This window comes from Cynocephalus volans, chromosome 8, assembly GCF_027409185.1.
Source record: "Cynocephalus volans isolate mCynVol1 chromosome 8, mCynVol1.pri, whole genome shotgun sequence".
In the NCBI taxonomy this organism is placed as follows: Eukaryota; Metazoa; Chordata; class Mammalia; order Dermoptera; family Cynocephalidae; genus Cynocephalus; species Cynocephalus volans.
In genome coordinates this window covers 158,327,924-158,472,102 of record NC_084467.1, presented here as the reverse complement: position 1 = coordinate 158,472,102, position 144,179 = coordinate 158,327,924, and positions in this window count along the sequence as shown.

Sequence of the window (144,179 nt, the reverse complement as noted above, 5' to 3'; positions counted from 1 at the left end):
TGCAGAGTTACAATGAATCTGTGTTCACGCTGCCCCCTCCCACTGTACCCGTCGAGACCCAGACGACGTGCCCTGCTACTACAAAGTCGAAGAGATGTTTGATGGGGGCAGAGCGGAAGAGGCACATTGAATTTGGATCATTTTACCCATGACCCTTCTCTCCTCCCAACCCTCTTTGCGAAAGATGACATTTCTGGGGAAACAGAAGGTGATCAGAAGCAAGTAGCTCAAATGTATGTCCCTTGTAAATTTCGGATATCCATCAATTTCAATTTTGAGATATAGAGAAGTGCTGGGAAGGTTAATTGGCCCTATCAGTGTCAGTGAAGAGCTGATGGAAGAAGTGCGAAAGGCCAAAGGAGAAAACCCATGAGTAGAGAAATTAGCCTTCGGCTAATCTTATCTTCTCTGCTTCCATATATCCCTGTCCGTCCTCAAAAGTTGAGTGAGGTAGGAGATGATAAGATTGAGATTAGGGCAAATTATTTCCCCATCTTTTCCTTTCTCCAGTGCACAGTCTCCTCAACCCGCACACTTGGAGTCTCAGGGTCAGCTCTCCAATACTGGTCGACACAGAGGAAAACCAACTGAACCAAAACGAATCCACCGAATTATCTCTGCTGTGCTTATTTATACCTTCCCGGGTTTTCTTTCCTTTACTGTTAAGTGCCTATAATCAACTTCAATCATTTTAGCAGAGTACTAAAGAGTGACTGCTCCCAACCCCTTCAGATAGGTGATGCTTATGTTTACATCTGCTTATCAGCTCTGTCAAAGTGCTGTTTCGTGGAGGTGCTGTAATTTGATGAACACATGAGACATGCTATTTGCTAGCAAGAAATTCTCAGCTCAAACAAGCTAAGGTGTATGGAGATTCAGTATAACACAGTAATTGGTTAACTCAGTTTACTTGGGACTCCATTTCTTAGGTCTTGGGCTGTTTACATAACCAAAAGGAGTGTGTGTGTGTGCGTGTGTGTGTGTGTACCACACTTGACCTAGCGTGTGTGTGTGTGTGTGTGTGTGTGTACCACACTTGACCTAGCACCTACCTGCACAAGTACCCCCCTGCCAAGTGATGTGTTTAAAGGCCAACAAAAAGGAAAACACAGAACACATTTATAATCCTGAAAATCTAGGGCTACTTAACCTTTCTGCTGCTTAATTTTAAAGGCAAAAAATGTACTATGAGCAGCATAAATAAGAACTGATTTGAGCATAGTTTTATAATAGATAAAATGTACCTGATGGGTCTAATTCAAATTTCTAAAATCTAACTGTGCCGCATTAGTCTGAGATACAAGATCTAAAGCTGCATGATCTAATCTGAGAATTTACGGACCTGTTTGAAATACCTTCATTTGATTAATTTGAAATGGAGGCCAGGGTATGACCTCTAACAGTCTGATCTTTAATAACCGCTCAAGAGATGAGGCAGGAAGTCAGTCGCGCTTAGAATTCTATGCACTTTCCTCTAGTGAGCACACCCTGCGGTTCCACGCGTGCAAGCACACCCCTCGCTCACTGCGGGATCTACAGAGCAGCTGTACATGCCCTTCAAAACTCAAATGCGTGTTATGTGGGTGTGCGGTATAGGGGTAGGACATGAAAAAACTCCCACCTGTCCAGTCCGAGAGAAATTTAACTCCTGAGAAGCACACCTTAGTTGAACATCAGATGCAACACTAATTTGCAGAGGTTCCCACAACATAGGAACAAAAGGGCTGACGTTATGTGTTGATAGCAGATCGTGTGTGAAAACTAAAGTTTTATACGGGGCTGTACGAAGACTAACTGAGGTCTGGAAAATGAGGAATTTTAAATGCTGGACAGTCTCTATACTCAGATTCCGCTGAAGACAATGCAAATACTTATAAGAGCCTGATAATAAAAACAGATTAAAAAAACTTAATCATCAAGGTGAAGCATTTAGTAATGAGGTTTGTACAGCTTTTCGGAAAACACTGACTGGAAGTCCCAACCGGCTAGAGGTAGGCCAGTGTCAGGAGGCATCCCGGACATGGGCATTAGCTTCCAGCACTGATGGGGCAGCCAGTGTCGATGATAAGAATTAAAACACAACTGCAACCCCCAGTCCTGGACAGGCTCAGGAAGCGGCTATCTGGAAAGAGTGGGAGGGGTCCAGGAGGCCAGCCCCCAGGTGATACATACGTTTGCACAACAGTGACGGCAAGCCACTGGAAGTCTTTTCCAGCTGTACTGCGCTGTAATTGTGGTCGCTTGCTCAGGACAGCATGCTGCTTTCACAAGTTGTCTCCTTCCTGAGGGATTTGCTCCTAGAAAAAGCCACCACCGCCTTCTTCACTGTGCCTTCTTCTTCTTCTTTTTCTTTTTTTTCCTGGAGCTTGTCTCTTCTGCAGAGAAGAGCTTTTAACACCTCCCTGGATAGTCAGTAAAACCCCAAGCATTAAGAAGGCCAGAAAATACACGTCCACTTCATTTCACTGAAAAAGAAAGGTCATGATCCTATCCCTTCTTTGGGTCATCCACCCTGAGTCTGCACACCACATTTGCTCAGCAGCAGTCTGGCTACCCTTGCACATCCAGCAAACCCTTAGCACTCCTTCCTCTTATTCAGGATTCCAACTTTTTGAGCGACAAGAAGATCCCTGACACAGAGGGATCCTTGCTGAGGTATGAGAGCAGTGACACAGGATGCAAGAAGAGCACAAATGATGTTTCTTTATCCTCTGCCAAGCCCAGGGCACGCTTGGTGCTGCCATTCTCCTCCTGGGTGCAGCAGCAAACGCTTCTTCGTCAGTTCTATGATCCAACACTGCCGCCCTTAAAAATTAAGTCACCTCAAAAGTTACATAAGTATTTGAAAATACTCAAGAAAACTCTCCAAACACTGCTAGTTACACTTTGCTTGTCATAAATGGAACATCAATCTGAGCCCCAGGACAGGCCAGAGACAAGAACCTGTGATTTCCAGCCAGGCCTGAATTCTCCCCAAATTCCACAGAGTACCAAAACAGGACAATCTTGGCAGGAGCCAAGGGCAGCCTCCTCTACCCTGAAGCAGGCCATGCCTGGAGTCCTTGGCATGAACCGAGGGCAGCATCTCCTGCCTGGAAGCAGTCATGAAGCACACCGAAACACCACTTCCACGTGGGTGGGCCACTGTTGCTTTGCCTCCCACAGATCTGTCCCCCCCTTTCCCCTGGGTGATGGAGCTGCCAAAGATTCCTCAAAGCCCATCTCTTTTGAGCAGTGAGAAGCCCCGGGCTTCTCTTCCTGCATTTATTCTCCAGACCAAGAAGTTACAGGAAGAGACATAGGTGGGGTTTTGAACATAGGTTCAGTTTTACAAGTTTTGCAATAGAAGCTGGTAACATTCAGTCAAAACAAGTCAGATGACACTCTGTTAGGCAATTAAGTGATCCACTATAACAAAGCCTTGATTTACCCGAAATTCCTTTTCCCTCTAGCAGCTTTTTAGTAACGTTGCCTATCAATTAGTCACTTGTCTGTCTTAGAATCAGCAGCCTTGCTGTGTTATGATTCTTTTCCTGCAACAGAGACTCGATGCCCGGGGGTTAAAATTCCTGTCCTTTGCAAGGTCAATATTTGAAACTGCAAGGCTTTTGGTGACTAAAGTCACCTATTACCCAAGAGCAGTAATAGGAAATTAATGTAATACATTAAAAAAGGTAATTGCCTTCCTTAACCACGAAGATGGCATTTTATAAAATTAGCTGCTTCTCTTAAAAGGCAACCTTCATTATCCTTTACCTACTCTTTAAAGACTATACAAACAGGAATAAGTAAATTATGGATAAAATGTTCTATAACTGGGAGAACTCAACGGCCAGTTGCCCACAGCTTACCTGCTGGTGTCCTGTGACACATATTGAAGCCTCCGTTGTACTTTGAGGAAAAATGTCCAAAACATGCCCAAAGTTCTACCCAGCAGCCGCCCCGGGAACCTGCATGCACTTCTGTCCCACTGCGAGTGGCAACCACATCGGCGGTGCTGGACTCGGGTCAGCCCTGCTGGAATGGCAGTGAAAGAGAAACTCATGTTTCAGCACAGCTAAGACGTAAACGTGCAAGTGCAATTTTTAGTGAACAGTGTCGCGTATACATTTACAGGCGGCCAAGGGATAACTCTGTCACCAAAGGAAAACAAAACCTATTCTAGAAAAACAGCAGCTCTGCCTTTCAGGGATGAGACAACCCTGCAAGCTGCTGAGCTCTCTGCTGGTCACCGGTGATGTCATCCCGGTAGCACTGACCCTGTCACCGCCAGAGGTGCCTCACCCAGTCCCCTCCCATCTGTCCGCTGGACTGGAGGGGCGCCATTCTGTCCACACAGCTTCCTTGAGCACCTGCACCCTTGGGGCCTGCTTGTTGGGAGGAAAGCTGTCACCCGCGGCAGCTGGCTTAAACCTTAGCAGCAGGAGGAACAGCTGCCCGTGGCCAGGCCACTGCCCCAGATGAAACTGTTGCTGCCGGGCCTGGCCATCTCTTCCCAACGGAAATAAGTTGTTTGGGGTTCAGCAGACTCTAGAATGAAGCGGGCCCCTTGGGCACAGGGAGCAACAGCACATCCTAGTGGGCTAATTTCCCCAAAGCTTGAAACTAGGTGTCTTGTCTCACTCCAAGGATGGCTGTGGCACTACAGCATCGCTGGACGCTGGGTGGCAGTAGAGGGCCTCACAGAAACCAGGCACAGACAATCTGGCCTCCAGCAAAGGAATGATGCTAATGCGCTCCTCTGGGTAGAATTTGCACAATAACCCACATGGAAGTCGCAGCAGGACAGGGATGAAAACTATGGGGCAAGAGGTCAAGTCTGCACAATCCCAACCAACCCCACCGATGCCCATGTCCAGTAACCGCACACACTGGATGGCTCCCCACAGGCAAAGGAACAGGTGAGACACACCCCTTCTCTGTACCTGGTGACGGATTCAGGGAAGTCAGGCTCCAGGCCCTCTCTCACTCCCACCGTGTCCTGAATCCTCACCATCAGCTACAGCTGCAAGGACTGTTTCTCTTCTGTGAACCTGCAAGCTAAGGGTCTGAAGCGACACAGTGGAGAAAGCATGCGAGGAAATTCTGCTCCACTTTTCCACCTCAGTGAGGCACGTGCACAATGTAGTTTCCCATCTCAACTGTTGCTTCACTGTCAAGATTTCTTTTGGTGTGAGAGACCAAGGTGTCAGTAGCAAAAGAAAATGTTTTGCTTTTGCTCCCCTCAGTATGCTTCAACATTTCCAAGTGAATTTCACGTCACAAGGGGAGATGGGGATTGCCCTCAACTGGAATGTGGGTCACCTCCCAGCTGTGTGGTGATGTGTCTGGGGCCAAGGCCAGAGCTGCTGCTTTTCCAGATTTTCCAAGCCAGAAACAAGCACTGTTCACTTTAATAAGGTTAAGTTTAAACCGACATCCTTTTTTGGTGCCTAAACTGTTGACTACATACCCCAGCAAGACAGAAGCGTGTGAAAGCCGTCCATTCACACTCCCCTTCTCCCAGACGGTCACATGCGCATATCCCCAGAGCTGAAGGCACTGTGCAAAGCACGGTGCAGTGTATGCGGCCAGTAACCGTGTGTTCTTCTCACTGAACACTTCCAGGGTTGCATCAAGTAAAAGTTGCCTCAACTTTCACTGAAGTAGATAAAAGCTGCAAAAACCCTTACTGATTTCCTAAGTTTACTTCTCTAAGTCCCAAAACCTAAGACTATAACTACGTTAGCGTTCATGTATGACAAACAAATATTAAATAGTTTACACCTTTATACCAATTTATCTGTAGCTCGTGCAGGTCCAATTGGACCTGGCAGACATCTACAGAACATTTCATGCAACAACTAGAGAATACACATTTTTTCTCATCGGCACATGGAACATTCTCCAGGATAGACCACATGTTAGGTCACAAAACAGGTTTCAGCAAATTTTTCAAAGCTGACATCATTCCTAGTATCTTTTCTGACCACAATTGACTAGCACTGGAAATCAATTACAAGCGAATTTCTGGAAACTACTCCAGTGCATGAAAACTGAACAACAGGCTCCCGAATGACCTATGGGTCCAAGAAGAAATTAAAAAGGAAATCAAAAACGTTCTTGAAACTAATGAAAAAAGATGCATCCTACCAAAACCTGTGGGATACTGTAAAAGCAACAGCGACGAGGCAATATATTGCAATACATGCTCACATCAAAAGGATGGAGAAACTTCACGTAAATGACCGAACCGTACACCTCAAAGAACCACCACCACCACAACAATGCAATCATAAAAGTACTAGAGAGAAAGAAATAATTAACATCAGGGCAGAGTTCAATGAAATGGAGACCCCCAAAACGATACAAAGGATCAGCGAAACACAAAGTTGTTTTTTGAGAAGATAAATAAAATAGACAAACCATTAGCTTTGCCCACTCTCACCACACTCATTCAACATAGTATTGAAAGCCCTAACCAGAGCAATCAAGCAAGACAAAGAAATAAAGGGCATTCAGATTGGGAAGGACAAAGTCAAGTTGTCCCTGTTTGCAGATGACGCGATCTTATAGATAGAAAACCTAAAGGCTACCAGGACGCCCTTACGGCTGACTAACAATTTTAATAATTTTGCGGGGTACAAAATCAACACCCACAGATCAGGAGCATTTTTATACTCCGATAATGAACTGGCAGAAAAAGAAATCAAGAAAGCAAGCCCATTTACAATAGTCACCCCCAAGATAAAATACCTAGGAACCAATTGAACCAAGGAGGTTAATGCAGATCTCTACAATGAGAACTACCAAACACCAGTGAGAGAAATTAAAGAGCACCCAAAAATAGTGGAATGACATACCAGGCTCTGGTACGGGAAGAATTAACATCGTGAAAATGTCCTTTCTACCCATAGCAGTCTACAAATTCAACGCAATCTCCGTCAAAATAGCAACAACTTTCTTCACAGAAATAGAAAAAGCAGTGCTAACATTCATATGGAATACGAAAAGATCCTGAATAGCCAAAGCAATTTTGAGCTTAAAAGCACCCCAAAAACAGAAAGGCTGGAGGCATAACACCACCCAATTTCAAATTCTATGACAAGGCTCAAAACAGCATGGTGATGGCATAGAAACAGACACTCAGATCAATGGAACAGGATAGAAAACCCAGGAATAATCAATTTGCCTACTTACAGCCAACCGATTTTTGACAAAGCCAACCAGAACATACGCTGTGGAAAAGACAGCCTCTTCAGGAAATAAACGGTGCCCGCAAGATTGGACAATCCACATGCAGAAGAATGAAACTGGACCAGCATCTCACCATATGCCAAAATCGACTCGAAATGGATTAAAGACCAGAATATAAGACCCCAAACCATTACATGACTGAAGGAAAACAGAGGGGAAACACTCCAGGAAGTAGGTGGGGGCAAAGGCTTTATGAATAAGACCCGAAACCCACAAGCAACAATATAAAAACTAAACAAATGAGCTAATGTCAAACTAAGAAGCTTCCACACAGCAAAGGAAACAATCAACAGAGCAGAAAGGCACCCTAAAAAAAGGGAGAAAATATGTGTAAACTATACGTCTGCCAAGGGCTTAATATCCAGAACATACCAAGAACTCAAACAGCTGTACAGTATGAAAACAAGTAATCCGATTTAAAACTGGGCAAACGAGATGAATAGACATTTTTCAAAGACATACAAATGGCCAACGGTACACGAAAAAATGCTCAGCATCACTAGTCATCAGAGAAATGCAAATCAAAACCACATTGAGATATCATGTCAACCCAGATAGACTGGCCATTGTTAAAAAGACCATTAATAAGAAATGCTACTGAGGATATGAGGAAAGGAGAACTCTTCTCCAATGTTGGTGGGACTGTAAATTAGCACAGTCACTATGGAAAACAGTAAAGAAGTTTCCTCCAATACAGATAGTACTACCATATGATCCAGCAGTTCCACTACTGGGTATATATCCAAAGAAATGGAAGTCATATGGAAGGGACACCTGCACTCCCATGTTCACTGCAGCTTTACTTACAATAGCCAAAATATAGAACCAACCTCAGTGCCCTTCGACAGATGACTGGATAAAAAAAATGTGATACACGTACACCATGGAATAATACTCAGTGATAAAGGAAAAGAATGAAATTCTGCCATCGGTAACAACCTGGATGAGTCTGGAGAAAATTATGTTGTGTGAAATAAGCCAGACAAGGGAAGATAAATATCACATGCTCTCACTTATAACTAGGTAGAAAGGAAGGAAGGAAGGAAGGAAGGAAGGAAGGAAGGAAGGAAGGAAGGAAGGAAGGAAGGAAGCAAAGGACTACAACAGTTCCTTGAACTTTCAGAAGGACAGAAGAAACCAATGGTTACTAGAGATGAGGGGATGGACGGAGGGAGGGAGTTGGGGGCGTGATGGGTCAGGCAAAGGGCATAAAGAAAAATCATGATTTGTAATAATGAATATGCTAATAAAAATAATTTAAAAAGTAAGACACTTTAAAACACAAAAAGAATGCCATTATTGACATTCCAGAAAATTCCAGCTATGTGGATAACATTAAAAACCAGCTGTCAAGCTAAATCCTTTATCAGTACAAATTTTGATATTTCTTCAAATTGGGAGGAGAATGTTGGTTTCGATGTACAATGTCTGGTCACTCCCAGCCTCATCTATTTGTCACTGACGACCCTGGGACAGACGGAAAAAAAAAAAAAACGGTTTCTGCAACTTTTAAAATACAGACACGCCCTCCACCACCAACTTTCAATTTCTACAAAACGTCCTTGGGTTCTAGTATTCTTGCACATGTTTGTTCTCTTACAGGAAATTTGCTCCTTAGGATTTCACTGCAATGTGCTTCTGGATCCCATGCCATGATTTATCTCTGAGGACCCCTGTTCCCCTGGATCCATTTCACCCCGTGCCTGGCCACCTGTGTGGCACACACACATAGGAGCAGGAGGACAAGGCTTTGAGATGGGGAACCCGCACAAGCAATTATCTGGGTTTAGGTCTGCAGGTTATTAAGGTTTTCCGTTTCAACTTCCACAGCTAGAACGAAAGTGTAGAAATCTGTTTTCTAGTTAAAATCTGTTCACATCCAAAGTGTTTCTTAAGTTACTTAACAAGCCTTTGGTAGTCCGAAATACCGGGAAGTGTGCCTGTAACTAGAAACACCAGAAACTTCCATTTCAAAATTGTCATAAACCAGGGATACTTTAGAAAAACCTTTTCAGCCCACTTCGTGCCTTGAGTAATGGTGGGTAAACAGTGGAAACCAAGAGAGGCAACATGGAAGCAAACGGATATAAAAGCACAAGGGAGACATCGTGCTCTTGGGGAGAACTAAAATGCAAATTGTGTCTGTAAACGAAAGAAATTATACAGAAATCCCAGAAAAACAATTGACTGAAAATCAGACGAACGATCCCATGTTCATCTCATCACCTTGAGAACACGAAGGATACTTTTGTACAGGCAGCACACCTCCTTAAAGCAGCAGCAGAGTGCTTCGTGCACAGCAAGGCCTAGTTCACCGAGCAGCTGGACCTGTGCCCACACCCAGAGGGCAGCACCAGCCACGTGGGTGCAGAGGAGGTTGTCCCGGTGAACTCCACAAGCGGCAGCAACGCTAGGCTCTACGCCACAGGACTTCTGACAACGGACACAGTCGCACAGACTGCAAGTGGACCCCACATCAGCCTCAAGACCTCCCCCACCCGAAAACATCTCCACAGCCAGCCAGGGAGGCAAAGGAAGGGTCTTCATGGCGTGCAGAGTTACAATGAATCTGTGTTCACGCTGCCCCCTCCCACTGTACCCGTCGAGACCCAGACGACGTGCCCTGCTACTACAAAGTCGAAGAGATGTTTGATGGGGGCAGAGCGGAAGAGGCACATTGAATTTGGATCATTTTACCCATGACCCTTCTCTCCTCCCAACCCTCTTTGCGAAAGATGACATTTCTGGGGAAACAGAAGGTGATCAGAAGCAAGTAGCTCAAATGTATGTCCCTTGTAAATTTCGGATATCCATCAATTTCAATTTTGAGATATAGAGAAGTGCTGGGAAGGTTAATTGGCCGTATCAGTGTCAGTGAAGAGCTGATGGAAGAAGTGCGAAAGGCCAAAGGAGAAAACCCATGAGTAGAGAAATTAGCCTTCGGCTAATCTTATCTTCTCTGCTTCCATATATCCCTGTCCGTCCTCAAAAGTTGAGTGAGGTAGGAGATGATAAGATTGAGATTAGGGCAAATTATTTCCCCATCTTTTCCTTTCTCCAGTGCACAGTCTCCTCAACCCGCACACTTGGAGTCTCAGGGTCAGCTCTCCAATACTGGTCGACACAGAGGAAAACCAACTGAACCAAAACGAATCCACCGAATTATCTCTGCTGTGCTTATTTATACCTTCCCGGGTTTTCTTTCCTTTACTGTTAAGTGCCTATAATCAACTTCAATCATTTTAGCAGAGTACTAAAGAGTGACTGCTCCCAACCCCTTCAGATAGGTGATGCTTATGTTTACATCTGCTTATCAGCTCTGTCAAAGTGCTGTTTCGTGGAGGTGCTGTAATTTGATGAACACATGAGACATGCTATTTGCTAGCAAGAAATTCTCAGCTCAAACAAGCTAAGGTGTATGGAGATTCAGTATAACACAGTAATTGGTTAACTCAGTTTACTTGGGACTCCATTTCTTAGGTCTTGGGCTGTTTACATAACCAAAAGGAGTGTGTGTGTGTGCGTGTGTGTGTGTGTACCACACTTGACCTAGCGTGTGTGTGTGTGTGTGTGTGTGTGTACCACACTTGACCTAGCACCTACCTGCACAAGTACCCCCCTGCCAAGTGATGTGTTTAAAGGCCAACAAAAAGGAAAACACAGAACACATTTATAATCCTGAAAATCTAGGGCTACTTAACCTTTCTGCTGCTTAATTTTAAAGGCAAAAAATGTACTATGAGCAGCATAAATAAGAACTGATTTGAGCATAGTTTTATAATAGATAAAATGTACCTGATGGGTCTAATTCAAATTTCTAAAATCTAACTGTGCCGCATTAGTCTGAGATACAAGATCTAAAGCTGCATGATCTAATCTGAGAATTTACGGACCTGTTTGAAATACCTTCATTTGATTAATTTGAAATGGAGGCCAGGGTATGACCTCTAACAGTCTGATCTTTAATAACCGCTCAAGAGATGAGGCAGGAAGTCAGTCGCGCTTAGAATTCTATGCACTTTCCTCTAGTGAGCACACCCTGCGGTTCCACGCGTGCAAGCACACCCCTCGCTCACTGCGGGATCTACAGAGCAGCTGTACATGCCCTTCAAAACTCAAATGCGTGTTATGTGGGTGTGCGGTATAGGGGTAGGACATGAAAAAACTCCCACCTGTCCAGTCCGAGAGAAATTTAACTCCTGAGAAGCACACCTTAGTTGAACATCAGATGCAACACTAATTTGCAGAGGTTCCCACAACATAGGAACAAAAGGGCTGACGTTATGTGTTGATAGCAGATCGTGTGTGAAAACTAAAGTTTTATACGGGGCTGTACGAAGACTAACTGCGGTCTGGAAAATGAGGAATTTTAAATGCTGGACAGTCTCTATACTCAGATTCCGCTGAAGACAATGCAAATACTTATAAGAGCCTGATAATAAAAACAGATTAAAAAAACTTAATCATCAAGGTGAAGCATTTAGTAATGAGGTTTGTACAGCTTTTCGGAAAACACTGACTGGAAGTCCCAACCGGCTAGAGGTAGGCCAGTGTCAGGAGGCATCCCGGACATGGGCATTAGCTTCCAGCACTGATGGTGCAGCCAGTGTCGATGATAAGAATTAAAACACAACTGCAACCCCCAGTCCTGGACAGGCTCAGGAAGCGGCTATCTGGAAAGAGTGGGAGGGGTCCAGGAGGCCAGCCCCCAGGTGATACATACGTTTGCACAACAGTGACGGCGAGCCACGGGAAGTCTTTTCCAGCTGTACTGCGCTGTAATTGTGGTCGCTTGCTCAGGACAGCATGCTGCTTTCACAAGTTGTCTCCTTCCTGAGGGATTTGCTCCTAGAGAAAGCCACCACCGCCTTCTTCACTGTGCCTTCTTCTTCTTCTTTTTCTTTTTTTTCCTGGAGCTTGTCTCTTCTGCAGAGAAGAGCTTTTAACACCTCCCTGGATAGTCAGTAAAACCCCAAGCATTAAGAAGGCCAGAAAATACACGTCCACTTCATTTCACTGAAAAAGCAAGGTCATGATCCTGTCCCTTCTTTGGGTCATCCACCCTGAGTCTGCACACCACATTTGCTCAGCAGCAGTCTGGCTACCCTTGCACATCCAGCAAACCCTTAGCACTCCTTCCTCTTATTCAGGATTCCAACTTTTTGAGCGACAAGAAGATCCCTGACACAGAGGGATCCTTGCTGAGGTATGAGAGCAGTGACACAGGATGCAAGAAGAGCACAAATGATGTTTCTTTATCCTCTGCCAAGCCCAGGGCACGCTTGGTGCTGCCATTCTCCTCCTGGGTGCAGCAGCAAACGCTTCTTCGTCAGTTCTATGATCCAACACTGCTGCCCTTAAAAATTAAGTCACCTCAAAAGTTACATAAGTATTTGAAAATACTCAAGAAAACTCTCCAAACACTGCTAGTTACACTTTGCTTGTCATAAATGGAACATCAATCTGAGCCCCAGGACAGGCCAGAGACAAGAACCTGTGATTTCCAGCCAGGCCTGAATTCTCCCCAAATTCCACAGAGTACCAAAACAGGACAATCTTGGCAGGAGCCAAGGGCAGCCTCCTCTACCCTGAAGCAGGCCATGCCTGGAGTCCTTGGCATGAACCGAGGGCAGCATCTCCTGCCTGGAAGCAGTCATGAAGCACACGGAAACACCACTTCCACGTGGGTGGGCCACTGTTGCTTTGCCTCCCACAGATCTGTCCCCCCTTTTCCCCTGGGTGATGGAGCTGCCAAAGATTCCTCAAAGCCCATCTCTTTTGAGCAGTGAGAAGCCCCGGGCTTCTCTTCCTGCATTTATTCTCCAGACCAAGAAGTTACAGGAAGAGACATAGGTGGGGTTTTGAACATAGGTTCAGTTTTACAAGTTTTGCAATAGAAGCTGGTAACATTCAGTCAAAACAAGTCAGATGACACTCTGTTAGGCAATTAAGTGATCCACTATAACAAAGCCTTGATTTACCCGAAATTCCTTTTCCCTCTAGCAGCTTTTTAGTAACGTTGCCTATCAATTAGTCACTTGTCTGTCTTAGAATCAGCAGCCTTGCTGTGTTATGATTCTTTTCCTGCAACAGAGACTCGATGCCCGGGGGTTAAAATTCCTGTCCTTTGCAAGGTCAATATTTGAAACTGCAAGGCTTTTGGTGACTAAAGTCACCTATTACCCAAGAGCAGTAATAGGAAATTAATGTAATACATTAAAAAAGGTAATTGCCTTCCTTAACCACGAAGATGGCATTTTATAAAATTAGCTGCTTCTCTTAAAAGGCAACCTTCATTATCCTTTACCTACTCTTTAAAGACTATACAAACAGGAATAAGTAAATTATGGATAAAATGTTCTATAACTGGGAGAACTCAACGGCCAGTTGCCCACAGCTTACCTGCTGGTGTCCTGTGACACATATTGAAGCCTCCGTTGTACTTTGAGGAAAAATGTTCAAAACATGCCCAAAGTTCTACCCAGCAGCCGCCCCGGGAACCTGCATGCACTTCTGTCCCACTGCGAGTGGCAACCACATCGGCGGTGCTGGACTCGGGTCAGCCCTGCTGGAATGGCAGTGAAAGAGAAACTCATGTTTCAGCACAGCTAAGACGTAAACGTGCAAGTGCAATTTTTAGTGAACAGTGTCGCGTATACATTTACAGGCGGCCAAGGGATAACTCTGTGACCAAAGGAAAACAAAACCTATTCTAGAAAAACAGCAGCTCTGCCTTTCAGGGATGAGACAACCCTGCAAGCTGCTGAGCTCTCTGCTGGTCACCGGTGATGTCATCCCGGTAGCACTGACCCTGTCACCGCCAGAGGTGCCTCACCCAGTCCCCTCCCATCTGTCCGCTGGACTGGAGGGGCGCCATTCTGTCCACACAGCTTCCTTGAGCACCTGCACCCTTGGGGCCTGCTTGTTGGGAGGAAAGCTGTCACCCGCGGCAGCTGGCTTAAACCTTAGCAGCAGGAGGAACAGCTGCCCGTGGCCAGGCCACTGCCCCAGATGAAACTGTTGCTGCCGGGCCTGGCCATCTCTTCCCAACGGAAATAAGTTGTTTGGGGTTCAGCAGACTCTAGAATGAAGCGGGCCCCTTGGGCACAGGGAGCAACAGCACATCCTAGTGGGCTAATTTCCCCAAAGCTTGAAACTAGGTGTCTTGTCTCACTCCAAGGATGGCTGTGGCACTACAGCATCGCTGGACGCTGGGTGGCAGTAGAGGGCCTCACAGAAACCAGGCACAGACAATCTGGCCTCCAGCAAAGGAATGATGCTAATGCGCTCCTCTGGGTAGAATTTGCACAATAACCCACATGGAAGTCGCAGCAGGACAGGGATGAAAACTATGGGGCAAGAGGTCAAGTCTGCACAATCCCAACCAACCCCACCGATGCCCATGTCCAGTAACGGCACACACTGGATGGCTCCCCACAGGCAAAGGAACAGGTGAGACACACCCCTTCTCTGTACCTGGTGACGGATTCAGGGAAGTCAGGCTCCAGGCCCTCTCTCACTCCCACCGTGTCCTGAATCCTCACCATCAGCTACAGCTGCAAGGACTGTTTCTCTTCTGTGAACCTGCAAGCTAAGGGTCTGAAGCGACACAGTGGAGAAAGCATGCGAGGAAATTCTGCTCCACTTTTCCACCTCAGTGAGGCACGTGCACAATGTAGTTTCCCATCTCAACTGTTGCTTCGCTGTCAAGATTTCTTTTGGTGTGAGAGACCAAGGTGTCAGTAGCAAAAGAAAATGTTTTGCTTTTGCTCCCCTCAGTATGCTTCAACATTTCCAAGTGAATTTCACGTCACAAGGGGAGATGGGGATTGCCCTCAACTGGAATGTGGGTCACCTCCCAGCTGTGTGGTGATGTGTCTGGGGCCAAGGCCAGAGCTGCTGCTTTTCCAGATTTTCCAAGCCAGAAACAAGCACTGTTCACTTTAATAAGGTTAAGTTTAAACCGACATCCTTTTTTGGTGCCTAAACTGTTGACTACATACCCCAGCAAGACAGAAGCGTGTGAAAGCCGTCCATTCACACTCCCCTTCTCCCAGACGGCCACATGCGCATATCCCCAGAGCTGAAGGCACTGTGCAAAGCACGGTGCAGTATATGCGGCCAGTAACCGTGTGTTCTTCTCACTGAACACTTCCAGGGTTGCATCAAGTAAAAGTTGCCTCAACTTTCACTGAAGTAGATAAAAGCTGCAAAAACCCTTACTGATTTCCTAAGTTTACTTCTCTAAGTCCCAAAAGCTAAGACTATAACTACGTTAGCGTTCATGTATGACAAACAAATATTAAATAGTTTACACCTTTATACCAATTTATCTGTAGCTCGTGCAGGTCCAATTGGACCTGGCAGACATCTACAGAACATTTCATGCAACAACTAGAGAATACACATTTTTTCTCATCGGCACATGGAACATTCTCCAGGATAGACCACATGTTAGGTCACAAAACAGGTTTCAGCAAATTTTTCAAAGCTGACATCATTCCTAGTATCTTTTCTGACCACAATTGACTAGCACTGGAAATCAATTACAAGCGAATTTCTGGAAACTACTCCAGTGCATGAAAACTGAACAACAGGCTCCCGAATGACCTATGGGTCCAAGAAGAAATTAAAAAGGAAATCAAAAACGTTCTTGAAACTAATGAAAAAAGATGCATCCTACCAAAACCTGTGGGATACTGTAAAAGCAACAGCGACGAGGCAATATATTGCAATACATGCTCACATCAAAAGGATGGAGAAACTTCACGTAAATGACCGAACCGTACACCTCAAAGAACCACCACCACCACAACAATGCAATCATAAAAGTACTAGAGAGAAAGAAATAATTAACATCAGGGCAGAGTTCAATGAAATGGAGACCCCCAAAACGATACAAAGGATCAGCGAAACACAAAGTTGTTTTTTGAGAAGATAAATAAAATAGACAAACCATTAGCTTTGCCCACTCTCACCACACTCATTCAACATAGTATTGAAAGCCCTAACCAGAGCAATCAAGCAAGACAAAGAAATAAAGGGCATTCAGATTGGGAAGGACAAAGTCAAGTTGTCCCTGTTTGCAGATGACGCGATCTTATAGATAGAAAACCTAAAGGCTACCAGGACGCCCTTACGGCTGACTAACAATTTTAATAATTTTGCGGGGTACAAAATCAACACCCACAGATCAGGAGCATTTTTATACTCCGATAATGAACTGGCAGAAAAAGAAATCAAGAAAGCAAGCCCATTTACAATAGTCACCCCCAAGATAAAATACCTAGGAACCAATTGAACCAAGGAGGTTAATGCAGATCTCTACAATGAGAACTACCAAACACCAGTGAGAGAAATTAAAGAGCACCCCAAAATAGTGGAATGACATACCAGGCTCTGGTACGGGAAGAATTAACATCGTGAAAATGTCCTTTCTACCCATAGCAGTCTACAAATTCAACGCAATCTCCGTCAAAATAGCAACAACTTTCTTCACAGAAATAGAAAAAGCAGTGCTAACATTCATATGGAATACGAAAAGATCCTGAATAGCCAAAGCAATTTTGAGCTTAAAAGCACCCCAAAAACAGAAAGGCTGGAGGCATAACACCACCCAATTTCAAATTCTATGACAAGGCTCAAAACAGCATGGTGATGGCATAGAAACAGACACTCAGATCAATGGAACAGGATAGAAAACCCAGGAATAATCAATTTGCCTACTTACAGCCAACCGATTTTTGACAAAGCCAACCAGAACATACGCTGTGGAAAAGACAGCCTCTTCAGGAAATAAACGGTGCCCGCAAAATTGGACAATCCACATGCAGAAGAATGAAACTGGACCAGCATCTCACCATATGCCAAAATCGACTCGAAATGGATTAAAGACCAGAATATAAGACCCCAAACCATTACATGACTGAAGGAAAACAGAGGGGAAACACTCCAGGAAGTAGGTGGGGGCAAAGGCTTTATGAATAAGACCCGAAACCCACAAGCAACAATATAAAAACTAAACAAATGAGCTAATGTCAAACTAAGAAGCTTCCACACAGCAAAGGAAACAATCAACAGAGCAGAAAGGCACCCTAAAAAAAGGGAGAAAATATGTGTAAACTATACGTCTGCCAAGGGCTTAATATCCAGAACATACCAAGAACTCAAACAGCTGTACAGTATGAAAACAAGTAATCCGATTTAAAACTGGGCAAACGAGATGAATAGACATTTTTCAAAGACATACAAATGGCCAACGGTACACGAAAAAATGCTCAGCATCACTAGTCATCAGAGAAATGCAAATCAAAACCACATTGAGATATCATGTCAACCCAGATAGACTGGCCATTGTTAAAAAGACCATTAATAAGAAATGCTACTGAGGATATGAGGAAAGGAGAACTCTTCTCCAATGTTGGTGGGACTGTAAATTAGCACAGTCACTATGGAAAACAGTAAAGAAGTTTCCTCCAATACAGATAGTACTACCATATGATCCAGCAGTTCCACTACTGGGTATATATCCAAAGAAATGGAAGTCATATGGAAGGGACACCTGCACTCCCATGTTCACTGCAGCTTTACTTACAATAGCCAAAATATAGAACCAACCTCAGTGCCCTTCGACAGATGACTGGATAAAAAAAATGTGATACACGTACACCATGGAATAATACTCAGTGATAAAGGAAAAGAATGAAATTCTGCCATCGGTAACAACCTGGATGAGTCTGGAGAAAATTATGTTGTGTGAAATAAGCCAGACAAGGGAAGATAAATATCACATGCTCTCACTTATAACTAGGTAGAAAGGAAGGAAGGAAGGAAGGAAGGAAGGAAGGAAGGAAGGAAGGAAGGAAGGAAGGAAGGAAGCAAAGGACTACAACAGTTCCTTGAACTTTCAGAAGGACAGAAGAAACCAATGGTTACTAGAGATGAGGGGATGGACGGAGGGAGGGAGTTGGGGGCGTGATGGGTCAGGCAAAGGGCATAAAGAAAAATCATGATTTGTAATAATGAATATGCTAATAAAAATAATTTAAAAAGTAAGACACTTTAAAACACAAAAAGAATGCCATTATTGACATTCCAGAAAATTCCAGCTATGTGGATAACATTAAAAACCAGCTGTCAAGCTAAATCCTTTATCAGTACAAATTTTGATATTTCTTCAAATTGGGAGGAGAATGTTGGTTTCGATGTACAATGTCTGGTCACTCCCAGCCTCATCTATTTGTCACTGACGACCCTGGGACAGACGGAAAAAAAAAAAAAAACGGTTTCTGCAACTTTTAAAATACAGACACGCCCTCCACCACCAACTTTCAATGTCTACAAAACGTCCTTGGGTTCTAGTATTCTTGCACATGTTTGTTCTCTTACAGGAAATTTGCTCCTTAGGATTTCACTGCAATGTGCTTCTGGATCCCATGCCATGATTTATCTCTGAGGACCCCTGTTCCCCTGGATCCATTTCACCCCGTGCCTGGCCACCTGTGTGGCACACACACATAGGAGCAGGAGGACAAGGCTTTGAGATGGGGAACCCGCACAAGCAATTATCTGGGTTTAGGTCTGCAGGTTATTAAGGTTTTCCGTTTCAACTTCCACAGCTAGAACGAAAGTGTAGAAATCTGTTTTCTAGTTAAAATCTGTTCACATCCCAAGTGTTTTTTAAGTTACTTAACAAGCCTTTGGTAGTCCGAAATACCGGGAAGTGTGCCTGTAACTAGAAACACCAGAAACTTCCATTTCAAAATTGTCATAAACCAGGGATACTTTAGAAAAACCTTTTCAGCCCACTTCGTGCCTTGAGTAATGGTGGGTAAACAGTGGAAACCAAGAGAGGCAACATGGAAGCAAACGGATATAAAAGCACAAGGGAGACATCGTGCTCTTGGGGAGAACTAAAATGCAAATTGTGTCTGTAAACGAAAGAAATTATACAGAAATCCCAGAAAAACAATTGACTGAAAATCAGACGAACGATCCCATGTTCATCTCATCACCTTGAGAACACGAAGGATACTTTTGTACAGGCAGCACACCTCCTTAAAGCAGCAGCAGAGTGCTTCGTGCACAGCAAGGCCTAGTTCACTGAGCAGCTGGACCTGTGCCCACACCCAGAGGGCAGCACCAGCCACGTGGGTGCAGAGGAGGTTGTCCCGGTGAACTCCACAAGCGGCAGCAACGCTAGGCTCTACGCCACAGGACTTCTGACAACGGACACAGTCGCACAGACTGCAAGTGGACCCCACATCAGCCTCAAGACCACCCCCACCCGAAAACATCTCCACAGCCAGCCAGGGAGGCAAAGGAAGGGTCTTCATGGCGTGCAGAGTTACAATGAATCTGTGTTCACGCTGCCCCCTCCCACTGTACCCGTCGAGACCCAGACGACGTGCCCTGCTACTACAAAGTCGAAGAGATGTTTGATGGGGGCAGAGCGGAAGAGGCACATTGAATTTGGATCATTTTACCCATGACCCTTCTCTCCTCCCAACCCTCTTTGCGAAAGATGACATTTCTGGGGAAACAGAAGGTGATCAGAAGCAAGTAGCTCAAATGTATGTCCCTTGTAAATTTCGGATATCCATCAATTTCAATTTTGAGATATAGAGAAGTGCTGGGAAGTTTAATTGGCCGTATCAGTGTCAGTGAAGAGCTGATGGAAGAAGTGCGAAAGGCCAAAGGAGAAAACCCATGAGTAGAGAAATTAGCCTTCGGCTAATCTTATCTTCTCTGCTTCCATATATCCCTGTCCGTCCTCAAAAGTTGAGTGAGGTAGGAGATGATAAGATTGAGATTAGGGCAAATTATTTCCCCATCTTTTCCTTTCTCCAGTGCACAGTCTCCTCAACCCGCACACTTGGAGTCTCAGGGTCAGCTCTCCAATACTGGTCCACACAGAGGAAAACCAACTGAACCAAAACGAATCCACCGAATTATCTCTGCTGTGCTTATTTATACCTTCCCGGGTTTTCTTTCCTTTACTGTTAAGTGCCTATAATCAACTTCAATCATTTTAGCAGAGTACTAAAGAGTGACTGCTCCCAACCCCTTCAGATAGGTGATGCTTATGTTTACATCTGCTTATCAGCTCTGTCAAAGTGCTGTTTCGTGGAGGTGCTGTAATTTGATGAACACATGAGACATGCTATTTGCTAGCAAGAAATTCTCAGCTCAAACAAGCTAAGGTGTATGGAGATTCAGTATAACACAGTAATTGGTTAACTCAGTTTGCTTGGGACTCCATTTCTTAGGTCTTGGGCTGTTTACATAACCAAAAGGAGTGTGTGTGTGTGTGTGTGTGTGTGTGTGTGTGTGTGTGTGTGTACCACACTTGACCTAGCACCTACCTGCACAAGTACCCCCCTGCCAAGTGATGTGTTTAAAGGCCAACAAAAAGGAAAACACAGAACACATTTATAATCCTGAAAATCTAGGGCTACTTAACCTTTCTGCTGCTTAATTTTAAAGGCAAAAAATGTACTATGAGCAGCATAAATAAGAACTGATTTGAGCATAGTTTTATAATAGATAAAATGTACCTGATGGGTCTAATTCAAATTTCTAAAATCTAACTGTGCCGCATTAGTCTGAGATACAAGATCTAAAGCTGCATGATCTAATCTGAGAATTTACGGACCTGTTTGAAATACCTTCATTTGATTAATTTGAAATGGAGGCCAGGGTATGACCTCTAACAGTCTGATCTTTAATAACCGCTCAAGAGATGAGGCAGGAAGTCAGTCGCGCTTAGAATTCTATGCACTTTCCTCTAGTGAGCACACCCTGCGGTTCCACGCGTGCAAGCACACCCCTCGCTCACTGCGGGATCTACAGAGCAGCTGTACATGCCCTTCAAAACTCAAATGCGTGTTATGTGGGTGTGCGGTATAGGGGTAGGACATGAAAAAACTCCCACCTGTCCAGTCCGAGAGAAATTTAACTCCTGAGAAGCACACCTTAGTTGAACATCAGATGCAACACTAATTTGCAGAGGTTCCCACAACATAGGAACAAAAGGGCTGACGTTATGTGTTGATAGCAGATCGTGTGTGAAAACTAAAGTTTTATACGGGGCTGTACGAAGACTAACTGCGGTCTGGAAAATGAGGAATTTTAAATGCTGGACAGTCTCTATACTCAGATTCCGCTGAAGACAATGCAAATACTTATAAGAGCCTGATAATAAAAACAGATTAAAAAAACTTAATCATCAAGGTGAAGCATTTAGTAATGAGGTTTGTACAGCTTTTCGGAAAACACTGACTGGAAGTCCCAACCGGCTAGAGGTAGGCCAGTGTCAGGAGGCATCCCGGACATGGGCATTAGCTTCCAGCACTGATGGGGCAGCCAGTGTCGATGATAAGAATTAAAACACAACTGCAACCCCCAGTCCTGGACAGGCTCAGGAAGCGGCTATCTGGAAAGAGTGGGAGGGGTCCAGGAGGCCAGCCCCCAGGTGATACATACGTTTGCACAACAGTGACGGCGAGCCACTGGAAGTCATTTCCAGCTGTACTGCGCTGTAATTGTGGTCGCTTGCTCAGGACAGCATGCTGCTTTCACAAGTTGTCTCCTTCCTGAGGGATTTGCTCCTAGAAAAAGCCACCACCGCCTTCTTCACTGTGCCTTCTTCTTCTTCTTTTTCTTTTTTTTCCTGGAGCTTGTCTCTTCTGCAGAGAAGAGCTTTTAACACCTCCCTGGATAGTCAGTAAAACCCCAAGCATTAAGAAGGCCAGAAAATACACGTCCACTTCATTTCACTGAAAAAGAAAGGTCATGATCCTATCCCTTCTTTGGGTCATCCACCCTGAGTCTGCACACCACATTTGCTCAGCAGCAGTCTGGCTACCCTTGCACATCCAGCAAACCCTTAGCACTCCTTCCTCTTATTCAGGATTCCAACTTTTTGAGCGACAAGAAGATCCCTGACACAGAGGGATCCTTGCTGAGGTATGAGAGCAGTGACACAGGATGTAAGAAGAGCACAAATGATGTTTCTTTATCCTCTGCCAAGCCCAGGGCACGCTTGGTGCTGCCATTCTCCTCCTGGGTGCAGCAGCAAACGCTTCTTCGTCAGTTCTATGATCCAACACTGCCGCCCTTAAAAATTAAGTCACCTCAAAAGTTACATAAGTATTTGAAAATACTCAAGAAAACTCTCCAAACACTGCTAGTTACACTTTGCTTGTCATAAATGGAACATCAATCTGAGCCCCAGGACAGGCCAGAGACAAGAACCTGTGATTTCCAGCCAGGCCTGAATTCTCCCCAAATTCCACAGAGTACCAAAACAGGACAATCTTGGCAGGAGCCAAGGGCAGCCTCCTCTACCCTGAAGCAGGCCATGCCTGGAGTCCTTGGCATGAACCGAGGGCAGCATCTCCTGCCTGGAAGCAGTCATGAAGCACACCGAAACACCACTTCCACGTGGGTGGGCCACTGTTGCTTTGCCTCCCACAGATCTGTCCCCCCTTTTCCCCTGGGTGATGGAGCTGCCAAAGATTCCTCAAAGCCCATCTCTTTTGAGCAGTGAGAAGCCCCGGGCTTCTCTTCCTGCATTTATTCTCCAGACCAAGAAGTTACAGGAAGAGACATAGGTGGGGTTTTGAACATAGGTTCAGTTTTACAAGTTTTGCAATAGAAGCTGGTAACATTCAGTCAAAACAAGTCAGATGACACTCTGTTAGGCAATTAAGTGATCCACTATAACAAAGCCTTGATTTACCCGAAATTCCTTTTCCCTCTAGCAGCTTTTTAGTAACGTTGCCTATCAATTAGTCACTTGTCTGTCTTAGAATCAGCAGCCTTGCTGTGTTATGATTCTTTTCCTGCAACAGAGACTCGATGCCCGGGGGTTAAAATTCCTGTCCTTTGCAAGGTCAATATTTGAAACTGCAAGGCTTTTGGTGACTAAAGTCACCTATTACCCAAGAGCAGTAATAGGAAATTAATGTAATACATTAAAAAAGGTAATTGCCTTCCTTAACCACGAAGATGGCATTTTATAAAATTAGCTGCTTCTCTTAAAAGGCAACCTTCATTATCCTTTACCTACTCTTTAAAGACTATACAAACAGGAATAAGTAAATTATGGATAAAATGTTCTATAACTGGGAGAACTCAACGGCCAGTTGCCCACAGCTTACCTGCTGGTGTCCTGTGACACATATTGAAGCCTCCGTTGTACTTTGAGGAAAAATGTTCAAAACATGCCCAAAGTTCTACCCAGCAGCCGCCCCGGGAACCTGCATGCACTTCTGTCCCACTGCGAGTGGCAACCACATCGGCGGTGCTGGACTCGGGTCAGCCCTGCTGGAATGGCAGTGAAAGAGAAACTCATGTTTCAGCACAGCTAAGACGTAAACGTGCAAGTGCAATTTTTAGTGAACAGTGTCGCGTATACATTTACAGGCGGCCAAGGGATAACTCTGTGACCAAAGGAAAACAAAACCTATTCTAGAAAAACAGCAGCTCTGCCTTTCAGGGATGAGACAACCCTGCAAGCTGCTGAGCTCTCTGCTGGTCACCGGTGATGTCATCCCGGTAGCACTGACCCTGTCACCGCCAGAGGTGCCTCACCCAGTCCCCTCCCATCTGTCCGCTGGACTGGAGGGGCGCCATTCTGTCCACACAGCTTCCTTGAGCACCTGCACCCTTGGGGCCTGCTTGTTGGGAGGAAAGCTGTCACCCGCGGCAGCTGGCTTAAACCTTAGCAGCAGGAGGAACAGCTGCCCGTGGCCAGGCCACTGCCCCAGATGAAACTGTTGCTGCCGGGCCTGGCCATCTCTTCCCAACGGAAATAAGTTGTTTGGGGTTCAGCAGACTCTAGAATGAAGCGGGCCCCTTGGGCACAGGGAGCAACAGCACATCCTAGTGGGCTAATTTCCCCAAAGCTTGAAACTAGGTGTCTTGTCTCACTCCAAGGATGGCTGTGGCACTACAGCATCGCTGGACGCTGGGTGGCAGTAGAGGGCCTCACAGAAACCAGGCACAGACAATCTGGCCTCCAGCAAAGGAATGATGCTAATGCGCTCCTCTGGGTAGAATTTGCACAATAACCCACATGGAAGTCGCAGCAGGACAGGGATGAAAACTATGGGGCAAGAGGTCAAGTCTGCACAATCCCAACCAACCCCACCGATGCCCATGTCCAGTAACGGCACACACTGGATGGCTCCCCACAGGCAAAGGAACAGGTGAGACACACCCCTTCTCTGTACCTGGTGACGGATTCAGGGAAGTCAGGCTCCAGGCCCTCTCTCACTCCCACCGTGTCCTGAATCCTCACCATCAGCTACAGCTGCAAGGACTGTTTCTCTTCTGTGAACCTGCAAGCTAAGGGTCTGAAGCGACACAGTGGAGAAAGCATGCGAGGAAATTCTGCTCCACTTTTCCACCTCAGTGAGGCACGTGCACAATGTAGTTTCCCATCTCAACTGTTGCTTCGCTGTCAAGATTTCTTTTGGTGTGAGAGACCAAGGTGTCAGTAGCAAAAGAAAATGTTTTGCTTTTGCTCCCCTCAGTATGCTTCAACATTTCCAAGTGAATTTCACGTCACAAGGGGAGATGGGGATTGCCCTCAACTGGAATGTGGGTCACCTCCCAGCTGTGTGGTGATGTGTCTGGGGCCAAGGCCAGAGCTGCTGCTTTTCCAGATTTTCCAAGCCAGAAACAAGCACTGTTCACTTTAATAAGGTTAAGTTTAAACCGACATCCTTTTTTGGTGCCTAAACTGTTGACTACATACCCCAGCAAGACAGAAGCGTGTGAAAGCCGTCCATTCACACTCCCCTTCTCCCAGACGGCCACATGCGCATATCCCCAGAGCTGAAGGCACTGTGCAAAGCACGGTGCAGTATATGCGGCCAGTAACCGTGTGTTCTTCTCACTGAACACTTCCAGGGTTGCATCAAGTAAAAGTTGCCTCAACTTTCACTGAAGTAGATAAAAGCTGCAAAAACCCTTACTGATTTCCTAAGTTTACTTCTCTAAGTCCCAAAAGCTAAGACTATAACTACGTTAGCGTTCATGTATGACAAACAAATATTAAATAGTTTACACCTTTATACCAATTTATCTGTAGCTCGTGCAGGTCCAATTGGACCTGGCAGACATCTACAGAACATTTCATGCAACAACTAGAGAATACACATTTTTTCTCATCGGCACATGGAACATTCTCCAGGATAGACCACATGTTAGGTCACAAAACAGGTTTCAGCAAATTTTTCAAAGCTGACATCATTCCTAGTATCTTTTCTGACCACAATTGACTAGCACTGGAAATCAATTACAAGCGAATTTCTGGAAACTACTCCAGTGCATGAAAACTGAACAACAGGCTCCCGAATGACCTATGGGTCCAAGAAGAAATTAAAAAGGAAATCAAAAACGTTCTTGAAACTAATGAAAAAAGATGCATCCTACCAAAACCTGTGGGATACTGTAAAAGCAACAGCGACGAGGCAATATATTGCAATACATGCTCACATCAAAAGGATGGAGAAACTTCACGTAAATGACCGAACCGTACACCTCAAAGAACCACCACCACCACAACAATGCAATCATAAAAGTACTAGAGAGAAAGAAATAATTAACATCAGGGCAGAGTTCAATGAAATGGAGACCCCCAAAACGATACAAAGGATCAGCGAAACACAAAGTTGTTTTTTGAGAAGATAAATAAAATAGACAAACCATTAGCTTTGCCCACTCTCACCACACTCATTCAACATAGTATTGAAAGCCCTAACCAGAGCAATCAAGCAAGACAAAGAAATAAAGGGCATTCAGATTGGGAAGGACAAAGTCAAGTTGTCCCTGTTTGCAGATGACGCGATCTTATAGATAGAAAACCTAAAGGCTACCAGGACGCCCTTACGGCTGACTAACAATTTTAATAATTTTGCGGGGTACAAAATCAACACCCACAGATCAGGAGCATTTTTATACTCCGATAATGAACTGGCAGAAAAAGAAATCAAGAAAGCAAGCCCATTTACAATAGTCACCCCCAAGATAAAATACCTAGGAACCAATTGAACCAAGGAGGTTAATGCAGATCTCTACAATGAGAACTACCAAACACCAGTGAGAGAAATTAAAGAGCACCCCAAAATAGTGGAATGACATACCAGGCTCTGGTACGGGAAGAATTAACATCGTGAAAATGTCCTTTCTACCCATAGCAGTCTACAAATTCAACGCAATCTCCGTCAAAATAGCAACAACTTTCTTCACAGAAATAGAAAAAGCAGTGCTAACATTCATATGGAATACGAAAAGATCCTGAATAGCCAAAGCAATTTTGAGCTTAAAAGCACCCCAAAAACAGAAAGGCTGGAGGCATAACACCACCCAATTTCAAATTCTATGACAAGGCTCAAAACAGCATGGTGATGGCATAGAAACAGACACTCAGATCAATGGAACAGGATAGAAAACCCAGGAATAATCAATTTGCCTACTTACAGCCAACCGATTTTTGACAAAGCCAACCAGAACATACGCTGTGGAAAAGACAGCCTCTTCAGGAAATAAACGGTGCCCGCAAAATTGGACAATCCACATGCAGAAGAATGAAACTGGACCAGCATCTCACCATATGCCAAAATCGACTCGAAATGGATTAAAGACCAGAATATAAGACCCCAAACCATTACATGACTGAAGGAAAACAGAGGGGAAACACTCCAGGAAGTAGGTGGGGGCAAAGGCTTTATGAATAAGACCCGAAACCCACAAGCAACAATATAAAAACTAAACAAATGAGCTAATGTCAAACTAAGAAGCTTCCACACAGCAAAGGAAACAATCAACAGAGCAGAAAGGCACCCTAAAAAAAGGGAGAAAATATGTGTAAACTATACGTCTGCCAAGGGCTTAATATCCAGAACATACCAAGAACTCAAACAGCTGTACAGTATGAAAACAAGTAATCCGATTTAAAACTGGGCAAACGAGATGAATAGACATTTTTCAAAGACATACAAATGGCCAACGGTACACGAAAAAATGCTCAGCATCACTAGTCATCAGAGAAATGCAAATCAAAACCACATTGAGATATCATGTCAACCCAGATAGACTGGCCATTGTTAAAAAGACCATTAATAAGAAATGCTACTGAGGATATGAGGAAAGGAGAACTCTTCTCCAATGTTGGTGGGACTGTAAATTAGCACAGTCACTATGGAAAACAGTAAAGAAGTTTCCTCCAATACAGATAGTACTACCATATGATCCAGCAGTTCCACTACTGGGTATATATCCAAAGAAATGGAAGTCATATGGAAGGGACACCTGCACTCCCATGTTCACTGCAGCTTTACTTACAATAGCCAAAATATAGAACCAACCTCAGTGCCCTTCGACAGATGACTGGATAAAAAAAATGTGATACACGTACACCATGGAATAATACTCAGTGATAAAGGAAAAGAATGAAATTCTGCCATCGGTAACAACCTGGATGAGTCTGGAGAAAATTATGTTGTGTGAAATAAGCCAGACAAGGGAAGATAAATATCACATGCTCTCACTTATAACTAGGTAGAAAGGAAGGAAGGAAGGAAGGAAGGAAGGAAGGAAGGAAGGAAGGAAGGAAGGAAGGAAGGAAGGAAGGAAGCAAAGGACTACAACAGTTCCTTGAACTTTCAGAAGGACAGAAGAAACCAATGGTTACTAGAGATGAGGGGATGGACGGAGGGAGGGAGTTGGGGGCGTGATGGGTCAGGCAAAGGGCATAAAGAAAAATCATGATTTGTAATAATGAATATGCTAATAAAAATAATTTAAAAAGTAAGACACTTTAAAACACAAAAAGAATGCCATTATTGACATTCCAGAAAATTCCAGCTATGTGGATAACATTAAAAACCAGCTGTCAAGCTAAATCCTTTATCAGTACAAATTTTGATATTTCTTCAAATTGGGAGGAGAATGTTGGTTTCGATGTACAATGTCTGGTCACTCCCAGCCTCATCTATTTGTCACTGACGACCCTGGGACAGACGGAAAAAAAAAAAAAACGGTTTCTGCAACTTTTAAAATACAGACACGCCCTCCACCACCAACTTTCAATGTCTACAAAACGTCCTTGGGTTCTAGTATTCTTGCACATGTTTGTTCTCTTACAGGAAATTTGCTCCTTAGGATTTCACTGCAATGTGCTTCTGGATCCCATGCCATGATTTATCTCTGAGGACCCCTGTTCCCCTGGATCCATTTCACCCCGTGCCTGGCCACCTGTGTGGCACACACACATAGGAGCAGGAGGACAAGGCTTTGAGATGGGGAACCCGCACAAGCAATTATCTGGGTTTAGGTCTGCAGGTTATTAAGGTTTTCCGTTTCAACTTCCACAGCTAGAACGAAAGTGTAGAAATCTGTTTTCTAGTTAAAATCTGTTCACATCCAAAGTGTTTCTTAAGTTACTTAACAAGCCTTTGGTAGTCCGAAATACCGGGAAGTGTGCCTGTAACTAGAAACACCAGAAACTTCCATTTCAAAATTGTCATAAACCAGGGATACTTTAGAAAAACCTTTTCAGCCCACTTCGTGCCTTGAGTAATGGTGGGTAAACAATGGAAACCAAGAGAGGCAACATGGAAGCAAACGGATATAAAAGCACAAGGGAGACATCGTGCTCTTGGGGAGAACTAAAATGCAAATTGTGTCTGTAAACGAAAGAAATTATACAGAAATCCCAGAAAAACAATTGACTGAAAATCAGACGAACGATCCCATGTTCATCTCATCACCTTGAGAACACGAAGGATACTTTTGTACAGGCAGCACACCTCCTTAAAGCAGCAGCAGAGTGCTTCGTGCACAGCAAGGCCTAGTTCACTGAGCAGCTGGACCTGTGCCCACACCCAGAGGGCAGCACCAGCCACGTGGGTGCAGAGGAGGTTGTCCCGGTGAACTCCACAAGCGGCAGCAACGCTAGGCTCTACGCCACAGGACTTCTGACAACGGACACAGTCGCACAGACTGCAAGTGGACCCCACATCAGCCTCAAGACCTCCCCCACCCGAAAACATCTCCACAGCCAGCCAGGGAGGCAAAGGAAGGGTCTTCATGGCGTGCAGAGTTACAATGAATCTGTGTTCACGCTGCCCCCTCCCACTGTACCCGTCGAGACCCAGACGATGTGCCCTGCTACTACAAAGTCGAAGAGATGTTTGATGGGGGCAGAGCGGAAGAGGCACATTGAATTTGGATCATTTTACCCATGACCCTTCTCTCCTCCCAACCCTCTTTGCGAAAGATGACATTTCTGGGGAAACAGAAGGTGATCAGAAGCAAGTAGCTCAAATGTATGTCCCTTGTAAATTTCGGATATCCATCAATTTCAATTTTGAGATATAGAGAAGTGCTGGGAAGGTTAATTGGCCGTATCAGTGTCAGTGAAGAGCTGATGGAAGAAGTGCGAAAGGCCAAAGGAGAAAACCCATGAGTAGAGAAATTAGCCTTCGGCTAATCTTATCTTCTCTGCTTCCATATATCCCTGTCCGTCCTCAAAAGTTGAGTGAGGTAGGAGATGATAAGATTGAGATTAGGGCAAATTATTTCCCCATCTTTTCCTTTCTCCAGTGCACAGTCTCCTCAACCCGCACACTTGGAGTCTCAGGGTCAGCTCTCCAATACTGGTCGACACAGAGGAAAACCAACTGAACCAAAACGAATCCACCGAATTATCTCTGCTGTGCTTATTTATACCTTCCCGGGTTTTCTTTCCTTTACTGTTAAGTGCCTATAATCAACTTCAATCATTTTAGCAGAGTACTAAAGAGTGACTGCTCCCAACCCCTTCAGATAGGTGATGCTTATGTTTACATCTGCTTATCAGCTCTGTCAAAGTGCTGTTTCGTGGAGGTGCTGTAATTTGATGAACACATGAGACATGCTATTTGCTAGCAAGAAATTCTCAGCTCAAACAAGCTAAGGTGTATGGAGATTCAGTATAACACAGTAATTGGTTAACTCAGTTTACTTGGGACTCCATTTCTTAGGTCTTGGGCTGTTTACATAACCAAAAGGAGTGTGTGTGTGTGTGTGTGTGTGTGTGTGTGTGTGTGTGTACCACACTTGACCTAGCACCTACCTGCACAAGTACCCCCCTGCCAAGTGATGTGTTTAAAGGCCAACAAAAAGGAAAACACAGAACACATTTATAATCCTGAAAATCTAGGGCTACTTAACCTTTCTGCTGCTTAATTTTAAAGGCAAAAAATGTACTATGAGCAGCATAAATAAGAACTGATTTGAGCATAGTTTTATAATAGATAAAATGTACCTGATGGGTCTAATTCAAATTTCTAAAATCTAACTGTGCCGCATTAGTCTGAGATACAAGATCTAAAGCTGCATGATCTAATCTGAGAATTTACGGACCTGTTTGAAATACCTTCATTTGATTAATTTGAAATGGAGGCCAGGGTATGACCTCTAACAGTCTGATCTTTAATAACCGCTCAAGAGATGAGGCAGGAAGTCAGTCGCGCTTAGAATTCTATGCACTTTCCTCTAGTGAGCACACCCTGCGGTTCCACGCGTGCAAGCACACCCCTCGCTCACTGCGGGATCTACAGAGCAGCTGTACATGCCCTTCAAAACTCAAATGCGTGTTATGTGGGTGTGCGGTATAGGGGTAGGACATGAAAAAACTCCCACCTGTCCAGTCCGAGAGAAATTTAACTCCTGAGAAGCACACCTTAGTTGAACATCAGATGCAACACTAATTTGCAGAGGTTCCCACAACATAGGAACAAAAGGGCTGACGTTATGTGTTGATAGCAGATCGTGTGTGAAAACTAAAGTTTTATACGGGGCTGTACGAAGACTAACTGCGGTCTGGAAAATGAGGAATTTTAAATGCTGGACAGTCTCTATACTCAGATTCCGCTGAAGACAATGCAAATACTTATAAGAGCCTGATAATAAAAACAGATTAAAAAAACTTAATCATCAAGGTGAAGCATTTAGTAATGAGGTTTGTACAGCTTTTCGGAAAACACTGACTGGAAGTCCCAACCGGCTAGAGGTAGGCCAGTGTCAGGAGGCATCCCGGACATGGGCATTAGCTTCCAGCACTGATGGTGCAGCCAGTGTCGATGATAAGAATTAAAACACAACTGCAACCCCCAGTCCTGGACAGGCTCAGGAAGCGGCTATCTGGAAAGAGTGGGAGGGGTCCAGGAGGCCAGCCCCCAGGTGATACATACGTTTGCACAACAGTGACGGCGAGCCACGGGAAGTCTTTTCCAGCTGTACTGCGCTGTAATTGTGGTCGCTTGCTCAGGACAGCATGCTGCTTTCACAAGTTGTCTCCTTCCTGAGGGATTTGCTCCTAGAAAAAGCCACCACCGCCTTCTTCACTGTGCCTTCTTCTTCTTCTTTTTCTTTTTTTTCCTGGAGCTTGTCTCTTCTGCAGAGAAGAGCTTTTAACACCTCCCTGGATAGTCAGTAAAACCCCAAGCATTAAGAAGGCCAGAAAATACACGTCCACTTCATTTCACTGAAAAAGAAAGGTCATGATCCTATCCCTTCTTTGGGTCATCCACCCTGAGTCTGCACACCACATTTGCTCAGCAGCAGTCTGGCTACCCTTGCACATCCAGCAAACCCTTAGCACTCCTTCCTCTTATTCAGGATTCCAACTTTTTGAGCGACAAGAAGATCCCTGACACAGAGGGATCCTTGCTGAGGTATGAGAGCAGTGACACAGGATGCAAGAAGAGCACAAATGATGTTTCTTTATCCTCTGCCAAGCCCAGGGCACGCTTGGTGCTGCCATTCTCCTCCTGGGTGCAGCAGCAAACGCTTCTTCGTCAGTTCTATGATCCAACACTGCCGCCCTTAAAAATTAAGTCACCTCAAAAGTTACATAAGTATTTGAAAATACTCAAGAAAACTCTCCAAACACTGCTAGTTACACTTTGCTTGTCATAAATGGAACATCAATCTGAGCCCCAGGACAGGCCAGAGACAAGAACCTGTGATTTCCAGCCAGGCCTGAATTCTCCCCAAATTCCACAGAGTACCAAAACAGGACAATCTTGGCAGGAGCCAAGGGCAGCCTCCTCTACCCTGAAGCAGGCCATGCCTGGAGTCCTTGGCATGAACCGAGGGCAGCATCTCCTGCCTGGAAGCAGTCATGAAGCACACCGAAACACCACTTCCACGTGGGTGGGCCACTGTTGCTTTGCCTCCCACAGATCTGTCCCCCCTTTTCCCCTGGGTGATGGAGCTGCCAAAGATTCCTCAAAGCCCATCTCTTTTGAGCAGTGAGAAGCCCCGGGCTTCTCTTCCTGCATTTATTCTCCAGACCAAGAAGTTACAGGAAGAGACATAGGTGGGGTTTTGAACATAGGTTCAGTTTTACAAGTTTTGCAATAGAAGCTGGTAACATTCAGTCAAAACAAGTCAGATGACACTCTGTTAGGCAATTAAGTGATCCACTATAACAAAGCCTTGATTTACCCGAAATTCCTTTTCCCTCTAGCAGCTTTTTAGTAACGTTGCCTATCAATTAGTCACTTGTCTGTCTTAGAATCAGCAGCCTTGCTGTGTTATGATTCTTTTCCTGCAACAGAGACTCGATGCCCGGGGGTTAAAATTCCTGTCCTTTGCAAGGTCAATATTTGAAACTGCAAGGCTTTTGGTGACTAAAGTCACCTATTACCCAAGAGCAGTAATAGGAAATTAATGTAATACATTAAAAAAGGTAATTGCCTTCCTTAACCACGAAGATGGCATTTTATAAAATTAGCTGCTTCTCTTAAAAGGCAACCTTCATTATCCTTTACCTACTCTTTAAAGACTATACAAACAGGAATAAGTAAATTATGGATAAAATGTTCTATAACTGGGAGAACTCAACGGCCAGTTGCCCACAGCTTACCTGCTGGTGTCCTGTGACACATATTGAAGCCTCCGTTGTACTTTGAGGAAAAATGTTCAAAACATGCCCAAAGTTCTACCCAGCAGCCGCCCCGGGAACCTGCATGCACTTCTGTCCCACTGCGAGTGGCAACCACATCGGCGGTGCTGGACTCGGGTCAGCCCTGCTGGAATGGCAGTGAAAGAGAAACTCATGTTTCAGCACAGCTAAGACGTAAACGTGCAAGTGCAATTTTTAGTGAACAGTGTCGCGTATACATTTACAGGCGGCCAAGGGATAACTCTGTGACCAAAGGAAAACAAAACCTATTCTAGAAAAACAGCAGCTCTGCCTTTCAGGGATGAGACAACCCTGCAAGCTGCTGAGCTCTCTGCTGGTCACCGGTGATGTCATCCCGGTAGCACTGACCCTGTCACCGCCAGAGGTGCCTCACCCAGTCCCCTCCCATCTGTCCGCTGGACTGGAGGGGCGCCATTCTGTCCACACAGCTTCCTTGAGCACCTGCACCCTTGGGGCCTGCTTGTTGGGAGGAAAGCTGTCACCCGCGGCAGCTGGCTTAAACCTTAGCAGCAGGAGGAACAGCTGCCCGTGGCCAGGCCACTGCCCCAGATGAAACTGTTGCTGCCGGGCCTGGCCATCTCTTCCCAACGGAAATAAGTTGTTTGGGGTTCAGCAGACTCTAGAATGAAGCGGGCCCCTTGGGCACAGGGAGCAACAGCACATCCTAGTGGGCTAATTTCCCCAAAGCTTGAAACTAGGTGTCTTGTCTCACTCCAAGGATGGCTGTGGCACTACAGCATCGCTGGACGCTGGGTGGCAGTAGAGGGCCTCACAGAAACCAGGCACAGACAATCTGGCCTCCAGCAAAGGAATGATGCTAATGCGCTCCTCTGGGTAGAATTTGCACAATAACCCACATGGAAGTCGCAGCAGGACAGGGATGAAAACTATGGGGCAAGAGGTCAAGTCTGCACAATCCCAACCAACCCCACCGATGCCCATGTCCAGTAACGGCACACACTGGATGGCTCCCCACAGGCAAAGGAACAGGTGAGACACACCCCTTCTCTGTACCTGGTGACGGATTCAGGGAAGTCAGGCTCCAGGCCCTCTCTCACTCCCACCGTGTCCTGAATCCTCACCATCAGCTACAGCTGCAAGGACTGTTTCTCTTCTGTGAACCTGCAAGCTAAGGGTCTGAAGCGACACAGTGGAGAAAGCATGCGAGGAAATTCTGCTCCACTTTTCCACCTCAGTGAGGCACGTGCACAATGTAGTTTCCCATCTCAACTGTTGCTTCGCTGTCAAGATTTCTTTTGGTGTGAGAGACCAAGGTGTCAGTAGCAAAAGAAAATGTTTTGCTTTTGCTCCCCTCAGTATGCTTCAACATTTCCAAGTGAATTTCACGTCACAAGGGGAGATGGGGATTGCCCTCAACTGGAATGTGGGTCACCTCCCAGCTGTGTGGTGATGTGTCTGGGGCCAAGGCCAGAGCTGCTGCTTTTCCAGATTTTCCAAGCCAGAAACAAGCACTGTTCACTTTAATAAGGTTAAGTTTAAACCGACATCCTTTTTTGGTGCCTAAACTGTTGACTACATACCCCAGCAAGACAGAAGCGTGTGAAAGCCGTCCATTCACACTCCCCTTCTCGCAGACGGCCACATGCGCATATCCCCAGAGCTGAAGGCACTGTGCAAAGCACGGTGCAGTATATGCGGCCAGTAACCGTGTGTTCTTCTCACTGAACACTTCCAGGGTTGCATCAAGTAAAAGTTGCCTCAACTTTCACTGAAGTAGATAAAAGCTGCAAAAACCCTTACTGATTTCCTAAGTTTACTTCTCTAAGTCCCAAAAGCTAAGACTATAACTACGTTAGCGTTCATGTATGACAAACAAATATTAAATAGTTTACACCTTTATACCAATTTATCTGTAGCTCGTGCAGGTCCAATTGGACCTGGCAGACATCTACAGAACATTTCATGCAACAACTAGAGAATACACATTTTTTCTCATCGGCACATGGAACATTCTCCAGGATAGACCACATGTTAGGTCACAAAACAGGTTTCAGCAAATTTTTCAAAGCTGACATCATTCCTAGTATCTTTTCTGACCACAATTGACTAGCACTGGAAATCAATTACAAGCGAATTTCTGGAAACTACTCCAGTGCATGAAAACTGAACAACAGGCTCCCGAATGACCTATGGGTCCAAGAAGAAATTAAAAAGGAAATCAAAAACGTTCTTGAAACTAATGAAAAAAGATGCATCCTACCAAAACCTGTGGGATACTGTAAAAGCAACAGCGACGAGGCAATATATTGCAATACATGCTCACATCAAAAGGATGGAGAAACTTCACGTAAATGACCGAACCGTACACCTCAAAGAACCACCACCACCACAACAATGCAATCATAAAAGTACTAGAGAGAAAGAAATAATTAACATCAGGGCAGAGTTCAATGAAATGGAGACCCCCAAAACGATACAAAGGATCAGCGAAACACAAAGTTGTTTTTTGAGAAGATAAATAAAATAGACAAACCATTAGCTTTGCCCACTCTCACCACACTCATTCAACATAGTATTGAAAGCCCTAACCAGAGCAATCAAGCAAGACAAAGAAATAAAGGGCATTCAGATTGGGAAGGACAAAGTCAAGTTGTCCCTGTTTGCAGATGACGCGATCTTATAGATAGAAAACCTAAAGGCTACCAGGACGCCCTTACGGCTGACTAACAATTTTAATAATTTTGCGGGGTACAAAATCAACACCCACAGATCAGGAGCATTTTTATACTCCGATAATGAACTGGCAGAAAAAGAAATCAAGAAAGCAAGCCCATTTACAATAGTCACCCCCAAGATAAAATACCTAGGAACCAATTGAACCAAGGAGGTTAATGCAGATCTCTACAATGAGAACTACCAAACACCAGTGAGAGAAATTAAAGAGCACCCCAAAATAGTGGAATGACATACCAGGCTCTGGTACGGGAAGAATTAACATCGTGAAAATGTCCTTTCTACCCATAGCAGTCTACAAATTCAACGCAATCTCCGTCAAAATAGCAACAACTTTCTTCACAGAAATAGAAAAAGCAGTGCTAACATTCATATGGAATACGAAAAGATCCTGAATAGCCAAAGCAATTTTGAGCTTAAAAGCACCCCAAAAACAGAAAGGCTGGAGGCATAACACCACCCAATTTCAAATTCTATGACAAGGCTCAAAACAGCATGGTGATGGCATAGAAACAGACACTCAGATCAATGGAACAGGATAGAAAACCCAGGAATAATCAATTTGCCTACTTACAGCCAACCGATTTTTGACAAAGCCAACCAGAACATACGCTGTGGAAAAGACAGCCTCTTCAGGAAATAAACGGTGCCCGCAAAATTGGACAATCCACATGCAGAAGAATGAAACTGGACCAGCATCTCACCATATGCCAAAATCGACTCGAAATGGATTAAAGACCAGAATATAAGACCCCAAACCATTACATGACTGAAGGAAAACAGAGGGGAAACACTCCAGGAAGTAGGTGGGGGCAAAGGCTTTATGAATAAGACCCGAAACCCACAAGCAACAATATAAAAACTAAACAAATGAGCTAATGTCAAACTAAGAAGCTTCCACACAGCAAAGGAAACAATCAACAGAGCAGAAAGGCACCCTAAAAAAAGGGAGAAAATATGTGTAAACTATACGTCTGCCAAGGGCTTAATATCCAGAACATACCAAGAACTCAAACAGCTGTACAGTATGAAAACAAGTAATCCGATTTAAAACTGGGCAAACGAGATGAATAGACATTTTTCAAAGACATACAAATGGCCAACGGTACACGAAAAAATGCTCAGCATCACTAGTCATCAGAGAAATGCAAATCAAAACCACATTGAGATATCATGTCAACCCAGATAGACTGGCCATTGTTAAAAAGACCATTAATAAGAAATGCTACTGAGGATATGAGGAAAGGAGAACTCTTCTCCAATGTTGGTGGGACTGTAAATTAGCACAGTCACTATGGAAAACAGTAAAGAAGTTTCCTCCAATACAGATAGTACTACCATATGATCCAGCAGTTCCACTACTGGGTATATATCCAAAGAAATGGAAGTCATATGGAAGGGACACCTGCACTCCCATGTTCACTGCAGCTTTACTTACAATAGCCAAAATATAGAACCAACCTCAGTGCCCTTCGACAGATGACTGGATAAAAAAAATGTGATACACGTACACCATGGAATAATACTCAGTGATAAAGGAAAAGAATGAAATTCTGCCATCGGTAACAACCTGGATGAGTCTGGAGAAAATTATGTTGTGTGAAATAAGCCAGACAAGGGAAGATAAATATCACATGCTCTCACTTATAACTAGGTAGAAAGGAAGGAAGGAAGGAAGGAAGGAAGGAAGGAAGGAAGGAAGGAAGGAAGCAAAGGACTACAACAGTTCCTTGAACTTTCAGAAGGACAGAAGAAACCAATGGTTACTAGAGATGAGGGGATGGACGGAGGGAGGGAGTTGGGGGCGTGATGGGTCAGGCAAAGGGCATAAAGAAAAATCATGATTTGTAATAATGAATATGCTAATAAAAATAATTTACAAAGTAAGACACTTTAAAACACAAAAAGAATGCCATTATTGACATTCCAGAAAATTCCAGCTATGTGGATAACATTAAAAACCAGCTGTCAAGCTAAATCCTTTATCAGTACAAATTTTGATATTTCTTCAAATTGGGAGGAGAATGTTGGTTTCGATGTACAATGTCTGGTCACTCCCAGCCTCATCTATTTGTCACTGACGACCCTGGGACAGACGGAAAAAAAAAAAAAAAAACGGTTTCTGCAACTTTTAAAATACAGACACGCCCTCCACCACCAACTTTCAATTTCTACAAAACGTCCTTGGGTTCTAGTATTCTTGCACATGTTTGTTCTCTTACAGGAAATTTGCTCCTTAGGATTTCACTGCAATGTGCTTCTGGATCCCATGCCATGATTTATCTCTGAGGACCCCTGTTCCCCTGGATCCATTTCACCCCGTGCCTGGCCACCTGTGTGGCACACACACATAGGAGCAGGAGGACAAGGCTTTGAGATGGGGAACCCGCACAAGCAATTATCTGGGTTTAGGTCTGCAGGTTATTAAGGTTTTCCGTTTCAACTTCCACAGCTAGAACGAAAGTGTAGAAATCTGTTTTCTAGTTAAAATCTGTTCACATCCAAAGTGTTTCTTAAGTTACTTAACAAGCCTTTGGTAGTCCGAAATACCGGGAAGTGTGCCTGTAACTAGAAACACCAGAAACTTCCATTTCAAAATTGTCATAAACCAGGGATACTTTAGAAAAACCTTTTCAGCCCACTTCGTGCCTTGAGTAATGGTGGGTAAACAGTGGAAACCAAGAGAGGCAACATGGAAGCAAACGGATATAAAAGCACAAGGGAGACATCGTGCTCTTGGGGAGAACTAAAATGCAAATTGTGTCTGTAAACGAAAGAAATTATACAGAAATCCCAGAAAAACAATTGACTGAAAATCAGACGAACGATCCCATGTTCATCTCATCACCTTGAGAACACGAAGGATACTTTTGTACAGGCAGCACACCTCCTTAAAGCAGCAGCAGAGTGCTTCGTGCACAGCAAGGCCTAGTTCACCGAGCAGCTGGACCTGTGCCCACACCCAGAGGGCAGCACCAGCCACGTGGGTGCAGAGGAGGTTGTCCCGGTGAACTCCACAAGCGGCAGCAACGCTAGGCTCTACGCCACAGGACTTCTGACAACGGACACAGTCGCACAGACTGCAAGTGGACCCCACATCAGCCTCAAGACCTCCCCCACCCGAAAACATCTCCACAGCCAGCCAGGGAGGCAAAGGAAGGGTCTTCATGGCGTGCAGAGTTACAATGAATCTGTGTTCACGCTGCCCCCTCCCTCTGTACCCGTCGAGACCCAGACGACGTGCCCTGCTACTACAAAGTCGAAGAGATGTTTGATGGGGGCAGAGCGGAAGAGGCACATTGAATTTGGATCATTTTACCCATGACCCTTCTCTCCTCCCAACCCTCTTTGCGAAAGATGACATTTCTGGGGAAACAGAAGGTGATCAGAAGCAAGTAGCTCAAATGTATGTCCCTTGTAAATTTCGGATATCCATCAATTTCAATTTTGAGATATAGAGAAGTGCTGGGAAGGTTAATTGGCCCTATCAGTGTCAGTGAAGAGCTGATGGAAGAAGTGCGAAAGGCCAAAGGAGAAAACCCATGAGTAGAGAAATTAGCCTTCGGCTAATCTTATCTTCTCTGCTTCCATATATCCCTGTCCGTCCTCAAAAGTTGAGTGAGGTAGGAGATGATAAGATTGAGATTAGGGCAAATTATTTCCCCATCTTTTCCTTTCTCCAGTGCACAGTCTCCTCAACCCGCACACTTGGAGTCTCAGGGTCAGCTCTCCAATACTGGTCCACACAGAGGAAAACCAACTGAACCAAAACGAATCCACCGAATTATCTCTGCTGTGCTTATTTATACCTTCCCGGGTTTTCTTTCCTTTACTGTTAAGTGCCTATAATCAACTTCAATCATTTTAGCAGAGTACTAAAGAGTGACTGCTCCCAACCCCTTCAGATAGGTGATGCTTATGTTTACATCTGCTTATCAGCTCTGTCAAAGTGCTGTTTCGTGGAGGTGCTGTAATTTGATGAACACATGAGACATGCTATTTGCTAGCAAGAAATTCTCAGCTCAAACAAGCTAAGGTGTATGGAGATTCAGTATAACACAGTAATTGGTTAACTCAGTTTACTTGGGACTCCATTTCTTAGGTCTTGGGCTGTTTACATAACCAAAAGGAGTGTGTGTGTGTGCGTGTGTGTGTGTGTACCACACTTGACCTAGCGTGTGTGTGTGTGTGTGTGTGTGTACCACACTTGACCTAGCACCTACCTGCACAAGTACCCCCCTGCCAAGTGATGTGTTTAAAGGCCAACAAAAAGGAAAACACAGAACACATTTATAATCCTGAAAATCTAGGGCTACTTAACCTTTCTGCTGCTTAATTTTAAAGGCAAAAAATGTACTATGAGCAGCATAAATAAGAACTGATTTGAGCATAGTTTTATAATAGATAAAATGTACCTGATGGGTCTAATTCAAATTTCTAAAATCTAACTGTGCCGCATTAGTCTGAGATACAAGATCTAAAGCTGCATGATCTAATCTGAGAATTTACGGACCTGTTTGAAATACCTTCATTTGATTAATTTGAAATGGAGGCCAGGGTATGACCTCTAACAGTCTGATCTTTAATAACCGCTCAAGAGATGAGGCAGGAAGTCAGTCGCGCTTAGAATTCTATGCACTTTCCTCTAGTGAGCACACCCTGCGGTTCCACGCGTGCAAGCACACCCCTCGCTCACTGCGGGATCTACAGAGCAGCTGTACATGCCCTTCAAAACTCAAATGCGTGTTATGTGGGTGTGCGGTATAGGGGTAGGACATGAAAAAACTCCCACCTGTCCAGTCCGAGAGAAATTTAACTCCTGAGAAGCACACCTTAGTTGAACATCAGATGCAACACTAATTTGCAGAGGTTCCCACAACATAGGAACAAAAGGGCTGACGTTATGTGTTGATAGCAGATCGTGTGTGAAAACTAAAGTTTTATACGGGGCTGTACGAAGACTAACTGCGGTCTGGAAAATGAGGAATTTTAAATGCTGGACAGTCTCTATACTCAGATTCCGCTGAAGACAATGCAAATACTTATAAGAGCCTGATAATAAAAACAGATTAAAAAAACTTAATCATCAAGGTGAAGCATTTAGTAATGAGGTTTGTACAGCTTTTCGGAAAACACTGACTGGAAGTCCCAACCGGCTAGAGGTAGGCCAGTGTCAGGAGGCATCCCGGACATGGGCATTAGCTTCCAGCACTGATGGTGCAGCCAGTGTCGATGATAAGAATTAAAACACAACTGCAACCCCCAGTCCTGGACAGGCTCAGGAAGCGGCTATCTGGAAAGAGTGGGAGGGGTCCAGGAGGCCAGCCCCCAGGTGATACATACGTTTGCACAACAGTGACGGCGAGCCACGGGAAGTCTTTTCCAGCTGTACTGCGCTGTAATTGTGGTCGCTTGCTCAGGACAGCATGCTGCTTTCACAAGTTGTCTCCTTCCTGAGGGATTTGCTCCTAGAAAAAGCCACCACCGCCTTCTTCACTGTGCCTTCTTCTTCTTCTTTTTCTTTTTTTTCCTGGAGCTTGTCTCTTCTGCAGAGAAGAGCTTTTAACACCTCCCTGGATAGTCAGTAAAACCCCAAGCATTAAGAAGGCCAGAAAATACACGTCCACTTCATTTCACTGAAAAAGAAAGGTCATGATCCTATCCCTTCTTTGGGTCATCCACCCTGAGTCTGCACACCACATTTGCTCAGCAGCAGTCTGGCTACCCTTGCACATCCAGCAAACCCTTAGCACTCCTTCCTCTTATTCAGGATTCCAACTTTTTGAGCGACAAGAAGATCCCTGACACAGAGGGATCCTTGCTGAGGTATGAGAGCAGTGACACAGGATGCAAGAAGAGCACAAATGATGTTTCTTTATCCTCTGCCAAGCCCAGGGCACGCTTGGTGCTGCCATTCTCCTCCTGGGTGCAGCAGCAAACGCTTCTTCGTCAGTTCTATGATCCAACACTGCCGCCCTTAAAAATTAAGTCACCTCAAAAGTTACATAAGTATTTGAAAATACTCAAGAAAACTCTCCAAACACTGCTAGTTACACTTTGCTTGTCATAAATGGAACATCAATCTGAGCCCCAGGACAGGCCAGAGACAAGAACCTGTGATTTCCAGCCAGGCCTGAATTCTCCCCAAATTCCACAGAGTACCAAAACAGGACAATCTTGGCAGGAGCCAAGGGCAGCCTCCTCTACCCTGAAGCAGGCCATGCCTGGAGTCCTTGGCATGAACCGAGGGCAGCATCTCCTGCCTGGAAGCAGTCATGAAGCACACCGAAACACCACTTCCACGTGGGTGGGCCACTGTTGCTTTGCCTCCCACAGATCTGTCCCCCCTTTTCCCCTGGGTGATGGAGCTGCCAAAGATTCCTCAAAGCCCATCTCTTTTGAGCAGTGAGAAGCCCCGGGCTTCTCTTCCTGCATTTATTCTCCAGACCAAGAAGTTACAGGAAGAGACATAGGTGGGGTTTTGAACATAGGTTCAGTTTTACAAGTTTTGCAATAGAAGCTGGTAACATTCAGTCAAAACAAGTCAGATGACACTCTGTTAGGCAATTAAGTGATCCACTATAACAAAGCCTTGATTTACCCGAAATTCCTTTTCCCTCTAGCAGCTTTTTAGTAACGTTGCCTATCAATTAGTCACTTGTCTGTCTTAGAATCAGCAGCCTTGCTGTGTTATGATTCTTTTCCTGCAACAGAGACTCGATGCCCGGGGGTTAAAATTCCTGTCCTTTGCAAGGTCAATATTTGAAACTGCAAGGCTTTTGGTGACTAAAGTCACCTATTACCCAAGAGCAGTAATAGGAAATTAATGTAATACATTAAAAAAGGTAATTGCCTTCCTTAACCACGAAGATGGCATTTTATAAAATTAGCTGCTTCTCTTAAAAGGCAACCTTCATTATCCTTTACCTACTCTTTAAAGACTATACAAACAGGAATAAGTAAATTATGGATAAAATGTTCTATAACTGGGAGAACTCAACGGCCAGTTGCCCACAGCTTACCTGCTGGTGTCCTGTGACACATATTGAAGCCTCCGTTGTACTTTGAGGAAAAATGTTCAAAACATGCCCAAAGTTCTACCCAGCAGCCGCCCCGGGAACCTGCATGCACTTCTGTCCCACTGCGAGTGGCAACCACATCGGCGGTGCTGGACTCGGGTCAGCCCTGCTGGAATGGCAGTGAAAGAGAAACTCATGTTTCAGCACAGCTAAGACGTAAACGTGCAAGTGCAATTTTTAGTGAACAGTGTCGCGTATACATTTACAGGCGGCCAAGGGATAACTCTGTGACCAAAGGAAAACAAAACCTATTCTAGAAAAACAGCAGCTCTGCCTTTCAGGGATGAGACAACCCTGCAAGCTGCTGAGCTCTCTGCTGGTCACCGGTGATGTCATCCCGGTAGCACTGACCCTGTCACCGCCAGAGGTGCCTCACCCAGTCCCCTCCCATCTGTCCGCTGGACTGGAGGGGCGCCATTCTGTCCACACAGCTTCCTTGAGCACCTGCACCCTTGGGGCCTGCTTGTTGGGAGGAAAGCTGTCACCCGCGGCAGCTGGCTTAAACCTTAGCAGCAGGAGGAACAGCTGCCCGTGGCCAGGCCACTGCCCCAGATGAAACTGTTGCTGCCGGGCCTGGCCATCTCTTCCCAACGGAAATAAGTTGTTTGGGGTTCAGCAGACTCTAGAATGAAGCGGGCCCCTTGGGCACAGGGAGCAACAGCACATCCTAGTGGGCTAATTTCCCCAAAGCTTGAAACTAGGTGTCTTGTCTCACTCCAAGGATGGCTGTGGCACTACAGCATCGCTGGACGCTGGGTGGCAGTAGAGGGCCTCACAGAAACCAGGCACAGACAATCTGGCCTCCAGCAAAGGAATGATGCTAATGCGCTCCTCTGGGTAGAATTTGCACAATAACCCACATGGAAGTCGCAGCAGGACAGGGATGAAAACTATGGGGCAAGAGGTCAAGTCTGCACAATCCCAACCAACCCCACCGATGCCCATGTCCAGTAACGGCACACACTGGATGGCTCCCCACAGGCAAAGGAACAGGTGAGACACACCCCTTCTCTGTACCTGGTGACGGATTCAGGGAAGTCAGGCTCCAGGCCCTCTCTCACTCCCACCGTGTCCTGAATCCTCACCATCAGCTACAGCTGCAAGGACTGTTTCTCTTCTGTGAACCTGCAAGCTAAGGGTCTGAAGCGACACAGTGGAGAAAGCATGCGAGGAAATTCTGCTCCACTTTTCCACCTCAGTGAGGCACGTGCACAATGTAGTTTCCCATCTCAACTGTTGCTTCGCTGTCAAGATTTCTTTTGGTGTGAGAGACCAAGGTGTCAGTAGCAAAAGAAAATGTTTTGCTTTTGCTCCCCTCAGTATGCTTCAACATTTCCAAGTGAATTTCACGTCACAAGGGGAGATGGGGATTGCCCTCAACTGGAATGTGGGTCACCTCCCAGCTGTGTGGTGATGTGTCTGGGGCCAAGGCCAGAGCTGCTGCTTTTCCAGATTTTCCAAGCCAGAAACAAGCACTGTTCACTTTAATAAGGTTAAGTTTAAACCGACATCCTTTTTTGGTGCCTAAACTGTTGACTACATACCCCAGCAAGACAGAAGCGTGTGAAAGCCGTCCATTCACACTCCCCTTCTCCCAGACGGCCACATGCGCATATCCCCAGAGCTGAAGGCACTGTGCAAAGCACGGTGCAGTATATGCGGCCAGTAACCGTGTGTTCTTCTCACTGAACACTTCCAGGGTTGCATCAAGTAAAAGTTGCCTCAACTTTCACTGAAGTAGATAAAAGCTGCAAAAACCCTTACTGATTTCCTAAGTTTACTTCTCTAAGTCCCAAAACCTAAGACTATAACTACGTTAGCGTTCATGTATGACAAACAAATATTAAATAGTTTACACCTTTATACCAATTTATCTGTAGCTCGTGCAGGTCCAATTGGACCTGGCAGACATCTACAGAACATTTCATGCAACAACTAGAGAATACACATTTTTTCTCATCGGCACATGGAACATTCTCCAGGATAGACCACATGTTAGGTCACAAAACAGGTTTCAGCAAATTTTTCAAAGCTGACATCATTCCTAGTATCTTTTCTGACCACAATTGACTAGCACTGGAAATCAATTACAAGCGAATTTCTGGAAACTACTCCAGTGCATGAAAACTGAACAACAGGCTCCCGAATGACCTATGGGTCCAAGAAGAAATTAAAAAGGAAATCAAAAACGTTCTTGAAACTAATGAAAAAAGATGCATCCTACCAAAACCTGTGGGATACTGTAAAAGCAACAGCGACGAGGCAATATATTGCAATACATGCTCACATCAAAAGGATGGAGAAACTTCACGTAAATGACCGAACCGTACACCTCAAAGAACCACCACCACCACAACAATGCAATCATAAAAGTACTAGAGAGAAAGAAATAATTAACATCAGGGCAGAGTTCAATGAAATGGAGACCCCCAAAACGATACAAAGGATCAGCGAAACACAAAGTTGTTTTTTGAGAAGATAAATAAAATAGACAAACCATTAGCTTTGCCCACTCTCACCACACTCATTCAACATAGTATTGAAAGCCCTAACCAGAGCAATCAAGCAAGACAAAGAAATAAAGGGCATTCAGATTGGGAAGGACAAAGTCAAGTTGTCCCTGTTTGCAGATGACGCGATCTTATAGATAGAAAACCTAAAGGCTACCAGGACGCCCTTACGGCTGACTAACAATTTTAATAATTTTGCGGGGTACAAAATCAACACCCACAGATCAGGAGCATTTTTATACTCCGATAATGAACTGGCAGAAAAAGAAATCAAGAAAGCAAGCCCATTTACAATAGTCACCCCCAAGATAAAATACCTAGGAACCAATTGAACCAAGGAGGTTAATGCAGATCTCTACAATGAGAACTACCAAACACCAGTGAGAGAAATTAAAGAGCACCCCAAAATAGTGGAATGACATACCAGGCTCTGGTACGGGAAGAATTAACATCGTGAAAATGTCCTTTCTACCCATAGCAGTCTACAAATTCAACGCAATCTCCGTCAAAATAGCAACAACTTTCTTCACAGAAATAGAAAAAGCAGTGCTAACATTCATATGGAATACGAAAAGATCCTGAATAGCCAAAGCAATTTTGAGCTTAAAAGCACCCCAAAAACAGAAAGGCTGGAGGCATAACACCACCCAATTTCAAATTCTATGACAAGGCTCAAAACAGCATGGTGATGGCATAGAAACAGACACTCAGATCAATGGAACAGGATAGAAAACCCAGGAATAATCAATTTGCCTACTTACAGCCAACCGATTTTTGACAAAGCCAACCAGAACATACGCTGTGGAAAAGACAGCCTCTTCAGGAAATAAACGGTGCCCGCAAAATTGGACAATCCACATGCAGAAGAATGAAACTGGACCAGCATCTCACCATATGCCAAAATCGACTCGAAATGGATTAAAGACCAGAATATAAGACCCCAAACCATTACATGACTGAAGGAAAACAGAGGGGAAACACTCCAGGAAGTAGGTGGGGGCAAAGGCTTTATGAATAAGACCCGAAACCCACAAGCAACAATATAAAAACTAAACAAATGAGCTAATGTCAAACTAAGAAGCTTCCACACAGCAAAGGAAACAATCAACAGAGCAGAAAGGCACCCTAAAAAAAGGGAGAAAATATGTGTAAACTATACGTCTGCCAAGGGCTTAATATCCAGAACATACCAAGAACTCAAACAGCTGTACAGTATGAAAACAAGTAATCCGATTTAAAACTGGGCAAACGAGATGAATAGACATTTTTCAAAGACATACAAATGGCCAACGGTACACGAAAAAATGCTCAGCATCACTAGTCATCAGAGAAATGCAAATCAAAACCACATTGAGATATCATGTCAACCCAGATAGACTGGCCATTGTTAAAAAGACCATTAATAAGAAATGCTACTGAGGATATGAGGAAAGGAGAACTCTTCTCCAATGTTGGTGGGACTGTAAATTAGCACAGTCACTATGGAAAACAGTAAAGAAGTTTCCTCCAATACAGATAGTACTACCATATGATCCAGCAGTTCCACTACTGGGTATATATCCAAAGAAATGGAAGTCATATGGAAGGGACACCTGCACTCCCATGTTCACTGCAGCTTTACTTACAATAGCCAAAATATAGAACCAACCTCAGTGCCCTTCGACAGATGACTGGATAAAAAAAATGTGATACACGTACACCATGGAATAATACTCAGTGATAAAGGAAAAGAATGAAATTCTGCCATCGGTAACAACCTGGATGAGTCTGGAGAAAATTATGTTGTGTGAAATAAGCCAGACAAGGGAAGATAAATATCACATGCTCTCACTTATAACTAGGTAGAAAGGAAGGAAGGAAGGAAGGAAGGAAGGAAGGAAGGAAGGAAGGAAGGAAGGAAGGAAGGAAGGAAGGAAGCAAAGGACTACAACAGTTCCTTGAACTTTCAGAAGGACAGAAGAAACCAATGGTTACTAGAGATGAGGGGATGGACGGAGGGAGGGAGTTGGGGGCGTGATGGGTCAGGCAAAGGGCATAAAGAAAAATCATGATTTGTAATAATGAATATGCTAATAAAAATAATTTAAAAAGTAAGACACTTTAAAACACAAAAAGAATGCCATTATTGACATTCCAGAAAATTCCAGCTATGTGGATAACATTAAAAACCAGCTGTCAAGCTAAATCCTTTATCAGTACAAATTTTGATATTTCTTCAAATTGGGAGGAGAATGTTGGTTTCGATGTACAATGTCTGGTCACTCCCAGCCTCATCTATTTGTCACTGACGACCCTGGGACAGACGGAAAAAAAAAAAAAAACGGTTTCTGCAACTTTTAAAATACAGACACGCCCTCCACCACCAACTTTCAATGTCTACAAAACGTCCTTGGGTTCTAGTATTCTTGCACATGTTTGTTCTCTTACAGGAAATTTGCTCCTTAGGATTTCACTGCAATGTGCTTCTGGATCCCATGCCATGATTTATCTCTGAGGACCCCTGTTCCCCTGGATCCATTTCACCCCGTGCCTGGCCACCTGTGTGGCACACACACATAGGAGCAGGAGGACAAGGCTTTGAGATGGGGAACCCGCACAAGCAATTATCTGGGTTTAGGTCTGCAGGTTATTAAGGTTTTCCGTTTCAACTTCCACAGCTAGAACGAAAGTGTAGAAATCTGTTTTCTAGTTAAAATCTGTTCACATCCCAAGTGTTTTTTAAGTTACTTAACAAGCCTTTGGTAGTCCGAAATACCGGGAAGTGTGCCTGTAACTAGAAACACCAGAAACTTCCATTTCAAAATTGTCATAAACCAGGGATACTTTAGAAAAACCTTTTCAGCCCACTTCGTGCCTTGAGTAATGGTGGGTAAACAGTGGAAACCAAGAGAGGCAACATGGAAGCAAACGGATATAAAAGCACAAGGGAGACATCGTGCTCTTGGGGAGAACTAAAATGCAAATTGTGTCTGTAAACGAAAGAAATTATACAGAAATCCCAGAAAAACAATTGACTGAAAATCAGACGAACGATCCCATGTTCATCTCATCACCTTGAGAACACGAAGGATACTTTTGTACAGGCAGCACACCTCCTTAAAGCAGCAGCAGAGTGCTTCGTGCACAGCAAGGCCTAGTTCACTGAGCAGCTGGACCTGTGCCCACACCCAGAGGGCAGCACCAGCCACGTGGGTGCAGAGGAGGTTGTCCCGGTGAACTCCACAAGCGGCAGCAACGCTAGGCTCTACGCCACAGGACTTCTGACAACGGACACAGTCGCACAGACTGCAAGTGGACCCCACATCAGCCTCAAGACCACCCCCACCCGAAAACATCTCCACAGCCAGCCAGGGAGGCAAAGGAAGGGTCTTCATGGCGTGCAGAGTTACAATGAATCTGTGTTCACGCTGCCCCCTCCCACTGTACCCGTCGAGACCCAGACGACGTGCCCTGCTACTACAAAGTCGAAGAGATGTTTGATGGGGGCAGAGCGGAAGAGGCACATTGAATTTGGATCATTTTACCCATGACCCTTCTCTCCTCCCAACCCTCTTTGCGAAAGATGACATTTCTGGGGAAACAGAAGGTGATCAGAAGCAAGTAGCTCAAATGTATGTCCCTTGTAAATTTCGGATATCCATCAATTTCAATTTTGAGATATAGAGAAGTGCTGGGAAGTTTAATTGGCCGTATCAGTGTCAGTGAAGAGCTGATGGAAGAAGTGCGAAAGGCCAAAGGAGAAAACCCATGAGTAGAGAAATTAGCCTTCGGCTAATCTTATCTTCTCTGCTTCCATATATCCCTGTCCGTCCTCAAAAGTTGAGTGAGGTAGGAGATGATAAGATTGAGATTAGGGCAAATTATTTCCCCATCTTTTCCTTTCTCCAGTGCACAGTCTCCTCAACCCGCACACTTGGAGTCTCAGGGTCAGCTCTCCAATACTGGTCCACACAGAGGAAAACCAACTGAACCAAAACGAATCCACCGAATTATCTCTGCTGTGCTTATTTATACCTTCCCGGGTTTTCTTTCCTTTACTGTTAAGTGCCTATAATCAACTTCAATCATTTTAGCAGAGTACTAAAGAGTGACTGCTCCCAACCCCTTCAGATAGGTGATGCTTATGTTTACATCTGCTTATCAGCTCTGTCAAAGTGCTGTTTCGTGGAGGTGCTGTAATTTGATGAACACATGAGACATGCTATTTGCTAGCAAGAAATTCTCAGCTCAAACAAGCTAAGGTGTATGGAGATTCAGTATAACACAGTAATTGGTTAACTCAGTTTGCTTGGGACTCCATTTCTTAGGTCTTGGGCTGTTTACATAACCAAAAGGAGTGTGTGTGTGTGTGTGTGTGTGTGTGTGTGTGTGTGTGTGTACCACACTTGACCTAGCACCTACCTGCACAAGTACCCCCCTGCCAAGTGATGTGTTTAAAGGCCAACAAAAAGGAAAACACAGAACACATTTATAATCCTGAAAATCTAGGGCTACTTAACCTTTCTGCTGCTTAATTTTAAAGGCAAAAAATGTACTATGAGCAGCATAAATAAGAACTGATTTGAGCATAGTTTTATAATAGATAAAATGTACCTGATGGGTCTAATTCAAATTTCTAAAATCTAACTGTGCCGCATTAGTCTGAGATACAAGATCTAAAGCTGCATGATCTAATCTGAGAATTTACGGACCTGTTTGAAATACCTTCATTTGATTAATTTGAAATGGAGGCCAGGGTATGACCTCTAACAGTCTGATCTTTAATAACCGCTCAAGAGATGAGGCAGGAAGTCAGTCGCGCTTAGAATTCTATGCACTTTCCTCTAGTGAGCACACCCTGCGGTTCCACGCGTGCAAGCACACCCCTCGCTCACTGCGGGATCTACAGAGCAGCTGTACATGCCCTTCAAAACTCAAATGCGTGTTATGTGGGTGTGCGGTATAGGGGTAGGACATGAAAAAACTCCCACCTGTCCAGTCCGAGAGAAATTTAACTCCTGAGAAGCACACCTTAGTTGAACATCAGATGCAACACTAATTTGCAGAGGTTCCCACAACATAGGAACAAAAGGGCTGACGTTATGTGTTGATAGCAGATCGTGTGTGAAAACTAAAGTTTTATACGGGGCTGTACGAAGACTAACTGAGGTCTGGAAAATGAGGAATTTTAAATGCTGGACAGTCTCTATACTCAGATTCCGCTGAAGACAATGCAAATACTTATAAGAGCCTGATAATAAAAACAGATTAAAAAAACTTAATCATCAAGGTGAAGCATTTAGTAATGAGGTTTGTACAGCTTTTCGGAAAACACTGACTGGAAGTCCCAACCGGCTAGAGGTAGGCCAGTGTCAGGAGGCATCCCGGACATGGGCATTAGCTTCCAGCACTGATGGTGCAGCCAGTGTCGATGATAAGAATTAAAACACAACTGCAACCCCCAGTCCTGGACAGGCTCAGGAAGCGGCTATCTGGAAAGAGTGGGAGGGGTCCAGGAGGCCAGCCCCCAGGTGATACATACGTTTGCACAACAGTGACGGCGAGCCACGGGAAGTCTTTTCCAGCTGTACTGCGCTGTAATTGTGGTCGCTTGCTCAGGACAGCATGCTGCTTTCACAAGTTGTCTCCTTCCTGAGGGATTTGCTCCTAGAAAAAGCCACCACCGCCTTCTTCACTGTGCCTTCTTCTTCTTCTTTTTCTTTTTTTTCCTGGAGCTTGTCTCTTCTGCAGAGAAGAGCTTTTAACACCTCCCTGGATAGTCAGTAAAACCCCAAGCATTAAGAAGGCCAGAAAATACACGTCCACTTCATTTCACTGAAAAAGAAAGGTCATGATCCTATCCCTTCTTTGGGTCATCCACCCTGAGTTTGCACACCACATTTGCTCAGCAGCAGTCTGGCTACCCTTGCACATCCAGCAAACCCTTAGCACTCCTTCCTCTTATTCAGGATTCCAACTTTTTGAGCGACAAGAAGATCCCTGACACAGAGGGATCCTTGCTGAGGTATGAGAGCAGTGACACAGGATGCAAGAAGAGCACAAATGATGTTTCTTTATCCTCTGCCAAGCCCAGGGCACGCTTGGTGCTGCCATTCTCCTCCTGGGTGCAGCAGCAAACGCTTCTTCGTCAGTTCTATGATCCAACACTGCCGCCCTTAAAAATTAAGTCACCTCAAAAGTTACATAAGTATTTGAAAATACTCAAGAAAACTCTCCAAACACTGCTAGTTACACTTTGCTTGTCATAAATGGAACATCAATCTGAGCCCCAGGACAGGCCAGAGACAAGAACCTGTGATTTCCAGCCAGGCCTGAATTCTCCCCAAATTCCACAGAGTACCAAAACAGGACAATCTTGGCAGGAGCCAAGGGCAGCCTCCTCTACCCTGAAGCAGGCCATGCCTGGAGTCCTTGGCATGAACCGAGGGCAGCATCTCCTGCCTGGAAGCAGTCATGAAGCACACCGAAACACCACTTCCACGTGGGTGGGCCACTGTTGCTTTGCCTCCCACAGATCTGTCCCCCCTTTTCCCCTGGGTGATGGAGCTGCCAAAGATTCCTCAAAGCCCATCTCTTTTGAGCAGTGAGAAGCCCCGGGCTTCTCTTCCTGCATTTATTCTCCAGACCAAGAAGTTACAGGAAGAGACATAGGTGGGGTTTTGAACATAGGTTCAGTTTTACAAGTTTTGCAATAGAAGCTGGTAACATTCAGTCAAAACAAGTCAGATGACACTCTGTTAGGCAATTAAGTGATCCACTATAACAAAGCCTTGATTTACCCGAAATTCCTTTTCCCTCTAGCAGCTTTTTAGTAACGTTGCCTATCAATTAGTCACTTGTCTGTCTTAGAATCAGCAGCCTTGCTGTGTTATGATTCTTTTCCTGCAACAGAGACTCGATGCCCGGGGGTTAAAATTCCTGTCCTTTGCAAGGTCAATATTTGAAACTGCAAGGCTTTTGGTGACTAAAGTCACCTATTACCCAAGAGCAGTAATAGGAAATTAATGTAATACATTAAAAAAGGTAATTGCCTTCCTTAACCACGAAGATGGCATTTTATAAAATTAGCTGCTTCTCTTAAAAGGCAACCTTCATTATCCTTTACCTACTCTTTAAAGACTATACAAACAGGAATAAGTAAATTATGGATAAAATGTTCTATAACTGGGAGAACTCAACGGCCAGTTGCCCACAGCTTACCTGCTGGTGTCCTGTGACACATATTGAAGCCTCCGTTGTACTTTGAGGAAAAATGTTCAAAACATGCCCAAAGTTCTACCCAGCAGCCGCCCCGGGAACCTGCATGCACTTCTGTCCCACTGCGAGTGGCAACCACATCGGCGGTGCTGGACTCGGGTCAGCCCTGCTGGAATGGCAGTGAAAGAGAAACTCATGTTTCAGCACAGCTAAGACGTAAACGTGCAAGTGCAATTTTTAGTGAACAGTGTCGCGTATACATTTACAGGCGGCCAAGGGATAACTCTGTGACCAAAGGAAAACAAAACCTATTCTAGAAAAACAGCAGCTCTGCCTTTCAGGGATGAGACAACCCTGCAAGCTGCTGAGCTCTCTGCTGGTCACCGGTGATGTCATCCCGGTAGCACTGACCCTGTCACCGCCAGAGGTGCCTCACCCAGTCCCCTCCCATCTGTCCGCTGGACTGGAGGGGCGCCATTCTGTCCACACAGCTTCCTTGAGCACCTGCACCCTTGGGGCCTGCTTGTTGGGAGGAAAGCTGTCACCCGTGGCAGCTGGCTTAAACCTTAGCAGCAGGAGGAACAGCTGCCCGTGGCCAGGCCACTGCCCCAGATGAAACTGTTGCTGCCGGGCCTGGCCATCTCTTCCCAACGGAAATAAGTTGTTTGGGGTTCAGCAGACTCTAGAATGAAGCGGGCCCCTTGGGCACAGGGAGCAACAGCACATCCTAGTGGGCTAATTTCCCCAAAGCTTGAAACTAGGTGTCTTGTCTCACTCCAAGGATGGCTGTGGCACTACAGCATCGCTGGACGCTGGGTGGCAGTAGAGGGCCTCACAGAAACCAGGCACAGACAATCTGGCCTCCAGCAAAGGAATGATGCTAATGCGCTCCTCTGGGTAGAATTTGCACAATAACCCACATGGAAGTCGCAGCAGGACAGGGATGAAAACTATGGGGCAAGAGGTCAAGTCTGCACAATCCCAACCAACCCCACCGATGCCCATGTCCAGTAACGGCACACACTGGATGGCTCCCCACAGGCAAAGGAACAGGTGAGACACACCCCTTCTCTGTACCTGGTGACGGATTCAGGGAAGTCAGGCTCCAGGCCCTCTCTCACTCCCACCGTGTCCTGAATCCTCACCATCAGCTACAGCTGCAAGGACTGTTTCTCTTCTGTGAACCTGCAAGCTAAGGGTCTGAAGCGACACAGTGGAGAAAGCATGCGAGGAAATTCTGCTCCACTTTTCCACCTCAGTGAGGCACGTGCACAATGTAGTTTCCCATCTCAACTGTTGCTTCGCTGTCAAGATTTCTTTTGGTGTGAGAGACCAAGGTGTCAGTAGCAAAAGAAAATGTTTTGCTTTTGCTCCCCTCAGTATGCTTCAACATTTCCAAGTGAATTTCACGTCACAAGGGGAGATGGGGATTGCCCTCAACTGGAATGTGGGTCACCTCCCAGCTGTGTGGTGATGTGTCTGGGGCCAAGGCCAGAGCTGCTGCTTTTCCAGATTTTCCAAGCCAGAAACAAGCACTGTTCACTTTAATAAGGTTAAGTTTAAACCGACATCCTTTTTTGGTGCCTAAACTGTTGACTACATACCCCAGCAAGACAGAAGCGTGTGAAAGCCGTCCATTCACACTCCCCTTCTCCCAGACGGCCACATGCGCATATCCCCAGAGCTGAAGGCACTGTGCAAAGCACGGTGCAGTATATGCGGCCAGTAACCGTGTGTTCTTCTCACTGAACACTTCCAGGGTTGCATCAAGTAAAAGTTGCCTCAACTTTCACTGAAGTAGATAAAAGCTGCAAAAACCCTTACTGATTTCCTAAGTTTACTTCTCTAAGTCCCAAAACCTAAGACTATAACTACGTTAGCGTTCATGTATGACAAACAAATATTAAATAGTTTACACCTTTATACCAATTTATCTGTAGCTCGTGCAGGTCCAATTGGACCTGGCAGACATCTACAGAACATTTCATGCAACAACTAGAGAATACACATTTTTTCTCATCGGCACATGGAACATTCTCCAGGACAGACCACATGTTAGGTCACAAAACAGGTTTCAGCAAATTTTTCAAAGCTGACATCATTCCTAGTATCTTTTCTGACCACAATTGACTAGCACTGGAAATCAATTACAAGCGAATTTCTGGAAACTACTCCAGTGCATGAAAACTGAACAACAGGCTCCCGAATGACCTATGGGTCCAAGAAGAAATTAAAAAGGAAATCAAAAACGTTCTTGAAACTAATGAAAAAAGATGCATCCTACCAAAACCTGTGGGATACTGTAAAAGCAACAGCGACGAGGCAATATATTGCAATACATGCTCACATCAAAAGGATGGAGAAACTTCACGTAAATGACCGAACCGTACACCTCAAAGAACCACCACCACCACAACAATGCAATCATAAAAGTACTAGAGAGAAAGAAATAATTAACATCAGGGCAGAGTTCAATGAAATGGAGACCCCCAAAACGATACAAAGGATCAGCGAAACACAAAGTTGTTTTTTGAGAAGATAAATAAAATAGACAAACCATTAGCTTTGCCCACTCTCACCACACTCATTCAACATAGTACTGAAAGCCCTAACCAGAGCAATCAAGCAAGACAAAGAAATAAAGGGCATTCAGATTGGGAAGGACAAAGTCAAGTTGTCCCTGTTTGCAGATGACGCGATCTTATAGATAGAAAACCTAAAGGCTACCAGGACGCCCTTACGGCTGACTAACAATTTTAATAATTTTGCGGGGTACAAAATCAACACCCACAGATCAGGAGCATTTTTATACTCCGATAATGAACTGGCAGAAAAAGAAATCAAGAAAGCAAGCCCATTTACAATAGTCACCCCCAAGATAAAATACCTAGGAACCAATTGAACCAAGGAGGTTAATGCAGATCTCTACAATGAGAACTACCAAACACCAGTGAGAGAAATTAAAGAGCACCCCAAAATAGTGGAATGACATACCAGGCTCTGGTACGGGAAGAATTAACATCGTGAAAATGTCCTTTCTACCCATAGCAGTCTACAAATTCAACGCAATCTCCGTCAAAATAGCAACAACTTTCTTCACAGAAATAGAAAAAGCAGTGCTAACATTCATATGGAATACGAAAAGATCCTGAATAGCAAAAGCAATTTTGAGCTTAAAAGCACCCCAAAAACAGAAAGGCTGGAGGCATAACACCACCCAATTTCAAATTCTATGACAAGGCTCAAAACAGCATGGTGATGGCATAGAAACAGACACTCAGATCAATGGAACAGGATAGAAAACCCAGGAATAATCAATTTGCCTACTTACAGCCAACCGATTTTTGACAAAGCCAACCAGGACATACGCTGTGGAAAAGACAGCCTCTTCAGGAAATAAACGGTGCCCGCAAGATTGGACAATCCACATGCAGAAGAATGAAACTGGACCAGCATCTCACCATATGCCAAAATCGACTCGAAATGGATTAAAGACCAGAATATAAGACCCCAAACCATTACATGACTGAAGGAAAACAGAGGGGAAACACTCCAGGAAGTAGGTGGGGGCAAAGGCTTTATGAATAAGACCCGAAACCCACAAGCAACAATATAAAAACTAAACAAATGAGCTAATGTCAAACTAAGAAGCTTCCACACAGCAAAGGAAACAATCAACAGAGCAGAAAGGCACCCTAAAAAAAGGGAGAAAATATGTGTAAACTATACGTCTGCCAAGGGCTTAATATCCAGAACATACCAAGAACTCAAACAGCTGTACAGTATGAAAACAAGTAATCCGATTTAAAACTGGGCAAACGAGATGAATAGACATTTTTCAAAGACATACAAATGGCCAACGGTACACGAAAAAATGCTCAGCATCACTAGTCATCAGAGAAATGCAAATCAAAACCACATTGAGATATCATGTCAACCCAGATAGACTGGCCATTGTTAAAAAGACCATTAATAAGAAATGCTACTGAGGATATGAGGAAAGGAGAACTCTTCTCCAATGTTGGTGGGACTGTAAATTAGCACAGTCACTATGGAAAACAGTAAAGAAGTTTCCTCCAATACAGATAGTACTACCATATGATCCAGCAGTTCCACTACTGGGTATATATCCAAAGAAATGGAAGTCATATGGAAGGGACACCTGCACTCCCATGTTCACTGCAGCTTTACTTACAATAGCCAAAATATAGAACCAACCTCAGTGCCCTTCGACAGATGACTGGATAAAAAAAATGTGATACACGTACACCATGGAATAATACTCAGTGATAAAGGAAAAGAATGAAATTCTGCCATCGGTAACAACCTGGATGAGTCTGGAGAAAATTATGTTGTGTGAAATAAGCCAGACAAGGGAAGATAAATATCACATGCTCTCACTTATAACTAGGTAGAAAGGAAGGAAGGAAGGAAGGAAGGAAGGAAGGAAGCAAAGGACTACAACAGTTCCTTGAACTTTCAGAAGGACAGAAGAAACCAATGGTTACTAGAGATGAGGGGATGGACGGAGGGAGGGAGTTGGGGGCGTGATGGGTCAGGCAAAGGGCATAAAGAAAAATCATGATTTGTAATAATGAATATGCTAATAAAAATAATTTAAAAAGTAAGACACTTTAAAACACAAAAAGAATGCCATTATTGACATTCCAGAAAATTCCAGCTATGTGGATAACATTAAAAACCAGCTGTCAAGCTAAATCCTTTATCAGTACAAATTTTGATATTTCTTCAAATTGGGAGGAGAATGTTGGTTTCGATGTACAATGTCTGGTCACTCCCAGCCTCATCTATTTGTCACTGACGACCCTGGGACAGACGGAAAAAAAAAAAAAAAACGGTTTCTGCAACTTTTAAAATACAGACACGCCCTCCACCACCAACTTTCAATGTCTACAAAACGTCCTTGGATTCTAGTATTCTTGCACATGTTTGTTCTCTTACAGGAAATTTGCTCCTTAGGATTTCACTGCAATGTGCTTCTGGATCCCATGCCATGATTTATCTCTGAGGACCCCTGTTCCCCTGGATCCATTTCACCCCGTGCCTGGCCACCTGTGTGGCATACACACATAGGAGCAGGAGGACAAGGCTTTGAGATGGGGAACCCGCACAAGCAATTATCTGGGTTTAGGTCTGCAGGTTATTAAGGTTTTCCGTTTCAACTTCCACAGCTAGAATGAAAGTGTAGAAATCTGTTTTCTAGTTAAAATCTGTTCACATCCCAAGTGTTTTTTAAGTTACTTAACAAGCCTTTGGTAGTCCGAAATACCGGGAAGTGTGCCTGTAACTAGAAACACCAGAAACTTCCATTTCAAAATTGTCATAAACCAGGGATACTTTAGAAAAACCTTTTCAGCCCACTTCGTGCCTTGAGTAATGGTGGGTAAACAGTGGAAACCAAGAGAGGCAACATGGAAGCAAACGGATATAAAAGCACAAGGGAGACATCGTGCTCTTGGGGAGAACTAAAATGCAAATTGTGTCTGTAAACGAAAGAAATTATACAGAAATCCCAGAAAAACAATTGACTGAAAATCAGACGAACGATCCCATGTTCATCTCATCACCTTGAGAACACGAAGGATACTTTTGTACAGGCAGCACACCTCCTTAAAGCAGCAGCAGAGTGCTTCGTGCACAGCAAGGCCTAGTTCACCGAGCAGCTGGACCTGTGCCCACACCCAGAGGGCAGCACCAGCCACGTGGGTGCAGAGGAGGTTGTCCCGGTGAACTCCACAAGCGGCAGCAACGCTAGGCTCTACGCCACAGGACTTCTGACAACGGACACAGTCGCACAGACTGCAAGTGGACCCCACATCAGCCTCAAGACCTCCCCCACCCGAAAACATCTCCACAGCCAGCCAGGGAGGCAAAGGAAGGGTCTTCATGGCGTGCAGAGTTACAATGAATCTGTGTTCACGCTGCCCCCTCCCACTGTACCCGTCGAGACCCAGACGATGTGCCCTGCTACTACAAAGTCGAAGAGATGTTTGATGGGGGCAGAGCGGAAGAGGCACATTGAATTTGGATCATTTTACCCATGACCCTTCTCTCCTCCCAACCCTCTTTGCGAAAGATGACATTTCTGGGGAAACAGAAGGTGATCAGAAGCAAGTAGCTCAAATGTATGTCCCTTGTAAATTTCGGATATCCATCAATTTCAATTTTGAGATATAGAGAAGTGCTGGGAAGTTTAACTGGCCGTATCAGTGTCAGTGAAGAGCTGATGGAAGAAGTGCGAAAGGCCAAAGGAGAAAACCCATGAGTAGAGAAATTAGCCTTCGGCTAATCTTATCTTCTCTGCTTCCATATATCCCTGTCCGTCCTCAAAAGTTGAGTGAGGTAGGAGATGATAAGATTGAGATTAGGGCAAATTATTTCCCCATCTTTTCCTTTCTCCAGTGCACAGTCTCCTCAACCCGCACACTTGGAGTCTCAGGGTCAGCTCTCCAATACTGGTCCACACAGAGGAAAACCAACTGAACCAAAACGAATCCACCGAATTATCTCTGCTGTGCTTATTTATACCTTCCCGGGTTCTCTTTCCTTTACTGTTAAGTGCCTATAATCAACTTCAATCATTTTAGCAGAGTACTAAAGAGTGACTGCTCCCAACCCCTTCAGATAGGTGATGCTTATGTTTACATCTGCTTATCAGCTCTGTCAAAGTGCTGTTTCGTGGAGGTGCTGTAATTTGATGAACACATGAGACATGCTATTTGCTAGCAAGAAATTCTCAGCTCAAACAAGCTAAGGTGTATGGAGATTCAGTATAACACAGTAATTGGTTAACTCAGTTTACTTGGGACTCCATTTCTTAGGTCTTGGGCTGTTTACATAACCAAAAGGAGTGTGTGTGTGTGCGTGTGTGTGTGTGTACCACACTTGACCTAGCGTGTGTGTGTGTGTGTGTGTGTGTACCACACTTGACCTAGCACCTACCTGCACAAGTACCCCCCTGCCAAGTGATGTGTTTAAAGGCCAACAAAAAGGAAAACACAGAACACATTTATAATCCTGAAAATCTAGGGCTACTTAACCTTTCTGCTGCTTAATTTTAAAGGCAAAAAATGTACTATGAGCAGCATAAATAAGAACTGATTTGAGCATAGTTTTATAATAGATAAAATGTACCTGATGGGTCTAATTCAAATTTCTAAAATCTAACTGTGCCGCATTAGTCTGAGATACAAGATCTAAAGCTGCATGATCTAATCTGAGAATTTACGGACCTGTTTGAAATACCTTCATTTGATTAATTTGAAATGGAGGCCAGGGTATGACCTCTAACAGTCTGATCTTTAATAACCGCTCAAGAGATGAGGCAGGAAGTCAGTCGCGCTTAGAATTCTATGCACTTTCCTCTAGTGAGCACACCCTGCGGTTCCACGCGTGCAAGCACACCCCTCGCTCACTGCGGGATCTACAGAGCAGCTGTACATGCCCTTCAAAACTCAAATGCGTGTTATGTGGGTGTGCGGTATAGGGGTAGGACATGAAAAAACTCCCACCTGTCCAGTCCGAGAGAAATTTAACTCCTGAGAAGCACACCTTAGTTGAACATCAGATGCAACACTAATTTGCAGAGGTTCCCACAACATAGGAACAAAAGGGCTGACGTTATGTGTTGATAGCAGATCGTGTGTGAAAACTAAAGTTTTATACGGGGCTGTACGAAGACTAACTGCGGTCTGGAAAATGAGGAATTTTAAATGCTGGACAGTCTCTATACTCAGATTCCGCTGAAGACAATGCAAATACTTATAAGAGCCTGATAATAAAAACAGATTAAAAAAACTTAATCATCAAGGTGAAGCATTTAGTAATGAGGTTTGTACAGCTTTTCGGAAAACACTGACTGGAAGTCCCAACCGGCTAGAGGTAGGCCAGTGTCAGGAGGCATCCCGGACATGGGCATTAGCTTCCAGCACTGATGGTGCAGCCAGTGTCGATGATAAGAATTAAAACACAACTGCAACCCCCAGTCCTGGACAGGCTCAGGAAGCGGCTATCTGGAAAGAGTGGGAGGGGTCCAGGAGGCCAGCCCCCAGGTGATACATACGTTTGCACAACAGTGACGGCGAGCCACGGGAAGTCTTTTCCAGCTGTACTGCGCTGTAATTGTGGTCGCTTGCTCAGGACAGCATGCTGCTTTCACAAGTTGTCTCCTTCCTGAGGGATTTGCTCCTAGAGAAAGCCACCACCGCCTTCTTCACTGTGCCTTCTTCTTCTTCTTTTTCTTTTTTTTCCTGGAGCTTGTCTCTTCTGCAGAGAAGAGCTTTTAACACCTCCCTGGATAGTCAGTAAAACCCCAAGCATTAAGAAGGCCAGAAAATACACGTCCACTTCATTTCACTGAAAAAGAAAGGTCATGATCCTGTCCCTTCTTTGGGTCATCCACCCTGAGTCTGCACACCACATTTGCTCAGCAGCAGTCTGGCTACCCTTGCACATCCAGCAAACCCTTAGCACTCCTTCCTCTTATTCAGGATTCCAACTTTTTGAGCGACAAGAAGATCCCTGACACAGAGGGATCCTTGCTGAGGTATGAGAGCAGTGACACAGGATGCAAGAAGAGCACAAATGATGTTTCTTTATCCTCTGCCAAGCCCAGGGCACGCTTGGTGCTGCCATTCTCCTCCTGGGTGCAGCAGCAAACGCTTCTTCGTCAGTTCTATGATCCAACACTGCCGCCCTTAAAAATTAAGTCACCTCAAAAGTTACATAAGTATTTGAAAATACTCAAGAAAACTCTCCAAACACTGCTAGTTACACTTTGCTTGTCATAAATGGAACATCAATCTGAGCCCCAGGACAGGCCAGAGACAAGAACCTGTGATTTCCAGCCAGGCCTGAATTCTCCCCAAATTCCACAGAGTACCAAAACAGGACAATCTTGGCAGGAGCCAAGGGCAGCCTCCTCTACCCTGAAGCAGGCCATGCCTGGAGTCCTTGGCATGAACCGAGGGCAGCATCTCCTGCCTGGAAGCAGTCATGAAGCACACCGAAACACCACTTCCACGTGGGTGGGCCACTGTTGCTTTGCCTCCCACAGATCTGTCCCCCCTTTTCCCCTGGGTGATGGAGCTGCCAAAGATTCCTCAAAGCCCATCTCTTTTGAGCAGTGAGAAGCCCCGGGCTTCTCTTCCTGCATTTATTCTCCAGACCAAGAAGTTACAGGAAGAGACATAGGTGGGGTTTTGAACATAGGTTCAGTTTTACAAGTTTTGCAATAGAAGCTGGTAACATTCAGTCAAAACAAGTCAGATGACACTCTGTTAGGCAATTAAGTGATCCACTATAACAAAGCCTTGATTTACCCGAAATTCCTTTTCCCTCTAGCAGCTTTTTAGTAACGTTGCCTATCAATTAGTCACTTGTCTGTCTTAGAATCAGCAGCCTTGCTGTGTTATGATTCTTTTCCTGCAACAGAGACTCGATGCCCGGGGGTTAAAATTCCTGTCCTTTGCAAGGTCAATATTTGAAACTGCAAGGCTTTTGGTGACTAAAGTCACCTATTACCCAAGAGCAGTAATAGGAAATTAATGTAATACATTAAAAAAGGTAATTGCCTTCCTTAACCACGAAGATGGCATTTTATAAAATTAGCTGCTTCTCTTAAAAGGCAACCTTCATTATCCTTTACCTACTCTTTAAAGACTATACAAACAGGAATAAGTAAATTATGGATAAAATGTTCTATAACTGGGAGAACTCAACGGCCAGTTGCCCACAGCTTACCTGCTGGTGTCCTGTGACACATATTGAAGCCTCCGTTGTACTTTGAGGAAAAATGTTCAAAACATGCCCAAAGTTCTACCCAGCAGCCGCCCCGGGAACCTGCATGCACTTCTGTCCCACTGCGAGTGGCAACCACATCGGCGGTGCTGGACTCGGGTCAGCCCTGCTGGAATGGCAGTGAAAGAGAAACTCATGTTTCAGCACAGCTAAGACGTAAACGTGCAAGTGCAATTTTTAGTGAACAGTGTCGCGTATACATTTACAGGCGGCCAAGGGATAACTCTGTGACCAAAGGAAAACAAAACCTATTCTAGAAAAACAGCAGCTCTGCCTTTCAGGGATGAGACAACCCTGCAAGCTGCTGAGCTCTCTGCTGGTCACCGGTGATGTCATCCCGGTAGCACTGACCCTGTCACCGCCAGAGGTGCCTCACCCAGTCCCCTCCCATCTGTCCGCTGGACTGGAGGGGCGCCATTCTGTCCACACAGCTTCCTTGAGCACCTGCACCCTTGGGGCCTGCTTGTTGGGAGGAAAGCTGTCACCCGCGGCAGCTGGCTTAAACCTTAGCAGCAGGAGGAACAGCTGCCCGTGGCCAGGCCACTGCCCCAGATGAAACTGTTGCTGCCGGGCCTGGCCATCTCTTCCCAACGGAAATAAGTTGTTTGGGGTTCAGCAGACTCTAGAATGAAGCGGGCCCCTTGGGCACAGGGAGCAACAGCACATCCTAGTGGGCTAATTTCCCCAAAGCTTGAAACTAGGTGTCTTGTCTCACTCCAAGGATGGCTGTGGCACTACAGCATCGCTGGACGCTGGGTGGCAGTAGAGGGCCTCACAGAAACCAGGCACAGACAATCTGGCCTCCAGCAAAGGAATGATGCTAATGCGCTCCTCTGGGTAGAATTTGCACAATAACCCACATGGAAGTCGCAGCAGGACAGGGATGAAAACTATGGGGCAAGAGGTCAAGTCTGCACAATCCCAACCAACCCCACCGATGCCCATGTCCAGTAACGGCACACACTGGATGGCTCCCCACAGGCAAAGGAACAGGTGAGACACACCCCTTCTCTGTACCTGGTGACGGATTCAGGGAAGTCAGGCTCCAGGCCCTCTCTCACTCCCACCGTGTCCTGAATCCTCACCATCAGCTACAGCTGCAAGGACTGTTTCTCTTCTGTGAACCTGCAAGCTAAGGGTCTGAAGCGACACAGTGGAGAAAGCATGCGAGGAAATTCTGCTCCACTTTTCCACCTCAGTGAGGCACGTGCACAATGTAGTTTCCCATCTCAACTGTTGCTTCGCTGTCAAGATTTCTTTTGGTGTGAGAGACCAAGGTGTCAGTAGCAAAAGAAAATGTTTTGCTTTTGCTCCCCTCAGTATGCTTCAACATTTCCAAGTGAATTTCACGTCACAAGGGGAGATGGGGATTGCCCTCAACTGGAATGTGGGTCACCTCCCAGCTGTGTGGTGATGTGTCTGGGGCCAAGGCCAGAGCTGCTGCTTTTCCAGATTTTCCAAGCCAGAAACAAGCACTGTTCACTTTAATAAGGTTAAGTTTAAACCGACATCCTTTTTTGGTGCCTAAACTGTTGACTACATACCCCAGCAAGACAGAAGCGTGTGAAAGCCGTCCATTCACACTCCCCTTCTCCCAGACGGCCACATGCGCATATCCCCAGAGCTGAAGGCACTGTGCAAAGCACGGTGCAGTATATGCGGCCAGTAACCGTGTGTTCTTCTCACTGAACACTTCCAGGGTTGCATCAAGTAAAAGTTGCCTCAACTTTCACTGAAGTAGATAAAAGCTGCAAAAACCCTTACTGATTTCCTAAGTTTACTTCTCTAAGTCCCAAAACCTAAGACTATAACTACGTTAGCGTTCATGTATGACAAACAAATATTAAATAGTTTACACCTTTATACCAATTTATCTGTAGCTCGTGCAGGTCCAATTGGACCTGGCAGACATCTACAGAACATTTCATGCAACAACTAGAGAATACACATTTTTTCTCATCGGCACATGGAACATTCTCCAGGATAGACCACATGTTAGGTCACAAAACAGGTTTCAGCAAATTTTTCAAAGCTGACATCATTCCTAGTATCTTTTCTGACCACAATTGACTAGCACTGGAAATCAATTACAAGCGAATTTCTGGAAACTACTCCAGTGCATGAAAACTGAACAACAGGCTCCCGAATGACCTATGGGTCCAAGAAGAAATTAAAAAGGAAATCAAAAACGTTCTTGAAACTAATGAAAAAAGATGCATCCTACCAAAACCTGTGGGATACTGTAAAAGCAACAGCGACGAGGCAATATATTGCAATACATGCTCACATCAAAAGGATGGAGAAACTTCACGTAAATGACCGAACCGTACACCTCAAAGAACCACCACCACCACAACAATGCAATCATAAAAGTACTAGAGAGAAAGAAATAATTAACATCAGGGCAGAGTTCAATGAAATGGAGACCCCCAAAACGATACAAAGGATCAGCGAAACACAAAGTTGTTTTTTGAGAAGATAAATAAAATAGACAAACCATTAGCTTTGCCCACTCTCACCACACTCATTCAACATAGTATTGAAAGCCCTAACCAGAGCAATCAAGCAAGACAAAGAAATAAAGGGCATTCAGATTGGGAAGGACAAAGTCAAGTTGTCCCTGTTTGCAGATGACGCGATCTTATAGATAGAAAACCTAAAGGCTACCAGGACGCCCTTACGGCTGACTAACAATTTTAATAATTTTGCGGGGTACAAAATCAACACCCACAGATCAGGAGCATTTTTATACTCCGATAATGAACTGGCAGAAAAAGAAATCAAGAAAGCAAGCCCATTTACAATAGTCACCCCCAAGATAAAATACCTAGGAACCAATTGAACCAAGGAGGTTAATGCAGATCTCTACAATGAGAACTACCAAACACCAGTGAGAGAAATTAAAGAGCACCCCAAAATAGTGGAATGACATACCAGGCTCTGGTACGGGAAGAATTAACATCGTGAAAATGTCCTTTCTACCCATAGCAGTCTACAAATTCAACGCAATCTCCGTCAAAATAGCAACAACTTTCTTCACAGAAATAGAAAAAGCAGTGCTAACATTCATATGGAATACGAAAAGATCCTGAATAGCCAAAGCAATTTTGAGCTTAAAAGCACCCCCAAAACAGAAAGGCTGGAGGCATAACACCACCCAATTTCAAATTCTATGACAAGGCTCAAAACAGCATGGTGATGGCATAGAAACAGACACTCAGATCAATGGAACAGGATAGAAAACCCAGGAATAATCAATTTGCCTACTTACAGCCAACCGATTTTTGACAAAGCCAACCAGAACATACGCTGTGGAAAAGACAGCCTCTTCAGGAAATAAACGGTGCCCGCAAAATTGGACAATCCACATGCAGAAGAATGAAACTGGACCAGCATCTCACCATATGCCAAAATCGACTCGAAATGGATTAAAGACCAGAATATAAGACCCCAAACCATTACATGACTGAAGGAAAACAGAGGGGAAACACTCCAGGAAGTAGGTGGGGGCAAAGGCTTTATGAATAAGACCCGAAACCCACAAGCAACAATATAAAAACTAAACAAATGAGCTAATGTCAAACTAAGAAGCTTCCACACAGCAAAGGAAACAATCAACAGAGCAGAAAGGCACCCTAAAAAAAGGGAGAAAATATGTGTAAACTATACGTCTGCCAAGGGCTTAATATCCAGAACATACCAAGAACTCAAACAGCTGTACAGTATGAAAACAAGTAATCCGATTTAAAACTGGGCAAACGAGATGAATAGACATTTTTCAAAGACATACAAATGGCCAACGGTACACGAAAAAATGCTCAGCATCACTAGTCATCAGAGAAATGCAAATCAAAACCACATTGAGATATCATGTCAACCCAGATAGACTGGCCATTGTTAAAAAGACCATTAATAAGAAATGCTACTGAGGATATGAGGAAAGGAGAACTCTTCTCCAATGTTGGTGGGACTGTAAATTAGCACAGTCACTATGGAAAACAGTAAAGAAGTTTCCTCCAATACAGATAGTACTACCATATGATCCAGCAGTTCCACTACTGGGTATATATCCAAAGAAATGGAAGTCATATGGAAGGGACACCTGCACTCCCATGTTCACTGCAGCTTTACTTACAATAGCCAAAATATAGAACCAACCTCAGTGCCCTTCGACAGATGACTGGATAAAAAAAATGTGATACACGTACACCATGGAATAATACTCAGTGATAAAGGAAAAGAATGAAATTCTGCCATCGGTAACAACCTGGATGAGTCTGGAGAAAATTATGTTGTGTGAAATAAGCCAGACAAGGGAAGATAAATATCACATGCTCTCACTTATAACTAGGTAGAAAGGAAGGAAGGAAGGAAGGAAGGAAGGAAGGAAGGAAGGAAGGAAGGAAGCAAAGGACTACAACAGTTCCTTGAACTTTCAGAAGGACAGAAGAAACCAATGGTTACTAGAGATGAGGGGATGGACGGAGGGAGGGAGTTGGGGGCGTGATGGGTCAGGCAAAGGGCATAAAGAAAAATCATGATTTGTAATAATGAATATGCTAATAAAAATAATTTAAAAAGTAAGACACTTTAAAACACAAAAAGAATGCCATTATTGACATTCCAGAAAATTCCAGCTATGTGGATAACATTAAAAACCAGCTGTCAAGCTAAATCCTTTATCAGTACAAATTTTGATATTTCTTCAAATTGGGAGGAGAATGTTGGTTTCGATGTACAATGTCTGGTCACTCCCAGCCTCATCTATTTGTCACTGACGACCCTGGGACAGACGGAAAAAAAAAAAAAACGGTTTCTGCAACTTTTAAAATACAGACACGCCCTCCACCACCAACTTTCAATGTCTACAAAACGTCCTTGGGTTCTAGTATTCTTGCACATGTTTGTTCTCTTACAGGAAATTTGCTCCTTAGGATTTCACTGCAATGTGCTTCTGGATCCCATGCCATGATTTATCTCTGAGGACCCCTGTTCCCCTGGATCCATTTCACCCCGTGCCTGGCCACCTGTGTGGCACACACACATAGGAGCAGGAGGACAAGGCTTTGAGATGGGGAACCCGCACAAGCAATTATCTGGGTTTAGGTCTGCAGGTTATTAAGGTTTTCCGTTTCAACTTCCACAGCTAGAACGAAAGTGTAGAAATCTGTTTTCTAGTTAAAATCTGTTCACATCCAAAGTGTTTCTTAAGTTACTTAACAAGCCTTTGGTAGTCCGAAATACCGGGAAGTGTGCCTGTAACTAGAAACACCAGAAACTTCCATTTCAAAATTGTCATAAACCAGGGATACTTTAGAAAAACCTTTTCAGCCCACTTCGTGCCTTGAGTAATGGTGGGTAAACAGTGGAAACCAAGAGAGGCAACATGGAAGCAAACGGATATAAAAGCACAAGGGAGACATCGTGCTCTTGGGGAGAACTAAAATGCAAATTGTGTCTGTAAACGAAAGAAATTATACAGAAATCCCAGAAAAACAATTGACTGAAAATCAGACGAACGATCCCATGTTCATCTCATCACCTTGAGAACACGAAGGATACTTTTGTACAGGCAGCACACCTCCTTAAAGCAGCAGCAGAGTGCTTCGTGCACAGCAAGGCCTAGTTCACTGAGCAGCTGGACCTGTGCCCACACCCAGAGGGCAGCACCAGCCACGTGGGTGCAGAGGAGGTTGTCCCGGTGAACTCCACAAGCGGCAGCAACGCTAGGCTCTACGCCACAGGACTTCTGACAACGGACACAGTCGCACAGACTGCAAGTGGACCCCACATCAGCCTCAAGACCTCCCCCACCCGAAAACATCTCCACAGCCAGCCAGGGAGGCAAAGGAAGGGTCTTCATGGCGTGCAGAGTTACAATGAATCTGTGTTCACGCTGCCCCCTCCCACTGTACCCGTCGAGACCCAGACGATGTGCCCTGCTACTACAAAGTCGAAGAGATGTTTGATGGGGGCAGAGCGGAAGAGGCACATTGAATTTGGATCATTTTACCCATGACCCTTCTCTCCTCCCAACCCTCTTTGCGAAAGATGACATTTCTGGGGAAACAGAAGGTGATCAGAAGCAAGTAGCTCAAATGTATGTCCCTTGTAAATTTCGGATATCCATCAATTTCAATTTTGAGATATAGAGAAGTGCTGGGAAGTTTAACTGGCCGTATCAGTGTCAGTGAAGAGCTGATGGAAGAAGTGCGAAAGGCCAAAGGAGAAAACCCATGAGTAGAGAAATTAGCCTTCGGCTAATCTTATCTTCTCTGCTTCCATATATCCCTGTCCGTCCTCAAAAGTTGAGTGAGGTAGGAGATGATAAGATTGAGATTAGGGCAAATTATTTCCCCATCTTTTCCTTTCTCCAGTGCACAGTCTCCTCAACCCGCACACTTGGAGTCTCAGGGTCAGCTCTCCAATACTGGTCCACACAGAGGAAAACCAACTGAACCAAAACGAATCCACCGAATTATCTCTGCTGTGCTTATTTATACCTTCCCGGGTTCTCTTTCCTTTACTGTTAAGTGCCTATAATCAACTTCAATCATTTTAGCAGAGTACTAAAGAGTGACTGCTCCCAACCCCTTCAGATAGGTGATGCTTATGTTTACATCTGCTTATCAGCTCTGTCAAAGTGCTGTTTCGTGGAGGTGCTGTAATTTGATGAACACATGAGACATGCTATTTGCTAGCAAGAAATTCTCAGCTCAAACAAGCTAAGGTGTATGGAGATTCAGTATAACACAGTAATTGGTTAACTCAGTTTACTTGGGACTCCATTTCTTAGGTCTTGGGCTGTTTACATAACCAAAAGGAGTGTGTGTGTGTGCGTGTGTGTGTGTGTACCACACTTGACCTAGCGTGTGTGTGTGTGTGTGTGTGTGTACCACACTTGACCTAGCACCTACCTGCACAAGTACCCCCCTGCCAAGTGATGTGTTTAAAGGCCAACAAAAAGGAAAACACAGAACACATTTATAATCCTGAAAATCTAGGGCTACTTAACCTTTCTGCTGCTTAATTTTAAAGGCAAAAAATGTACTATGAGCAGCATAAATAAGAACTGATTTGAGCATAGTTTTATAATAGATAAAATGTACCTGATGGGTCTAATTCAAATTTCTAAAATCTAACTGTGCCGCATTAGTCTGAGATACAAGATCTAAAGCTGCATGATCTAATCTGAGAATTTACGGACCTGTTTGAAATACCTTCATTTGATTAATTTGAAATGGAGGCCAGGGTATGACCTCTAACAGTCTGATCTTTAATAACCGCTCAAGAGATGAGGCAGGAAGTCAGTCGCGCTTAGAATTCTATGCACTTTCCTCTAGTGAGCACACCCTGCGGTTCCACGCGTGCAAGCACACCCCTCGCTCACTGCGGGATCTACAGAGCAGCTGTACATGCCCTTCAAAACTCAAATGCGTGTTATGTGGGTGTGCGGTATAGGGGTAGGACATGAAAAAACTCCCACCTGTCCAGTCCGAGAGAAATTTAACTCCTGAGAAGCACACCTTAGTTGAACATCAGATGCAACACTAATTTGCAGAGGTTCCCACAACATAGGAACAAAAGGGCTGACGTTATGTGTTGATAGCAGATCGTGTGTGAAAACTAAAGTTTTATACGGGGCTGTACGAAGACTAACTGAGGTCTGGAAAATGAGGAATTTTAAATGCTGGACAGTCTCTATACTCAGATTCCGCTGAAGACAATGCAAATACTTATAAGAGCCTGATAATAAAAACAGATTAAAAAAACTTAATCATCAAGGTGAAGCATTTAGTAATGAGGTTTGTACAGCTTTTCGGAAAACACTGACTGGAAGTCCCAACCGGCTAGAGGTAGGCCAGTGTCAGGAGGCATCCCGGACATGGGCATTAGCTTCCAGCACTGATGGTGCAGCCAGTGTCGATGATAAGAATTAAAACACAACTGCAACCCCCAGTCCTGGACAGGCTCAGGAAGCGGCTATCTGGAAAGAGTGGGAGGGGTCCAGGAGGCCAGCCCCCAGGTGATACATACGTTTGCACAACAGTGACGGCGAGCCACGGGAAGTCTTTTCCAGCTGTACTGCGCTGTAATTGTGGTCGCTTGCTCAGGACAGCATGCTGCTTTCACAAGTTGTCTCCTTCCTGAGGGATTTGCTCCTAGAAAAAGCCACCACCGCCTTCTTCACTGTGCCTTCTTCTTCTTCTTTTTCTTTTTTTTCCTGGAGCTTGTCTCTTCTGCAGAGAAGAGCTTTTAACACCTCCCTGGATAGTCAGTAAAACCCCAAGCATTAAGAAGGCCAGAAAATACACGTCCACTTCATTTCACTGAAAAAGAAAGGTCATGATCCTATCCCTTCTTTGGGTCATCCACCCTGAGTCTGCACACCACATTTGCTCAGCAGCAGTCTGGCTACCCTTGCACATCCAGCAAACCCTTAGCACTCCTTCCTCTTATTCAGGATTCCAACTTTTTGAGCGACAAGAAGATCCCTGACACAGAGGGATCCTTGCTGAGGTATGAGAGCAGTGACACAGGATGCAAGAAGAGCACAAATGATGTTTCTTTATCCTCTGCCAAGCCCAGGGCACGCTTGGTGCTGCCATTCTCCTCCTGGGTGCAGCAGCAAACGCTTCTTCGTCAGTTCTATGATCCAACACTGCCGCCCTTAAAAATTAAGTCACCTCAAAAGTTACATAAGTATTTGAAAATACTCAAGAAAACTCTCCAAACACTGCTAGTTACACTTTGCTTGTCATAAATGGAACATCAATCTGAGCCCCAGGACAGGCCAGAGACAAGAACCTGTGATTTCCAGCCAGGCCTGAATTCTCCCCAAATTCCACAGAGTACCAAAACAGGACAATCTTGGCAGGAGCCAAGGGCAGCCTCCTCTACCCTGAAGCAGGCCATGCCTGGAGTCCTTGGCATGAACCGAGGGCAGCATCTCCTGCCTGGAAGCAGTCATGAAGCACACCGAAACACCACTTCCACGTGGGTGGGCCACTGTTGCTTTGCCTCCCACAGATCTGTCCCCCCTTTTCCCCTGGGTGATGGAGCTGCCAAAGATTCCTCAAAGCCCATCTCTTTTGAGCAGTGAGAAGCCCCGGGCTTCTCTTCCTGCATTTATTCTCCAGACCAAGAAGTTACAGGAAGAGACATAGGTGGGGTTTTGAACATAGGTTCAGTTTTACAAGTTTTGCAATAGAAGCTGGTAACATTCAGTCAAAACAAGTCAGATGACACTCTGTTAGGCAATTAAGTGATCCACTATAACAAAGCCTTGATTTACCCGAAATTCCTTTTCCCTCTAGCAGCTTTTTAGTAACGTTGCCTATCAATTAGTCACTTGTCTGTCTTAGAATCAGCAGCCTTGCTGTGTTATGATTCTTTTCCTGCAACAGAGACTCGATGCCCGGGGGTTAAAATTCCTGTCCTTTGCAAGGTCAATATTTGAAACTGCAAGGCTTTTGGTGACTAAAGTCACCTATTACCCAAGAGCAGTAATAGGAAATTAATGTAATACATTAAAAAAGGTAATTGCCTTCCTTAACCACGAAGATGGCATTTTATAAAATTAGCTGCTTCTCTTAAAAGGCAACCTTCATTATCCTTTACCTACTCTTTAAAGACTATACAAACAGGAATAAGTAAATTATGGATAAAATGTTCTATAACTGGGAGAACTCAACGGCCAGTTGCCCACAGCTTACCTGCTGGTGTCCTGTGACACATATTGAAGCCTCCGTTGTACTTTGAGGAAAAATGTTCAAAACATGCCCAAAGTTCTACCCAGCAGCCGCCCCGGGAACCTGCATGCACTTCTGTCCCACTGCGAGTGGCAACCACATCGGCGGTGCTGGACTCGGGTCAGCCCTGCTGGAATGGCAGTGAAAGAGAAACTCATGTTTCAGCACAGCTAAGACGTAAACGTGCAAGTGCAATTTTTAGTGAACAGTGTCGCGTATACATTTACAGGCGGCCAAGGGATAACTCTGTGACCAAAGGAAAACAAAACCTATTCTAGAAAAACAGCAGCTCTGCCTTTCAGGGATGAGACAACCCTGCAAGCTGCTGAGCTCTCTGCTGGTCACCGGTGATGTCATCCCGGTAGCACTGACCCTGTCACCGCCAGAGGTGCCTCACCCAGTCCCCTCCCATCTGTCCGCTGGACTGGAGGGGCGCCATTCTGTCCACACAGCTTCCTTGAGCACCTGCACCCTTGGGGCCTGCTTGTTGGGAGGAAAGCTGTCACCCGCGGCAGCTGGCTTAAACCTTAGCAGCAGGAGGAACAGCTGCCCGTGGCCAGGCCACTGCCCCAGATGAAACTGTTGCTGCCGGGCCTGGCCATCTCTTCCCAACGGAAATAAGTTGTTTGGGGTTCAGCAGACTCTAGAATGAAGCGGGCCCCTTGGGCACAGGGAGCAACAGCACATCCTAGTGGGCTAATTTCCCCAAAGCTTGAAACTAGGTGTCTTGTCTCACTCCAAGGATGGCTGTGGCACTACAGCATCGCTGGACGCTGGGTGGCAGTAGAGGGCCTCACAGAAACCAGGCACAGACAATCTGGCCTCCAGCAAAGGAATGATGCTAATGCGCTCCTCTGGGTAGAATTTGCACAATAACCCACATGGAAGTCGCAGCAGGACAGGGATGAAAACTATGGGGCAAGAGGTCAAGTCTGCACAATCCCAACCAACCCCACCGATGCCCATGTCCAGTAACGGCACACACTGGATGGCTCCCCACAGGCAAAGGAACAGGTGAGACACACCCCTTCTCTGTACCTGGTGACGGATTCAGGGAAGTCAGGCTCCAGGCCCTCTCTCACTCCCACCGTGTCCTGAATCCTCACCATCAGCTACAGCTGCAAGGACTGTTTCTCTTCTGTGAACCTGCAAGCTAAGGGTCTGAAGCGACACAGTGGAGAAAGCATGCGAGGAAATTCTGCTCCACTTTTCCACCTCAGTGAGGCACGTGCACAATGTAGTTTCCCATCTCAACTGTTGCTTCGCTGTCAAGATTTCTTTTGGTGTGAGAGACCAAGGTGTCAGTAGCAAAAGAAAATGTTTTGCTTTTGCTCCCCTCAGTATGCTTCAACATTTCCAAGTGAATTTCACGTCACAAGGGGAGATGGGGATTGCCCTCAACTGGAATGTGGGTCACCTCCCAGCTGTGTGGTGATGTGTCTGGGGCCAAGGCCAGAGCTGCTGCTTTTCCAGATTTTCCAAGCCAGAAACAAGCACTGTTCACTTTAATAAGGTTAAGTTTAAACCGACATCCTTTTTTGGTGCCTAAACTGTTGACTACATACCCCAGCAAGACAGAAGCGTGTGAAAGCCGTCCATTCACACTCCCCTTCTCCCAGACGGCCACATGCGCATATCCCCAGAGCTGAAGGCACTGTGCAAAGCACGGTGCAGTATATGCGGCCAGTAACCGTGTGTTCTTCTCACTGAACACTTCCAGGGTTGCATCAAGTAAAAGTTGCCTCAACTTTCACTGAAGTAGATAAAAGCTGCAAAAACCCTTACTGATTTCCTAAGTTTACTTCTCTAAGTCCCAAAAGCTAAGACTATAACTACGTTAGCGTTCATGTATGACAAACAAATATTAAATAGTTTACACCTTTATACCAATTTATCTGTAGCTCGTGCAGGTCCAATTGGACCTGGCAGACATCTACAGAACATTTCATGCAACAACTAGAGAATACACATTTTTCTCATCGGCACATGGAACATTCTCCAGGATAGACCACATGTTAGGTCACAAAACAGGTTTCAGCAAATTTTTCAAAGCTGACATCATTCCTAGTATCTTTTCTGACCACAATTGACTAGCACTGGAAATCAATTACAAGCGAATTTCTGGAAACTACTCCAGTGCATGAAAACTGAACAACAGGCTCCCGAATGACCTATGGGTCCAAGAAGAAATTAAAAAGGAAATCAAAAACGTTCTTGAAACTAATGAAAAAAGATGCATCCTACCAAAACCTGTGGGATACTGTAAAAGCAACAGCGACGAGGCAATATATTGCAATACATGCTCACATCAAAAGGATGGAGAAACTTCACGTAAATGACCGAACCGTACACCTCAAAGAACCACCACCACCACAACAATGCAATCATAAAAGTACTAGAGAGAAAGAAATAATTAACATCAGGGCAGAGTTCAATGAAATGGAGACCCCCAAAACGATACAAAGGATCAGCGAAACACAAAGTTGTTTTTTGAGAAGATAAATAAAATAGACAAACCATTAGCTTTGCCCACTCTCACCACACTCATTCAACATAGTATTGAAAGCCCTAACCAGAGCAATCAAGCAAGACAAAGAAATAAAGGGCATTCAGATTGGGAAGGACAAAGTCAAGTTGTCCCTGTTTGCAGATGACGCGATCTTATAGATAGAAAACCTAAAGGCTACCAGGACGCCCTTACGGCTGACTAACAATTTTAATAATTTTGCGGGGTACAAAATCAACACCCACAGATCAGGAGCATTTTTATACTCCGATAATGAACTGGCAGAAAAAGAAATCAAGAAAGCAAGCCCATTTACAATAGTCACCCCCAAGATAAAATACCTAGGAACCAATTGAACCAAGGAGGTTAATGCAGATCTCTACAATGAGAACTACCAAACACCAGTGAGAGAAATTAAAGAGCACCCCAAAATAGTGGAATGACATACCAGGCTCTGGTACGGGAAGAATTAACATCGTGAAAATGTCCTTTCTACCCATAGCAGTCTACAAATTCAACGCAATCTCCGTCAAAATAGCAACAACTTTCTTCACAGAAATAGAAAAAGCAGTGCTAACATTCATATGGAATACGAAAAGATCCTGAATAGCCAAAGCAATTTTGAGCTTAAAAGCACCCCCAAAACAGAAAGGCTGGAGGCATAACACCACCCAATTTCAAATTCTATGACAAGGCTCAAAACAGCATGGTGATGGCATAGAAACAGACACTCAGATCAATGGAACAGGATAGAAAACCCAGGAATAATCAATTTGCCTACTTACAGCCAACCGATTTTTGACAAAGCCAACCAGAACATACGCTGTGGAAAAGACAGCCTCTTCAGGAAATAAACGGTGCCCGCAAAATTGGACAATCCACATGCAGAAGAATGAAACTGGACCAGCATCTCACCATATGCCAAAATCGACTCGAAATGGATTAAAGACCAGAATATAAGACCCCAAACCATTACATGACTGAAGGAAAACAGAGGGGAAACACTCCAGGAAGTAGGTGGGGGCAAAGGCTTTATGAATAAGACCCGAAACCCACAAGCAACAATATAAAAACTAAACAAATGAGCTAATGTCAAACTAAGAAGCTTCCACACAGCAAAGGAAACAATCAACAGAGCAGAAAGGCACCCTAAAAAAAGGGAGAAAATATGTGTAAACTATACGTCTGCCAAGGGCTTAATATCCAGAACATACCAAGAACTCAAACAGCTGTACAGTATGAAAACAAGTAATCCGATTTAAAACTGGGCAAACGAGATGAATAGACATTTTTCAAAGACATACAAATGGCCAACGGTACACGAAAAAATGCTCAGCATCACTAGTCATCAGAGAAATGCAAATCAAAACCACATTGAGATATCATGTCAACCCAGATAGACTGGCCATTGTTAAAAAGACCATTAATAAGAAATGCTACTGAGGATATGAGGAAAGGAGAACTCTTCTCCAATGTTGGTGGGACTGTAAATTAGCACAGTCACTATGGAAAACAGTAAAGAAGTTTCCTCCAATACAGATAGTACTACCATATGATCCAGCAGTTCCACTACTGGGTATATATCCAAAGAAATGGAAGTCATATGGAAGGGACACCTGCACTCCCATGTTCACTGCAGCTTTACTTACAATAGCCAAAATATAGAACCAACCTCAGTGCCCTTCGACAGATGACTGGATAAAAAAAATGTGATACACGTACACCATGGAATAATACTCAGTGATAAAGGAAAAGAATGAAATTCTGCCATCGGTAACAACCTGGATGAGTCTGGAGAAAATTATGTTGTGTGAAATAAGCCAGACAAGGGAAGATAAATATCACATGCTCTCACTTATAACTAGGTAGAAAGGAAGGAAGGAAGGAAGGAAGGAAGGAAGGAAGGAAGGAAGGAAGCAAAGGACTACAACAGTTCCTTGAACTTTCAGAAGGACAGAAGAAACCAATGGTTACTAGAGATGAGGGGATGGACGGAGGGAGGGAGTTGGGGGCGTGATGGGTCAGGCAAAGGGCATAAAGAAAAATCATGATTTGTAATAATGAATATGCTAATAAAAATAATTTAAAAAGTAAGACACTTTAAAACACAAAAAGAATGCCATTATTGACATTCCAGAAAATTCCAGCTATGTGGATAACATTAAAAACCAGCTGTCAAGCTAAATCCTTTATCAGTACAAATTTTGATATTTCTTCAAATTGGGAGGAGAATGTTGGTTTCGATGTACAATGTCTGGTCACTCCCAGCCTCATCTATTTGTCACTGACGACCCTGGGACAGACGGAAAAAAAAAAAAAAAACGGTTTCTGCAACTTTTAAAATACAGACACGCCCTCCACCACCAACTTTCAATGTCTACAAAACGTCCTTGGATTCTAGTATTCTTGCACATGTTTGTTCTCTTACAGGAAATTTGCTCCTTAGGATTTCACTGCAATGTGCTTCTGGATCCCATGCCATGATTTATCTCTGAGGACCCCTGTTCCCCTGGATCCATTTCACCCCGTGCCTGGCCACCTGTGTGGCACACACACATAGGAGCAGGAGGACAAGGCTTTGAGATGGGGAACCCGCACAAGCAATTATCTGGGTTTAGGTCTGCAGGTTATTAAGGTTTTCCGTTTCAACTTCCACAGCTAGAATGAAAGTGTAGAAATCTGTTTTCTAGTTAAAATCTGTTCACATCCCAAGTGTTTTTTAAGTTACTTAACAAGCCTTTGGTAGTCCGAAATACCGGGAAGTGTGCCTGTAACTAGAAACACCAGAAACTTCCATTTCAAAATTGTCATAAACCAGGGATACTTTAGAAAAACCTTTTCAGCCCACTTCGTGCCTTGAGTAATGGTGGGTAAACAGTGGAAACCAAGAGAGGCAACATGGAAGCAAACGGATATAAAAGCACAAGGGAGACATCGTGCTCTTGGGGAGAACTAAAATGCAAATTGTGTCTGTAAACGAAAGAAATTATACAGAAATCCCAGAAAAACAATTGACTGAAAATCAGACGAACGATCCCATGTTCATCTCATCACCTTGAGAACACGAAGGATACTTTTGTACAGGCAGCACACCTCCTTAAAGCAGCAGCAGAGTGCTTCGTGCACAGCAAGGCCTAGTTCACCGAGCAGCTGGACCTGTGCCCACACCCAGAGGGCAGCACCAGCCACGTGGGTGCAGAGGAGGTTGTCCCGGTGAACTCCACAAGCGGCAGCAACGCTAGGCTCTACGCCACAGGACTTCTGACAACGGACACAGTCGCACAGACTGCAAGTGGACCCCACATCAGCCTCAAGACCTCCCCCACCCGAAAACATCTCCACAGCCAGCCAGGGAGGCAAAGGAAGGGTCTTCATGGCGTGCAGAGTTACAATGAATCTGTGTTCACGCTGCCCCCTCCCACTGTACCCGTCGAGACCCAGACGATGTGCCCTGCTACTACAAAGTCGAAGAGATGTTTGATGGGGGCAGAGCGGAAGAGGCACATTGAATTTGGATCATTTTACCCATGACCCTTCTCTCCTCCCAACCCTCTTTGCGAAAGATGACATTTCTGGGGAAACAGAAGGTGATCAGAAGCAAGTAGCTCAAATGTATGTCCCTTGTAAATTTCGGATATCCATCAATTTCAATTTTGAGATATAGAGAAGTGCTGGGAAGTTTAACTGGCCGTATCAGTGTCAGTGAAGAGCTGATGGAAGAAGTGCGAAAGGCCAAAGGAGAAAACCCATGAGTAGAGAAATTAGCCTTCGGCTAATCTTATCTTCTCTGCTTCCATATATCCCTGTCCGTCCTCAAAAGTTGAGTGAGGTAGGAGATGATAAGATTGAGATTAGGGCAAATTATTTCCCCATCTTTTCCTTTCTCCAGTGCACAGTCTCCTCAACCCGCACACTTGGAGTCTCAGGGTCAGCTCTCCAATACTGGTCCACACAGAGGAAAACCAACTGAACCAAAACGAATCCACCGAATTATCTCTGCTGTGCTTATTTATACCTTCCCGGGTTCTCTTTCCTTTACTGTTAAGTGCCTATAATCAACTTCAATCATTTTAGCAGAGTACTAAAGAGTGACTGCTCCCAACCCCTTCAGATAGGTGATGCTTATGTTTACATCTGCTTATCAGCTCTGTCAAAGTGCTGTTTCGTGGAGGTGCTGTAATTTGATGAACACATGAGACATGCTATTTGCTAGCAAGAAATTCTCAGCTCAAACAAGCTAAGGTGTATGGAGATTCAGTATAACACAGTAATTGGTTAACTCAGTTTACTTGGGACTCCATTTCTTAGGTCTTGGGCTGTTTACATAACCAAAAGGAGTGTGTGTGTGTGCGTGTGTGTGTGTGTACCACACTTGACCTAGCGTGTGTGTGTGTGTGTGTGTGTGTACCACACTTGACCTAGCACCTACCTGCACAAGTACCCCCCTGCCAAGTGATGTGTTTAAAGGCCAACAAAAAGGAAAACACAGAACACATTTATAATCCTGAAAATCTAGGGCTACTTAACCTTTCTGCTGCTTAATTTTAAAGGCAAAAAATGTACTATGAGCAGCATAAATAAGAACTGATTTGAGCATAGTTTTATAATAGATAAAATGTACCTGATGGGTCTAATTCAAATTTCTAAAATCTAACTGTGCCGCATTAGTCTGAGATACAAGATCTAAAGCTGCATGATCTAATCTGAGAATTTACGGACCTGTTTGAAATACCTTCATTTGATTAATTTGAAATGGAGGCCAGGGTATGACCTCTAACAGTCTGATCTTTAATAACCGCTCAAGAGATGAGGCAGGAAGTCAGTCGCGCTTAGAATTCTATGCACTTTCCTCTAGTGAGCACACCCTGCGGTTCCACGCGTGCAAGCACACCCCTCGCTCACTGCGGGATCTACAGAGCAGCTGTACATGCCCTTCAAAACTCAAATGCGTGTTATGTGGGTGTGCGGTATAGGGGTAGGACATGAAAAAACTCCCACCTGTCCAGTCCGAGAGAAATTTAACTCCTGAGAAGCACACCTTAGTTGAACATCAGATGCAACACTAATTTGCAGAGGTTCCCACAACATAGGAACAAAAGGGCTGACGTTATGTGTTGATAGCAGATCGTGTGTGAAAACTAAAGTTTTATACGGGGCTGTACGAAGACTAACTGAGGTCTGGAAAATGAGGAATTTTAAATGCTGGACAGTCTCTATACTCAGATTCCGCTGAAGACAATGCAAATACTTATAAGAGCCTGATAATAAAAACAGATTAAAAAAACTTAATCATCAAGGTGAAGCATTTAGTAATGAGGTTTGTACAGCTTTTCGGAAAACACTGACTGGAAGTCCCAACCGGCTAGAGGTAGGCCAGTGTCAGGAGGCATCCCGGACATGGGCATTAGCTTCCAGCACTGATGGTGCAGCCAGTGTCGATGATAAGAATTAAAACACAACTGCAACCCCCAGTCCTGGACAGGCTCAGGAAGCGGCTATCTGGAAAGAGTGGGAGGGGTCCAGGAGGCCAGCCCCCAGGTGATACATACGTTTGCACAACAGTGACGGCGAGCCACGGGAAGTCTTTTCCAGCTGTACTGCGCTGTAATTGTGGTCGCTTGCTCAGGACAGCATGCTGCTTTCACAAGTTGTCTCCTTCCTGAGGGATTTGCTCCTAGAAAAAGCCACCACCGCCTTCTTCACTGTGCCTTCTTCTTCTTCTTTTTCTTTTTTTTCCTGGAGCTTGTCTCTTCTGCAGAGAAGAGCTTTTAACACCTCCCTGGATAGTCAGTAAAACCCCAAGCATTAAGAAGGCCAGAAAATACACGTCCACTTCATTTCACTGAAAAAGAAAGGTCATGATCCTATCCCTTCTTTGGGTCATCCACCCTGAGTCTGCACACCACATTTGCTCAGCAGCAGTCTGGCTACCCTTGCACATCCAGCAAACCCTTAGCACTCCTTCCTCTTATTCAGGATTCCAACTTTTTGAGCGACAAGAAGATCCCTGACACAGAGGGATCCTTGCTGAGGTATGAGAGCAGTGACACAGGATGCAAGAAGAGCACAAATGATGTTTCTTTATCCTCTGCCAAGCCCAGGGCACGCTTGGTGCTGCCATTCTCCTCCTGGGTGCAGCAGCAAACGCTTCTTCGTCAGTTCTATGATCCAACACTGCCGCCCTTAAAAATTAAGTCACCTCAAAAGTTACATAAGTATTTGAAAATACTCAAGAAAACTCTCCAAACACTGCTAGTTACACTTTGCTTGTCATAAATGGAACATCAATCTGAGCCCCAGGACAGGCCAGAGACAAGAACCTGTGATTTCCAGCCAGGCCTGAATTCTCCCCAAATTCCACAGAGTACCAAAACAGGACAATCTTGGCAGGAGCCAAGGGCAGCCTCCTCTACCCTGAAGCAGGCCATGCCTGGAGTCCTTGGCATGAACCGAGGGCAGCATCTCCTGCCTGGAAGCAGTCATGAAGCACACCGAAACACCACTTCCACGTGGGTGGGCCACTGTTGCTTTGCCTCCCACAGATCTGTCCCCCCTTTTCCCCTGGGTGATGGAGCTGCCAAAGATTCCTCAAAGCCCATCTCTTTTGAGCAGTGAGAAGCCCCGGGCTTCTCTTCCTGCATTTATTCTCCAGACCAAGAAGTTACAGGAAGAGACATAGGTGGGGTTTTGAACATAGGTTCAGTTTTACAAGTTTTGCAATAGAAGCTGGTAACATTCAGTCAAAACAAGTCAGATGACACTCTGTTAGGCAATTAAGTGATCCACTATAACAAAGCCTTGATTTACCCGAAATTCCTTTTCCCTCTAGCAGCTTTTTAGTAACGTTGCCTATCAATTAGTCACTTGTCTGTCTTAGAATCAGCAGCCTTGCTGTGTTATGATTCTTTTCCTGCAACAGAGACTCGATGCCCGGGGGTTAAAATTCCTGTCCTTTGCAAGGTCAATATTTGAAACTGCAAGGCTTTTGGTGACTAAAGTCACCTATTACCCAAGAGCAGTAATAGGAAATTAATGTAATACATTAAAAAAGGTAATTGCCTTCCTTAACCACGAAGATGGCATTTTATAAAATTAGCTGCTTCTCTTAAAAGGCAACCTTCATTATCCTTTACCTACTCTTTAAAGACTATACAAACAGGAATAAGTAAATTATGGATAAAATGTTCTATAACTGGGAGAACTCAACGGCCAGTTGCCCACAGCTTACCTGCTGGTGTCCTGTGACACATATTGAAGCCTCCGTTGTACTTTGAGGAAAAATGTTCAAAACATGCCCAAAGTTCTACCCAGCAGCCGCCCCGGGAACCTGCATGCACTTCTGTCCCACTGCGAGTGGCAACCACATCGGCGGTGCTGGACTCGGGTCAGCCCTGCTGGAATGGCAGTGAAAGAGAAACTCATGTTTCAGCACAGCTAAGACGTAAACGTGCAAGTGCAATTTTTAGTGAACAGTGTCGCGTATACATTTACAGGCGGCCAAGGGATAACTCTGTGACCAAAGGAAAACAAAACCTATTCTAGAAAAACAGCAGCTCTGCCTTTCAGGGATGAGACAACCCTGCAAGCTGCTGAGCTCTCTGCTGGTCACCGGTGATGTCATCCCGGTAGCACTGACCCTGTCACCGCCAGAGGTGCCTCACCCAGTCCCCTCCCATCTGTCCGCTGGACTGGAGGGGCGCCATTCTGTCCACACAGCTTCCTTGAGCACCTGCACCCTTGGGGCCTGCTTGTTGGGAGGAAAGCTGTCACCCGCGGCAGCTGGCTTAAACCTTAGCAGCAGGAGGAACAGCTGCCCGTGGCCAGGCCACTGCCCCAGATGAAACTGTTGCTGCCGGGCCTGGCCATCTCTTCCCAACGGAAATAAGTTGTTTGGGGTTCAGCAGACTCTAGAATGAAGCGGGCCCCTTGGGCACAGGGAGCAACAGCACATCCTAGTGGGCTAATTTCCCCAAAGCTTGAAACTAGGTGTCTTGTCTCACTCCAAGGATGGCTGTGGCACTACAGCATCGCTGGACGCTGGGTGGCAGTAGAGGGCCTCACAGAAACCAGGCACAGACAATCTGGCCTCCAGCAAAGGAATGATGCTAATGCGCTCCTCTGGGTAGAATTTGCACAATAACCCACATGGAAGTCGCAGCAGGACAGGGATGAAAACTATGGGGCAAGAGGTCAAGTCTGCACAATCCCAACCAACCCCACCGATGCCCATGTCCAGTAACGGCACACACTGGATGGCTCCCCACAGGCAAAGGAACAGGTGAGACACACCCCTTCTCTGTACCTGGTGACGGATTCAGGGAAGTCAGGCTCCAGGCCCTCTCTCACTCCCACCGTGTCCTGAATCCTCACCATCAGCTACAGCTGCAAGGACTGTTTCTCTTCTGTGAACCTGCAAGCTAAGGGTCTGAAGCGACACAGTGGAGAAAGCATGCGAGGAAATTCTGCTCCACTTTTCCACCTCAGTGAGGCACGTGCACAATGTAGTTTCCCATCTCAACTGTTGCTTCGCTGTCAAGATTTCTTTTGGTGTGAGAGACCAAGGTGTCAGTAGCAAAAGAAAATGTTTTGCTTTTGCTCCCCTCAGTATGCTTCAACATTTCCAAGTGAATTTCACGTCACAAGGGGAGATGGGGATTGCCCTCAACTGGAATGTGGGTCACCTCCCAGCTGTGTGGTGATGTGTCTGGGGCCAAGGCCAGAGCTGCTGCTTTTCCAGATTTTCCAAGCCAGAAACAAGCACTGTTCACTTTAATAAGGTTAAGTTTAAACCGACATCCTTTTTTGGTGCCTAAACTGTTGACTACATACCCCAGCAAGACAGAAGCGTGTGAAAGCCGTCCATTCACACTCCCCTTCTCCCAGACGGCCACATGCGCATATCCCCAGAGCTGAAGGCACTGTGCAAAGCACGGTGCAGTATATGCGGCCAGTAACCGTGTGTTCTTCTCACTGAACACTTCCAGGGTTGCATCAAGTAAAAGTTGCCTCAACTTTCACTGAAGTAGATAAAAGCTGCAAAAACCCTTACTGATTTCCTAAGTTTACTTCTCTAAGTCCCAAAAGCTAAGACTATAACTACGTTAGCGTTCATGTATGACAAACAAATATTAAATAGTTTACACCTTTATACCAATTTATCTGTAGCTCGTGCAGGTCCAATTGGACCTGGCAGACATCTACAGAACATTTCATGCAACAACTAGAGAATACACATTTTTTCTCATCGGCACATGGAACATTCTCCAGGATAGACCACATGTTAGGTCACAAAACAGGTTTCAGCAAATTTTTCAAAGCTGACATCATTCCTAGTATCTTTTCTGACCACAATTGACTAGCACTGGAAATCAATTACAAGCGAATTTCTGGAAACTACTCCAGTGCATGAAAACTGAACAACAGGCTCCCGAATGACCTATGGGTCCAAGAAGAAATTAAAAAGGAAATCAAAAACGTTCTTGAAACTAATGAAAAAAGATGCATCCTACCAAAACCTGTGGGATACTGTAAAAGCAACAGCGACGAGGCAATATATTGCAATACATGCTCACATCAAAAGGATGGAGAAACTTCACGTAAATGACCGAACCGTACACCTCAAAGAACCACCACCACCACAACAATGCAATCATAAAAGTACTAGAGAGAAAGAAATAATTAACATCAGGGCAGAGTTCAATGAAATGGAGACCCCCAAAACGATACAAAGGATCAGCGAAACACAAAGTTGTTTTTTGAGAAGATAAATAAAATAGACAAACCATTAGCTTTGCCCACTCTCACCACACTCATTCAACATAGTATTGAAAGCCCTAACCAGAGCAATCAAGCAAGACAAAGAAATAAAGGGCATTCAGATTGGGAAGGACAAAGTCAAGTTGTCCCTGTTTGCAGATGACGCGATCTTATAGATAGAAAACCTAAAGGCTACCAGGACGCCCTTACGGCTGACTAACAATTTTAATAATTTTGCGGGGTACAAAATCAACACCCACAGATCAGGAGCATTTTTATACTCCGATAATGAACTGGCAGAAAAAGAAATCAAGAAAGCAAGCCCATTTACAATAGTCACCCCCAAGATAAAATACCTAGGAACCAATTGAACCAAGGAGGTTAATGCAGATCTCTACAATGAGAACTACCAAACACCAGTGAGAGAAATTAAAGAGCACCCCAAAATAGTGGAATGACATACCAGGCTCTGGTACGGGAAGAATTAACATCGTGAAAATGTCCTTTCTACCCATAGCAGTCTACAAATTCAACGCAATCTCCGTCAAAATAGCAACAACTTTCTTCACAGAAATAGAAAAAGCAGTGCTAACATTCATATGGAATACGAAAAGATCCTGAATAGCCAAAGCAATTTTGAGCTTAAAAGCACCCCCAAAACAGAAAGGCTGGAGGCATAACACCACCCAATTTCAAATTCTATGACAAGGCTCAAAACAGCATGGTGATGGCATAGAAACAGACACTCAGATCAATGGAACAGGATAGAAAACCCAGGAATAATCAATTTGCCTACTTACAGCCAACCGATTTTTGACAAAGCCAACCAGAACATACGCTGTGGAAAAGACAGCCTCTTCAGGAAATAAACGGTGCCCGCAAAATTGGACAATCCACATGCAGAAGAATGAAACTGGACCAGCATCTCACCATATGCCAAAATCGACTCGAAATGGATTAAAGACCAGAATATAAGACCCCAAACCATTACATGACTGAAGGAAAACAGAGGGGAAACACTCCAGGAAGTAGGTGGGGGCAAAGGCTTTATGAATAAGACCCGAAACCCACAAGCAACAATATAAAAACTAAACAAATGAGCTAATGTCAAACTAAGAAGCTTCCACACAGCAAAGGAAACAATCAACAGAGCAGAAAGGCACCCTAAAAAAAGGGAGAAAATATGTGTAAACTATACGTCTGCCAAGGGCTTAATATCCAGAACATACCAAGAACTCAAACAGCTGTACAGTATGAAAACAAGTAATCCGATTTAAAACTGGGCAAACGAGATGAATAGACATTTTTCAAAGACATACAAATGGCCAACGGTACACGAAAAAATGCTCAGCATCACTAGTCATCAGAGAAATGCAAATCAAAACCACATTGAGATATCATGTCAACCCAGATAGACTGGCCATTGTTAAAAAGACCATTAATAAGAAATGCTACTGAGGATATGAGGAAAGGAGAACTCTTCTCCAATGTTGGTGGGACTGTAAATTAGCACAGTCACTATGGAAAACAGTAAAGAAGTTTCCTCCAATACAGATAGTACTACCATATGATCCAGCAGTTCCACTACTGGGTATATATCCAAAGAAATGGAAGTCATATGGAAGGGACACCTGCACTCCCATGTTCACTGCAGCTTTACTTACAATAGCCAAAATATAGAACCAACCTCAGTGCCCTTCGACAGATGACTGGATAAAAAAAATGTGATACACGTACACCATGGAATAATACTCAGTGATAAAGGAAAAGAATGAAATTCTGCCATCGGTAACAACCTGGATGAGTCTGGAGAAAATTATGTTGTGTGAAATAAGCCAGACAAGGGAAGATAAATATCACATGCTCTCACTTATAACTAGGTAGAAAGGAAGGAAGGAAGGAAGGAAGGAAGGAAGGAAGGAAGGAAGGAAGGAAGGAAGGAAGGAAGCAAAGGACTACAACAGTTCCTTGAACTTTCAGAAGGACAGAAGAAACCAATGGTTACTAGAGATGAGGGGATGGACGGAGGGAGGGAGTTGGGGGCGTGATGGGTCAGGCAAAGGGCATAAAGAAAAATCATGATTTGTAATAATGAATATGCTAATAAAAATAATTTAAAAAGTAAGACACTTTAAAACACAAAAAGAATGCCATTATTGACATTCCAGAAAATTCCAGCTATGTGGATAACATTAAAAACCAGCTGTCAAGCTAAATCCTTTATCAGTACAAATTTTGATATTTCTTCAAATTGGGAGGAGAATGTTGGTTTCGATGTACAATGTCTGGTCACTCCCAGCCTCATCTATTTGTCACTGACGACCCTGGGACAGACGGAAAAAAAAAAAAAACCGGTTTCTGCAACTTTTAAAATACAGACACGCCCTCCACCACCAACTTTCAATTTCTACAAAACGTCCTTGGGTTCTAGTATTCTTGCACATGTTTGTTCTCTTACAGGAAATTTGCTCCTTAGGATTTCACTGCAATGTGCTTCTGGATCCCATGCCATGATTTATCTCTGAGGACCCCTGTTCCCCTGGATCCATTTCACCCCGTGCCTGGCCACCTGTGTGGCACACACACATAGGAGCAGGAGGACAAGGCTTTGAGATGGGGAACCCGCACAAGCAATTATCTGGGTTTAGGTCTGCAGGTTATTAAGGTTTTCCGTTTCAACTTCCACAGCTAGAATGAAAGTGTAGAAATCTGCTTTCTAGTTAAAATCTGTTCACATCCCAAGTGTTTTTTAAGTTACTTAACAAGCCTTTGGTAGTCCGAAATACCGGGAAGTGTGCCTGTAACTAGAAACACCAGAAACTTCCATTTCAAAATTGTCATAAACCAGGGATACTTTAGAAAAACCTTTTCAGCCCACTTCATGCCTTGAGTAATGGTGGGTAAACAGTGGAAACCAAGAGAGGCAACATGGAAGCAAACGGATATAAAAGCACAAGGGAGACATCGTGCTCTTGGGGAGAACTAAAATGCAAATTGTGTCTGTAAACGAAAGAAATTATACAGAAATCCCAGAAAAACAATTGACTGAAAATCAGACGAACGATCCCATGTTCATCTCATCACCTTGAGAACACGAAGGATACTTTTGTACAGGCAGCACACCTCCTTAAAGCAGCAGCAGAGTGCTTCGTGCACAGCAAGGCCTAGTTCACTGAGCAGCTGGACCTGTGCCCACACCCAGAGGGCAGCACCAGCCACGTGGGTGCAGAGGAGGTTGTCCCGGTGAACTCCACAAGCGGCAGCAACGCTAGGCTCTACGCCACAGGACTTCTGACAACGGACACAGTCGCACAGACTGCAAGTGGACCCCACATCAGCCTCAAGACCTCCCCCACCCGAAAACATCTCCACAGCCAGCCAGGGAGGCAAAGGAAGGGTCTTCATGGCGTGCAGAGTTACAATGAATCTGTGTTCACGCTGCCCCCTCCCACTGTACCCGTCGAGACCCAGACGATGTGCCCTGCTACTACAAAGTCGAAGAGATGTTTGATGGGGGCAGAGCGGAAGAGGCACATTGAATTTGGATCATTTTACCCATGACCCTTCTCTCCTCCCAACCCTCTTTGCGAAAGATGACATTTCTGGGGAAACAGAAGGTGATCAGAAGCAAGTAGCTCAAATGTATGTCCCTTGTAAATTTCGGATATCCATCAATTTCAATTTTGAGATATAGAGAAGTGCTGGGAAGTTTAATTGGCCGTATCAGTGTCAGTGAAGAGCTGATGGAAGAAGTGCGAAAGGCCAAAGGAGAAAACCCATGAGTAGAGAAATTAGCCTTCGGCTAATCTTATCTTCTCTGCTTCCATATATCCCTGTCCGTCCTCAAAAGTTGAGTGAGGTAGGAGATGATAAGATTGAGATTAGGGCAAATTATTTCCCCATCTTTTCCTTTCTCCAGTGCACAGTCTCCTCAACCCGCACACTTGGAGTCTCAGGGTCAGCTCTCCAATACTGGTCGACACAGAGGAAAACCAACTGAACCAAAACGAATCCACCGAATTATCTCTGCTGTGCTTATTTATACCTTCCCGGGTTTTCTTTCCTTTACTGTTAAGTGCCTATAATCAACTTCAATCATTTTAGCAGAGTACTAAAGAGTGACTGCTCCCAACCCCTTCAGATAGGTGATGCTTATGTTTACATCTGCTTATCAGCTCTGTCAAAGTGCTGTTTCGTGGAGGTGCTGTAATTTGATGAACACATGAGACATGCTATTTGCTAGCAAGAAATTCTCAGCTCAAACAAGCTAAGGTGTATGGAGATTCAGTATAACACAGTAATTGGTTAACTCAGTTTACTTGGGACTCCATTTCTTAGGTCTTGGGCTGTTTACATAACCAAAAGGAGTGTGTGTGTGTGTGTGTGTGTGTGTGTGTGTGTGTGTGTACCACACTTGACCTAGCACCTACCTGCACAAGTACCCCCCTGCCAAGTGATGTGTTTAAAGGCCAACAAAAAGGAAAACACAGAACACATTTATAATCCTGAAAATCTAGGGCTACTTAACCTTTCTGCTGCTTAATTTTAAAGGCAAAAAATGTACTATGAGCAGCATAAATAAGAACTGATTTGAGCATAGTTTTATAATAGATAAAATGTACCTGATGGGTCTAATTCAAATTTCTAAAATCTAACTGTGCCGCATTAGTCTGAGATACAAGATCTAAAGCTGCATGATCTAATCTGAGAATTTACGGACCTGTTTGAAATACCTTCATTTGATTAATTTGAAATGGAGGCCAGGGTATGACCTCTAACAGTCTGATCTTTAATAACCGCTCAAGAGATGAGGCAGGAAGTCAGTCGCGCTTAGAATTCTATGCACTTTCCTCTAGTGAGCACACCCTGCGGTTCCACGCGTGCAAGCACACCCCTCGCTCACTGCGGGATCTACAGAGCAGCTGTACATGCCCTTCAAAACTCAAATGCGTGTTATGTGGGTGTGCGGTATAGGGGTAGGACATGAAAAAACTCCCACCTGTCCAGTCCGAGAGAAATTTAACTCCTGAGAAGCACACCTTAGTTGAACATCAGATGCAACACTAATTTGCAGAGGTTCCCACAACATAGGAACAAAAGGGCTGACGTTATGTGTTGATAGCAGATCGTGTGTGAAAACTAAAGTTTTATACGGGGCTGTACGAAGACTAACTGCGGTCTGGAAAATGAGGAATTTTAAATGCTGGACAGTCTCTATACTCAGATTCCGCTGAAGACAATGCAAATACTTATAAGAGCCTGATAATAAAAACAGATTAAAAAAACTTAATCATCAAGGTGAAGCATTTAGTAATGAGGTTTGTACAGCTTTTCGGAAAACACTGACTGGAAGTCCCAACCGGCTAGAGGTAGGCCAGTGTCAGGAGGCATCCCGGACATGGGCATTAGCTTCCAGCACTGATGGTGCAGCCAGTGTCGATGATAAGAATTAAAACACAACTGCAACCCCCAGTCCTGGACAGGCTCAGGAAGCGGCTATCTGGAAAGAGTGGGAGGGGTCCAGGAGGCCAGCCCCCAGGTGATACATACGTTTGCACAACAGTGACGGCGAGCCACGGGAAGTCTTTTCCAGCTGTACTGCGCTGTAATTGTGGTCGCTTGCTCAGGACAGCATGCTGCTTTCACAAGTTGTCTCCTTCCTGAGGGATTTGCTCCTAGAGAAAGCCACCACCGCCTTCTTCACTGTGCCTTCTTCTTCTTCTTTTTCTTTTTTTTCCTGGAGCTTGTCTCTTCTGCAGAGAAGAGCTTTTAACACCTCCCTGGATAGTCAGTAAAACCCCAAGCATTAAGAAGGCCAGAAAATACACGTCCACTTCATTTCACTGAAAAAGAAAGGTCATGATCCTGTCCCTTCTTTGGGTCATCCACCCTGAGTCTGCACACCACATTTGCTCAGCAGCAGTCTGGCTACCCTTGCACATCCAGCAAACCCTTAGCACTCCTTCCTCTTATTCAGGATTCCAACTTTTTGAGCGACAAGAAGATCCCTGACACAGAGGGATCCTTGCTGAGGTATGAGAGCAGTGACACAGGATGCAAGAAGAGCACAAATGATGTTTCTTTATCCTCTGCCAAGCCCAGGGCACGCTTGGTGCTGCCATTCTCCTCCTGGGTGCAGCAGCAAACGCTTCTTCGTCAGTTCTATGATCCAACACTGCCGCCCTTAAAAATTAAGTCACCTCAAAAGTTACATAAGTATTTGAAAATACTCAAGAAAACTCTCCAAACACTGCTAGTTACACTTTGCTTGTCATAAATGGAACATCAATCTGAGCCCCAGGACAGGCCAGAGACAAGAACCTGTGATTTCCAGCCAGGCCTGAATTCTCCCCAAATTCCACAGAGTACCAAAACAGGACAATCTTGGCAGGAGCCAAGGGCAGCCTCCTCTACCCTGAAGCAGGCCATGCCTGGAGTCCTTGGCATGAACCGAGGGCAGCATCTCCTGCCTGGAAGCAGTCATGAAGCACACCGAAACACCACTTCCACGTGGGTGGGCCACTGTTGCTTTGCCTCCCACAGATCTGTCCCCCCTTTTCCCCTGGGTGATGGAGCTGCCAAAGATTCCTCAAAGCCCATCTCTTTTGAGCAGTGAGAAGCCCCGGGCTTCTCTTCCTGCATTTATTCTCCAGACCAAGAAGTTACAGGAAGAGACATAGGTGGGGTTTTGAACATAGGTTCAGTTTTACAAGTTTTGCAATAGAAGCTGGTAACATTCAGTCAAAACAAGTCAGATGACACTCTGTTAGGCAATTAAGTGATCCACTATAACAAAGCCTTGATTTACCCGAAATTCCTTTTCCCTCTAGCAGCTTTTTAGTAACGTTGCCTATCAATTAGTCACTTGTCTGTCTTAGAATCAGCAGCCTTGCTGTGTTATGATTCTTTTCCTGCAACAGAGACTCGATGCCCGGGGGTTAAAATTCCTGTCCTTTGCAAGGTCAATATTTGAAACTGCAAGGCTTTTGGTGACTAAAGTCACCTATTACCCAAGAGCAGTAATAGGAAATTAATGTAATACATTAAAAAAGGTAATTGCCTTCCTTAACCACGAAGATGGCATTTTATAAAATTAGCTGCTTCTCTTAAAAGGCAACCTTCATTATCCTTTACCTACTCTTTAAAGACTATACAAACAGGAATAAGTAAATTATGGATAAAATGTTCTATAACTGGGAGAACTCAACGGCCAGTTGCCCACAGCTTACCTGCTGGTGTCCTGTGACACATATTGAAGCCTCCGTTGTACTTTGAGGAAAAATGTTCAAAACATGCCCAAAGTTCTACCCAGCAGCCGCCCCGGGAACCTGCATGCACTTCTGTCCCACTGCGAGTGGCAACCACATCGGCGGTGCTGGACTCGGGTCAGCCCTGCTGGAATGGCAGTGAAAGAGAAACTCATGTTTCAGCACAGCTAAGACGTAAACGTGCAAGTGCAATTTTTAGTGAACAGTGTCGCGTATACATTTACAGGCGGCCAAGGGATAACTCTGTGACCAAAGGAAAACAAAACCTATTCTAGAAAAACAGCAGCTCTGCCTTTCAGGGATGAGACAACCCTGCAAGCTGCTGAGCTCTCTGCTGGTCACCGGTGATGTCATCCCGGTAGCACTGACCCTGTCACCGCCAGAGGTGCCTCACCCAGTCCCCTCCCATCTGTCCGCTGGACTGGAGGGGCGCCATTCTGTCCACACAGCTTCCTTGAGCACCTGCACCCTTGGGGCCTGCTTGTTGGGAGGAAAGCTGTCACCCGCGGCAGCTGGCTTAAACCTTAGCAGCAGGAGGAACAGCTGCCCGTGGCCAGGCCACTGCCCCAGATGAAACTGTTGCTGCCGGGCCTGGCCATCTCTTCCCAACGGAAATAAGTTGTTTGGGGTTCAGCAGACTCTAGAATGAAGCGGGCCCCTTGGGCACAGGGAGCAACAGCACATCCTAGTGGGCTAATTTCCCCAAAGCTTGAAACTAGGTGTCTTGTCTCACTCCAAGGATGGCTGTGGCACTACAGCATCGCTGGACGCTGGGTGGCAGTAGAGGGCCTCACAGAAACCAGGCACAGACAATCTGGCCTCCAGCAAAGGAATGATGCTAATGCGCTCCTCTGGGTAGAATTTGCACAATAACCCACATGGAAGTCGCAGCAGGACAGGGATGAAAACTATGGGGCAAGAGGTCAAGTCTGCACAATCCCAACCAACCCCACCGATGCCCATGTCCAGTAACGGCACACACTGGATGGCTCCCCACAGGCAAAGGAACAGGTGAGACACACCCCTTCTCTGTACCTGGTGACGGATTCAGGGAAGTCAGGCTCCAGGCCCTCTCTCACTCCCACCGTGTCCTGAATCCTCACCATCAGCTACAGCTGCAAGGACTGTTTCTCTTCTGTGAACCTGCAAGCTAAGGGTCTGAAGCGACACAGTGGAGAAAGCATGCGAGGAAATTCTGCTCCACTTTTCCACCTCAGTGAGGCACGTGCACAATGTAGTTTCCCATCTCAACTGTTGCTTCGCTGTCAAGATTTCTTTTGGTGTGAGAGACCAAGGTGTCAGTAGCAAAAGAAAATGTTTTGCTTTTGCTCCCCTCAGTATGCTTCAACATTTCCAAGTGAATTTCACGTCACAAGGGGAGATGGGGATTGCCCTCAACTGGAATGTGGGTCACCTCCCAGCTGTGTGGTGATGTGTCTGGGGCCAAGGCCAGAGCTGCTGCTTTTCCAGATTTTCCAAGCCAGAAACAAGCACTGTTCACTTTAATAAGGTTAAGTTTAAACCGACATCCTTTTTTGGTGCCTAAACTGTTGACTACATACCCCAGCAAGACAGAAGCGTGTGAAAGCCGTCCATTCACACTCCCCTTCTCCCAGACGGCCACATGCGCATATCCCCAGAGCTGAAGGCACTGTGCAAAGCACGGTGCAGTATATGCGGCCAGTAACCGTGTGTTCTTCTCACTGAACACTTCCAGGGTTGCATCAAGTAAAAGTTGCCTCAACTTTCACTGAAGTAGATAAAAGCTGCAAAAACCCTTACTGATTTCCTAAGTTTACTTCTCTAAGTCCCAAAACCTAAGACTATAACTACGTTAGCGTTCATGTATGACAAACAAATATTAAATAGTTTACACCTTTATACCAATTTATCTGTAGCTCGTGCAGGTCCAATTGGACCTGGCAGACATCTACAGAACATTTCATGCAACAACTAGAGAATACACATTTTTTCTCATCGGCACATGGAACATTCTCCAGGATAGACCACATGTTAGGTCACAAAACAGGTTTCAGCAAATTTTTCAAAGCTGACATCATTCCTAGTATCTTTTCTGACCACAATTGACTAGCACTGGAAATCAATTACAAGCGAATTTCTGGAAACTACTCCAGTGCATGAAAACTGAACAACAGGCTCCCGAATGACCTATGGGTCCAAGAAGAAATTAAAAAGGAAATCAAAAACGTTCTTGAAACTAATGAAAAAAGATGCATCCTACCAAAACCTGTGGGATACTGTAAAAGCAACAGCGACGAGGCAATATATTGCAATACATGCTCACATCAAAAGGATGGAGAAACTTCACGTAAATGACCGAACCGTACACCTCAAAGAACCACCACCACCACAACAATGCAATCATAAAAGTACTAGAGAGAAAGAAATAATTAACATCAGGGCAGAGTTCAATGAAATGGAGACCCCCAAAACGATACAAAGGATCAGCGAAACACAAAGTTGTTTTTTGAGAAGATAAATAAAATAGACAAACCATTAGCTTTGCCCACTCTCACCACACTCATTCAACATAGTATTGAAAGCCCTAACCAGAGCAATCAAGCAAGACAAAGAAATAAAGGGCATTCAGATTGGGAAGGACAAAGTCAAGTTGTCCCTGTTTGCAGATGACGCGATCTTATAGATAGAAAACCTAAAGGCTACCAGGACGCCCTTACGGCTGACTAACAATTTTAATAATTTTGCGGGGTACAAAATCAACACCCACAGATCAGGAGCATTTTTATACTCCGATAATGAACTGGCAGAAAAAGAAATCAAGAAAGCAAGCCCATTTACAATAGTCACCCCCAAGATAAAATACCTAGGAACCAATTGAACCAAGGAGGTTAATGCAGATCTCTACAATGAGAACTACCAAACACCAGTGAGAGAAATTAAAGAGCACCCCAAAATAGTGGAATGACATACCAGGCTCTGGTACGGGAAGAATTAACATCGTGAAAATGTCCTTTCTACCCATAGCAGTCTACAAATTCAACGCAATCTCCGTCAAAATAGCAACAACTTTCTTCACAGAAATAGAAAAAGCAGTGCTAACATTCATATGGAATACGAAAAGATCCTGAATAGCCAAAGCAATTTTGAGCTTAAAAGCACCCCAAAAACAGAAAGGCTGGAGGCATAACACCACCCAATTTCAAATTCTATGACAAGGCTCAAAACAGCATGGTGATGGCATAGAAACAGACACTCAGATCAATGGAACAGGATAGAAAACCCAGGAATAATCAATTTGCCTACTTACAGCCAACCGATTTTTGACAAAGCCAACCAGAACATACGCTGTGGAAAAGACAGCCTCTTCAGGAAATAAACGGTGCCCGCAAAATTGGACAATCCACATGCAGAAGAATGAAACTGGACCAGCATCTCACCATATGCCAAAATCGACTCGAAATGGATTAAAGACCAGAATATAAGACCCCAAACCATTACATGACTGAAGGAAAACAGAGGGGAAACACTCCAGGAAGTAGGTGGGGGCAAAGGCTTTATGAATAAGACCCGAAACCCACAAGCAACAATATAAAAACTAAACAAATGAGCTAATGTCAAACTAAGAAGCTTCCACACAGCAAAGGAAACAATCAACAGAGCAGAAAGGCACCCTAAAAAAAGGGAGAAAATATGTGTAAACTATACGTCTGCCAAGGGCTTAATATCCAGAACATACCAAGAACTCAAACAGCTGTACAGTATGAAAACAAGTAATCCGATTTAAAACTGGGCAAACGAGATGAATAGACATTTTTCAAAGACATACAAATGGCCAACGGTACACGAAAAAATGCTCAGCATCACTAGTCATCAGAGAAATGCAAATCAAAACCACATTGAGATATCATGTCAACCCAGATAGACTGGCCATTGTTAAAAAGACCATTAATAAGAAATGCTACTGAGGATATGAGGAAAGGAGAACTCTTCTCCAATGTTGGTGGGACTGTAAATTAGCACAGTCACTATGGAAAACAGTAAAGAAGTTTCCTCCAATACAGATAGTACTACCATATGATCCAGCAGTTCCACTACTGGGTATATATCCAAAGAAATGGAAGTCATATGGAAGGGACACCTGCACTCCCATGTTCACTGCAGCTTTACTTACAATAGCCAAAATATAGAACCAACCTCAGTGCCCTTCGACAGATGACTGGATAAAAAAAATGTGATACACGTACACCATGGAATAATACTCAGTGATAAAGGAAAAGAATGAAATTCTGCCATCGGTAACAACCTGGATGAGTCTGGAGAAAATTATGTTGTGTGAAATAAGCCAGACAAGGGAAGATAAATATCACATGCTCTCACTTATAACTAGGTAGAAAGGAAGGAAGGAAGGAAGGAAGGAAGGAAGGAAGGAAGGAAGGAAGGAAGGAAGGAAGGAAGGAAGCAAAGGACTACAACAGTTCCTTGAACTTTCAGAAGGACAGAAGAAACCAATGGTTACTAGAGATGAGGGGATGGACGGAGGGAGGGAGTTGGGGGCGTGATGGGTCAGGCAAAGGGCATAAAGAAAAATCATGATTTGTAATAATGAATATGCTAATAAAAATAATTTAAAAAGTAAGACACTTTAAAACACAAAAAGAATGCCATTATTGACATTCCAGAAAATTCCAGCTATGTGGATAACATTAAAAACCAGCTGTCAAGCTAAATCCTTTATCAGTACAAATTTTGATATTTCTTCAAATTGGGAGGAGAATGTTGGTTTCGATGTACAATGTCTGGTCACTCCCAGCCTCATCTATTTGTCACTGACGACCCTGGGACAGACGGAAAAAAAAAAAAAAACGGTTTCTGCAACTTTTAAAATACAGACACGCCCTCCACCACCAACTTTCAATGTCTACAAAACGTCCTTGGGTTCTAGTATTCTTGCACATGTTTGTTCTCTTACAGGAAATTTGCTCCTTAGGATTTCACTGCAATGTGCTTCTGGATCCCATGCCATGATTTATCTCTGAGGACCCCTGTTCCCCTGGATCCATTTCACCCCGTGCCTGGCCACCTGTGTGGCACACACACATAGGAGCAGGAGGACAAGGCTTTGAGATGGGGAACCCGCACAAGCAATTATCTGGGTTTAGGTCTGCAGGTTATTAAGGTTTTCCGTTTCAACTTCCACAGCTAGAACGAAAGTGTAGAAATCTGTTTTCTAGTTAAAATCTGTTCACATCCCAAGTGTTTTTTAAGTTACTTAACAAGCCTTTGGTAGTCCGAAATACCGGGAAGTGTGCCTGTAACTAGAAACACCAGAAACTTCCATTTCAAAATTGTCATAAACCAGGGATACTTTAGAAAAACCTTTTCAGCCCACTTCGTGCCTTGAGTAATGGTGGGTAAACAGTGGAAACCAAGAGAGGCAACATGGAAGCAAACGGATATAAAAGCACAAGGGAGACATCGTGCTCTTGGGGAGAACTAAAATGCAAATTGTGTCTGTAAACGAAAGAAATTATACAGAAATCCCAGAAAAACAATTGACTGAAAATCAGACGAACGATCCCATGTTCATCTCATCACCTTGAGAACACGAAGGATACTTTTGTACAGGCAGCACACCTCCTTAAAGCAGCAGCAGAGTGCTTCGTGCACAGCAAGGCCTAGTTCACTGAGCAGCTGGACCTGTGCCCACACCCAGAGGGCAGCACCAGCCACGTGGGTGCAGAGGAGGTTGTCCCGGTGAACTCCACAAGCGGCAGCAACGCTAGGCTCTACGCCACAGGACTTCTGACAACGGACACAGTCGCACAGACTGCAAGTGGACCCCACATCAGCCTCAAGACCACCCCCACCCGAAAACATCTCCACAGCCAGCCAGGGAGGCAAAGGAAGGGTCTTCATGGCGTGCAGAGTTACAATGAATCTGTGTTCACGCTGCCCCCTCCCACTGTACCCGTCGAGACCCAGACGACGTGCCCTGCTACTACAAAGTCGAAGAGATGTTTGATGGGGGCAGAGCGGAAGAGGCACATTGAATTTGGATCATTTTACCCATGACCCTTCTCTCCTCCCAACCCTCTTTGCGAAAGATGACATTTCTGGGGAAACAGAAGGTGATCAGAAGCAAGTAGCTCAAATGTATGTCCCTTGTAAATTTCGGATATCCATCAATTTCAATTTTGAGATATAGAGAAGTGCTGGGAAGTTTAATTGGCCGTATCAGTGTCAGTGAAGAGCTGATGGAAGAAGTGCGAAAGGCCAAAGGAGAAAACCCATGAGTAGAGAAATTAGCCTTCGGCTAATCTTATCTTCTCTGCTTCCATATATCCCTGTCCGTCCTCAAAAGTTGAGTGAGGTAGGAGATGATAAGATTGAGATTAGGGCAAATTATTTCCCCATCTTTTCCTTTCTCCAGTGCACAGTCTCCTCAACCCGCACACTTGGAGTCTCAGGGTCAGCTCTCCAATACTGGTCCACACAGAGGAAAACCAACTGAACCAAAACGAATCCACCGAATTATCTCTGCTGTGCTTATTTATACCTTCCCGGGTTTTCTTTCCTTTACTGTTAAGTGCCTATAATCAACTTCAATCATTTTAGCAGAGTACTAAAGAGTGACTGCTCCCAACCCCTTCAGATAGGTGATGCTTATGTTTACATCTGCTTATCAGCTCTGTCAAAGTGCTGTTTCGTGGAGGTGCTGTAATTTGATGAACACATGAGACATGCTATTTGCTAGCAAGAAATTCTCAGCTCAAACAAGCTAAGGTGTATGGAGATTCAGTATAACACAGTAATTGGTTAACTCAGTTTGCTTGGGACTCCATTTCTTAGGTCTTGGGCTGTTTACATAACCAAAAGGAGTGTGTGTGTGTGTGTGTGTGTGTGTGTGTGTGTGTGTGTGTACCACACTTGACCTAGCACCTACCTGCACAAGTACCCCCCTGCCAAGTGATGTGTTTAAAGGCCAACAAAAAGGAAAACACAGAACACATTTATAATCCTGAAAATCTAGGGCTACTTAACCTTTCTGCTGCTTAATTTTAAAGGCAAAAAATGTACTATGAGCAGCATAAATAAGAACTGATTTGAGCATAGTTTTATAATAGATAAAATGTACCTGATGGGTCTAATTCAAATTTCTAAAATCTAACTGTGCCGCATTAGTCTGAGATACAAGATCTAAAGCTGCATGATCTAATCTGAGAATTTACGGACCTGTTTGAAATACCTTCATTTGATTAATTTGAAATGGAGGCCAGGGTATGACCTCTAACAGTCTGATCTTTAATAACCGCTCAAGAGATGAGGCAGGAAGTCAGTCGCGCTTAGAATTCTATGCACTTTCCTCTAGTGAGCACACCCTGCGGTTCCACGCGTGCAAGCACACCCCTCGCTCACTGCGGGATCTACAGAGCAGCTGTACATGCCCTTCAAAACTCAAATGCGTGTTATGTGGGTGTGCGGTATAGGGGTAGGACATGAAAAAACTCCCACCTGTCCAGTCCGAGAGAAATTTAACTCCTGAGAAGCACACCTTAGTTGAACATCAGATGCAACACTAATTTGCAGAGGTTCCCACAACATAGGAACAAAAGGGCTGACGTTATGTGTTGATAGCAGATCGTGTGTGAAAACTAAAGTTTTATACGGGGCTGTACGAAGACTAACTGAGGTCTGGAAAATGAGGAATTTTAAATGCTGGACAGTCTCTATACTCAGATTCCGCTGAAGACAATGCAAATACTTATAAGAGCCTGATAATAAAAACAGATTAAAAAAACTTAATCATCAAGGTGAAGCATTTAGTAATGAGGTTTGTACAGCTTTTCGGAAAACACTGACTGGAAGTCCCAACCGGCTAGAGGTAGGCCAGTGTCAGGAGGCATCCCGGACATGGGCATTAGCTTCCAGCACTGATGGTGCAGCCAGTGTCGATGATAAGAATTAAAACACAACTGCAACCCCCAGTCCTGGACAGGCTCAGGAAGCGGCTATCTGGAAAGAGTGGGAGGGGTCCAGGAGGCCAGCCCCCAGGTGATACATACGTTTGCACAACAGTGACGGCGAGCCACGGGAAGTCTTTTCCAGCTGTACTGCGCTGTAATTGTGGTCGCTTGCTCAGGACAGCATGCTGCTTTCACAAGTTGTCTCCTTCCTGAGGGATTTGCTCCTAGAAAAAGCCACCACCGCCTTCTTCACTGTGCCTTCTTCTTCTTCTTTTTCTTTTTTTTCCTGGAGCTTGTCTCTTCTGCAGAGAAGAGCTTTTAACACCTCCCTGGATAGTCAGTAAAACCCCAAGCATTAAGAAGGCCAGAAAATACACGTCCACTTCATTTCACTGAAAAAGAAAGGTCATGATCCTATCCCTTCTTTGGGTCATCCACCCTGAGTCTGCACACCACATTTGCTCAGCAGCAGTCTGGCTACCCTTGCACATCCAGCAAACCCTTAGCACTCCTTCCTCTTATTCAGGATTCCAACTTTTTGAGCGACAAGAAGATCCCTGACACAGAGGGATCCTTGCTGAGGTATGAGAGCAGTGACACAGGATGCAAGAAGAGCACAAATGATGTTTCTTTATCCTCTGCCAAGCCCAGGGCACGCTTGGTGCTGCCATTCTCCTCCTGGGTGCAGCAGCAAACGCTTCTTCGTCAGTTCTATGATCCAACACTGCCGCCCTTAAAAATTAAGTCACCTCAAAAGTTACATAAGTATTTGAAAATACTCAAGAAAACTCTCCAAACACTGCTAGTTACACTTTGCTTGTCATAAATGGAACATCAATCTGAGCCCCAGGACAGGCCAGAGACAAGAACCTGTGATTTCCAGCCAGGCCTGAATTCTCCCCAAATTCCACAGAGTACCAAAACAGGACAATCTTGGCAGGAGCCAAGGGCAGCCTCCTCTACCCTGAAGCAGGCCATGCCTGGAGTCCTTGGCATGAACCGAGGGCAGCATCTCCTGCCTGGAAGCAGTCATGAAGCACACCGAAACACCACTTCCACGTGGGTGGGCCACTGTTGCTTTGCCTCCCACAGATCTGTCCCCCCTTTTCCCCTGGGTGATGGAGCTGCCAAAGATTCCTCAAAGCCCATCTCTTTTGAGCAGTGAGAAGCCCCGGGCTTCTCTTCCTGCATTTATTCTCCAGACCAAGAAGTTACAGGAAGAGACATAGGTGGGGTTTTGAACATAGGTTCAGTTTTACAAGTTTTGCAATAGAAGCTGGTAACATTCAGTCAAAACAAGTCAGATGACACTCTGTTAGGCAATTAAGTGATCCACTATAACAAAGCCTTGATTTACCCGAAATTCCTTTTCCCTCTAGCAGCTTTTTAGTAACGTTGCCTATCAATTAGTCACTTGTCTGTCTTAGAATCAGCAGCCTTGCTGTGTTATGATTCTTTTCCTGCAACAGAGACTCGATGCCCGGGGGTTAAAATTCCTGTCCTTTGCAAGGTCAATATTTGAAACTGCAAGGCTTTTGGTGACTAAAGTCACCTATTACCCAAGAGCAGTAATAGGAAATTAATGTAATACATTAAAAAAGGTTATTGCCTTCCTTAACCACGAAGATGGCATTTTATAAAATTAGCTGCTTCTCTTAAAAGGCAACCTTCATTATCCTTTACCTACTCTTTAAAGACTATACAAACAGGAATAAGTAAATTATGGATAAAATGTTCTATAACTGGGAGAACTCAACGGCCAGTTGCCCACAGCTTACCTGCTGGTGTCCTGTGACACATATTGAAGCCTCCGTTGTACTTTGAGGAAAAATGTTCAAAACATGCCCAAAGTTCTACCCAGCAGCCGCCCCGGGAACCTGCATGCACTTCTGTCCCACTGCGAGTGGCAACCACATCGGCGGTGCTGGACTCGGGTCAGCCCTGCTGGAATGGCAGTGAAAGAGAAACTCATGTTTCAGCACAGCTAAGACGTAAACGTGCAAGTGCAATTTTTAGTGAACAGTGTCGCGTATACATTTACAGGCGGCCAAGGGATAACTCTGTGACCAAAGGAAAACAAAACCTATTCTAGAAAAACAGCAGCTCTGCCTTTCAGGGATGAGACAACCCTGCAAGCTGCTGAGCTCTCTGCTGGTCACCGGTGATGTCATCCCGGTAGCACTGACCCTGTCACCGCCAGAGGTGCCTCACCCAGTCCCCTCCCATCTGTCCGCTGGACTGGAGGGGCGCCATTCTGTCCACACAGCTTCCTTGAGCACCTGCACCCTTGGGGCCTGCTTGTTGGGAGGAAAGCTGTCACCCGTGGCAGCTGGCTTAAACCTTAGCAGCAGGAGGAACAGCTGCCCGTGGCCAGGCCACTGCCCCAGATGAAACTGTTGCTGCCGGGCCTGGCCATCTCTTCCCAACGGAAATAAGTTGTTTGGGGTTCAGCAGACTCTAGAATGAAGCGGGCCCCTTGGGCACAGGGAGCAACAGCACATCCTAGTGGGCTAATTTCCCCAAAGCTTGAAACTAGGTGTCTTGTCTCACTCCAAGGATGGCTGTGGCACTACAGCATCGCTGGACGCTGGGTGGCAGTAGAGGGCCTCACAGAAACCAGGCACAGACAATCTGGCCTCCAGCAAAGGAATGATGCTAATGCGCTCCTCTGGGTAGAATTTGCACAATAACCCACATGGAAGTCGCAGCAGGACAGGGATGAAAACTATGGGGCAAGAGGTCAAGTCTGCACAATCCCAACCAACCCCACCGATGCCCATGTCCAGTAACGGCACACACTGGATGGCTCCCCACAGGCAAAGGAACAGGTGAGACACACCCCTTCTCTGTACCTGGTGACGGATTCAGGGAAGTCAGGCTCCAGGCCCTCTCTCACTCCCACCGTGTCCTGAATCCTCACCATCAGCTACAGCTGCAAGGACTGTTTCTCTTCTGTGAACCTGCAAGCTAAGGGTCTGAAGCGACACAGTGGAGAAAGCATGCGAGGAAATTCTGCTCCACTTTTCCACCTCAGTGAGGCACGTGCACAATGTAGTTTCCCATCTCAACTGTTGCTTCGCTGTCAAGATTTCTTTTGGTGTGAGAGACCAAGGTGTCAGTAGCAAAAGAAAATGTTTTGCTTTTGCTCCCCTCAGTATGCTTCAACATTTCCAAGTGAATTTCACGTCACAAGGGGAGATGGGGATTGCCCTCAACTGGAATGTGGGTCACCTCCCAGCTGTGTGGTGATGTGTCTGGGGCCAAGGCCAGAGCTGCTGCTTTTCCAGATTTTCCAAGCCAGAAACAAGCACTGTTCACTTTAATAAGGTTAAGTTTAAACCGACATCCTTTTTTGGTGCCTAAACTGTTGACTACATACCCCAGCAAGACAGAAGCGTGTGAAAGCCGTCCATTCACACTCCCCTTCTCCCAGACGGCCACATGCGCATATCCCCAGAGCTGAAGGCACTGTGCAAAGCACGGTGCAGTATATGCGGCCAGTAACCGTGTGTTCTTCTCACTGAACACTTCCAGGGTTGCATCAAGTAAAAGTTGCCTCAACTTTCACTGAAGTAGATAAAAGCTGCAAAAACCCTTACTGATTTCCTAAGTTTACTTCTCTAAGTCCCAAAACCTAAGACTATAACTACGTTAGCGTTCATGTATGACAAACAAATATTAAATAGTTTACACCTTTATACCAATTTATCTGTAGCTCGTGCAGGTCCAATTGGACCTGGCAGACATCTACAGAACATTTCATGCAACAACTAGAGAATACACATTTTTTCTCATCGGCACATGGAACATTCTCCAGGATAGACCACATGTTAGGTCACAAAACAGGTTTCAGCAAATTTTTCAAAGCTGACATCATTCCTAGTATCTTTTCTGACCACAATTGACTAGCACTGGAAATCAATTACAAGCGAATTTCTGGAAACTACTCCAGTGCATGAAAACTGAACAACAGGCTCCCGAATGACCTATGGGTCCAAGAAGAAATTAAAAAGGAAATCAAAAACGTTCTTGAAACTAATGAAAAAAGATGCATCCTACCAAAACCTGTGGGATACTGTAAAAGCAACAGCGACGAGGCAATATATTGCAATACATGCTCACATCAAAAGGATGGAGAAACTTCACGTAAATGACCGAACCGTACACCTCAAAGAACCACCACCACCACAACAATGCAATCATAAAAGTACTAGAGAGAAAGAAATAATTAACATCAGGGCAGAGTTCAATGAAATGGAGACCCCCAAAACGATACAAAGGATCAGCGAAACACAAAGTTGTTTTTTGAGAAGATAAATAAAATAGACAAACCATTAGCTTTGCCCACTCTCACCACACTCATTCAACATAGTACTGAAAGCCCTAACCAGAGCAATCAAGCAAGACAAAGAAATAAAGGGCATTCAGATTGGGAAGGACAAAGTCAAGTTGTCCCTGTTTGCAGATGACGCGATCTTATAGATAGAAAACCTAAAGGCTACCAGGACGCCCTTACGGCTGACTAACAATTTTAATAATTTTGCGGGGTACAAAATCAACACCCACAGATCAGGAGCATTTTTATACTCCGATAATGAACTGGCAGAAAAAGAAATCAAGAAAGCAAGCCCATTTACAATAGTCACCCCCAAGATAAAATACCTAGGAACCAATTGAACCAAGGAGGTTAATGCAGATCTCTACAATGAGAACTACCAAACACCAGTGAGAGAAATTAAAGAGCACCCCAAAATAGTGGAATGACATACCAGGCTCTGGTACGGGAAGAATTAACATCGTGAAAATGTCCTTTCTACCCATAGCAGTCTACAAATTCAACGCAATCTCCGTCAAAATAGCAACAACTTTCTTCACAGAAATAGAAAAAGCAGTGCTAACATTCATATGGAATACGAAAAGATCCTGAATAGCCAAAGCAATTTTGAGCTTAAAAGCACCCCAAAAACAGAAAGGCTGGAGGCATAACACCACCCAATTTCAAATTCTATGACAAGGCTCAAAACAGCATGGTGATGGCATAGAAACAGACACTCAGATCAATGGAACAGGATAGAAAACCCAGGAATAATCAATTTGCCTACTTACAGCCAACCGATTTTTGACAAAGCCAACCAGGACATACGCTGTGGAAAAGACAGCCTCTTCAGGAAATAAACGGTGCCCGCAAGATTGGACAATCCACATGCAGAAGAATGAAACTGGACCAGCATCTCACCATATGCCAAAATCGACTCGAAATGGATTAAAGACCAGAATATAAGACCCCAAACCATTACATGACTGAAGGAAAACAGAGGGGAAACACTCCAGGAAGTAGGTGGGGGCAAAGGCTTTATGAATAAGACCCGAAACCCACAAGCAACAATATAAAAACTAAACAAATGAGCTAATGTCAAACTAAGAAGCTTCCACACAGCAAAGGAAACAATCAACAGAGCAGAAAGGCACCTTAAAAAAAGGGAGAAAATATGTGTAAACTATACGTCTGCCAAGGGCTTAATATCCAGAACATACCAAGAACTCAAACAGCTGTACAGTATGAAAACAAGTAATCCGATTTAAAACTGGGCAAACGAGATGAATAGACATTTTTCAAAGACATACAAATGGCCAACGGTACACGAAAAAATGCTCAGCATCACTAGTCATCAGAGAAATGCAAATCAAAACCACATTGAGATATCATGTCAACCCAGATAGACTGGCCATTGTTAAAAAGACCATTAATAAGAAATGCTACTGAGGATATGAGGAAAGGAGAACTCTTCTCCAATGTTGGTGGGACTGTAAATTAGCACAGTCACTATGGAAAACAGTAAAGAAGTTTCCTCCAATACAGATAGTACTACCATATGATCCAGCAGTTCCACTACTGGGTATATATCCAAAGAAATGGAAGTCATATGGAAGGGACACCTGCACTCCCATGTTCACTGCAGCTTTACTTACAATAGCCAAAATATAGAACCAACCTCAGTGCCCTTCGACAGATGACTGGATAAAAAAAATGTGATACACGTACACCATGGAATAATACTCAGTGATAAAGGAAAAGAATGAAATTCTGCCATCGGTAACAACCTGGATGAGTCTGGAGAAAATTATGTTGTGTGAAATAAGCCAGACAAGGGAAGATAAATATCACATGCTCTCACTTATAACTAGGTAGAAAGGAAGGAAGGAAGGAAGGAAGGAAGGAAGGAAGCAAAGGACTACAACAGTTCCTTGAACTTTCAGAAGGACAGAAGAAACCAATGGTTACTAGAGATGAGGGGATGGACGGAGGGAGGGAGTTGGGGGCGTGATGGGTCAGGCAAAGGGCATAAAGAAAAATCATGATTTGTAATAATGAATATGCTAATAAAAATAATTTAAAAAGTAAGACACTTTAAAACACAAAAAGAATGCCATTATTGACATTCCAGAAAATTCCAGCTATGTGGATAACATTAAAAACCAGCTGTCAAGCTAAATCCTTTATCAGTACAAATTTTGATATTTCTTCAAATTGGGAGGAGAATGTTGGTTTCGATGTACAATGTCTGGTCACTCCCAGCCTCATCTATTTGTCACTGACGACCCTGGGACAGACGGAAAAAAAAAAAAAACAACGGTTTCTGCAACTTTTAAAATACAGACACGCCCTCCACCACCAACTTTCAATGTCTACAAAACGTCCTTGGATTCTAGTATTCTTGCACATGTTTGTTCTCTTACAGGAAATTTGCTCCTTAGGATTTCACTGCAATGTGCTTCTGGATCCCATGCCATGATTTATCTCTGAGGACCCCTGTTCCCCTGGATCCATTTCACCCCGTGCCTGGCCACCTGTGTGGCACACACACATAGGAGCAGGAGGACAAGGCTTTGAGATGGGGAACCCGCACAAGCAATTATCTGGGTTTAGGTCTGCAGGTTATTAAGGTTTTCCGTTTCAACTTCCACAGCTAGAATGAAAGTGTAGAAATCTGTTTTCTAGTTAAAATCTGTTCACATCCCAAGTGTTTTTTAAGTTACTTAACAAGCCTTTGGTAGTCCGAAATACCGGGAAGTGTGCCTGTAACTAGAAACACCAGAAACTTCCATTTCAAAATTGTCATAAACCAGGGATACTTTAGAAAAACCTTTTCAGCCCACTTCGTGCCTTGAGTAATGGTGGGTAAACAGTGGAAACCAAGAGAGGCAACATGGAAGCAAACGGATATAAAAGCACAAGGGAGACATCGTGCTCTTGGGGAGAACTAAAATGCAAATTGTGTCTGTAAACGAAAGAAATTATACAGAAATCCCAGAAAAACAATTGACTGAAAATCAGACGAACGATCCCATGTTCATCTCATCACCTTGAGAACACGAAGGATACTTTTGTACAGGCAGCACACCTCCTTAAAGCAGCAGCAGAGTGCTTCGTGCACAGCAAGGCCTAGTTCACCGAGCAGCTGGACCTGTGCCCACACCCAGAGGGCAGCACCAGCCACGTGGGTGCAGAGGAGGTTGTCCCGGTGAACTCCACAAGCGGCAGCAACGCTAGGCTCTACGCCACAGGACTTCTGACAACGGACACAGTCGCACAGACTGCAAGTGGACCCCACATCAGCCTCAAGACCTCCCCCACCCGAAAACATCTCCACAGCCAGCCAGGGAGGCAAAGGAAGGGTCTTCATGGCGTGCAGAGTTACAATGAATCTGTGTTCACGCTGCCCCCTCCCACTGTACCCGTCGAGACCCAGACGATGTGCCCTGCTACTACAAAGTCGAAGAGATGTTTGATGGGGGCAGAGCGGAAGAGGCACATTGAATTTGGATCATTTTACCCATGACCCTTCTCTCCTCCCAACCCTCTTTGCGAAAGATGACATTTCTGGGGAAACAGAAGGTGATCAGAAGCAAGTAGCTCAAATGTATGTCCCTTGTAAATTTCGGATATCCATCAATTTCAATTTTGAGATATAGAGAAGTGCTGGGAAGTTTAACTGGCCGTATCAGTGTCAGTGAAGAGCTGATGGAAGAAGTGCGAAAGGCCAAAGGAGAAAACCCATGAGTAGAGAAATTAGCCTTCGGCTAATCTTATCTTCTCTGCTTCCATATATCCCTGTCCGTCCTCAAAAGTTGAGTGAGGTAGGAGATGATAAGATTGAGATTAGGGCAAATTATTTCCCCATCTTTTCCTTTCTCCAGTGCACAGTCTCCTCAACCCGCACACTTGGAGTCTCAGGGTCAGCTCTCCAATACTGGTCCACACAGAGGAAAACCAACTGAACCAAAACGAATCCACCGAATTATCTCTGCTGTGCTTATTTATACCTTCCCGGGTTCTCTTTCCTTTACTGTTAAGTGCCTATAATCAACTTCAATCATTTTAGCAGAGTACTAAAGAGTGACTGCTCCCAACCCCTTCAGATAGGTGATGCTTATGTTTACATCTGCTTATCAGCTCTGTCAAAGTGCTGTTTCGTGGAGGTGCTGTAATTTGATGAACACATGAGACATGCTATTTGCTAGCAAGAAATTCTCAGCTCAAACAAGCTAAGGTGTATGGAGATTCAGTATAACACAGTAATTGGTTAACTCAGTTTACTTGGGACTCCATTTCTTAGGTCTTGGGCTGTTTACATAACCAAAAGGAGTGTGTGTGTGTGCGTGTGTGTGTGTGTACCACACTTGACCTAGCGTGTGTGTGTGTGTGTGTGTGTGTACCACACTTGACCTAGCACCTACCTGCACAAGTACCCCCCTGCCAAGTGATGTGTTTAAAGGCCAACAAAAAGGAAAACACAGAACACATTTATAATCCTGAAAATCTAGGGCTACTTAACCTTTCTGCTGCTTAATTTTAAAGGCAAAAAATGTACTATGAGCAGCATAAATAAGAACTGATTTGAGCATAGTTTTATAATAGATAAAATGTACCTGATGGGTCTAATTCAAATTTCTAAAATCTAACTGTGCCGCATTAGTCTGAGATACAAGATCTAAAGCTGCATGATCTAATCTGAGAATTTACGGACCTGTTTGAAATACCTTCATTTGATTAATTTGAAATGGAGGCCAGGGTATGACCTCTAACAGTCTGATCTTTAATAACCGCTCAAGAGATGAGGCAGGAAGTCAGTCGCGCTTAGAATTCTATGCACTTTCCTCTAGTGAGCACACCCTGCGGTTCCACGCGTGCAAGCACACCCCTCGCTCACTGCGGGATCTACAGAGCAGCTGTACATGCCCTTCAAAACTCAAATGCGTGTTATGTGGGTGTGCGGTATAGGGGTAGGACATGAAAAAACTCCCACCTGTCCAGTCCGAGAGAAATTTAACTCCTGAGAAGCACACCTTAGTTGAACATCAGATGCAACACTAATTTGCAGAGGTTCCCACAACATAGGAACAAAAGGGCTGACGTTATGTGTTGATAGCAGATCGTGTGTGAAAACTAAAGTTTTATACGGGGCTGTACGAAGACTAACTGAGGTCTGGAAAATGAGGAATTTTAAATGCTGGACAGTCTCTATACTCAGATTCCGCTGAAGACAATGCAAATACTTATAAGAGCCTGATAATAAAAACAGATTAAAAAAACTTAATCATCAAGGTGAAGCATTTAGTAATGAGGTTTGTACAGCTTTTCGGAAAACACTGACTGGAAGTCCCAACCGGCTAGAGGTAGGCCAGCGTCAGGAGGCATCCCGGACATGGGCATTAGCTTCCAGCACTGATGGTGCAGCCAGTGTCGATGATAAGAATTAAAACACAACTGCAACCCCCAGTCCTGGACAGGCTCAGGAAGCGGCTATCTGGAAAGAGTGGGAGGGGTCCAGGAGGCCAGCCCCCAGGTGATACATACGTTTGCACAACAGTGACGGCGAGCCACGGGAAGTCTTTTCCAGCTGTACTGCGCTGTAATTGTGGTCGCTTGCTCAGGACAGCATGCTGCTTTCACAAGTTGTCTCCTTCCTGAGGGATTTGCTCCTAGAAAAAGCCACCACCGCCTTCTTCACTGTGCCTTCTTCTTCTTCTTTTTCTTTTTTTTCCTGGAGCTTGTCTCTTCTGCAGAGAAGAGCTTTTAACACCTCCCTGGATAGTCAGTAAAACCCCAAGCATTAAGAAGGCCAGAAAATACACGTCCACTTCATTTCACTGAAAAAGAAAGGTCATGATCCTATCCCTTCTTTGGGTCATCCACCCTGAGTCTGCACACCACATTTGCTCAGCAGCAGTCTGGCTACCCTTGCACATCCAGCAAACCCTTAGCACTCCTTCCTCTTATTCAGGATTCCAACTTTTTGAGCGACAAGAAGATCCCTGACACAGAGGGATCCTTGCTGAGGTATGAGAGCAGTGACACAGGATGCAAGAAGAGCACAAATGATGTTTCTTTATCCTCTGCCAAGCCCAGGGCACGCTTGGTGCTGCCATTCTCCTCCTGGGTGCAGCAGCAAACGCTTCTTCGTCAGTTCTATGATCCAACACTGCCGCCCTTAAAAATTAAGTCACCTCAAAAGTTACATAAGTATTTGAAAATACTCAAGAAAACTCTCCAAACACTGCTAGTTACACTTTGCTTGTCATAAATGGAACATCAATCTGAGCCCCAGGACAGGCCAGAGACAAGAACCTGTGATTTCCAGCCAGGCCTGAATTCTCCCCAAATTCCACAGAGTACCAAAACAGGACAATCTTGGCAGGAGCCAAGGGCAGCCTCCTCTACCCTGAAGCAGGCCATGCCTGGAGTCCTTGGCATGAACCGAGGGCAGCATCTCCTGCCTGGAAGCAGTCATGAAGCACACCGAAACACCACTTCCACGTGGGTGGGCCACTGTTGCTTTGCCTCCCACAGATCTGTCCCCCCTTTTCCCCTGGGTGATGGAGCTGCCAAAGATTCCTCAAAGCCCATCTCTTTTGAGCAGTGAGAAGCCCCGGGCTTCTCTTCCTGCATTTATTCTCCAGACCAAGAAGTTACAGGAAGAGACATAGGTGGGGTTTTGAACATAGGTTCAGTTTTACAAGTTTTGCAATAGAAGCTGGTAACATTCAGTCAAAACAAGTCAGATGACACTCTGTTAGGCAATTAAGTGATCCACTATAACAAAGCCTTGATTTACCCGAAATTCCTTTTCCCTCTAGCAGCTTTTTAGTAACGTTGCCTATCAATTAGTCACTTGTCTGTCTTAGAATCAGCAGCCTTGCTGTGTTATGATTCTTTTCCTGCAACAGAGACTCGATGCCCGGGGGTTAAAATTCCTGTCCTTTGCAAGGTCAATATTTGAAACTGCAAGGCTTTTGGTGACTAAAGTCACCTATTACCCAAGAGCAGTAATAGGAAATTAATGTAATACATTAAAAAAGGTAATTGCCTTCCTTAACCACGAAGATGGCATTTTATAAAATTAGCTGCTTCTCTTAAAAGGCAACCTTCATTATCCTTTACCTACTCTTTAAAGACTATACAAACAGGAATAAGTAAATTATGGATAAAATGTTCTATAACTGGGAGAACTCAACGGCCAGTTGCCCACAGCTTACCTGCTGGTGTCCTGTGACACATATTGAAGCCTCCGTTGTACTTTGAGGAAAAATGTTCAAAACATGCCCAAAGTTCTACCCAGCAGCCGCCCCGGGAACCTGCATGCACTTCTGTCCCACTGCGAGTGGCAACCACATCGGCGGTGCTGGACTCGGGTCAGCCCTGCTGGAATGGCAGTGAAAGAGAAACTCATGTTTCAGCACAGCTAAGACGTAAACGTGCAAGTGCAATTTTTAGTGAACAGTGTCGCGTATACATTTACAGGCGGCCAAGGGATAACTCTGTGACCAAAGGAAAACAAAACCTATTCTAGAAAAACAGCAGCTCTGCCTTTCAGGGATGAGACAACCCTGCAAGCTGCTGAGCTCTCTGCTGGTCACCGGTGATGTCATCCCGGTAGCACTGACCCTGTCACCGCCAGAGGTGCCTCACCCAGTCCCCTCCCATCTGTCCGCTGGACTGGAGGGGCGCCATTCTGTCCACACAGCTTCCTTGAGCACCTGCACCCTTGGGGCCTGCTTGTTGGGAGGAAAGCTGTCACCCGCGGCAGCTGGCTTAAACCTTAGCAGCAGGAGGAACAGCTGCCCGTGGCCAGGCCACTGCCCCAGATGAAACTGTTGCTGCCGGGCCTGGCCATCTCTTCCCAACGGAAATAAGTTGTTTGGGGTTCAGCAGACTCTAGAATGAAGCGGGCCCCTTGGGCACAGGGAGCAACAGCACATCCTAGTGGGCTAATTTCCCCAAAGCTTGAAACTAGGTGTCTTGTCTCACTCCAAGGATGGCTGTGGCACTACAGCATCGCTGGACGCTGGGTGGCAGTAGAGGGCCTCACAGAAACCAGGCACAGACAATCTGGCCTCCAGCAAAGGAATGATGCTAATGCGCTCCTCTGGGTAGAATTTGCACAATAACCCACATGGAAGTCGCAGCAGGACAGGGATGAAAACTATGGGGCAAGAGGTCAAGTCTGCACAATCCCAACCAACCCCACCGATGCCCATGTCCAGTAACGGCACACACTGGATGGCTCCCCACAGGCAAAGGAACAGGTGAGACACACCCCTTCTCTGTACCTGGTGACGGATTCAGGGAAGTCAGGCTCCAGGCCCTCTCTCACTCCCACCGTGTCCTGAATCCTCACCATCAGCTACAGCTGCAAGGACTGTTTCTCTTCTGTGAACCTGCAAGCTAAGGGTCTGAAGCGACACAGTGGAGAAAGCATGCGAGGAAATTCTGCTCCACTTTTCCACCTCAGTGAGGCACGTGCACAATGTAGTTTCCCATCTCAACTGTTGCTTCGCTGTCAAGATTTCTTTTGGTGTGAGAGACCAAGGTGTCAGTAGCAAAAGAAAATGTTTTGCTTTTGCTCCCCTCAGTATGCTTCAACATTTCCAAGTGAATTTCACGTCACAAGGGGAGATGGGGATTGCCCTCAACTGGAATGTGGGTCACCTCCCAGCTGTGTGGTGATGTGTCTGGGGCCAAGGCCAGAGCTGCTGCTTTTCCAGATTTTCCAAGCCAGAAACAAGCACTGTTCACTTTAATAAGGTTAAGTTTAAACCGACATCCTTTTTTGGTGCCTAAACTGTTGACTACATACCCCAGCAAGACAGAAGCGTGTGAAAGCCGTCCATTCACACTCCCCTTCTCCCAGACGGCCACATGCGCATATCCCCAGAGCTGAAGGCACTGTGCAAAGCACGGTGCAGTATATGCGGCCAGTAACCGTGTGTTCTTCTCACTGAACACTTCCAGGGTTGCATCAAGTAAAAGTTGCCTCAACTTTCACTGAAGTAGATAAAAGCTGCAAAAACCCTTACTGATTTCCTAAGTTTACTTCTCTAAGTCCCAAAAGCTAAGACTATAACTACGTTAGCGTTCATGTATGACAAACAAATATTAAATAGTTTACACCTTTATACCAATTTATCTGTAGCTCGTGCAGGTCCAATTGGACCTGGCAGACATCTACAGAACATTTCATGCAACAACTAGAGAATACACATTTTTTCTCATCGGCACATGGAACATTCTCCAGGATAGACCACATGTTAGGTCACAAAACAGGTTTCAGCAAATTTTTCAAAGCTGACATCATTCCTAGTATCTTTTCTGACCACAATTGACTAGCACTGGAAATCAATTACAAGCGAATTTCTGGAAACTACTCCAGTGCATGAAAACTGAACAACAGGCTCCCGAATGACCTATGGGTCCAAGAAGAAATTAAAAAGGAAATCAAAAACGTTCTTGAAACTAATGAAAAAAGATGCATCCTACCAAAACCTGTGGGATACTGTAAAAGCAACAGCGACGAGGCAATATATTGCAATACATGCTCACATCAAAAGGATGGAGAAACTTCACGTAAATGACCGAACCGTACACCTCAAAGAACCACCACCACCACAACAATGCAATCATAAAAGTACTAGAGAGAAAGAAATAATTAACATCAGGGCAGAGTTCAATGAAATGGAGACCCCCAAAACGATACAAAGGATCAGCGAAACACAAAGTTGTTTTTTGAGAAGATAAATAAAATAGACAAACCATTAGCTTTGCCCACTCTCACCACACTCATTCAACATAGTATTGAAAGCCCTAACCAGAGCAATCAAGCAAGACAAAGAAATAAAGGGCATTCAGATTGGGAAGGACAAAGTCAAGTTGTCCCTGTTTGCAGATGACGCGATCTTATAGATAGAAAACCTAAAGGCTACCAGGACGCCCTTACGGCTGACTAACAATTTTAATAATTTTGCGGGGTACAAAATCAACACCCACAGATCAGGAGCATTTTTATACTCCGATAATGAACTGGCAGAAAAAGAAATCAAGAAAGCAAGCCCATTTACAATAGTCACCCCCAAGATAAAATACCTAGGAACCAATTGAACCAAGGAGGTTAATGCAGATCTCTACAATGAGAACTACCAAACACCAGTGAGAGAAATTAAAGAGCACCCCAAAATAGTGGAATGACATACCAGGCTCTGGTACGGGAAGAATTAACATCGTGAAAATGTCCTTTCTACCCATAGCAGTCTACAAATTCAACGCAATCTCCGTCAAAATAGCAACAACTTTCTTCACAGAAATAGAAAAAGCAGTGCTAACATTCATATGGAATACGAAAAGATCCTGAATAGCCAAAGCAATTTTGAGCTTAAAAGCACCCCCAAAACAGAAAGGCTGGAGGCATAACACCACCCAATTTCAAATTCTATGACAAGGCTCAAAACAGCATGGTGATGGCATAGAAACAGACACTCAGATCAATGGAACAGGATAGAAAACCCAGGAATAATCAATTTGCCTACTTACAGCCAACCGATTTTTGACAAAGCCAACCAGAACATACGCTGTGGAAAAGACAGCCTCTTCAGGAAATAAACGGTGCCCGCAAAATTGGACAATCCACATGCAGAAGAATGAAACTGGACCAGCATCTCACCATATGCCAAAATCGACTCGAAATGGATTAAAGACCAGAATATAAGACCCCAAACCATTACATGACTGAAGGAAAACAGAGGGGAAACACTCCAGGAAGTAGGTGGGGGCAAAGGCTTTATGAATAAGACCCGAAACCCACAAGCAACAATATAAAAACTAAACAAATGAGCTAATGTCAAACTAAGAAGCTTCCACACAGCAAAGGAAACAATCAACAGAGCAGAAAGGCACCCTAAAAAAAGGGAGAAAATATGTGTAAACTATACGTCTGCCAAGGGCTTAATATCCAGAACATACCAAGAACTCAAACAGCTGTACAGTATGAAAACAAGTAATCCGATTTAAAACTGGGCAAACGAGATGAATAGACATTTTTCAAAGACATACAAATGGCCAACGGTACACGAAAAAATGCTCAGCATCACTAGTCATCAGAGAAATGCAAATCAAAACCACATTGAGATATCATGTCAACCCAGATAGACTGGCCATTGTTAAAAAGACCATTAATAAGAAATGCTACTGAGGATATGAGGAAAGGAGAACTCTTCTCCAATGTTGGTGGGACTGTAAATTAGCACAGTCACTATGGAAAACAGTAAAGAAGTTTCCTCCAATACAGATAGTACTACCATATGATCCAGCAGTTCCACTACTGGGTATATATCCAAAGAAATGGAAGTCATATGGAAGGGACACCTGCACTCCCATGTTCACTGCAGCTTTACTTACAATAGCCAAAATATAGAACCAACCTCAGTGCCCTTCGACAGATGACTGGATAAAAAAAATGTGATACACGTACACCATGGAATAATACTCAGTGATAAAGGAAAAGAATGAAATTCTGCCATCGGTAACAACCTGGATGAGTCTGGAGAAAATTATGTTGTGTGAAATAAGCCAGACAAGGGAAGATAAATATCACATGCTCTCACTTATAACTAGGTAGAAAGGAAGGAAGGAAGGAAGGAAGGAAGGAAGGAAGGAAGGAAGGAAGGAAGGAAGGAAGGAAGCAAAGGACTACAACAGTTCCTTGAACTTTCAGAAGGACAGAAGAAACCAATGGTTACTAGAGATGAGGGGATGGACGGAGGGAGGGAGTTGGGGGCGTGATGGGTCAGGCAAAGGGCATAAAGAAAAATCATGATTTGTAATAATGAATATGCTAATAAAAATAATTTAAAAAGTAAGACACTTTAAAACACAAAAAGAATGCCATTATTGACATTCCAGAAAATTCCAGCTATGTGGATAACATTAAAAACCAGCTGTCAAGCTAAATCCTTTATCAGTACAAATTTTGATATTTCTTCAAATTGGGAGGAGAATGTTGGTTTCGATGTACAATGTCTGGTCACTCCCAGCCTCATCTATTTGTCACTGACGACCCTGGGACAGACGGAAAAAAAAAAAAAACGGTTTCTGCAACTTTTAAAATACAGACACGCCCTCCACCACCAACTTTCAATGTCTACAAAACGTCCTTGGGTTCTAGTATTCTTGCACATGTTTGTTCTCTTACAGGAAATTTGCTCCTTAGGATTTCACTGCAATGTGCTTCTGGATCCCATGCCATGATTTATCTCTGAGGACCCCTGTTCCCCTGGATCCATTTCACCCCGTGCCTGGCCACCTGTGTGGCACACACACATAGGAGCAGGAGGACAAGGCTTTGAGATGGGGAACCCGCACAAGCAATTATCTGGGTTTAGGTCTGCAGGTTATTAAGGTTTTCCGTTTCAACTTCCACAGCTAGAACGAAAGTGTAGAAATCTGTTTTCTAGTTAAAATCTGTTCACATCCAAAGTGTTTCTTAAGTTACTTAACAAGCCTTTGGTAGTCCGAAATACCGGGAAGTGTGCCTGTAACTAGAAACACCAGAAACTTCCATTTCAAAATTGTCATAAACCAGGGATACTTTAGAAAAACCTTTTCAGCCCACTTCGTGCCTTGAGTAATGGTGGGTAAACAGTGGAAACCAAGAGAGGCAACATGGAAGCAAACGGATATAAAAGCACAAGGGAGACATCGTGCTCTTGGGGAGAACTAAAATGCAAATTGTGTCTGTAAACGAAAGAAATTATACAGAAATCCCAGAAAAACAATTGACTGAAAATCAGACGAACGATCCCATGTTCATCTCATCACCTTGAGAACACGAAGGATACTTTTGTACAGGCAGCACACCTCCTTAAAGCAGCAGCAGAGTGCTTCGTGCACAGCAAGGCCTAGTTCACCGAGCAGCTGGACCTGTGCCCACACCCAGAGGGCAGCACCAGCCACGTGGGTGCAGAGGAGGTTGTCCCGGTGAACTCCACAAGCGGCAGCAACGCTAGGCTCTACGCCACAGGACTTCTGACAACGGACACAGTCGCACAGACTGCAAGTGGACCCCACATCAGCCTCAAGACCTCCCCCACCCGAAAACATCTCCACAGCCAGCCAGGGAGGCAAAGGAAGGGTCTTCATGGCGTGCAGAGTTACAATGAATCTGTGTTCACGCTGCCCCCTCCCACTGTACCCGTCGAGACCCAGACGATGTGCCCTGCTACTACAAAGTCGAAGAGATGTTTGATGGGGGCAGAGCGGAAGAGGCACATTGAATTTGGATCATTTTACCCATGACCCTTCTCTCCTCCCAACCCTCTTTGCGAAAGATGACATTTCTGGGGAAACAGAAGGTGATCAGAAGCAAGTAGCTCAAATGTATGTCCCTTGTAAATTTCGGATATCCATCAATTTCAATTTTGAGATATAGAGAAGTGCTGGGAAGTTTAACTGGCCGTATCAGTGTCAGTGAAGAGCTGATGGAAGAAGTGCGAAAGGCCAAAGGAGAAAACCCATGAGTAGAGAAATTAGCCTTCGGCTAATCTTATCTTCTCTGCTTCCATATATCCCTGTCCGTCCTCAAAAGTTGAGTGAGGTAGGAGATGATAAGATTGAGATTAGGGCAAATTATTTCCCCATCTTTTCCTTTCTCCAGTGCACAGTCTCCTCAACCCGCACACTTGGAGTCTCAGGGTCAGCTCTCCAATACTGGTCCACACAGAGGAAAACCAACTGAACCAAAACGAATCCACCGAATTATCTCTGCTGTGCTTATTTATACCTTCCCGGGTTCTCTTTCCTTTACTGTTAAGTGCCTATAATCAACTTCAATCATTTTAGCAGAGTACTAAAGAGTGACTGCTCCCAACCCCTTCAGATAGGTGATGCTTATGTTTACATCTGCTTATCAGCTCTGTCAAAGTGCTGTTTCGTGGAGGTGCTGTAATTTGATGAACACATGAGACATGCTATTTGCTAGCAAGAAATTCTCAGCTCAAACAAGCTAAGGTGTATGGAGATTCAGTATAACACAGTAATTGGTTAACTCAGTTTACTTGGGACTCCATTTCTTAGGTCTTGGGCTGTTTACATAACCAAAAGGAGTGTGTGTGTGTGCGTGTGTGTGTGTGTACCACACTTGACCTAGCGTGTGTGTGTGTGTGTGTGTGTGTACCACACTTGACCTAGCACCTACCTGCACAAGTACCCCCCTGCCAAGTGATGTGTTTAAAGGCCAACAAAAAGGAAAACACAGAACACATTTATAATCCTGAAAATCTAGGGCTACTTAACCTTTCTGCTGCTTAATTTTAAAGGCAAAAAATGTACTATGAGCAGCATAAATAAGAACTGATTTGAGCATAGTTTTATAATAGATAAAATGTACCTGATGGGTCTAATTCAAATTTCTAAAATCTAACTGTGCCGCATTAGTCTGAGATACAAGATCTAAAGCTGCATGATCTAATCTGAGAATTTACGGACCTGTTTGAAATACCTTCATTTGATTAATTTGAAATGGAGGCCAGGGTATGACCTCTAACAGTCTGATCTTTAATAACCGCTCAAGAGATGAGGCAGGAAGTCAGTCGCGCTTAGAATTCTATGCACTTTCCTCTAGTGAGCACACCCTGCGGTTCCACGCGTGCAAGCACACCCCTCGCTCACTGCGGGATCTACAGAGCAGCTGTACATGCCCTTCAAAACTCAAATGCGTGTTATGTGGGTGTGCGGTATAGGGGTAGGACATGAAAAAACTCCCACCTGTCCAGTCCGAGAGAAATTTAACTCCTGAGAAGCACACCTTAGTTGAACATCAGATGCAACACTAATTTGCAGAGGTTCCCACAACATAGGAACAAAAGGGCTGACGTTATGTGTTGATAGCAGATCGTGTGTGAAAACTAAAGTTTTATACGGGGCTGTACGAAGACTAACTGAGGTCTGGAAAATGAGGAATTTTAAATGCTGGACAGTCTCTATACTCAGATTCCGCTGAAGACAATGCAAATACTTATAAGAGCCTGATAATAAAAACAGATTAAAAAAACTTAATCATCAAGGTGAAGCATTTAGTAATGAGGTTTGTACAGCTTTTCGGAAAACACTGACTGGAAGTCCCAACCGGCTAGAGGTAGGCCAGTGTCAGGAGGCATCCCGGACATGGGCATTAGCTTCCAGCACTGATGGTGCAGCCAGTGTCGATGATAAGAATTAAAACACAACTGCAACCCCCAGTCCTGGACAGGCTCAGGAAGCGGCTATCTGGAAAGAGTGGGAGGGGTCCAGGAGGCCAGCCCCCAGGTGATACATACGTTTGCACAACAGTGACGGCGAGCCACGGGAAGTCTTTTCCAGCTGTACTGCGCTGTAATTGTGGTCGCTTGCTCAGGACAGCATGCTGCTTTCACAAGTTGTCTCCTTCCTGAGGGATTTGCTCCTAGAAAAAGCCACCACCGCCTTCTTCACTGTGCCTTCTTCTTCTTCTTTTTCTTTTTTTTCCTGGAGCTTGTCTCTTCTGCAGAGAAGAGCTTTTAACACCTCCCTGGATAGTCAGTAAAACCCCAAGCATTAAGAAGGCCAGAAAATACACGTCCACTTCATTTCACTGAAAAAGAAAGGTCATGATCCTATCCCTTCTTTGGGTCATCCACCCTGAGTCTGCACACCACATTTGCTCAGCAGCAGTCTGGCTACCCTTGCACATCCAGCAAACCCTTAGCACTCCTTCCTCTTATTCAGGATTCCAACTTTTTGAGCGACAAGAAGATCCCTGACACAGAGGGATCCTTGCTGAGGTATGAGAGCAGTGACACAGGATGCAAGAAGAGCACAAATGATGTTTCTTTATCCTCTGCCAAGCCCAGGGCACGCTTGGTGCTGCCATTCTCCTCCTGGGTGCAGCAGCAAACGCTTCTTCGTCAGTTCTATGATCCAACACTGCCGCCCTTAAAAATTAAGTCACCTCAAAAGTTACATAAGTATTTGAAAATACTCAAGAAAACTCTCCAAACACTGCTAGTTACACTTTGCTTGTCATAAATGGAACATCAATCTGAGCCCCAGGACAGGCCAGAGACAAGAACCTGTGATTTCCAGCCAGGCCTGAATTCTCCCCAAATTCCACAGAGTACCAAAACAGGACAATCTTGGCAGGAGCCAAGGGCAGCCTCCTCTACCCTGAAGCAGGCCATGCCTGGAGTCCTTGGCATGAACCGAGGGCAGCATCTCCTGCCTGGAAGCAGTCATGAAGCACACCGAAACACCACTTCCACGTGGGTGGGCCACTGTTGCTTTGCCTCCCACAGATCTGTCCCCCCTTTTCCCCTGGGTGATGGAGCTGCCAAAGATTCCTCAAAGCCCATCTCTTTTGAGCAGTGAGAAGCCCCGGGCTTCTCTTCCTGCATTTATTCTCCAGACCAAGAAGTTACAGGAAGAGACATAGGTGGGGTTTTGAACATAGGTTCAGTTTTACAAGTTTTGCAATAGAAGCTGGTAACATTCAGTCAAAACAAGTCAGATGACACTCTGTTAGGCAATTAAGTGATCCACTATAACAAAGCCTTGATTTACCCGAAATTCCTTTTCCCTCTAGCAGCTTTTTAGTAACGTTGCCTATCAATTAGTCACTTGTCTGTCTTAGAATCAGCAGCCTTGCTGTGTTATGATTCTTTTCCTGCAACAGAGACTCGATGCCCGGGGGTTAAAATTCCTGTCCTTTGCAAGGTCAATATTTGAAACTGCAAGGCTTTTGGTGACTAAAGTCACCTATTACCCAAGAGCAGTAATAGGAAATTAATGTAATACATTAAAAAAGGTAATTGCCTTCCTTAACCACGAAGATGGCATTTTATAAAATTAGCTGCTTCTCTTAAAAGGCAACCTTCATTATCCTTTACCTACTCTTTAAAGACTATACAAACAGGAATAAGTAAATTATGGATAAAATGTTCTATAACTGGGAGAACTCAACGGCCAGTTGCCCACAGCTTACCTGCTGGTGTCCTGTGACACATATTGAAGCCTCCGTTGTACTTTGAGGAAAAATGTTCAAAACATGCCCAAAGTTCTACCCAGCAGCCGCCCCGGGAACCTGCATGCACTTCTGTCCCACTGCGAGTGGCAACCACATCGGCGGTGCTGGACTCGGGTCAGCCCTGCTGGAATGGCAGTGAAAGAGAAACTCATGTTTCAGCACAGCTAAGACGTAAACGTGCAAGTGCAATTTTTAGTGAACAGTGTCGCGTATACATTTACAGGCGGCCAAGGGATAACTCTGTGACCAAAGGAAAACAAAACCTATTCTAGAAAAACAGCAGCTCTGCCTTTCAGGGATGAGACAACCCTGCAAGCTGCTGAGCTCTCTGCTGGTCACCGGTGATGTCATCCCGGTAGCACTGACCCTGTCACCGCCAGAGGTGCCTCACCCAGTCCCCTCCCATCTGTCCGCTGGACTGGAGGGGCGCCATTCTGTCCACACAGCTTCCTTGAGCACCTGCACCCTTGGGGCCTGCTTGTTGGGAGGAAAGCTGTCACCCGCGGCAGCTGGCTTAAACCTTAGCAGCAGGAGGAACAGCTGCCCGTGGCCAGGCCACTGCCCCAGATGAAACTGTTGCTGCCGGGCCTGGCCATCTCTTCCCAACGGAAATAAGTTGTTTGGGGTTCAGCAGACTCTAGAATGAAGCGGGCCCCTTGGGCACAGGGAGCAACAGCACATCCTAGTGGGCTAATTTCCCCAAAGCTTGAAACTAGGTGTCTTGTCTCACTCCAAGGATGGCTGTGGCACTACAGCATCGCTGGACGCTGGGTGGCAGTAGAGGGCCTCACAGAAACCAGGCACAGACAATCTGGCCTCCAGCAAAGGAATGATGCTAATGCGCTCCTCTGGGTAGAATTTGCACAATAACCCACATGGAAGTCGCAGCAGGACAGGGATGAAAACTATGGGGCAAGAGGTCAAGTCTGCACAATCCCAACCAACCCCACCGATGCCCATGTCCAGTAACGGCACACACTGGATGGCTCCCCACAGGCAAAGGAACAGGTGAGACACACCCCTTCTCTGTACCTGGTGACGGATTCAGGGAAGTCAGGCTCCAGGCCCTCTCTCACTCCCACCGTGTCCTGAATCCTCACCATCAGCTACAGCTGCAAGGACTGTTTCTCTTCTGTGAACCTGCAAGCTAAGGGTCTGAAGCGACACAGTGGAGAAAGCATGCGAGGAAATTCTGCTCCACTTTTCCACCTCAGTGAGGCACGTGCACAATGTAGTTTCCCATCTCAACTGTTGCTTCGCTGTCAAGATTTCTTTTGGTGTGAGAGACCAAGGTGTCAGTAGCAAAAGAAAATGTTTTGCTTTTGCTCCCCTCAGTATGCTTCAACATTTCCAAGTGAATTTCACGTCACAAGGGGAGATGGGGATTGCCCTCAACTGGAATGTGGGTCACCTCCCAGCTGTGTGGTGATGTGTCTGGGGCCAAGGCCAGAGCTGCTGCTTTTCCAGATTTTCCAAGCCAGAAACAAGCACTGTTCACTTTAATAAGGTTAAGTTTAAACCGACATCCTTTTTTGGTGCCTAAACTGTTGACTACATACCCCAGCAAGACAGAAGCGTGTGAAAGCCGTCCATTCACACTCCCCTTCTCCCAGACGGCCACATGCGCATATCCCCAGAGCTGAAGGCACTGTGCAAAGCACGGTGCAGTATATGCGGCCAGTAACCGTGTGTTCTTCTCACTGAACACTTCCAGGGTTGCATCAAGTAAAAGTTGCCTCAACTTTCACTGAAGTAGATAAAAGCTGCAAAAACCCTTACTGATTTCCTAAGTTTACTTCTCTAAGTCCCAAAAGCTAAGACTATAACTACGTTAGCGTTCATGTATGACAAACAAATATTAAATAGTTTACACCTTTATACCAATTTATCTGTAGCTCGTGCAGGTCCAATTGGACCTGGCAGACATCTACAGAACATTTCATGCAACAACTAGAGAATACACATTTTTTCTCATCGGCACATGGAACATTCTCCAGGATAGACCACATGTTAGGTCACAAAACAGGTTTCAGCAAATTTTTCAAAGCTGACATCATTCCTAGTATCTTTTCTGACCACAATTGACTAGCACTGGAAATCAATTACAAGCGAATTTCTGGAAACTACTCCAGTGCATGAAAACTGAACAACAGGCTCCCGAATGACCTATGGGTCCAAGAAGAAATTAAAAAGGAAATCAAAAACGTTCTTGAAACTAATGAAAAAAGATGCATCCTACCAAAACCTGTGGGATACTGTAAAAGCAACAGCGACGAGGCAATATATTGCAATACATGCTCACATCAAAAGGATGGAGAAACTTCACGTAAATGACCGAACCGTACACCTCAAAGAACCACCACCACCACAACAATGCAATCATAAAAGTACTAGAGAGAAAGAAATAATTAACATCAGGGCAGAGTTCAATGAAATGGAGACCCCCAAAACGATACAAAGGATCAGCGAAACACAAAGTTGTTTTTTGAGAAGATAAATAAAATAGACAAACCATTAGCTTTGCCCACTCTCACCACACTCATTCAACATAGTATTGAAAGCCCTAACCAGAGCAATCAAGCAAGACAAAGAAATAAAGGGCATTCAGATTGGGAAGGACAAAGTCAAGTTGTCCCTGTTTGCAGATGACGCGATCTTATAGATAGAAAACCTAAAGGCTACCAGGACGCCCTTACGGCTGACTAACAATTTTAATAATTTTGCGGGGTACAAAATCAACACCCACAGATCAGGAGCATTTTTATACTCCGATAATGAACTGGCAGAAAAAGAAATCAAGAAAGCAAGCCCATTTACAATAGTCACCCCCAAGATAAAATACCTAGGAACCAATTGAACCAAGGAGGTTAATGCAGATCTCTACAATGAGAACTACCAAACACCAGTGAGAGAAATTAAAGAGCACCCCAAAATAGTGGAATGACATACCAGGCTCTGGTACGGGAAGAATTAACATCGTGAAAATGTCCTTTCTACCCATAGCAGTCTACAAATTCAACGCAATCTCCGTCAAAATAGCAACAACTTTCTTCACAGAAATAGAAAAAGCAGTGCTAACATTCATATGGAATACGAAAAGATCCTGAATAGCCAAAGCAATTTTGAGCTTAAAAGCACCCCAAAAACAGAAAGGCTGGAGGCATAACACCACCCAATTTCAAATTCTATGACAAGGCTCAAAACAGCATGGTGATGGCATAGAAACAGACACTCAGATCAATGGAACAGGATAGAAAACCCAGGAATAATCAATTTGCCTACTTACAGCCAACCGATTTTTGACAAAGCCAACCAGAACATACGCTGTGGAAAAGACAGCCTCTTCAGGAAATAAACGGTGCCCGCAAGATTGGACAATCCACATGCAGAAGAATGAAACTGGACCAGCATCTCACCATATGCCAAAATCGACTCGAAATGGATTAAAGACCAGAATATAAGACCCCAAACCATTACATGACTGAAGGAAAACAGAGGGGAAACACTCCAGGAAGTAGGTGGGGGCAAAGGCTTTATGAATAAGACCCGAAAACCCACAAGCAACAACATAAAAACTAAACAAATGAGCTAATGTCAAACTAAGAAGCTTCCACACAGCAAAGGAAACAATCAACAGAGCAGAAAGGCACCCTAAAAAAAGGGAGAAAATATGTGTAAACTATACGTCTGCCAAGGGCTTAATATCCAGAACATACCAAGAACTCAAACAGCTGTACATTATGAAAACAAGTAATCCGATTTAAAACTGGGCAAACGAGATGAATAGACATTTTTCAAAGACATACAAATGGCCAACGGTACACGAAAAAATGCTCAGCATCACTAGTCATCAGAGAAATGCAAATCAAAACCACATTGAGATATCATGTCAACCCAGATAGACTGGCCATTGTTAAAAAGACCATTAATAAGAAATGCTACTGAGGATATGAGGAAAGGAGAACTCTTCTCCAATGTTGGTGGGACTGTAAATTAGCACAGTCACTATGGAAAACAGTAAAGAAGTTTCCTCCAATACAGATAGTACTACCATATGATCCAGCAGTTCCACTACTGGGTATATATCCAAAGAAATGGAAGTCATATGGAAGGGACACCTGCACTCCCATGTTCACTGCAGCTTTACTTACAATAGCCAAAATATAGAACCAACCTCAGTGCCCTTCGACAGATGACTGGATAAAAAAAATGTGATACACGTACACCATGGAATAATACTCAGTGATAAAGGAAAAGAATGAAATTCTGCCATCGGTAACAACCTGGATGAGTCTGGAGAAAATTATGTTGTGTGAAATAAGCCAGACAAGGGAAGATAAATATCACATGCTCTCACTTATAACTAGGTAGAAAGGAAGGAAGGAAGGAAGGAAGGAAGGAAGGAAGGAAGGAAGGAAGGAAGGAAGGAAGGAAGCAAAGGACTACAACAGTTCCTTGAACTTTCAGAAGGACAGAAGAAACCAATGGTTACTAGAGATGAGGGGATGGACGGAGGGAGGGAGTTGGGGGCGTGATGGGTCAGGCAAAGGGCATAAAGAAAAATCATGATTTGTAATAATGAATATGCTAATAAAAATAATTTAAAAAGTAAGACACTTTAAAACACAAAAAGAATGCCATTATTGACATTCCAGAAAATTCCAGCTATGTGGATAACATTAAAAACCAGCTGTCAAGCTAAATCCTTTATCAGTACAAATTTTGATATTTCTTCAAATTGGGAGGAGAATGTTGGTTTCGATGTACAATGTCTGGTCACTCCCAGCCTCATCTATTTGTCACTGACGACCCTGGGACAGACGGAAAAAAAAAAAAAACGGTTTCTGCAACTTTTAAAATACAGACACGCCCTTCACCACCAACTTTCAATTTCTACAAAACGTCCTTGGGTTCTAGTATTCTTGCACATGTTTGTTCTCTTACAGGAAATTTGCTCCTTAGGATTTCACTGCAATGTGCTTCTGGATCCCATGCCATGATTTATCTCTGAGGACCCCTGTTCCCCTGGATCCATTTCACCCCGTGCCTGGCCACCTGTGTGGCACACACACATAGGAGCAGGAGGACAAGGCTTTGAGATGGGGAACCCGCACAAGCAATTATCTGGGTTTAGGTCTGCAGGTTATTAAGGTTTTCCGTTTCAACTTCCACAGCTAGAACGAAAGTGTAGAAATCCGTTTTCTAGTTAAAATCTGTTCACATCCCAAGTGTTTTTTAAGTTACTTAACAAGCCTTTGGTAGTCCGGAATACCGGGAAGTGTGCCTGTAACTAGAAACACCAGAAACTTCCATTTCAAAATTGTCATAAACCAGGGATACTTTAGAAAAACCTTTTCAGCCCACTTCGTGCCTTGAGTAATGGTGGGTAAACAGTGGAAACCAAGAGAGGCAACATGGAAGCAAACGGATATAAAAGCACAAGGGAGACATCATGCTCTTGGGGAGAACTAAAATGCAAATTGTGTCTGTAAACGAAAGAAATTATACAGAAATCCCAGAAAAACAATTGACTGAAAATCAGACGAACGATCCCATGTTCATCTCATCACCTTGAGAACACGAAGGATACTTTTGTACAGGCAGCACACCTCCTTAAAGCAGCAGCAGAGTGCTTCGTGCACAGCAAGGCCTAGTTCACTGAGCAGCTGGACCTGTGCCCACACCCAGAGGGCAGCACCAGCCACGTGGGTGCAGAGGAGGTTGTCCCGGTGAACTCCACAAGCGGCAGCAACGCTCGGCTCTACGCCACAGGACTTCTGACAACGGACACAGTCGCACAGACTGCAAGTGGACCCCACATCAGCCTCAAGACCTCCCCCACCCGAAAACATCTCCACAGCCAGCCAGGGAGGCAAAGGAAGGGTCTTCATGGCGTGCAGAGTTACAATGAATCTGTGTTCACGCTGCCCCCTCCCACTGTACCCGTCGAGACCCAGACGACGTGCCCTGCTACTATAAAGTCGAAGAGATGTTTGATGGGGGCAGAGCGGAAGAGGCACATTGAATTTGGATCATTTTACCCATGACCCTTCTCTCCTCCCAACCCTCTTTGCGAAAGATGACATTTCTGGGGAAACAGAAGGTGATCAGAAGCAAGTAGCTCAAATATATGTCCCTTGTAAATTTCGGATATCCATCAATTTCAATTTTGAGATATAGAGAAGTGCTGGGAAGGTTAATTGGCCCTATCAGTGTCAGTGAAGAGCTGATGGAAGAAGTGCGAAAGGCCAAAGGAGAAAACCCATGAGTAGAGAAATTAGCCTTCGGCTAATCTTATCTTCTCTGCTTCCATATATCCCTGTCCGTCCTCAAAAGTTGAGTGAGGTAGGAGATGATAAGATTGAGATTAGGGCAAATTATTTCCCCATCTTTTCCTTTCTCCAGTGCACAGTCTCCTCAACCCGCACACTTGGAGTCTCAGGGTCAGCTCTCCAATACTGGTCGACACAGAGGAAAACCAACTGAACCAAAACGAATCCACCGAATTATCTCTGCTGTGCTTATTTATACCTTCCCGGGTTTTCTTTCCTTTACTGTTAAGTGCCTATAATCAACTTCAATCATTTTAGCAGAGTACTAAAGAGTGACTGCTCCCAACCCCTTCAGATAGGTGATGCTTATGTTTACATCTGCTTATCAGCTCTGTCAAAGTGCTGTTTCGTGGAGGTGCTGTAATTTGATGAACACATGAGACATGCTATTTGCTAGCAAGAAATTCTCAGCTCAAACAAGCTAAGGTGTATGGAGATTCAGTATAACACAGTAATTGGTTAACTCAGTTTACTTGGGACTCCATTTCTTAGGTCTTGGGCTGTTTACATAACCAAAAGGAGTGTGTGTGTGTGTGTGTGTGTGTGTGTGTGTGTGTGTGTGTGTGTGTGTGTACCACACTTGACCTAGCACCTACCTGCACAAGTACCCCCCTGCCAAGTGATGTGTTTAAAGGCCAACAAAAAGGAAAACACAGAACACATTTATAATCCTGAAAATCTAGGGCTACTTAACCTTTCTGCTGCTTAATTTTAAAGGCAAAAAATGTACTATGAGCAGCATAAATAAGAACTGATTTGAGCATAGTTTTATAATAGATAAAATGTACCTGATGGGTCTAATTCAAATTTCTAAAACCTAACTGTGCCGCATTAGTCTGAGATACAAGATCTAAAGCTGCATGATCTAATCTGAGAATTTACGGACCTGTTTGAAATACCTTCATTTGATTAATTTGAAATGGAGGCCAGGGTATGACCTCTAACAGTCTGATCTTTAATAACCGCTCAAGAGATGAGGCAGGAAGTCAGTCGCGCTTAGAATTCTATGCACTTTCCTCTAGTGAGCACACCCTGCGGTTCCACGCGTGCAAGCACACCCCTCGCTCACTGCGGGATCTACAGAGCAGCTGTACATGCCCTTCAAAACTCAAATGCGTGTTATGTGGGTGTGCGGTATAGGGGTAGGACATGAAAAAACTCCCACCTGTCCAGTCCGAGAGAAATTTAACTCCTGAGAAGCACACCTTAGTTGAACATCAGATGCAACACTAATTTGCAGAGGTTCCCACAACATAGGAACAAAAGGGCTGACGTTATGTGTTGATAGCAGATCGTGTGTGAAAACTAAAGTTTTATACGGGGCTGTACGAAGACTAACTGCGGTCTGGAAAATGAGGAATTTTAAATGCTGGACAGTCTCTATACTCAGATTCCGCTGAAGACAATGCAAATACTTATAAGAGCCTGATAATAAAAACAGATTAAAAAAACTTAATCATCAAGGTGAAGCATTTAGTAATGAGGTTTGTACAGCTTTTCGGAAAACACTGACTGGAAGTCCCAACCGGCTAGAGGTAGGCCAGTGTCAGGAGGCATCCCGGACATGGGCATTAGCTTCCAGCACTGATGGTGCAGCCAGTGTCGATGATAAGAATTAAAACACAACTGCAACCCCCAGTCCTGGACAGGCTCAGGAAGCGGCTATCTGGAAAGAGTGGGAGGGGTCCAGGAGGCCAGCCCCCAGGTGATACATACGTTTGCACAACAGTGACGGCGAGCCACGGGAAGTCTTTTCCAGCTGTACTGCGCTGTAATTGTGGTCGCTTGCTCAGGACAGCATGCTGCTTTCACAAGTTGTCTCCTTCCTGAGGGATTTGCTCCTAGAAAAAGCCACCACCGCCTTCTTCACTGTGCCTTCTTCTTCTTCTTTTTCTTTTTTTTCCTGGAGCTTGTCTCTTCTGCAGAGAAGAGCTTTTAACACCTCCCTGGATAGTCAGTAAAACCCCAAGCATTAAGAAGGCCAGAAAATACACGTCCACTTCATTTCACTGAAAAAGAAAGGTCATGATCCTATCCCTTCTTTGGGTCATCCACCCTGAGTCTGCACACCACATTTGCTCAGCAGCAGTCTGGCTACCCTTGCACATCCAGCAAACCCTTAGCACTCCTTCCTCTTATTCAGGATTCCAACTTTTTGAGCGACAAGAAGATCCCTGACACAGAGGGATCCTTGCTGAGGTATGAGAGCAGTGACACAGGATGCAAGAAGAGCACAAATGATGTTTCTTTATCCTCTGCCAAGCCCAGGGCACGCTTGGTGCTGCCATTCTCCTCCTGGGTGCAGCAGCAAACGCTTCTTCGTCAGTTCTATGATCCAACACTGCCGCCCTTAAAAATTAAGTCACCTCAAAAGTTACATAAGTATTTGAAAATACTCAAGAAAACTCTCCAAACACTGCTAGTTACACTTTGCTTGTCATAAATGGAACATCAATCTGAGCCCCAGGACAGGCCAGAGACAAGAACCTGTGATTTCCAGCCAGGCCTGAATTCTCCCCAAATTCCACAGAGTACCAAAACAGGACAATCTTGGCAGGAGCCAAGGGCAGCCTCCTCTACCCTGAAGCAGGCCATGCCTGGAGTCCTTGGCATGAACCGAGGGCAGCATCTCCTGCCTGGAAGCAGTCATGAAGCACACCGAAACACCACTTCCACGTGGGTGGGCCACTGTTGCTTTGCCTCCCACAGATCTGTCCCCCCTTTTCCCCTGGGTGATGGAGCTGCCAAAGATTCCTCAAAGCCCATCTCTTTTGAGCAGTGAGAAGCCCCGGGCTTCTCTTCCTGCATTTATTCTCCAGACCAAGAAGTTACAGGAAGAGACATAGGTGGGGTTTTGAACATAGGTTCAGTTTTACAAGTTTTGCAATAGAAGCTGGTAACATTCAGTCAAAACAAGTCAGATGACACTCTGTTAGGCAATTAAGTGATCCACTATAACAAAGCCTTGATTTACCCGAAATTCCTTTTCCCTCTAGCAGCTTTTTAGTAACGTTGCCTATCAATTAGTCACTTGTCTGTCTTAGAATCAGCAGCCTTGCTGTGTTATGATTCTTTTCCTGCAACAGAGACTCGATGCCCGGGGGTTAAAATTCCTGTCCTTTGCAAGGTCAATATTTGAAACTGCAAGGCTTTTGGTGACTAAAGTCACCTATTACCCAAGAGCAGTAATAGGAAATTAATGTAATACATTAAAAAAGGTAATTGCCTTCCTTAACCACGAAGATGGCATTTTATAAAATTAGCTGCTTCTCTTAAAAGGCAACCTTCATTATCCTTTACCTACTCTTTAAAGACTATACAAACAGGAATAAGTAAATTATGGATAAAATGTTCTATAACTGGGAGAACTCAACGGCCAGTTGCCCACAGCTTACCTGCTGGTGTCCTGTGACACATATTGAAGCCTCCGTTGTACTTTGAGGAAAAATGTTCAAAACATGCCCAAAGTTCTACCCAGCAGCCGCCCCGGGAACCTGCATGCACTTCTGTCCCACTGCGAGTGGCAACCACATCGGCGGTGCTGGACTCGGGTCAGCCCTGCTGGAATGGCAGTGAAAGAGAAACTCATGTTTCAGCACAGCTAAGACGTAAACGTGCAAGTGCAATTTTTAGTGAACAGTGTCGCGTATACATTTACAGGCGGCCAAGGGATAACTCTGTGACCAAAGGAAAACAAAACCTATTCTAGAAAAACAGCAGCTCTGCCTTTCAGGGATGAGACAACCCTGCAAGCTGCTGAGCTCTCTGCTGGTCACCGGTGATGTCATCCCGGTAGCACTGACCCTGTCACCGCCAGAGGTGCCTCACCCAGTCCCCTCCCATCTGTCCGCTGGACTGGAGGGGCGCCATTCTGTCCACACAGCTTCCTTGAGCACCTGCACCCTTGGGGCCTGCTTGTTGGGAGGAAAGCTGTCACCCGCGGCAGCTGGCTTAAACCTTAGCAGCAGGAGGAACAGCTGCCCGTGGCCAGGCCACTGCCCCAGATGAAACTGTTGCTGCCGGGCCTGGCCATCTCTTCCCAACGGAAATAAGTTGTTTGGGGTTCAGCAGACTCTAGAATGAAGCGGGCCCCTTGGGCACAGGGAGCAACAGCACATCCTAGTGGGCTAATTTCCCCAAAGCTTGAAACTAGGTGTCTTGTCTCACTCCAAGGATGGCTGTGGCACTACAGCATCGCTGGACGCTGGGTGGCAGTAGAGGGCCTCACAGAAACCAGGCACAGACAATCTGGCCTCCAGCAAAGGAATGATGCTAATGCGCTCCTCTGGGTAGAATTTGCACAATAACCCACATGGAAGTCGCAGCAGGACAGGGATGAAAACTATGGGGCAAGAGGTCAAGTCTGCACAATCCCAACCAACCCCACCGATGCCCATGTCCAGTAACGGCACACACTGGATGGCTCCCCACAGGCAAAGGAACAGGTGAGACACACCCCTTCTCTGTACCTGGTGACGGATTCAGGGAAGTCAGGCTCCAGGCCCTCTCTCACTCCCACCGTGTCCTGAATCCTCACCATCAGCTACAGCTGCAAGGACTGTTTCTCTTCTGTGAACCTGCAAGCTAAGGGTCTGAAGCGACACAGTGGAGAAAGCATGCGAGGAAATTCTGCTCCACTTTTCCACCTCAGTGAGGCACGTGCACAATGTAGTTTCCCATCTCAACTGTTGCTTCGCTGTCAAGATTTCTTTTGGTGTGAGAGACCAAGGTGTCAGTAGCAAAAGAAAATGTTTTGCTTTTGCTCCCCTCAGTATGCTTCAACATTTCCAAGTGAATTTCACGTCACAAGGGGAGATGGGGATTGCCCTCAACTGGAATGTGGGTCACCTCCCAGCTGTGTGGTGATGTGTCTGGGTCCAAGGCCAGAGCTGCTGCTTTTCCAGATTTTCCAAGCCAGAAACAAGCACTGTTCACTTTAATAAGGTTAAGTTTAAACCGACATCCTTTTTTGGTGCCTAAACTGTTGACTACATACCCCAGCAAGACAGAAGCGTGTGAAAGCCGTCCATTCACACTCCCCTTCTCCCAGACGGTCACATGCGCATATCCCCAGAGCTGAAGGCACTGTGCAAAGCACGGTGCAGTATATGCGGCCAGTAACCGTGTGTTCTTCTCACTGAACACTTCCAGGGTTGCATCAAGTAAAAGTTGCCTCAACTTTCACTGAAGTAGATAAAAGCTGCAAAAACCCTTACTGATTTCCTAAGTTTACTTCTCTAAGTCCCAAAAGCTAAGACTATAACTACGTTAGCGTTCATGTATGACAAACAAATATTAAATAGTTTACACCTTTATACCAATTTATCTGTAGCTCGTGCAGGTCCAATTGGACCTGGCAGACATCTACAGAACATTTCATGCAACAACTAGAGAATACACATTTTTTCTCATCGGCACATGGAACATTCTCCAGGATAGACCACATGTTAGGTCACAAAACAGGTTTCAGCAAATTTTTCAAAGCTGACATCATTCCTAGTATCTTTTCTGACCACAATTGACTAGCACTGGAAATCAATTACAAGCGAATTTCTGGAAACTACTCCAGTGCATGAAAACTGAACAACAGGCTCCCGAATGACCTATGGGTCCAAGAAGAAATTAAAAAGGAAATCAAAAACGTTCTTGAAACTAATGAAAAAAGATGCATCCTACCAAAACCTGTGGGATACTGTAAAAGCAACAGCGACGAGGCAATATATTGCAATACATGCTCACATCAAAAGGATGGAGAAACTTCACGTAAATGACCGAACCGTACACCTCAAAGAACCATCACCACCACAACAATGCAATCATAAAAGTACTAGAGAGAAAGAAATAATTAACATCAGGGCAGAGTTCAATGAAATGGAGACCCCCAAAACGATACAAAGGATCAGCGAAACACAAAGTTGTTTTTTGAGAAGATAAATAAAATAGACAAACCATTAGCTTTGCCCACTCTCACCACACTCATTCAACATAGTATTGAAAGCCCTAACCAGAGCAATCAAGCAAGACAAAGAAATAAAGGGCATTCAGATTGGGAAGGACAAAGTCAAGTTGTCCCTGTTTGCAGATGACGCGATCTTATAGATAGAAAACCTAAAGGCTACCAGGACGCCCTTACGGCTGACTAACAATTTTAATAATTTTGCGGGGTACAAAATCAACACCCACAGATCAGGAGCATTTTTATACTCCGATAATGAACTGGCAGAAAAAGAAATCAAGAAAGCAAGCCCATTTACAATAGTCACCCCCAAGATAAAATACCTAGGAACCAATTGAACCAAGGAGGTTAATGCAGATCTCTACAATGAGAACTACCAAACACCAGTGAGAGAAATTAAAGAGCACCCCAAAATAGTGGAATGACATACCAGGCTCTGGTACGGGAAGAATTAACATCGTGAAAATGTCCTTTCTACCCATAGCAGTCTACAAATTCAACGCAATCTCCGTCAAAATAGCAACAACTTTCTTCACAGAAATAGAAAAAGCAGTGCTAACATTCATATGGAATACGAAAAGATCCTGAATAGCCAAAGCAATTTTGAGCTTAAAAGCACCCCAAAAACAGAAAGGCTGGAGGCATAACACCACCCAATTTCAAATTCTATGACAAGGCTCAAAACAGCATGGTGATGGCATAGAAACAGACACTCAGATCAATGGAACAGGATAGAAAACCCAGGAATAATCAATTTGCCTACTTACAGCCAACCGATTTTTGACAAAGCAAACCAGAACATACGCTGTGGAAAAGACAGCCTCTTCAGGAAATAAACGGTGCCCGCAAAATTGGACAATCCACATGCAGAAGAATGAAACTGGACCAGCATCTCACCATATGCCAAAATCGACTCGAAATGGATTAAAGACCAGAATGTAAGACCCCAAACCATTACATGACTGAAGGAAAACAGAGGGGAAACACTCCAGGAAGTAGGTGGGGGCAAAGGCTTTATGAATAAGACCCGAAAACCCACAAGCAACAACATAAAAACTAAACAAATGAGCTAATGTCAAACTAAGAAGCTTCCACATAGCAAAGGAAACAATCAACAGAGCAGAAAGGCACCCTAAAAAAAGGGAGAAAATATGTGTAAACTATACGTCTGCCAAGGGCTTAATATCCAGAACATACCAAGAACTCAAACAGCTGTACATTATGAAAACAAGTAATCCGATTTAAAACTGGGCAAACGAGATGAATAGACATTTTTCAAAGACATACAAATGGCCAACGGTACACGAAAAAATGCTCAGCATCACTAGTCATCAGAGAAATGCAAATCAAAACCACATTGAGATATCATGTCAACCCAGATAGACTGGCCATTGTTAAAAAGACCATTAATAAGAAATGCTACTGAGGATATGAGGAAAGAAGAACTCTTCTCCAATGTTGGTGGGACTGTAAATTAGCACAGCCACTATGGAAAACAGTAAAGAAGTTTCCTCCAATACAGATAGTACTACCATATGATCCAGCAGTTCCACTACTGGGTATATATCCAAAGAAATGGAAATCATATGGAAGGGACAACTGCACTCCCATGTTCACTGCAGTTTACTTACAATAGCCAAAATATAGAACCAACCTCAGTGCCCTTCGACAGATGACTGGATAAAAAAAATGTGATACACGTACACCATGGAATAATACTCAGTGATAAAGAAAAAGAATGAAATTCTGCCATCGGTAACAACCTGGATGAGTCTGGAGAAAATTATGTTGTGTGAAATAAGCCAGACAAGGGAAGATAAATATCACATGCTCTCACTTATAACTAGGTAGAAAGGAAGGAAGGAAGGAAGGAAGGAAGGAAGGAAGGAAGGAAGGAAGGAAGGAAGGAAGGAAGGAAGGAAGGAAGGAAGCAAAGGACTACAACAGTTCCTTGAACTTTCAGAAGGACAGAAGAAACCAATGGTTACTAGAGATGAGGGGATGGACGGAGTGAGGGAGTTGGGGGCGTGATGGGTCAGGCAAAGGGCATAAAGAAAAATCATGATTTGTAATAATGAATATGCTAATAAAAATAATTTAAAAAGTAAGACACTTTAAAACACAAAAAGAATGCCATTATTGACATTCCAGAAAATTCCAGCTATGTGGATAACATTAAAAACCAGCTGTCAAGCTAAATCCTTTATCAGTACAAATTTTGATATTTCTTCAAATTGGGAGGAGAATGTTGGTTTCGATGTACAATGTCTGGTCACTCCCAGCCTCATCTATTTGTCACTGACGACCCTGGGACAGACGGAAAAAAAAAAAAAAAAAACGGTTTCTGCAACTTTTAAAATACAGACACGCCCTCCACCACCAACTTTCAATTTCTACAAAACGTCCTTGGGTTCTAGTATTCTTGCACATGTTTGTTCTCTTACAGGAAATTTGCTCCTTAGGATTTCACTGCAATGTGCTTCTGGATCCCATGCCATGATTTATCTCTGAGGACCCCTGTTCCCCTGGATCCATTTCACCCCGTGCCTGGCCACCTGTGTGGCACACACACATAGGAGCAGGAGGACAAGGCTTTGAGATGGGGAACCCGCACAAGCAATTATCTGGGTTTAGGTCTGCAGGTTATTAAGGTTTTCCGTTTCAACTTCCACAGCTAGAACGAAAGTGTAGAAATCTGTTTTCTAGTTAAAATCTGTTCACATCCCAAGTGTTTCTTAAGTTACTTAACAAGCCTTTGGTAGTCCGAAATACCGGGAAGTGTGCCTGTAACTAGAAACACCAGAAACTTCCATTTCAAAATTGTCATAAACCAGGGATACTTTAGAAAAACCTTTTCAGCCCACTTCGTGCCTTGAGTAATGGTGGGTAAACAGTGGAAACCAAGAGAGGCAACACGGAAGCAAACGGATATAAAAGCACAAGGGAGACATCATGCTCTTGGGGAGAACTAAAATGCAAATTGTGTCTGTAAACGAAAGAAATTATACAGAAATCCCAGAAAAACAATTGACTGAAAATCAGACGAACGATCCCATGTTCATCTCATCACCTTGAGAACACGAAGGATACTTTTGTACAGGCAGCACACCTCCTTAAAGCAGCAGCAGAGTGCTTCGTGCACAGCAAGGCCTAGTTCACCGAGCAGCTGGACCTGTGCCCACACCCAGAGGGCAGCACCAGCCACGTGGGTGCAGAGGAGGTTGTCCCGGTGAACTCCACAAGCGGCAGCAACGCTCGGCTCTATGCCACAGGACTTCTGACAACGGACACAGTCGCACAGACTGCAAGTGGACCCCACATCAGCCTCAAGACCTCCCCCACCCGAAAACATCTCCACAGCCAGCCAGGGAGGCAAAGGAAGGGTCTTCATGGCGTGCAGAGTTACAATGAATCTGTGTTCACGCTGCCCCCTCCCACTGTACCCGTCGAGACCCAGACGATGTGCCCTGCTACTACAAAGTCGAAGAGATGTTTGATGGGGGCAGAGCGGAAGAGGCACATTGAATTTGGATCATTTTACCCATGACCCTTCTCTCCTCCCAACCCTCTTTGGGAAAGATGACATTTCTGGGGAAACAGAAGGTGATCAGAAGCAAGTAGCTCAAATGTATGTCCCTTGTAAATTTCGGATATCCATCAATTTCAATTTTGAGATATAGAGAAGTGCTGGGAAGTTTAATTGGCCGTATCAGTGTCAGTGAAGAGCTGATGGAAGAAGTGCGAAAGGCCAAAGGAGAAAACCCATGAGTAGAGAAATTAGCCTTCGGCTAATCTTATCTTCTCTGCTTCCATATATCCCTGTCCGTCCTCAAAAGTTGAGTGAGGTAGGAGATGATAAGATTGAGATTAGGGCAAATTATTTCCCCATCTTTTCCTTTCTCCAATGCACAGTCTCCTCAACCCGCACACTTGGAGTCTCAGGGTCAGCTCTCCAATACTGGTCGACACAGAGGAAAACCAACTGAACCAAAACGAATCCACCGAATTATCTCTGCTGTGCTTATTTATACCTTCCCGGGTTTTCTTTCCTTTACTGTTAAGTGCCTATAATCAACTTCAATCATTTTAGCAGAGTACTAAAGAGTGACTGCTCCCAACCCCTTCAGATAGGTGATGCTTATGTTTACATCTGCTTATCAGCTCTGTGAAAGTGCTGTTTCGTGGAGGTGCTGTAATTTGATGAACACATGAGACATGCTATTTGCTAGCAAGAAATTCTCAGCTCAAACAAGCTAAGGTGTATGGAGATTCAGTATAACACAGTAATTGGTTAACTCAGTTTACTTGGGACTCCATTTCTTAGGTCTTGGGCTGTTTACATAACCAAAAGGAGTGTGTGTGTGTGTGTGTGTGTGTGTGTGTGTGTGTGTGTGTGTGTGTGTGTGTGTGTGTACCACACTTGACCTAGCACCTACCTGCACAAGTACCCCCCTGCCAAGTGATGTGTTTAAAGGCCAACAAAAAGGAAAACACAGAACACATTTATAATCCTGAAAATCTAGGGCTACTTAACCTTTCTGCTGCTTAATTTTAAAGGCAAAAAATGTACTATGAGCAGCATAAATAAGAACTGATTTGAGCATAGTTTTATAATAGATAAAATGTACCTGATGGGTCTAATTCAAATTTCTAAAATCTAACTGTGCCGCATTAGTCTGAGATACAAGATCTAAAGCTGCATGATCTAATCTGAGAATTTACGGACCTGTTTGAAATACCTTCATTTGATTAATTTGAAATGGAGGCCAGGGTATGACCTCTAACAGTCTGATCTTTAATAACCGCTCAAGAGATGAGGCAGGAAGTCAGTCGCGCTTAGAATTCTATGCACTTTCCTCTAGTGAGCACACCCTGCGGTTCCACGCGTGCAAGCACACCCCTCGCTCACTGCGGGATCTACAGAGCAGCTGTACATGCCCTTCAAAACTCAAATGCGTGTTATGTGGGTGTGCGGTATAGGGGTAGGACATGAAAAAACTCCCACCTGTCCAGTCCGAGAGAAATTTAACTCCTGAGAAGCACACCTTAGTTGAACATCAGATGCAACACTAATTTGCAGAGGTTCCCACAACATAGGAACAAAAGGGCTGACGTTATGTGTTGATAGCAGATCGTGTGTGAAAACTAAAGTTTTATACGGGGCTGTACGAAGACTAACTGAGGTCTGGAAAATGAGGAATTTTAAATGCTGGACAGTCTCTATACTCAGATTCCGCTGAAGACAATGCAAATACTTATAAGAGCCTGATAATAAAAACAGATTAAAAAAACTTAATCATCAAGGTGAAGCATTTAGTAATGAGGTTTGTACAGCTTTTCGGAAAACACTGACTGGAAGTCCCAACCGGCTAGAGGTAGGCCAGTGTCAGGAGGCATCCCGGACATGGGCATTAGCTTCCAGCACTGATGGTGCAGCCAGTGTCGATGATAAGAATTAAAACACAACTGCAACCCCCAGTCCTGGACAGGCTCAGGAAGCGGCTATCTGGAAAGAGTGGGAGGGGTCCAGGAGGCCAGCCCCCAGGTGATACATACGTTTGCACAACAGTGACGGCGAGCCACGGGAAGTCTTTTCCAGCTGTACTGCGCTGTAATTGTGGTCGCTTGCTCAGGACAGCATGCTGCTTTCACAAGTTGTCTCCTTCCTGAGGGATTTGCTCCTAGAGAAAGCCACCACCGCCTTCTTCACTGTGCCTTCTTCTTCTTCTTTTTCTTTTTTTTCCTGGAGCTTGTCTCTTCTGCAGAGAAGAGCTTTTAACACCTCCCTGGATAGTCAGTAAAACCCCAAGCATTAAGAAGGCCAGAAAATACACGTCCACTTCATTTCACTGAAAAAGAAAGGTCATGATCCTGTCCCTTCTTTGGGTCATCCACCCTGAGTCTGCACACCACATTTGCTCAGCAGCAGTCTGGCTACCCTTGCACATCCAGCAAACCCTTAGCACTCCTTCCTCTTATTCAGGATTCCAACTTTTTGAGCGACAAGAAGATCCCTGACACAGAGGGATCCTTGCTGAGGTATGAGAGCAGTGACACAGGATGCAAGAAGAGCACAAATGATGTTTCTTTATCCTCTGCCAAGCCCAGGGCACGCTTGGTGCTGCCATTCTCCTCCTGGGTGCAGCAGCAAACGCTTCTTCGTCAGTTCTATGATCCAACACTGCCGCCCTTAAAAATTAAGTCACCTCAAAAGTTACATAAGTATTTGAAAATACTCAAGAAAACTCTCCAAACACTGCTAGTTACACTTTGCTTGTCATAAATGGAACATCAATCTGAGCCCCAGGACAGGCCAGAGACAAGAACCTGTGATTTCCAGCCAGGCCTGAATTCTCCCCAAATTCCACAGAGTACCAAAACAGGACAATCTTGGCAGGAGCCAAGGGCAGCCTCCTCTACCCTGAAGCAGGCCATGCCTGGAGTCCTTGGCATGAACCGAGGGCAGCATCTCCTGCCTGGAAGCAGTCATGAAGCACACCAAAACACCACTTCCACGTGGGTGGGCCACTGTTGCTTTGCCTCCCACAGATCTGTCCCCCCTTTTCCCCTGGGTGATGGAGCTGCCAAAGATTCCTCAAAGCCCATCTCTTTTGAGCAGTGAGAAGCCCCGGGCTTCTCTTCCTGCATTTATTCTCCAGACCAAGAAGTTACAGGAAGAGACATAGGTGGGGTTTTGAACATAGGTTCAGTTTTACAAGTTTTGCAATAGAAGCTGGTAACATTCAGTCAAAACAAGTCAGATGACACTCTGTTAGGCAATTAAGTGATCCACTATAACAAAGCCTTGATTTACCCGAAATTCCTTTTCCCTCTAGCAGCTTTTTAGTAACGTTGCCTATCAATTAGTCACTTGTCTGTCTTAGAATCAGCAGCCTTGCTGTGTTATGATTCTTTTCCTGCAACAGAGACTCGATGCCCGGGGGTTAAAATTCCTGTCCTTTGCAAGGTCAATATTTGAAACTGCAAGGCTTTTGGTGACTAAAGTCACCTATTACCCAAGAGCAGTAATAGGAAATTAATGTAATACATTAAAAAAGGTAATTGCCTTCCTTAACCACGAAGATGGCATTTTATAAAATTAGCTGCTTCTCTTAAAAGGCAACCTTCATTATCCTTTACCTACTCTTTAAAGACTATACAAACAGGAATAAGTAAATTATGGATAAAATGTTCTATAACTGGGAGAACTCAACGGCCAGTTGCCCACAGCTTACCTGCTGGTGTCCTGTGACACATATTGAAGCCTCCGTTGTACTTTGAGGAAAAATGTTCAAAACATGCCCAAAGTTCTACCCAGCAGCCGCCCCGGGAACCTGCATGCACTTCTGTCCCACTGCGAGTGGCAACCACATCGGCGGTGCTGGACTCGGGTCAGCCCTGCTGGAATGGCAGTGAAAGAGAAACTCATGTTTCAGCACAGCTAAGACGTAAACGTGCAAGTGCAATTTTTAGTGAACAGTGTCGCGTATACATTTACAGGCGGCCAAGGGATAACTCTGTGACCAAAGGAAAACAAAACCTATTCTAGAAAAACAGCAGCTCTGCCTTTCAGGGATGAGACAACCCTGCAAGCTGCTGAGCTCTCTGCTGGTCACCGGTGATGTCATCCCGGTAGCACTGACCCTGTCACCGCCAGAGGTGCCTCACCCAGTCCCCTCCCATCTGTCCGCTGGACTGGAGGGGCGCCATTCTGTCCACACAGCTTCCTTGAGCACCTGCACCCTTGGGGCCTGCTTGTTGGGAGGAAAGCTGTCACCCGCGGCAGCTGGCTTAAACCTTAGCAGCAGGAGGAACAGCTGCCCGTGGCCAGGCCACTGCCCCAGATGAAACTGTTGCTGCCGGGCCTGGCCATCTCTTCCCAACGGAAATAAGTTGTTTGGGGTTCAGCAGACTCTAGAATGAAGCGGGCCCCTTGGGCACAGGGAGCAACAGCACATCCTAGTGGGCTAATTTCCCCAAAGCTTGAAACTAGGTGTCTTGTCTCACTCCAAGGATGGCTGTGGCACTACAGCATCGCTGGACGCTGGGTGGCAGTAGAGGGCCTCACAGAAACCAGGCACAGACAATCTGGCCTCCAGCAAAGGAATGATGCTAATGCGCTCCTCTGGGTAGAATTTGCACAATAACCCACATGGAAGTCGCAGCAGGACAGGGATGAAAACTATGGGGCAAGAGGTCAAGTCTGCACAATCCCAACCAACCCCACCGATGCCCATGTCCAGTAACGGCACACACTGGATGGCTCCCCACAGGCAAAGGAACAGGTGAGACACACCCCTTCTCTGTACCTGGTGACGGATTCAGGGAAGTCAGGCTCCAGGCCCTCTCTCACTCCCACCGTGTCCTGAATCCTCACCATCAGCTACAGCTGCAAGGACTGTTTCTCTTCTGTGAACCTGCAAGCTAAGGGTCTGAAGCGACACAGTGGAGAAAGCATGCGAGGAAATTCTGCTCCACTTTTCCACCTCAGTGAGGCACGTGCACAATGTAGTTTCCCATCTCAACTGTTGCTTCGCTGTCAAGATTTCTTTTGGTGTGAGAGACCAAGGTGTCAGTAGCAAAAGAAAATGTTTTGCTTTTGCTCCCCTCAGTATGCTTCAACATTTCCAAGTGAATTTCACGTCACAAGGGGAGATGGGGATTGCCCTCAACTGGAATGTGGGTCACCTCCCAGCTGTGTGGTGATGTGTCTGGGGCCAAGGCCAGAGCTGCTGCTTTTCCAGATTTTCCAAGCCAGAAACAAGCACTGTTCACTTTAATAAGGTTAAGTTTAAACCGACATCCTTTTTTGGTGCCTAAACTGTTGACTACATACCCCAGCAAGACAGAAGCGTGTGAAAGCCGTCCATTCACACTCCCCTTCTCCCAGACGGCCACATGCGCATATCCCCAGAGCTGAAGGCACTGTGCAAAGCACGGTGCAGTATATGCGGCCAGTAACCGTGTGTTCTTCTCACTGAACACTTCCAGGGTTGCATCAAGTAAAAGTTGCCTCAACTTTCACTGAAGTAGATAAAAGCTGCAAAAACCCTTACTGATTTCCTAAGTTTACTTCTCTAAGTCCCAAAAGCTAAGACTATAACTACGTTAGCGTTCATGTATGACAAACAAATATTAAATAGTTTACACCTTTATACCAATTTATCTGTAGCTCGTGCAGGTCCAATTGGACCTGGCAGACATCTACAGAACATTTCATGCAACAACTAGAGAATACACATTTTTTCTCATCGGCACATGGAACATTCTCCAGGATAGACCACATGTTAGGTCACAAAACAGGTTTCAGCAAATTTTTCAAAGCTGACATCATTCCTAGTATCTTTTCTGACCACAATTGACTAGCACTGGAAATCAATTACAAGCGAATTTCTGGAAACTACTCCAGTGCATGAAAACTGAACAACAGGCTCCCGAATGACCTATGGGTCCAAGAAGAAATTAAAAAGGAAATCAAAAACGTTCTTGAAACTAATGAAAAAAGATGCATCCTACCAAAACCTGTGGGATACTGTAAAAGCAACAGCGACGAGGCAATATATTGCAATACATGCTCACATCAAAAGGATGGAGAAACTTCACGTAAATGACCGAACCGTACACCTCAAAGAACCACCACCACCACAACAATGCAATCATAAAAGTACTAGAGAGAAAGAAATAATTAACATCAGGGCAGAGTTCAATGAAATGGAGACCCCCAAAACGATACAAAGGATCAGCGAAACACAAAGTTGTTTTTTGAGAAGATAAATAAAATAGACAAACCATTAGCTTTGCCCACTCTCACCACACTCATTCAACATAGTATTGAAAGCCCTAACCAGAGCAATCAAGCAAGACAAAGAAATAAAGGGCATTCAGATTGGGAAGGACAAAGTCAAGTTGTCCCTGTTTGCAGATGACGCGATCTTATAGATAGAAAACCTAAAGGCTACCAGGACGCCCTTACGGCTGACTAACAATTTTAATAATTTTGCGGGGTACAAAATCAACACCCACAGATCAGGAGCATTTTTATACTCCGATAATGAACTGGCAGAAAAAGAAATCAAGAAAGCAAGCCCATTTACAATAGTCACCCCCAAGATAAAATACCTAGGAACCAATTGAACCAAGGAGGTTAATGCAGATCTCTACAATGAGAACTACCAAACACCAGTGAGAGAAATTAAAGAGCACCCCAAAATAGTGGAATGACATACCAGGCTCTGGTACGGGAAGAATTAACATCGTGAAAATGTCCTTTCTACCCATAGCAGTCTACAAATTCAACGCAATCTCCGTCAAAATAGCAACAACTTTCTTCACAGAAATAGAAAAAGCAGTGCTAACATTCATATGGAATACGAAAAGATCCTGAATAGCAAAAGCAATTTTGAGCTTAAAAGCACCCCAAAAACAGAAAGGCTGGAGGCATAACACCACCCAATTTCAAATTCTATGACAAGGCTCAAAACAGCATGGTGATGGCATAGAAACAGACACTCAGATCAATGGAACAGGATAGAAAACCCAGGAATAATCAATTTGCCTACTTACAGCCAACCGATTTTTGACAAAGCAAACCAGAACATACGCTGTGGAAAAGACAGCCTCTTCAGGAAATAAACGGTGCCCGCAAAATTGGACAATCCACATGCAGAAGAATGAAACTGGACCAGCATCTCACCATATGCCAAAATCGACTCGAAATGGATTAAAGACCAGAATATAAGACCCCAAACCATTACATGACTGAAGGAAAACAGAGGG